Source organism: Anopheles nili, chromosome 3 (assembly GCF_943737925.1).
Source record: "Anopheles nili chromosome 3, idAnoNiliSN_F5_01, whole genome shotgun sequence".
NCBI lineage: Eukaryota > Metazoa > Arthropoda > Insecta > Diptera > Culicidae > Anopheles > Anopheles nili.
In genome coordinates, this window is record NC_071292.1 from 59,810,642 (window position 1) to 59,954,307 (window position 143,666).

At 48.4% G+C, this 143,666-nt stretch overlaps 6 protein-coding genes across 6 annotated transcripts; 3 read left to right on the forward strand and 3 right to left on the reverse strand.

Annotated features, from left to right (window-relative positions):
- Positions 1-24,667: 24,667 nt before the first annotated feature.
- Positions 24,668-36,108, forward strand: LOC128726286 (AT-rich interactive domain-containing protein 1B). Its single transcript, XM_053820086.1, has 4 exons — positions 24,668-24,829; positions 30,702-34,973; positions 35,076-35,612; positions 35,689-36,108. Exons 1-4 carry the CDS (start codon positions 24,668-24,670, stop codon positions 36,106-36,108), a joined length of 5,391 nt encoding a protein of 1,796 aa, XP_053676061.1.
- Positions 36,109-49,579: 13,471 nt separating this feature from the next.
- Positions 49,580-53,393, reverse strand: LOC128726773 (1-acyl-sn-glycerol-3-phosphate acyltransferase gamma-like). The gene is made up of 4 exons (XM_053820600.1): positions 52,894-53,393; positions 52,210-52,742; positions 51,770-52,127; positions 49,580-51,698 (listed from the first exon to the last, which is right to left on the reverse strand). Exons 1-4 carry the CDS (start codon positions 53,075-53,077, stop codon positions 51,553-51,555), a joined length of 1,221 nt encoding a protein of 406 aa, XP_053676575.1. The 5' UTR covers positions 53,078-53,393; the 3' UTR covers positions 49,580-51,552.
- Positions 53,394-57,448: 4,055 nt separating this feature from the next.
- On the forward strand, positions 57,449-59,665 carry LOC128727426 (pescadillo homolog). The gene is made up of 2 exons (XM_053821339.1): positions 57,449-57,613; positions 57,727-59,665. Exons 1-2 carry the CDS (start codon positions 57,593-57,595, stop codon positions 59,575-59,577), a joined length of 1,872 nt encoding a protein of 623 aa, XP_053677314.1. The 5' UTR covers positions 57,449-57,592; the 3' UTR covers positions 59,578-59,665.
- LOC128727427 (uracil phosphoribosyltransferase homolog) lies at positions 59,664-61,420 on the reverse strand. Its single transcript, XM_053821340.1, has 4 exons — positions 61,287-61,420; positions 60,873-61,065; positions 60,639-60,806; positions 59,664-60,575 (listed from the first exon to the last, which is right to left on the reverse strand). The coding sequence occupies exons 1-4, from the start codon at positions 61,418-61,420 to the stop codon at positions 60,393-60,395; spliced, it is 678 nt and encodes a 225-aa protein (XP_053677315.1). The 3' UTR covers positions 59,664-60,392.
- Positions 61,421-62,852: 1,432 nt separating this feature from the next.
- Positions 62,853-86,783, reverse strand: LOC128723179 (uncharacterized). The gene is made up of 7 exons (XM_053816895.1): positions 86,388-86,783; positions 85,442-86,312; positions 67,708-67,876; positions 67,455-67,579; positions 67,247-67,358; positions 66,925-67,028; positions 62,853-63,161 (listed from the first exon to the last, which is right to left on the reverse strand). Exons 1-7 carry the CDS (start codon positions 86,781-86,783, stop codon positions 63,076-63,078), a joined length of 1,863 nt encoding a protein of 620 aa, XP_053672870.1. The 3' UTR covers positions 62,853-63,075.
- Positions 86,784-129,505: 42,722 nt separating this feature from the next.
- On the forward strand, positions 129,506-130,897 carry LOC128724742 (basic proline-rich protein; the record flags this gene model as incomplete). Its single annotated transcript, XM_053818463.1, has 1 exon — positions 129,506-130,897. A coding segment is annotated over exon 1 (1,392 nt), but the record flags the coding sequence as incomplete, so codon positions are not given.
- Positions 130,898-143,666: the final 12,769 nt, after the last annotated feature.

Consider the following 143,666-nt stretch of genomic DNA (forward strand, 5'->3'; position numbering starts at 1 on the left):
GAGTGGCGCACCACCGAAACGGGAGGGCTGGGAGAAAGAGAGAGCGAGAGAGAGAGAGAGTGCAAGTGCAACGAAAAGGAAGTGAACGGAACGAACGCGTAGCAATCGCAGAAGAAGAGAAGGAAGCGAAAGAAGCAAAAAAAGCGAAAGGCAAACCCACCCAACCGTTATGGGTTGTTTGAAGTAGTGTATTATTTTCCCTCCTCTCTCACTCCCTCAGTTGACCGACGACCGACAGCATCAACAGCAGCAGCAGCAGCAGCAGCATCAGAAACCACGGCTGCCTCTCTCAGTAGAAGAAGTAGTGGAAAAGGAATCAGGTGTAAATAGCTAAAGCATATTCGCGATCGCATCCATCCGCGGTGGTGAGAAAGTGCGCCGCGCACCGTGAGCTTTGTAGTGAGCCGCTGGTGAGAAAGTTTCCCTCATCCGTCTGGTGGCTGGGTGTGAAAAGTAAAGGCGGAAAATATAAAGGGCAAAACGGGAGCAGTGTGTGTGTGTGTGTGTGGGGGGTGGTGATCTGCGCCACGGAAAGGCCCACCTGTTCGTTTGCCCGCAGAGCAAATCCCCGTGTGCAGTGCCGTCGCTCTGTGTGTGCAGCAGTGCAAGCGTGTACGCCTGTGTGTGTGGGTGAGTGAATTGCAGTTCGCGTTGATTCATCTGGTGACGAAATTTTCGTCCCACCGTGTACCATTAGTGGCTAGCGATCTCGCAGGATTGCGATCCGCGCGAACGAGGGCAAGCAAAAAAGCAACCGAAACGGAAAACGATAACACCAAACCGCGGCTTGCTGTGGTGGTGTAGTGCGCGATACTGCTGCGCCTACTGTGTGCACCGTCTGTCAGCCGAGCCAGCCAGCTGTCATCGATCCACCTTGGGGTCTCCCCAAGCGGTGTTATCGCTCGCGTCGGTGTCTCGCCAGAGCGATCGAAGCAGGCGACCATCGCGGTTTATCGATCACCACACACCCCCATTTTTGGCGTCACCGGGAGTCGTGTCGTCGTAGTGGAAAAGCGCCGAAAACGCAGTGTTGCATCGGGATCGCGCGCGGTTTCGCATCTTGCGAGGTGTGTATGTGTGTATGCGTGCGTGTCTGGTGGCGCTTGGTGCACGGAAGGAAATGTAATGTGTTTGAAAGCTAAAACACAAGGTAAGTTTACATCCGGGAGGGCCATTTTCCAACGATCGGGATGATCAGTTACTTCCAATGAAATTAAAACTATTACATCCTTATCGAAGGCTACGGTTTCGATGGTGGCAATACATACATCTGGTTGGATTATGTGTTTTTATGCTGCGTCTTTCCACTGCAAGACTTTTGTTGTTGTCATAATGGTTGACTTTTTGACCTTAAAAGACCCCTAGCGGTCGGTAATCTTGCGGATGGTTGCAAAAAAGAACAGCTTTCCTTTTCCTCCGATCGCATATGGTACGAGAAGTGCAAACGAAACCGACAATCGATCCCTCGGAGCGTGTTGGAACGTGTTTTGGCACCGGGCTCCTTCACGCTGACGTCAGAGAGCCAGCTGCAGACACGTGGCCACAACGAGTCGCTCGGTAAGCGATGATTCACGTTCACCGTCTCGGCATTGCGTCGATTTGCATTCCCCATCGCCTTTCGAAGGTGCGCCGCGGAGATGTAGCCAAACTAATGAAGTAATGCCACCATTTGTAAGTCGCGCCAGACAAGTTTGGCCACAAGGCCCAAGACAATGAGGAAACCCATTAGAAAACGCGAAACTTCCAAAGACGCGCGCCGCAGAGTCTGAACAGAGGTTCGGGGCCTACATTACGGCTATTTTAAAAACGCTTAACAACCGACAAACGGTGCGACGACACGTGTGGGAGGGGAACTGTACGCGACAAAAGAAAAAAAAATAAGGGCCACCGAAAGACGCCGCCAATTGCTGGACGGCGTCTGCTGAGTGTTTCCGGTTGAAAGTCGCCTTTCGTCGCTACCGCGTGATGGCGTAAAACCCTTTTTCCAATATTGCCACCCGCCGCGATGACAGTGCACATTTTCGGTATGCTTCCCCGCGAACTAGCCCTTCTAGGACGGGTTCCGCGATTGCAAAAAGGCCGTTCCGACGGAGAAGAAATTCCAACCGCGCGCGCGCTCAAAGACATTGGCCGCAAAACCATTTTCGGTGCCAATAATTGTGCCTTCTCTCGGCGGCAAATTGTTGTCTTGGCAGCGGTGTTTCGGACCAGACGTCCGTTGGCTTGTCTGCGCGTGTGATCCTTTCTTTTCTTCTTCCCTCCAGCGTGTTGCGTTCCGGGTGCGGCAGATATCGATTTATTCCGGTGGAGAAATTACGAACGATTGCTGTCGTCTGTCCCAAATTCCAATCCAGATCGGCGGCTGCTTTCCGGTTGAAGAGCAACCGATTTGAGCTCCCTTTCTTCGGTGTCTAGTTGTTGAGATTTGCGTTAATCCGTTCACTAAGTACACCGATTTTCCCGTGGCTTTGGAGATTTCCTGTACACGATCGCTGATGGCACATAATGACGATGTTCCGGTTTTTTTTTGTTTTACTTCTTCCCCATTTACGTACGACGGCTTGCAACCGGTTCCGGAACCGGCAATCAAACGCCAGACTGCTGGCACTGAATTTATGTATGTTCCGTTCGAAGGATTTTGGCATTATCAATCGTGTGACCGCGCACACAGCCACACACTCATTCCCGGGAGCATAAAGGGCGTATGCTTTAGTGTCCTTAAATCTGCGTTCCAACTTTACGAGCCTTTTTGTTCCTGTTCATCAAAAGGCTGTAAAAGCGCCCGCGTGTGTGTGGAATGCCAAAACCGGATGATGGTAATGTGAATGCGAGGGACACGCCGTGGCATCCCCAAATCGAGGAGCAAATCAAGGAAAACAGCAAAAAGAAAAGCGGCCCACGTTAGCACACACAGAGGAAGCTCACGAGCCAGCGAGGTGGTGGCATTTGGCCCGGAAAAGGTTATTCGTGGTTGCGCTTGCAAATTAATTCGGATGGAAAAAGTCACCATTTAACGATTTTATCCCCCAACCCCGCATCCCCCCCCCCCATCTCCCTCACGCAAGTTTGGAAGGCGACGCGCGCTGTGAGTGGGAGTTGCTCCGTAAAAGCTTTAATCAGGCTGTTACGTGGTTAGAATGAAATCGAGCGAATGGCAATCCCCACAGGATGGAATTGTGCGGCTGCTTATTTGCCTGCTCACCCCTCCCCCCTCCCTCCTGAGCCTCTTCCCACTCCCCCTTTCATACGCTCCTGAGAGAGCAGACAAAGAAGCGAAAAACGTTTTGCCCCCACCGGCGGTGGTTAAGTGGGAAAGCCTATCAGCATAAAAAATAATCAACTCCGCATAACCATCTTGGCTCATGATGAAGAAAACATTAGCCAAACGCACCCTCCGGGTGGCCGAAAGAAGCGAGTGGGAGGGGGGCCCTCTGTTTCTCTGTTTATGATTACCTTTTTGTGAAATTTCCTCCCCCAAAACTCGCATCATCTTCTCTTGGGAGATGTCGTTTTCTTTCCCTCCTTCTGCTTCATCTTCTTCTTGGTGCCGGTTTCGAGGTGGGATGGGGTTTGGATCCTTGACCGAAGAACAGCACCCTTTTAGCTGGGGCAGCCTTCACCACCGTACGCGATCTTGCTCGATCTGGCACCATTGGGTGGAGGAAATTCCCACGATGTGCTCGTCCTGCCACGTCCACTTGGTGTTGGTGGCAACAGAAGGCATCCTTAAACAGCATTAGGCCGGTGTGTGGAGTGCCCCCACCGGGTGCCTGGGTGTAGCCCCCCCCAAAAAAAAAGGACCCTTTTGGGGGCAATGCATTACGCGCCTGCCTTCTTCCCTTCGAGTGCGAGATAATAATTTCCTCTCGAGCTTAGGGCGAAAGATAAAACAAACCACAAAGCGGGCCGGCCGGTACCACGAGCGAACGATGGAGATAATGACTTTCACCCGGGAAGGACGCTGATGGGGGGAGTACGGCCAGAGACGACGGTGTGGCGAAGCACGGAAGGAGGGGGTCCCAATTAAATGAAATGAAAATGTCTCCCGGAGGTAGACACGTGCCCCGTCCGTACTGCTGGGATGTGTGTGTGTGTGTGTGTCTTTCGTTCGGTTTTTTTTGGGTCAATTTTTCCTTCTCTTTAACCACCCACCACCCACACACCCACCCACCAAAAGGGTATGCACATTTTTCCTTTCCTTTCGACGCGGATGGCGTGAGAGAGAGAGAGTCCGTTGCGGCCTTGCTGACCATCTTGCTGAAGCTGTATTAGTTATCTTTTTTTGCTGTTTCATCGTCCCCTAGGCCGGCCAGGACACTCGCTGGCACTTGGTATTATTATTTTATCACGGAAGCGGGCGTTTTGCGCCACCCTATGCCACCACCCAACCCTCGGAGAGGCTGCGTAAGGAAAGTAATGCCCTGCTTTGTCCCACTTGAGGGCGGTTGGAAAATATGCCACCGGAAGGGTTGTTTGCGGAATCGGAATGGAAGGATAATACACCCGTTCGCCACACGCCCGGATTCGGGGGGGGGGGGGGGAGGGGCAATATCGTTTTGTTTTTATTCTTGTTTTTCCTGCTTGGTGTTTTCATATTCATTCTTTTTTTTTTGCGCTTTCGCTTCATCTACACAACTCATGTCACGGTTGTGACTTTGGCAAGGATCAAATCATTTTTTTTTTGCACCAAACACTCGCCTTCCTTAGCTGGCATTGCATCCTTTTTTTTTGCTCTATCCGTTTTTTTTGCGGGGGTACATCGTCGTCGGGATGCTAATTTAAAGCAGAACCCGGACAATTACCAAGCGAAAAAGAAAGAAGACAAGTGTGTTCCGGACAAGGGCTTTCGCAGTTCGGTGAGAGCTTCGGTCGCTCCGCTGCGTCCTGCCGGAAACGGACGGATGGTTTATGATGTTTCGCAACGGTGTGTCGTGGCCGACGGAAAAGTTGATGATAAATTTGCATTCAGCTGTGGGTGTGTGGGGGTGGTTTTTTTTCTCTCATCCCCCATTCACCCGTTGTCGCCGGGAATCCCGCTTTTTTGCTCCATTTTCGGAATGTAGCCGGCTTTCCCGGCACGTCGGGAGTAATTATTTATGAGTGCGCCGTGGTCCGGTGACTTCCAAGGAGCGGCTTCCTCGAACTCTCGAAGCCGGTGCTCACGAAACTGCATCGAGGTTGGACCGTCATTTATTTACTTTTTTTTCAGCATTTTTTTGTGTGTGCCAAACAACCTCCTCGAACCCAAGCGCATGGTCAAGAATGTGGGCTGGATTTTACAGCGTAATTGGGTGTTGATTTCCCGCGGGACAAAAAACCGCGCCAGTCATTTGTTACTTGTTACACGCGCCCCCTGCTTGCTTTTTTTGGCAAATGGAAACGCTGTTTTTACCCGCTTTCGGCCAAACCCGAAAACCGTTCCGGTTCCGGTTCCTCGGGTCCGGAAAGGTTTGCACCAAAGGGAGGCCAAATGAATTATGAGAGCGCCGGAAGCGATGTGGCAAATGCTGACTGATTTGCACGGGCAAAAGCTGCGGTGAACGTTCGGCAAATTAAATACAAAAAGTTGTATCAGATGCAATTTCCTCATTTAGGCATTTATTTAGAGGACGCCAAACAATCTCAATTGAATTGAAAAGTCTTGCTATCGCATTACGGCACAACAAAGCGGGCCGTGTGCGTTGCCCGTTTAGGTTTGTTTTATTTTGTGCTGCTTTGGTTTTACTACTTCCTCGTGGTGCAAGTTTTTGCGATATTCTCTGGTATGGTGTTTTCGCTTCCTCGAAGAGCAGCTCCGTTGGAAATGGGTGGGAAATGTGTATGCGAAGCACAAAAAAAAGCAAAAGCATATGCCACGGACCGACCGGGGTGGCGTGCATTTTATGATGCGATAAGAACCGCCAGCTCACCCTTTCGCATTGGACGTTGGGTTGTAATCGGTTGGCTGCACGGGTTAGATCATCTCATTTCGCACCCTGTCCGGACCGATTTCCTTCAAACACGCACAAACCCCAAAACCCCGACGAGGAAATTGTCTATCGATGAGGCGTGCGGTTGGTTTGGCGTTTCACGTTCAACACGCACCACCAACATGCTACTAACGGGCAGACGGGCTCTGGGTTTCGTCGTGTACTGTCTGTAGTGGGCTGGTGTTAGTACGCCCGTAGTATGGTTTCTCTTTTTCCTCGTTGTGTGGCTGGTTTTCCCTGCCTGCCTTGGTTGCCACCGTTCACCACCGGTTTCGCGCACGGCATCGGAATTGGTTCACTGTCGAAACGCTGAAGCGCTTCTGCGGATGAGGCCACGCAACGGTTGTGGCAGCAAAAGTAAAAAAAAAAAAGGTTATAGGTTTACGCGAGCCTCGTGCAGGCTTCATGGTTTATATATATGTTTTTTTTTTGGTTTTTCGGCACCAGGTTTCGTTTTCGTTGGCGGAACACAACGCCGGTTTTGGTCGCGTTTTTTGGTGCGCGCTTTCGCCTTGTGCTCTGGTTTCGTTTGCTGGCTCTGCGCCTTCGTTTTCGGAAAAGCGCAACAGGAAAAGCACACATTCCTTCGGTGGGGAATCTTCCGACCACGGGACCGTCGTTTCTTCTCTCTCTTTCTCTCGTACACTTTCCTTCCCACGTTATTCGTGTCTTCCCAGCGTTTCGTCATCTGTTCGCGAGTTTTCCTCCCAGCAGAAGCTCCCACAAGTGTTGCTTTTGTGTGTGCGTGTGTATAGCGCTTTTTGGGCTAAATTGTGCCGCCCCTCGTTAGGAGGCAGAGGGTTCCAGTTTTAAATTCCAACTCCACGTACCACGGGGCTTCTTTGCCACGGTGGGTGCTGCTGTTTACCTACCCCCGCCCGGGTGAGTGGGAAAGTGAAAATGAAGCCGCTGGCCAACGGAGCCGCATCACAAGCGAACCGATTGCACAATAGGAGGAAGTAAAAGTGCACAATGGGAAGGAAATGGCCGACACCGCCACCAGTTTTCATCGAAGAAAGGGGCGCGGCGTTAGTTTTGCAGGCGGGTGTGTACGGGCTTTCCAACAGAAACTACGGGGTTTTTTTGGCGGATTTTGAGATTTTTTTGTCTCTTATTTTTTCGCCCCCCATAGTTCGCGTTTGCTTTCGCTTTTGTAGCCAACAGATCCACCCGTGTGTAGGTTTTTTTTTTTGCTTGTGGGCTTTGAAAGACACATCACCACCCGGATTTGGGTTGCGGGCATCTTCCATCGTCTCTACCGGACTCCCGGAGGTCTGTTTTCCTTTAATTTAGCGTCCCAAATCGGAGAAAATTCCACCGAAAACCGGCCAGGAAAGTAGAACAGCTCAAAACATCCCGCATCCGTCTCGGTGCGCGGTTCTTTCTTTCCACCCAGTTTTGTTTTACTTATTTGCTGTTTGCGAAGAATTTTTCCAATTACGTGCATTTTTTTGGGCTGTTGATGTTTTGTTTTATTTCGTTCTCTATTGTTATGGAAAATTGGACTTTCCAGATTTGCTTCCATCAAGCGGGTTGCGATGAGATTTTACTCTCCCCCTTTTTTTTAGCTTGTATGTGACCACCAAAACGAGAATAAAATTTGCGGTTCTGTTTCAATTTTTCCCGCTAGCAGAATGGTGCAGTTTACCGAAGCGGAATTGTTTGCAGTTCAATCGGTTTGTATCAACATTTTTGTTTTTTCCTTGCCGCTATGTTTGCTCTATATTATGAGTTCTTTGTTTACGGGCCAACTGGAATGCGTTGCTCGTCATTCCGAGCGTTATGAATTTATTTATCCCTGCGGGGGTTGCGTTTGTTGTAAAATGAGTTTTTTGTAGAGAAAAATTGGACCATTGTTGGAAAAGTTCTCCTGAATGAATAAGCACCCTATCAATGCGTAATAAGCAAATGCAAATTGCAATTAAACATTGATTCAACAGATGAAGTATGCCGAACCTATCGCGCGGCCTATAACACCCCGCGGATGAATAAATAAGTCGCTTCATCTGAGGCAAAAAAAAAATCACTTAAATAGAAAGCGAAAGATTTCCGTTAAATCTCCGGATCATCCCCCCAGATTGTGATAGGTCGTTTCTTCCTTCTCGCGTGGTAGCGGCTGGCTCTCCATTAGGCTGCCGATTCCCCGTGTTTGTACTTGCTCTCTGGTTGTGTCCCGGTCACGAAAGCTGCAGACCCGGTTGGGTCTCGTGGGAAATTGAAACGATAGCTTCCGGGCCGCCTATCTGTGGTGTGGCGCTTTTCCCCATCCCAATACCCGCATCAAACCGCTGCTCCATTGGGGGGGCAGGCAAGAGAGAATGAAGCCACAACGATTTGTTGCTGTTGTGCTTTTCCTTTCTCAAGTGAAGTGACCGGAAGTGGAATAATCTCGCAGACCGCGATGTCTTATCAAAGCGTTGGTTAATTTCAGCATCGATGGCACTTCCTTCTCCCGTGCACGGCAGGATTGGCTAGATAAATATTTACCGATAATTTTCCGCCGGCCAGCTAATCGGCGACGACCGATGGACCGTGAAGAAGGAAGTGAAATTTTCTGCGTCCCTCTCACGTTATCTGCTATTCTTAATGAAAGTGGTTAGGTAGTGCGTTCATTTCGCCTTTCGGCGTTAAAAAAAAAAACAGGACAGTAAAATGGTGCGCTGGAAAATTAAAGAAAAACTCACCCACGCTACGTCGCTTTTCTGCGAGGGGTGTGCTGGTTTTTCTTTTTTTTCACCCACCTGTATCGGTCCACCCACCTTAACCTACCTGCAGATAGCGCTGGAAAGCGCAAACGACGTGTATAAAGTATATTAGAAGTAAGCAAGCAAGCAAGCAAAAAAAAAAGAACTAGTAAAACTCAACCCCAACCCGGAGTTTCCACGCTTACACAACCCGTGCGCATGTTATCGCTTTTTCCACCGTTTACGGTCCGGTGGGTGCGGACCATTCGACGGGAGGGGGTTTTTCCTTTTTCGTGGTGAAAAGAAAAGTACCTCCCAAAAGGCGGAAGCTCCACCAGGGTTGGCATCCTTTTTCCCGAAGCCCCCCCCCAGACACTGGGGGGGATGCGGCCTTTCCTCGATCCGAACCGGGTTGGGCCCGTTGGGTTGCCATGCTCCCGTGTATGTGTGAGCTGCGGGCACTAATTAGTGTTTCCATCACCACGCCGACAAATGACGCGGCACGCAACGGACGGCAACGACGGTGAAGACGACGACGACGACGACGTGGCTGGCACGTAATCAGGCCATTACCGGTTCCTGAGACGGATGCACTAGCCGCCTGGCCCGGTGTGTAGGTCGGTCGGTCGGTCGGTCGTAAGGGGTTATGGAGTGCTGCACCGTTTGTGCCGCACCACCTGGTGGCTGCACGGCAGAAATGCATGCCCCATTTGGTGGGTGGGTGAGTTTTGCAATAAAATCACCAACAGCGCGCAACCCGCCGCGTTGACGGTGGTGACCGTATATGCACCCGAGATGTGCACACAGCGGCAGGTTGCAGCGAGCTAAGCTAATGCACACCTTTCGGACGACGGCCCGAACGGATAGAACGGGATACTGTGTGCTGAAATTATTATTATTTTTTTTTTTTTGAACAACACCGGCACAAATTGCGGACGTTGGTTACGACGGCACCTTTTGGGGTGTAGCATTTTTTTTTATTATGAACACTCGGTACGTCCTCTGTAGCCATTCAGAGCTGCCCCCTGGTGTGGTCGGTTTCGTTTTATTGATCTACGAGCGGGTGCTGCGTTATCGTTAAGTAATTAATTAATTCATCTAAATTGTATTGCCACATTTTTTGCTGTTGTTGTTGCCGTTGAGGTGCGCAACATTTTCCCTGCAAATGTTCGTGCTTTTGCTAGCCGTGTAGGGTGTTTTATTTTAAGGATGGGTCACTCAATCCTCACCTGCGTGGTGCTTGTTTTTCCCATCATGGGTAGAAAAAAGTGTTGGGGCGAAAAAAAAAGAAAATGCAAACCCCACCTGGAGGTGGCTCAATCACACAAAAAGGTAGCGTCGCAAACCGATACACGCTTCAAAAACACACACGCGAACCACCACCCGGCAAGTGATCCGTGTGCCGTTGGTTTGGTGGATGACTTACACTTTTCTCGCAAGACGACGTGGCATCTCGAGCGCGCTGGGCGTGTGGTGATGAGATGGCGATGGCAGCCGGGAATGTAGTGGATTTTTCTCGTTCTTTTTTTTCTGTTTGTTTCGGCACAGTTGCGTGGGAGCCATAACCGCTGCAATCGCTTGGCACACCGACACGTTGAGATGTGTGTGTGGATGTGCTTTCATCATCTATCCTCTCCGTCCACCGGCAAAATCCGTGATCATCACGATACAACACCCGCGTGTCGTGGCGTGTGCGTGCCGCTGTTATACAATTCGTGTCCCCTCGCTGGCAGAAATAAATAGCTGAGAAGGGAGGACATTTACTTTTTTCTCTCGATTTCGGTGGGGCCTTTTCTTTGACACAATTTCACATGGCGCGGTCCGTGGTTCCGTTCGGTGTGCTTATTAACGAGATCAGGCAGCGGAACTGCACGCGAATGATGGAAATGGAAGTGGTAGTAAATTAAGCTGAATACGAAAAAATGAAAACAAATGTCTCCAATGGAGGGTTTGTTTTGAATTCGTGATACGTTTTAGGGAGAAAAAAATTGTCCTTTTTTCGTTTTATTCTTTGAATCCTAATAATCCAAAATCCCTTTAAATCCGTTCCTTTCTGATGGAAACCCGCTGCTTTGTCGTGGCTTAAAAATCACGCTCGGATCATCGTAAACGTCTAGGATCTCCACAACCCACCAGGAAAAGGGGGTGTGAATTCGACGAAACGGTCACGTTTCCACGTTTTCGAAGCGGGCAACAACCATCCAGGATCACACCCGCAAGGCGGTTGCCATTAGGTTTTGATTGGATGGCACATAATTAGGACGTATCGAAATGGGGGCGGGATGGTCGTCCTTTTCTCGTTGGAACGACGGTTCAAGGTGTCTTTTTTTGGGGGGGCGGTTTTAGAACGGATTGTGGATTTCGTTTTCAAGGGAGCCGGCAATTTGCGTGGGATTCGGAAGCGTGGTGGCATAATTTCAAATTGAGACATTTATGCTCGATAGCAAACGCTAACGATTATCGAATCGAATGCCAAGTGTGTCCCTTTTAGCACGCCGCCTCGTGTTGGGTTAAAATTGGGACGTTTCAGGAGGGATTCTAAAGGGTGTGTGTTTTTTTGTTCGTACCACATTTATTCGAGATGTCATAGCCCAAAGGCGCAGGATCTTCGTGGGAAAAGTGGCCTGGTGATGATAGCATACGGGCGATAGTTTTGAGCATCATTATTTCACCCACCGGCTCGAAAGGAAAAGGAGGGCTATGTAATTTTCAGACATTCTAAACCCCCACCTAATGACGGACCCTTTTTATTTTAGGGGGGGTGGCAATTGCCTCGAGAGCGCCCTCAAGAACACGCGCGAAATGGACGCGCACCCATCTTTTCGCTTCATTATGCCACAAAGAACGACATCCCATTTGTGGGCTATGGTTTTTTTTTGTTCCTTTTTCTCCCGTTTGTTCCGAGCATCCGGGCTCCTACTTTATGACACTCCATTCCACCCAAAACCATCCATTTCGAGAGCGAGCAGAACGCATTAGAGAAAGTGTAATGCTCTGTCGAAACTTTCATCCCGATAAAAAGGGGGCATCCACCGGCATCTGATGGCTCTCCTCCCCAACTCATTCCAAACTCCCCTTTCGAGCTGACTTTTACTTTCATCGACGGAGCCCTTAGACGTCGGGCCCGGCGATTCTAGTTAACGCTAATTAAATGACCCACAGCGAGCCGAGGTAATGTCCTCGGGAAGGCTAAAAAGGACGAAACCGGAGAGTGACCCGGTCAATTACATCGTCTTGCCAGGAGCTTTTTTTTTTGCTGTGTGTTTCTCCTCTCGCTCTTTCGCACACCCCTTGGTCACACCCACACACACACACACATCGGGGGCATTTGCGGCCATCAAGACATTTAGACATTACCTACCGAAATGGTTCGCCTCCTGCCGAGCTGGCCCCGCGATAAGCACCGAATGGTTCGGTTACATTTAATCGTTTTTGTTTGTCCTTTTTCTCGAAACACGGACGGCCCGTCCAGTGGGTTATGTTACCGTTTATGTTCTGGAAGCTGCTCTTTGTGAGTGGCTGTAATGGAGCTTTTGTGAGAAAATGGCGCTCCTGTGCTTAAGGACCCCCCCCATTTAAGTGGAACCGAAAGGAAACAATGTGCGTGGAAAAAAAAACAGCGTCGCGTTATTTAACGTTTTCGACGACAAAACAGCTGCGATTTTCGCTTCACCCAACAATACACGCATGATTGCATTTTATTGGCGTTTTTTTTAACGTATTTTTTTAATTGTTGTTATTACATAAAGTTTACTCTCTCCAGCGGTCGACGGTGATCACATAATTGTGAAAGCAAAGCAAAATAAAACCATCGAAATGTAGCACCCATTTAGGTGGCGGTGGGTTGAGGGACATAACAAAAAAAAAATAATCGAACATTCCCGCAATCGGTTTTCCGTCTCGATTTCGCGTCGCGCTCGTGTTTTCTTCTGCGCGGGAAATGGGCTCAATTTTCAGCCCGTTTCGCAATAAACGCTACGCAGATTGCTTCATTCTTCGGTTGGGATCGCTCGGTCGCGAACTTTTTCCAGAACATGCTCCCATGCTGGGAGCGACGGGTCTCCTGGTGTTCGGCAAAGAAAAAAGGACCTTTGGTGTGTTCTCTCAACCGATCCGAAGTTAGTTCCGATCAGGCGGTCGTGATGGGACGGCTCATTTTCGCCCTGTAGCCATACCACACCGCGCCTTGTGGTTCGAAAGAATGCCGGGTGGGAGGCAGCAACAAAAAATAAAAGGATATCATCGTTGACGCTCGCTTTTCGTTCGCTTCGTGCGTAGCATACTCGTTTTGGCGAACGAAATCCCTGCGAGCCTGGCAGGGGTGGTCCTTCAAGCTTCACCCGACAACCGTCACCGAAAGCAAGCGCGTGTCAGCTACCGCTCGATGGCAGTATTTGTTTGTTCCAATTTCTTTTTAGTTTTTATTTCCACTATCGGAATGTTCCCAGGCAAGCAGGGCGCAACCAACCCACACGGTGGGGGCCGAAATTCAATTTCGTCCTAACGCGATTCCGAGGCCACGGTCTGAGGAGAAATCACGCGTTGAGGTCACACACTTGTGCAGGAGCCGTTCCTTCTGCTTCTGCTCGCGTGTGTATGTGGGTGGGTGTGTGCAGACGACATTATTAGATATGTTCGGTTTCGGACGGAGATTTGATACTTTCCACGTGCTGCTGGCCGCTTTTCGCTTTGTAACATCCTCGTGTCCGTGAACCGGTTGCGCTTCCGTTTTCGCTTTTGGGGCACAAATGAAATGTAATCGAAGGGCGGCAAAAACACACACACACACACACACACACACACCCCACTAGGAAGCCTCTGGTGAGGGCGCGTGCGGAAGGAATCCGTTTTGTTGTGGGTCTTATCTGGGTGTTTCCCCGTTCGCCGGTTGCCCTTTTTTTTTCGTCGGTTGCTTTTGTTTAGGTTTTTACTATGAATAAGAAAGAAAAACGAGAAACTTTTCCACCCTCTCACACCACCCTCTTCCTATCAGCGTTACCCGATTTTTTTTGGGGGGTGGGTCTAGTACACCCGGCGGGTCCACGTCACACACGCCGGTGCGTGGAAATGTGCGGCACCGGGAAAATGATAAGCGAGTGAGGGACAAAAAAAAAACCTCGTTCCCGTGCGCTTGCCGGAAGCCCGAAAATGGTGAAACATAATTCCGGTCGGCCGGTTGATGCGTGATGGTACCATCCTTCCTCCACCCACAACGCCACCCTTAGGTCCAAAAATGGGGCGGTGGGATTTGACTTGCTGCTGCTGCTGCTGCATGCAACCGAAAGGAAAACCCTTGCCACGCGATTTGGCATTTTTTCGTCTGTTTGTTTGTCCAAACGGGCGTCGTGCGGGAAGGTGTAGGGGTAGAAGGGAGGGGGGAGGGGGTAGGATTACGTGACACGAAAGCAAAGCTCCACCTCGGCCTCCCCCCCCCCCCTGCCCACCTTTCCCTTTGCCGTGCAGTAAGAGCCGAAAAGAAGACGATGAAGAAAAGCAAACCCTCGCCTTCGTGTTACGACACGGCATGGTTGGCAGGGAAGGAAAAGGGGGAGATGGTGGCGTGTACGAGGGCTGACGTGCACGTGGAGGGGTGGGCTAAAAAAATGTGCATTTTTTGTGCCCCCTCTTCCCTCCCATCTTAACCCTCCGTCCCAATCCTCATCAATGATGGGGTGGAAAAACGTGAAACCATGTTGACGTAAAAAAGCTGTACTGAGATCCGGCTCGCTTGGTTAAAGCTCTTGGGGAAGGTGGGTGGGAATGGGGGGTGGGGGGGTTGGAAGGATGCCGAGGGAGTGGGAGGGTGGGTAAAGGAAAACGTTGTGCTAACATTGTGGAACACTTAGACCGTTCTCACAGATCCGCACCAATGCGGGGGTAAATGGCGCAAAATCAATCCGGCGGCGGCGTGTTTGTGTGTGTGTGAGTAAGCGTGTGTGTGTGTCCATCGGTTGGTGTGAAGATCCTTTTGTGGGCGGGCTGAATATTGGGTGGCATCTCGTTCTCCCTTATCATCGGTGTCTTATCGAGATGGGCAAAATTTTTTTGCCACAAAATTCGCTCGTCATTTTCAGCAGAAACACATTACGTCCATCGCTACCACGTACTTTCCAAAACCTACCAAAACGGGGACTAATTTCGAGTCCGCCTTGATCGGTCGCCTTGTTTTGGGAACTTATAACCCATTGCTGCTGTTAGTTTTTCCGGTAAGCGAACACAAACCAGCTTACACATGTACTCGCTAAACGAGCTCAACGCAAGCATTACACAATGGTTGTTTCTCTCTCTCACTCTCTCTCTCTCTCTCTCTCTCTCTCTCTCGAACTTGATGATGTTTCTTCCTAATTTTTCCCACTCCACCTCGCCCGATCGGACGAGTTTTTCGCAGGGGAGGGAGATTTTCGGAATTGGGGCTTAAAGGGTTTTGATGGAGATTAAATTTTCTTCCCATCCGCGGTCGCTTCCATTCCAAAGCTCCCCCGATCGGTCGTCGTAACCCAGGAAAAGTGGATAATTGTCCGTGGAAACCCCCCCCCCCTTCCCTGGCCCAAACGCAAACCAGGTTCTCTCTGTGGCCCCGCGTAGCGATGTAATTGCAATCCCACAAAGCCTTCGTGTCCGCCTTCGAAGCCTCCGAAGCCTCTCCACAGGCCGCCGGAAAATGGGCGTCCCTAGGCTTAACTATCTTTCTTTCTTTCTCCACCCGCCAAATGCTCGCTACCGCTTACCATCCCCCCCATCTCCCCATCGAGTGAAAGATTGGACAGGGAGTTTGTCGAATAAAAATAATCCGCCCCGCGGAAACAATGGCGCGTTCATCAGCACGACGGCTGCAGAGGGATGCTGCTAAATAACGATAAAAGTTTAACCACCCGGAAGTGTTGGGTTCGGGTTGGGTGGGGGTGTGTAGGGGAAATGGTGGCGCGTCTTTTGCCCCCAACCGCGCGCGTGCCATCGTCGAGTTAGTTCGAAAGGGAATCTTTCACTCCCATCCATCCCCATCGGGTGGCAGGGCTCAGACAAGTTTGATTTTCGCTTTCTCCGAAAATCGGCAACCGGAAATTGAGACGGGGAGGGGGGGGGGGGGGGGGGGGTGCTTGTTTTCCCACCGGGCTGGTGGTTTACCCCCCTCCCCTCCCTCCCCCACCGACAAGCGCATCCCGGCGAGAAGCGAGGGTCGGAAAATACGCAAACACTTTAACGGGAGTTTTCTCGCGAGTCGATGCGGGGGCGCTGGGACGAGGGAGGAGTTGGGGGAAGATGGGAGGGAAAACCGCATCAACGTCAACGTCTTCGGCATTGTGGTAGATCGCCCCAGCCGGGAGTTTTCCCCGGTGGCAGGCAGAATAGAAGAAATTCCTTCCTTCGCCCGGTGTGCCCGATGAGTCGTTCGCTCGAAGAAATGGAATTGAAATTGGTTGCTCCGGTTTGCCTTTTGGCCCCGGGCCCTACGCCCGGTTTCTTCACAATACTCAATCAACTACTGCGTTAGTGCAGACCGGAACTGTCGGTGTTTGTGCGTGTATCCGCCTTTAACCCTTGAGTGCACGAGGAAGATGCTAGATGTTTCCTGCTAACATCCGTGCTTGAGTAAAAGCGCTAAAGGGTTTTCTTTTTTGAGGAAGGATTCAATTCACTTTTGATTATATTTTATCCAGTATGGTACGATATTTTGAATCACAAATAAGGCTTAAAAAAAGGATCTTAAATGAATCTAAAGCCCATCTTAAGCTAACAAGAGAAACATTCCTTTTAGTAACTCAACGTTGGTATAAAAATTAAATAAAAACATTCATTTCCGCACTACATGGCCTTTAAGGGTTTCTACCCGCTTCCGGCCCGGGATACAACCGAAATGTAACGCTGTCAGAGAAGGACCAGCTTTCTCGCCTCACCTTGATCGTTCGTTCCATCGTTCGCGTGTCGGTCCGGTAGCAAACGCGCGCGCTCCATTTTGTTGTTCTAGCTGTCCCGGGGAAGCTCGGCTTGGCTTCTTCTTCTGCGGCAATCAAGCCCAAATCTGTTCCCCCGTCCCACTCAGCTCCGATCGTAACCTGAATTGGGGGAGGGGACAATTTGTACAACCTCGGGTACAACATACGCACATACGAGATTTGCACGAGATTGACAGCGAAATGTCACCCACGCTCTGGTACACAGCGCGAGCTTTATGTGACCGCGTGCTGTGTTTGGTGCCGTTTCACCGAAAGCGCGTTGTTTCGCTCGTTGCGTCAAAAGTGAGGGTCAACATTTTGAGGTGAAAGTTTTGTTCCTGGCGTCTCGCAGAGATCGAAGCAAAAGAAGAAGCGGAAGAGGAAGAAGAAAACTAAAACTTATCGAACAGAAAAAAAAAATGCTACACACATTCCGGCGCCTTCCGAAGGTATGGCGTGAAAATGTCGAGCTGCTCTTTATTTTTTTTCTAATTTATTTTTATTTCCACCGTGGCACCTCCAGCAAGTGGAGCAGCCTGGCGGCGTGGAGGAAGTAATTTAGTGAAACCTGCGCCTGGGTGACGGTATTTTGTGGAATTTGTTTTGTGGGGCATATTTTTCCTCTCGGAAGGGAGGCTCTGTCTCGCTTTCCGTACTTTCATTAGAATGGTTGCCGGTTGGGTTTTGTGTCGCCTTTCGCCTCCGGAGGCGTTGGTGGGTTAAATATTACAAAAGAAGGTTTTCCCACCCCCATCCCCCCCCCACCAATGGAAGAGAACCGTCCCGTGGGAGTGGCACTGGAAGCTCGCCCAACTCCATAAAAGGAGTACATTATGCGGTAATAAACGACCAGTGCGTGGGATGGGAGGGGAAGCGATGGATAAAAGTTTCGATTTCCATCGCGTTCCGGTTGAGGGTGGTGTTGCTCCTGCTACCACCCTGCCATGGGAGGGATGCTCCACCACAACTAGCTGCCGGTAACGGATGGATCGCCGGAAAAGCAGCACAATATGGAGACAAGGATGGGGCGAAATGTTCTATGTTGTGCGGTTGTTAAGAGCGATAAGTTTCTAGATTTATACATTTTGCCGGAATAAATTTCCACTTTATCTACGACCGGGCGGGGGGTGATGGGCCTTTTGTAAGGAGGTTGTTTCGTGCTTTTGTTTTTTTTCTTTCTTTCTTTCGTGTTCCTGCATCCTTGTTCGGTGAGTCCTTGGGTGGGCTGATCCTTGGCTAACAATTTCGTCACGTAGCAGCTGGGTCGTAATAATAATAAAAAAAAGCCCCGTGTCGCGGATCCTTGCCACAGTTCACCTTCGCGATTTGGGAAAATTGGCCCGCAAAAGCATCACACTTTCCCGTAGATGCAAACTACGAAACCTTATAGCCGGTCGGCCGGTGGCCGGTGGTGTAAGTTACGTTCCGCAGCGTTTTCCCCAGCGTTTTTTTTTGTTTGCTACGTGTGTGTGTGTGTGTGTCTGTCCGCCAGCGTATGTGCGCCACACACGACGCCGGACGTGGAAACCTAATCGAGTGCTAGTGCGCTGTGCTTCCGCGGGCGCTGGCTTCCCATTATGCGTTGTGGCATTTGTGGCATTTCGTCGTCGAGCAGAGCGCCGGTTCGCAGGAAAGTTATGAATAATAACTACGCGCCCGATCGTGGCTGCTGTGTGACGTGCGTCTTCGTACCGTCTCGCCTTATCCCTCCTTATAATCTTGGTTGTTGATGGTCTTTGAACGCCACACCACAGGAAGCGAACCCAAGCGTTCCCAGGAGCTGCTGCTGGCGTGCGGATGTTGCGTGTGTGGTGCTTCCGCGTGTGGTGGGAAAATGGAGGTGGCTGTGGTGGTGGTGCCACCGGTGTAAAACCACCATCGCTCCCGGGTGCGTACATTGCTTGCCGTTTGGTTGGAACTTTAATGGAAATCTGCCAAACCGGCCGCTAACCACCACCACCACCGTCACCGTTTGTTTGCCGGTGGCTTAAGGGGGGAAGGAGAGGGAGAGGAAAGGGGAGGGGGAGGGGGCATGAAGGGTGGAAGAGGGCAAGGGAAAACATGACTGCATCATGGGGTCTTAAAAAGGAAATTTCGTAACGCGCGCCCGTACGGCAAAGGGGGCGCGCTCGTCAGTGCGGATGGGAAATATGTTAAATTCAATAAGTGATGCTCGGTAAAGTGACGTGATTCCTTGCGTAAAGTGCGTGTGTGTGTGTGTGTGCTTTTTTGCCAGAAATACGAAACCAATTTTTTCGTAATAGAGTTACCCAAATTGCGGTTCTGCTCGTCCTTGATCCTCGGCTCGCTCCCGGAGATCATGTTGGAGAAACTTCATTAGAAAATTTCAGATTGAAAAAGCTCAACATTTCACACCCTCGCTTTGGGAAAAAGCTTAACCGAAATATCACTTTACACGATGTCTCTTAAAATGGGTGAAAGTAAACCAAAAACATAAAGAAATATCGCGCAACGCTAACAGCAAGCTGGTGCAGTAATTCGTTCCAAATTATGACGTTTCACCAACGGCACTAGCTTTACACCCGGCACTGTAGTATTCAATTTGCGTGCTACTAAACGAAGGACCCCAACCGTGGGCTAGAGCTAGAACTAGGAAGGCACTCTTTCGGTTGGCAGAAAAGGACCTACCGTACTCGCTCTCTCTTTCTCTCTCCCTGCTCGCTCTCGCTAATCCGGAAGCAATGCGCACCGGGGCTCCAACTGCCAGCGGGCATCCTTTTCTAGGTACGACGAGATGGCAAACTCTGGCGAAAGGGAAAAGGAAGGCTAGGAAGGCTTAATTGTGCGGAAAATTGGGTTCATTGAAAATGAAGCTGCCTCACCCGGGAGCCCCGCTGCGCCACACCAGTCCGGTCGCATCCCACCTTCTGGTATCCTTGCTTCCTTGCGTGTTCTAACGCTGGTGCATGCGTTTTCGCGCGCGCGAAAGCCCGTGTGAGCTTCTGGCAAGCCACCACTAGCACCACTTAGAAAGACCAACTTTTCCCGGCCACTTTCTCCCCCACCATGGAACCACCCTGCAAGGCCACACACACACACATCGCGGGAACAGGAGGGCCAGAGAGTGTTCCCGGTATCTTTGGTATCATCTCGCGGCGCATAACCCAGCCCTTTTGTTCGATGCCAAATTGGGCGGCTGCTAACCGACAAGGGGGCGGCACACTCGACGAGGACGAAACGGTGGGCTAAAGTTTTGCATACAACCCTGGGAGGTTGGCTGGGAAAAGCCCTCTATTAAAGGCTGGGAAAGGATTGCGCTGGGAGGATCGTTCCCGCTTCGATACACGGAGAGACACCATCGCAAGGGCGGCCACCAAGGGTGGCAGGAGATGCATAATTGGCACCGAAAGTTTTTCGATCGCGCATATTTTTTTCACTCTTTCGCTCTCTCTCTCTCTCGCTCGCTCGCTCGCTCGCTCGGTTGAGCTTCCCATTTGGGCTGTGAGCTGAAAGCCGGTACGATGGAATGCTTCAGTTTCAACTCGTTTGCCCAGTTAGTTAGCAAAGTTTTTATCTTTAATTAGTTTCGAGCCGTTTTTTTATCCTGTGGCCTCTCTCTCTCTCTCTCTCTCTCGCTCTCTCGTTTTGTCTTTCACGCGCCGGAGAAAGATGCTGAATTTTAGGATACGTACGCTAACGTTACTGGGAAGTTTTGGGCTGTACCGAGACTTAATTTAATTTCTGCTGCCAACGTAGCGTGGAGCGTATTTTCCATTAAAGTTTTCCCCTCTTTCGGCTGTTGAGGCGCAAATTGTGCCTCTACCTGTTTGGCGATGGAACGAAGTTCATCGGCGATGACTTTGATTTGTGGCGTTTGTTTACGACAAATCCGAAAACAAAAGAATCAACATATCCTGTTCGATCGCACTTTTTTACGAAAATTCCCAGTCAGTTCTATAGTTATCATACACACGTCGTTTGACGGTTTGGCGCAAGTGTGCGCATTTGTAAAATTTGCCACATTTTTCGTCAAGCGCTAATTTATGCGCTCTTGCTCACAACCAACCACCTGGCTGACTCATGCCGCCTTGGCACCTTAGGTACCAGGACGGGCCCCCAAAACCGGATCATGGAACGCGTTTTTTTTTAGAGCTCGCCCCAGCGCGTGTCTGTCCTACGCCACAGAACGCCCAAATGTCGTCCCAACGCGCGAAACCCAACAGCCACGCAGGGGCCACTTCTTATATCACCCACTCAGCGCTCGGTGCGCTGCTCCTGAGTCTCCCGAGCGAGTGAAAGAGTAAGAGATGGCCGGCTAATAATCGATTTCAAGCCAACCGTATTTACAAGCCGCCTTCGCCGTAACAACAATGTTGTGTTGTTGCCTCCGGAAAACTACGAGCCGAGCTGTGTGTCAGGGCCACCCGCCGTCGTGGCGTGTCATGGGATCAATTTTGTAGTTGTACGTTTTTTTTTGTTGTTGCTCTCGCTCCTTCCCACTGGGGTCCACCATTTTACCCCTTTTCGGTGGTGCTAAACCCGCGCATTCGTGTCTGGTATAGTGACGGTTCCCCACGGGTCCGAGCTGCTTGCTTGAGGAGCGAGAAAAAGAGAAAGAGAGAGTGAGACATTTCATTTTTTTTTTTGTCTGCACACCCGCTAGAAGAACACCCGCCATGTTCTGGTGGCGTAGAACACGCTTAAAGGACTTTGTTTTAAACGCCTTTGCTAACGCTACACTCAGGGGCGTTTGCTCAGGTTGTACCGTCGTCGTGGGTTTTCTTTCGTACTTTGTTTCATGTCGGTGGACACACTCACGTTCCCGAGAAAAGGACCAGGCTTGGGGCGAAAGTGTAGCGTTCTGAAAGAAATGGGGGGCAAAAAATGAACCCATATTTTGAAATTGCATTTAAGTTGCGCTTTGCCGTTGTCGCTAAAGTGCCAGTTGACGAAACAGTGTCATTTTTTTTGACGCTTTATTTCATCTTGATTAAAATTTGAGCGCGCATGCATAAAGTAGCTGGGTCTGGGAGACGGTCATACTTGCGATAAGGGAAAGCCGGCACCGTGTGTGTGTCCTTTCATCAGCCCCGTGGGGGAAAATTCTTGGAAAAAGTACTCTTCCCCGTTTGGCGCCCGCCCACAGTTCGATGTTTGAAAGTTTTGTTTTTATTTTAATTTAAATCCTTCGCTATCACTCGCTTCTTCCACTGTTTTACAAACAAAGCGCCCTGTTGTGTGTGAAAGCAACAATAACAAAAAAAATGTGCGAAAAATGAAAAACAAAAATCAATAACAGCCCCTCCGCGTACGCTATCGACCTTATTTCTATCGGCCCCATCATTCTTGTGGTAGAAAATGGGCAGAACAACGTGTACGGCCACCCCGCGCCGCACACTTTGCCGCGCTCTCTCTCCCGGCGTTCGGGGGGGGGAGTCCCACCTTTGGGTTATCTATTTTAATTCGATGCAAATGCAAACACACCGACCCGACCCGACCGTTTGCAGGTTTATATACGGGTCCATCCCACCCTTTGGGAAGGGGGGGGGTGAGGTTTGTGTCCTCCTTCCATGGCACAAGGAGCAGCAAAAAGAAAAAGGACCTAACCCCCCCACCGATGGGCGTGGGATGGGTGTGAGCGGCGCCTTTGTTCGGCGCTGAAATGTGTGTCACTTTTGAAGAAGTACATTAACCACCGCATCCGGGTCGATCACAGACACACACACACGCGTCGGCTATTTATAATTGCGGGGTCCGGTGAGGTTTCTGGCGACCTCAGGCGACCGGTTTTCTTCCACCGAGTTTCCACACCTGGACCTCTCGGCATGTTTCCATCAGCGGAGAGAAGAAGGAGAGTGATTTGATTTCGAATCTGGCCTCACGCGAGACGTGAACAAGAAAATCCCTGCACGTCCGTGTTCGGTGGGGTTGTGTGGGTGTGTGAGTTTTTTTTTTTTTTGAACCCAGCCTTCCTATTTCCACGTCAACACACCCTCACACAGCATCCGGGATGCCCAGTGGGATGATCGCTGCGAACGACAGCGAGACAGCTCTCGTGCCGTTGTTACTCTTCGAATCCCTAATCCCTCATCGCCACCCACCCACCGGAAGCCACCGCGGATGACATTCCAACCAGTGTGGGTGGTGGGGAATTAGCGCGCGGAAATGAGGCAGAGAAAGCAGACGCACGGTGGCGGACAAATTCGATTAGCCAGCGGAAGGGATTGTCACGAGTTCCTTCGTGACATTAGTGGATGATTGTCGAAAATATCCCAGCCCCCCCCCGGGGTGGAACGTGCGTGTGTGATTTCCGCCTTGTTCCGTACGGGTTCCCCTTTTTTTTTTGGCTCGGGAAAGCTCGGTGAAAACCCCCCGGGCGGGAATGCGGGGACGCATGAAAGCGAGAAAAAATGCTCGCTCTCTCTCTCTCTCTCTCTCTCTCTCTAATTCGGTGCACACGAGTGCGCGCCCCATCATCACTTCCCACCTTCGGAAGGAAGGAAGGAAGGCCAGCGTGTGCCGGAGAAAGGGACCCGCGCCCCAATCAAGCTCGCTAGAAAGCGAATCGAGAGTGAAAATGAAAACGCTGCTGACGATGATGAAAACGATGATGATGATGATGTGGGGTTGGTCGTTTTTTTTTCTTGTGTTACTGGCCTGCTGCTGATGCTTCGACTGCTGGTTAGATCTAAAACCCCCACCGGTGATGGCTTTTTAAAGCTCTTTTTAATGCTGGTTTCGCGTACACGAAAGCCACGGTGGCCAGCAGCGCTATCTGCGTGTGTGTGTGTGTGTGCTTTGTACAACGATGGTGTCATGGCAGAAAAGCGGGTTTTGAACGCGTGTCAACCGGAGCTTTGCCAACCAACCGAAGCGGCTGACATATAGCGAGACGGATTGACAAGCATCTGGTAGAATGCTGCTCGATCGTGACGATTTGGCAAGATTATTGAATGGATTGAAAACATGCAGTTCGTGCGTGGGTGACGAAAAACCCTAAAAGAGGAATAAAAGAGCTCATGCATCTACTTAATAAGTGAACTAAGGAACAAAAATCGCTTAACGACCCAATTGCCTTTTTAAGCACGTTTGTTGTTTCCTACGAGAAAAGGCCAGTTTGTTTTTTATCCAGTAGCCAAAATTATTATCCTCAGTAAAGCTTTCTGCGCGGAAATGTGCATAAATATGTGACCTTCTCTCGTTTGGAAAATGCCAACGTCAGCACCGCTCTCGTAGGTCACTTATCGTTCCACCTAACCGGCCATCCTTTCACTCACGTCAAGCGTGTGTCAGCGCCGACGAAGCCGAAGCAATATGTCCGCTGGACACGTCGGCACACAGAGAGCGCAGCGCGATGGGCGCCATAAAATTCGCCACCAGACCATCCTAAATACCGGTCGAATTCCCCCCGTTGGTGGACCACTTCTGGACACAGGACACAGACTGTGGGATAAGGGGGTTCGGACGTTTTGGGAGCGCTTCTTCGGAGCGTTGCCAATTTTTATGCAACCAAGTGAAGCACCAAGCCACAAGTGACACGTTTCCTGACGTTCCCGTGAAGCTTGAGCTTTCAAATCTTGAACCCCCACCGCTCGTGAGCATGAGATTGCTTTCTCCGCTCGTCGGTTTGGGGATTGCTTTTTTTTGCTGCTTGGATTGAATCCACGTATCAATGTCGCGTCGTGCCATGCTCGTGGTGTTATTGGGGGGTAACTGTCCGGTTAGTATCCGGTTTCTCGATCGCCTCCAATCGACCTTCTCAACGACCTTGCTTCGCAGCGCCATTAGTATGCGCTTGCTCTGGCCCGGCCATCCGAGGCTGCATTTTTCCACCACCTGTGAAACGACAAAAAAAAAACAATAACCCCACGAAAGCAACCACCCTTTTGTGTTTTGAATCGACAATCGACCGGCGATCATATAGAAAGGGAGAGCGAACGATTTCCGGTTTAAAGCGTCAAACTTCACCCGACCCCAAATGAAGGCTAAGTGGAGCTTTCACCGATCACGGTTGGGGTGTTTCTATTTTTTTTCTGCCTCTTCGCTTTTCACCCCCTTCAAAATACGACCTTCCCCCTGTTACTGACCCGTTCTGTTCATTCGCCTTTCCATCCACAGAATGCCAATACAGGCGCCCCAATGGACAGAGTTTCTCAGCTGTCCCGTTTGCTGCAACGAGTTTGCGGCGAACCTTCGCCCACCGATCAGTCTAGGATGCGGTCACACCATCTGCCGCACCTGTCTCGCCACGCTACACCACAGGCAGTGCCCCTTCGATCAGGTATGTTACATCCGGCTGTTTATTTTGCTCGCATTAATTACCCATATCGTCATATAATGCACGCTTCCCCCCACGCCAATGCAGCTAGACAAGATTACATGGCGTCACCGTTATTAGCGCTAATTGGGATGAATGGCAAGGATTAATTGATGACAAATGTTGCTGCGTTTGATCCTAGTTTTACATACATACGCATCTAATACGCAGTTTTGCCAATTGATTGGGATTTGAGTTGCGTTTTGGTATTGGGTGGTTATTTTTTTGTTTCTCTATTGCGCACAGAATAATTGTCGCACAGTTACCTCAAACATCCTGTGGGTGGAAACCGAGCAAACGGCAATAAAAAAAAACTCCATTTTATTTTTAAGCGATGCTGCATAATTTGTGCGGAATTTGCTTCGGAACAGTCGGTTTTTCGTTTCTCTCTCTCTCTGTCAGATGCCCAACGCACGTGCTTTACATTTACCGCTCAGGTAACATAATAAAAAAGTACTTAAATATCTCCCATGCCCCAACACTTGTGGGCGGGTTGCCGGTTTTTTGTTGTTTTGTTTCGGCCTCACCAAATCCGAGAAGATGGAAAACTGTCGCACGTTTTATGATGGGAAATAAATAAATAAATAAATAAAAAAGGACACGAATGCTGCTACCGCGAATGCGCCCCCACGCCGCCATTCAAATGTGAACAACTCACGTGGAAAAAGTAATCAAATAACGGCAAGTCAAGGTTGAAGCACAAAGTAAAACAAATCAACTTCCTCCCGAAGTCAAACCAAACCGGCAAAAGAAGGGTTCCGCGAACCGGGGGGGGGGGGGGGGGGGTGATGGAACAGTGGGAAGTGGAATCCCCAACGAGGGGCAATAAAACTTTATCATCTGCTTCTCGAAGGCCCCGGAGAATCCGCGTGGCGTGGAGAATCCGCATCCCCCCCCCCCCCCCCCATGCTGGCACGTGCGACGATGGCGCTCCCCCTTTTTTGCGTGATGTCATTCAATATTAAAGTTATGACGTCGGTTCCGGTTCCACCGGCGTGTGCGGGTGCTCTCCCGTGTGGCAAGCCGTGTGGATTGAAACATTAGCTCCCGCCGAGGGATCGCCTCCCCAAGATCGGTTCTCGAGCCTTTTTTTTTTCTTATTTATTTCTGTTTGTTTGCCCCTGCTGCCCGCTCGGTAGCTCGAGGGATTTGATTCGATACGAATACGCAAAGGTGCCAAAAGGGTTCATGGGGCTGGTGATTTTGGAATTTTATTTATTTCCACCAGCAGCGCGCCCGTGTGCCATGGCACTTTTATCTCTCACGGGCCCATTCCTGGGGGTTTTTCATCGGGGTCTGCGAGCCGGAAGCAGGAAACAGGCGCGCGCAACGTGTGATCCGTAGACGGGAGAACTTCATGCTTGCCCGGGCGCGCGTGCGTTCTCCTTTTTCCGGTGAACGTGTGTTATCTTTTGTGAAACATTTCCATTCTCTCGCCCAACTCCGCTTGGGGTTCGGGTTCACCCGGCAGGGAATGGAAGCCGTTCTGTTGTAAGCTTTTTCAGTAACTTTTAAAGCCGTTCTGTTTTTGGCGACGTGAAACATTCACCATCGATGAGACTGATTAGCTTGATGCTTTGGGAAAGCTTTCAACCAACTTTTATGTTTCCCAGTTTTTTCTTGCTCGTGTTTCAAGCCAACCAAAAGATAACGCTGTTTTCATAGTCTTTCGTTAGGGAAGCATGATTTTATTCTTACTTTTTTTTTTCTTTAAATTCCCTTCAAATCTACGTGCCCGAGACCGGAGTTTCCACATTAAGCTGTGTGATCCTCATGCGAAACACGTATTGATCCACACGTGAAACATGTTGGTTTGGGTGGGTTATTTGTACGGTTTCCCGCTGTTTTCTTTTTGTTTTAATTTTTAAATCTCCAAACCCCAACGCACGTACTTGGTGCTAAGTTCACGCGAAAGTAATCCGCGCTTTACACGATGGTTTTTTTTCTTTGCTCGTGTTTAAACAACCGAAGCTAAACAGAATCACCGATAAGCGAGAAACAAATCTAAATAGTACCCAGCAAAATGGAGCAAATAAAACAGCGCCTACTAGCGACCGAGGGCAGCAGGAAGGAATGGATGATTTTCAGAGACCCGCATCCAGAACCAGTCATTCATTCAGTCCGCCCGGGGTTGGCGTGTCCTTTAGAGAAGCCCATTTGTCTGGACCGTCGGGACCGAACGGTTTCCCGGCTTCTAATCTGATTTACAAACATCCGCCACAACCCGGCGGCAACGTTCCCAGCGATACGTCCCGAATACGACCTCTCGATCCTTCGCCACATGACGACGGGGGTGGAGCTTTGGCCACTGTTCGTCCCACTGTCCGCCCAAGCGGTTACCATGCCAAAACGGCACAAAGTTTGTGAAACGGTCGTCGCACGGTGAAAATGTAAACGGTCACATAGTCAACCCCGGTGGAACTGGGCGTGGAAATGGGACCTACTGCAGCCGGCTAGGCAAAAACCCGGCAAGAAGGAAAGATATTAAATTTCGATGCCTTTTAGGTGCGATGGGTGGCGAGTGTGTCAGTGTGTGTTGTTTGCACTTCATTTAGGTTGCAGATCCTTCCAACGCCAGTGGGATACTTTTGCCCCTTTCTAGGGGCATGCGTCAAACGATAATAGACGAGTTTTCATCTCCCATTTTATTTTGTCACCCTTGTGTGTTGCGACTCGGTTTTCTTTTTTTTTTTTAAACCGAGGGTGAAAGCTCAACCGTCGTCGTGCCCTGTGCGAGCGTCACCTTCCCCGAGGGGGAGGTTTTGGAAAATCCTTTTTTGTTGTTTTTATTTTTCTCTTCTTCTTTTTGCTCTGCTCTGCTGAAAAATCGAAACTGATGACAACACAACAGCAAAAAAAAAAACAGTCGTCTCGCTTCGTAAGAGCTTTACGGGAAAGGATTTGGTCTCCATCCTTTCCGGCTGCGCTGTCAAACCCGGGCCCATTGTTTTGATTGAGCTTGTATTGAGCTGGAAAAAATCCTTGTTGAAACGTTTAAGCGCAACCGGAGTTTTCTCGTCAAACTCGGAGGAATGGTTGAAAAAAAAAAACGAAAAAACGCCCAACACAAACGCACCCACCCACGGTTCTTATCGCCGGCGGGTGGCTCATGGCGGGCTCCCGGGAGACCATGTGTCTATTTAACCGGTATCGGTTCGGCCTCCCATCCGCGCGTGTCCTTGCCTGTAATCCGTACCGCGCTCGGCCCCACTCATCATCGGCCGAGCGGCCCGAATTGTGGCTATTTTATGTAATGCGGTGGAAAATACACGAAGCAAAACGCGATAAGCCTAACGCCGTGCGGGTGTGCGCGATCTTTTTTTTTTCTTGTTGTTGCTTTCTTCTTTATTTCAACATCTACTCTTCTACTTTGCTCCCACGGTTATTTGTATTATTTAGCATATCCTGTAGCCGGGTTTTGTGTGTTTCCGTTCGCTTTGTGCGCGCGCGACCCTTTGCGAAATTTGCTGATCCTGTCGAAAAGCGGGTGGTGGGAGATTATTTTACGGCAACATTCGTGTTTTCTTCTTTTATTTGCGCTATAAAGTGAATGTTGTTGTTTTTTTTCTTTCTCCTTCCTTTTCGTTCCGTGTGCTTGCGTGTGTGTGTGTGTGGTAAAAAGGAGCCCGTTTTCAAATTTGGCCATACGTGTTTGGTGTCGTTTTTTTTTGCTCCATTTGCACCCTGGTACCAGTTTAAAGTGAGAGCATTTACGCTTACGGCGTGTGGGAGATTCGCAACGTTTTACCATCTGTTAGAATTAGGCTTCTCGTAAAAAAACGGAAAATGCGCTTAGCGAGAGTGTGGATCGTAAGGAAGCAAAATAAAAAAGAGGAACCAATTTAATAGAATTTTATAAACAACCACTTCGTTAGTTTCTAGTGCATGATCGTCGTTCGAAATGGGTGTGTGGGTGTGTGTGTGCACTCAGGTGAATTTAATTTGAAAAGCAAATCGATTTAAAGGTACAATCAACCGCAGAAACAGCGGAAGGAAGTTCGCTGTGGTTTGGTTACGATCGCGAGCGAAAATACTACAAAAGCAAACAAAAAAAAAACCCCCCGCGAGAGTTCCGCAACACACATCAAGACGGTTACAGCGCATTGTGCTTTGGCAGCTGCTTTCCTGGGGCTTCCGAGAGCGTGGGGTGTGTGTGTGTGTGGTACAAATGGCCCGCGTTCGGGGTGGCGAAGCGCGAAGGTGAACATAAAAACAAATGGCGGCGCGACGGTGGTTCGCCACCGAAGTGCGCGCAGTACGCAACAGGACAAGGACGCGCAGCGACGGAAAATGGATTTGTGTACCGCTTAATATGAATAAGTTTATATTACGTTTATGCTGTGCCGCTGCAGCAGCGCTCGCTCGCCCCCTGAACTGGGTGCAAAATTATCTTCCTGTCATTTCATCCGCGAACAAGGAACGAACGAAGCGCGCGGTGGATTTTCCTCACTTTACGACGCCTCCGGCACCGATAGCTTGTGGTTTCGTGTGCGCACGTTATGCCCACCCAGGGGGGTTCGGTGCGTTATGCTGCCGAGGGAGAGGCGCAAAGTAAAATAATAAAACACGCCGGCAGTAGTCAGCATCGTGTGGCAGCTGAACCGTGCGTGGCCTTTTCGGGATGCGAACATTGGTTTGGGTATTTCGCTTCTTCTTTTTTTTTCCTTCCTTTGCTTTATGCTCGTGTATTCGGTGTCGCGTGGTTGCTTGGTTGCCGGTAAGATAAGCGTTCAATGCTGCCCTTTTGCAACCGGCGGCACCGGCGAATGGTACCCTCCAAGCTTCCCAATCGCGCCCTGAAAGGTTCAAACACACGCACTCACCGAATAAATCTAAATCCTTGGCGAAACGCAAACGAACTGACATAAAAATAGAGCGGGACAAGTGAGACAGAGAAAGCGGCCACTCCACCCAATGGGTTGCCCCCTTTTTTCCCGCCGGATCTCCATTCCCTGAACGGGCGTTAGGAAAAATCGCGCGATAACGGCGCGAAAAAGGGGCGGCCCCCGAGTACGGTAGGAAAATGCGAAAATATCGCGTTCCATAGTCTCGCTTCCAGTGTTTGCGGTGGAAAGGACGCGAGGACGACGACGACGACGAACGATGACGTGCATCCATATCCATTTCAGGGACGATGTTGCTTATAAGTGGTTTATTTGCATCTCTTCGGTTGCGGCGAAGACGGCAAACCGCGCGCGAAAGATGACTTTTCCGCGAGTGGGAGTGGAAATGGAGTTGGAAGGACTCTCCCACACCCTCACGCCCGTTGTTGCCTTGGTTAGGGCCCACCGCCTACTCCTGCTCCCCCACAGCGGATATATAATCCTGATCGAGTTTTGCGATTGCTAAGCAACCGAACCCCTAAAAACGAAACGGCATTGAAATGTGATGGTCTGTCGATGGTAGCGCTGTGCTGTGCTGTGCTGATGTTGCAGACATATTTATGGTGCCCCACCAAATTTTGGGGGGCTACGCTGGGACCGAACTTACGGGCTGGTATTTCGAAACCAATTTTTAACACTGAAGTAGATCCAATTTCGTTTATGTTGAGGGTTCAAATTCTAGATTGATTGGCTTGATTAGGCGCGGTACAGGAAATTGGTACAGGCTGCTTTAAGGACGCGCCATAGTGCGTCCATATTGGCTGGAATGGCATTCGAGCGAGATTCAGTGAAGTTTCTTTTTGCTGAGTTAGTTTACTTTAACTGTGCAAGTTTGCTCCTTTTTTGGGAGGTGTAATTGCACGTGTTAATTCCTTAGCTCATTTCTTGCATGTCAATTTCCTCATGTGTAATATAAAATACCTTTATCTTTTCATTGTCCTTGTTACCCGCAGACTGTTATATCGACTGATTTAGATTATCTGCCGATTAATAATGCATTGCTGCAGTTAGTCAGTACACCGGGCGTTCCGTCTGCGTCGTCACCGTCAGCGTACGGTGGTACCACGAAAGGAACCGGAACCGGAAGCAACAATCCCGTCGGCAATGGCGGAAGCTCGTCACCGGGAGGTGGTAGCACACAGAGCGGCTGCAGTACCAACAGCACAAGCAGCACAAGCAGCACGAGCAACAGCAGCAGCAGCAGCACGAGCAGCAACAGCAGCAGCAGCAGCAGTAGTAGCAACAGCAGCACGTCGTCCTGTGATCCTGCGCTAAATGCTTCCACCGGTGGCGCAGGATCGGCCAGCACCACCGATCCGGACCTCAACTCGACGAGCGTCCAAAGCCTCACGCCCGAAAACCTACAATGCTACAAGACGGCGAAGGCGTGCATCGAAGAGCTGGCGCTCTACCTCAAACCGTGTTCGCCGTCGGGCAGCGGATCGCTGGCCGGAAATGGTGCCAGTGGTTCCAGCAGTGGTCCGAGCGGTGGCGCGAGCCTGCTGTCGCGACAAATGCAACGGAAGCTGGTGATACTGGTCAACTGTCAGCTGATCGAGGATGAGGGCCGAGCGCGATCGCTACGTGCCGCTCGCTCGCTCGGCGAGCGAACGGTCATGGAGCTGATCCTGCACCATCAGAACCCGCAGCAGCTGAGCACGAACCTGTGGGCGGCGGTACGATCCCGCGGGTGTCAATTCCTCGGCCCGGCCATGCAGGAAGAGGTGCTAAAGCTGGTGCTTCTGGCGCTCGAGGACGGATCGGCGCTGTCCCGCAAGGTGCTGGTGATGTTCGTCGTGCAACGGCTTGAACCGCACTTTTCGCAAGCGTCCAAAACCAGCATCGGTCACGTGGTTCAGCTGCTGTACCGAGCGAGCTGCTTCAAGGTGTCGAAACGTGAGGGTGACTCTTCGCTCATGCAGCTGAAGGAAGAGTTCCGCACGTACGAAGCGTTACGTCGCGAACACGACGCACAGATTGTGCAGATCGCGACGGAAGCTGGGCTAAGGATCGCACCGGATCAGTGGTCTTCGCTGCTGTACGGCGACACGGCACACAAGTCGCACATGCAGAGCATCAACGACAAACTGCAGACACCACAATCGTTCGTACAATCAGTGCAAGAGCTGCTGATCGCGCTCCAACGTACGGGTGATCCTGCCAACTTGTCCGGGTTGCGCGTGCAGCTAAAACACCTAGCCGCGATCGATTGGAATAGCGAAAATCACGTGCCAAGCTGGGCAGAGTGTTCGGCCGCGTTGCAAGCGGTAAAGCGTGTTGTAGCCGGGCTGGTTGATTTCGTGCAGCACCACGGTAACCGGAAGCTGCAGGAAGCGGGCCATCTGGCGCACAATCGCAACTACAAGATCAGCCTGTGTCGTGATCTTAACAACCGTGGCACCTGTCCGCGTGGTCCAAACTGTACGTTCGCACACTCGGACGAAGAGTTGGAGAAGTATCGCACGAAGCTGCGCAAAAACCACGGCAATAATGGTACGGGCCCTTCTTCCAATCTGCGCCTGATGCCCAACGGCAAGGATCACCATCCGCAAGTGGTTGGTGGTGGTGCGAGTTCCAGCTCGAATCAACAACAAGCAAGCAGCAGAACACGATCGGGAGTAGACTTCCACGGACATTCGACCGGTGGTAATAATGGTGACGGTACAATGCACCAAAGTTCGTCCTCGTCGCACGGTTATCACTCTTCCGGTGAGGAAGCATCGGCTTCTCCCGTGCGATTCCAAAAGCAATCCTCCATTGGAGGTGGTGGACGAGATGGAGCAGCAAGTCACCAGCATGGCCATCGGATGCTGGAGAAGAACCTCGCGAGTGGCAGCCAGGGTGGTGCTGGTGGTTCGGGAACTGTAGGTGGTGGCTCCAATGGATCAGGTGGATCACATCATGGATCGTTCGGTGGTGGTCCAGGATCGATGAATGGAGGAATTAGAGGACCGTATCCGGTTGGTGGAGGTACTGCTGCTGGCCACTATCAACATTCCGGTGGCGGTAGCGGCGGTTCCATGAACTATCCTCATTCCGGACGCGTGCCACCTCACTCGTCGGGTGCAACGGGAGGAGTTGTATCTGGAGGACCCCCGGGAGGAGGAGGTCATCACAACTCCCCGCAAGCGATGCGGTATCGATCGTTGTCTCACATGGGTGCAGGATCTAATGGTGGAAATGGTAACGCTAGCGGAAACTATCTACCGGGTGCAACATCGACACCACCGCATGCGAACATGCTCCAGCATGGTAATGGAGGCAATGGAGGACATCTGTCAGGAGCGTATCCTCATCAGCTTGGTACCGCGCCATCAGGAGCAGGAGGTGCGGTGTCCATGCCGGGCGGTGGAGCTCATCAAATGGATCAGCAGCAACATCAACACCATCATCACCACGGTTTACAGGCACATCATCCGGCTGCTTACTTCGGTGGAGGAGACTATCCGGAGGGCAAACACGGTGTAGAACACGGTCCACATCATCCGCATGGTCACGGTCCAACGCGTCGACCACCGAACTATTCCGGCTGGGACAATCTCGCTAGTCCCCCACATCAGCATCAGCTCGGTGTAGGTGCGCACCATGGAGTTCCGGGCAAATTGGGACCCGGGGGACTTCAACAACAGCCCCAACAAGGTGGTGGTGGGTTTGGAATGCCAGGTCCGGGTGGGCAACCACACCATCCTCCAGCTGGTTCGGGTTCGTCGTACGGAACCGCTGGTGTAAGTCCCAAAAATGGTCACACGACCGGTGCACCAACGACACCCATGGGATCCAAGTACATGGGCGGAATGCAGCATCCGGGTGGGCAGCAAAATTTCCACCACGGAAAGCTGGGACCGGGTGGAACCCAAGGACGCGATTACAAGGAAAAACATCAGGGTAATCGGATGCCAGGTGGACATCTTGTACCACCGCATGGACACGGAATGCCTCAGACACCATCCGTGGGACCAGGGTATCCTTCCGGGCGTAATGGTGCTGGTGGACCACCACCACCACAGGGTCCTCCCTATCTTTCCTCACAGCTCTCGTTGGGGGGAGGTCCGGATGCGATAGGTAAAGGAGCCTCGGGACAAGGACCTCCACCACCACCGCTACCGGCGTACCATAACGGACACAATGGTTCGCAGGCTGCCTACCAGCATCATCACAATCAGCACATGCACCATGGACCCTCGTCGTATCAGCCACAGCGTCCAGGACTTGCAGAAGCCCAGGGCTACCACGCCAAGCTGGCTTTCGAGGCACTCGGTTCGGTGGCCGGTAGTAGCGCCAAGAAGTCGTACAATTTGCAGCTGTTGAATCAGCACCTGAGCGATATGGGCATGCCAAACGCGGCTGCTCAAGCCGCCAACAAGGACATGTTCATCCGATCGGATTCTCTGCTGGCCGACGATGACGCTCTGCTTGTGGCTGAGCACGATTTTAACAACGCCTCGCAATACGGACCGATCTCGCGCATGAACCCAATCGGTACCGAGCGCACCGATCTCGGGCTGATGCCACGTGGCCATCCAAGACCACCCAGTGGCCACCAGCAACGGGGTCTATGGTCCACCTCTGGATCCTCACTCGGAGACAATCTTTCACCGACGGGTGGCGGAAACGGAGGCTCTAATGCATCATCTCCGTTTTATCCGATCAACAACAGTGCCAGTGGCACTAACCAGCCGCTACACCAGCACCATAAGCAGCTGATGCAACAGCAACAGGCGCAAGGACCACATCCTTACCACACGCAGCATCATCAATCGGCTGGGGCGTCCGCGACCATCATGGGAAAGATGGCACCGGAACCTAACAACAATACGCTGGATTTTGATCTTTTGCATGCTGACAAGAAGACGCTTGAGTACGAATCGTCGGGAGCGATGGGTGATTGTTGCGAAACAGTCACCGCACCGCCGGGTAGTGGTGCCTCGAACGTAGATCCCGACTATCTGCTCCATTCGTTGGTGTCACCATCCGCGCTTGCCGGTGGACATTACGGCGAGCAACAGCAGCAACACTTTCAGGCTCTGGTCAGTGGTTCGGGTGCGATGATGGGTGAGCGGCGAGATTGTACGCTCCAACCGGCGCAACAGCAGCAGTTGATGGGAAAAGGATCGCGATCGGAACGGTGTAATGGTGGAGCGTTGAATGATCGTATGAGTTCCTCAGGTTCGGCGCTATCTCCTGCTTGCGCCTCCGACGATCAACGCAAGCTGAACGATATTAAGGTAAACATGCTACGCTACTAGATGGCAGCCAGGATATCGGGGTTCAAATCAAGGGGAAAGGATTATTAGGACAGAGCTGTTAATCATACCTCTCATTTTTAGAGTCCACAATCGTCGCTGTCGGGCATGCAGTCGCCCGCCTCTGGTATGGCTATCTCCGTGACCTCGGAATCAACGTCCTGCACAACACCTCCGATTGGTAGTGGCACAGGTCCTGGCGTGATGTGGAACAATTTGCTTGATCTGTCCGGGCTTAAACCGTCGCCTCTTTCGGACACGCTTGGTGGTGACTCGCACGATCAAGACGATAGCAGTCCGACTGGGCGTTCGAACGGTGCTACTGCTGGATATGCCATGTCTTTGACGCCCAGCTTCAAACGACCTGCAGACCAATTTAAGCTATCCAAAATGATGATGGATACTACGGCAGGCCAGCAGCAGCAGCAGGGTTTTCTTGGCCAACAAAGCAACGGAGGTGGAGTACCAGCGCCGGTGGTGTCAGATTCGTTGAGCGAAGTATGCCGCTTCCACGAGATGCTCAATAGCAGCCAGCCAGCGTCCCCGAGCTGTCTGAGTGATCGTGCTGCCAGCGATGATCAACGGAAAATGGGCGCTTTCAAGGAACTGAACGATCTTCGGGTACGCATCACTCTATCGTACGAAGATTCTAAGGTTTTTAAGTATTCTTCAATTCCTCTGTTTTTATTTCTAACAGATCCAACCATCCACTGTGGCGGGTATGCAGACGACATCTTCCGCGATGCTTACCTCAGTGACGTCTTCGTCGTCCCCATCGATGGTCTCATCAACGGGGGGATCAGATGGCGTTCCGTCGTTGCATGTTGACCAGTCAGTCGAATCTATGTGGAACAATCTGCTCGATTTAACCAGCCTAAACCCAGCGGCACTGCCTGCGATGGCGTTGTCACCTTCCGGTTTAGAACAGTCGGGCTCCAGCGATCCACTCGGTTCGGGTAGCTGCAACACCAGCACCACCAGTACGATCAGCGCAGTCATGAACACGAGCAACGGCAGTAGTGGCGAGGATTCGTACGAAGCAGTAATGGTGGATGATATGCGCGAGCTTGAATTGCGCCTCGAGTCCGTGCTGCAGATTGACGAGAACGGAATATAACACAGGGGGACAGTGGGGATGATGATAGTAGCGGCGGTGGCCAAAGCCAACCCGTACTAATAGGATGCAATCCGAATTGTATTTTACAATGATGACGAAATAGTTTCTTTTCGCGCAGATATTCAAAAAAATTACCGTTCCGAGGGCGAAGTAAAAGGCATAGCGCGAAAAGAAGACATATGTTTAAGAATCATCCCCATGTTTGCGAATTTTATTTAACCTGATAGGTAACTAGCTGCATACAGCATACAAATATTCCGCTCTGAATCGGACTTAAGATCGTAAGCTACGAAATTTAGTCATCTTTCTTTGTACGCACTGCAGCGCGTATGGCGAACGAACTACAGGCTATTGGCCTGTATTGGCTAGGTTTTTCTGTTGACTAACACATTTGGTGTATCAGCCGGTTTTTGGAAATCAACTCGCTAGGAAATGTGTTTAAACATTTGTTTTTATAATAATAGACCTCTTTTGCTTTGGACGTAACGTCTGTTTGATCGTGCATATTTTTATATTCAATATATAGTGAGATACAGTACAAGCGTAAGGATAAAAAAAACACATAGAAAGGATATAATGAGATTGCATCATTTTGCGCTATCAATTGCCCTGATAACATACGAAAATGGAAACGCTGGTGTTATAATTATTAGCATATTTAGTAAATGATAGTTGGAGCAGGTTAGCTGACTAGCAGGGAAAAATGCTTGGCATTTCTGCTGCATTAACCTGGGCACCGTTTTGCTATGTTCTAATTTAGCAATGTTTTTAGTACCATTAACAACTTAAACTACGTCTCCGTATTCGGATCGAGGTGAGAGATATGGGACGGTTCAAAATAGTGAGGATTACGTTTAATTACTCTACTCCATCCGAGAGTGCGCGTGCTCCTTTATGTTTCATGCGAAGAGGGTTACACTTTTTGTGCTAGTTAGTGTTATTAGAACTGATACGCAATTTAACGTTGTTTTTATCGCTTACAAAGCCTTTATATTATTAGTCCGGATTGTGTGTGGGTAGTGGTTAATGAATTTTATCGTTGTTTTTATATACACAAGTTTACGATTATGTACGAATGTGTATGCACACACACACACACGTATGTATTTTGAGAAAGGCACCGCTTTTGATTTTGGAAAAGTTTGCCAATAACGTACTATGTTATTATATCTAGTTATATTAACACTCTTAGCGTTAGTTTGTTCAGCTTGGAAATAGCCATCCTACCGAACCGGCATCGAAAATCTTTATCCCGTGTATGGGGGACAGTTTAGCGGATTGTTTGTTAGTTTGAGGCTGGATAAATACTCTCATTTTGTTCGACCGCAGCTATCCAGCCGCTGTGCGCTGTGTCTGTTAGCGCTACTACTGTGAGCTCTAACTGGTTTTTTATATCGCTTGCAATGCAGTGCAACTCGCGTTTAAGCTTAGGTTAAATTGGATCAATAATTGTTGTTACCCACGTTGCGGCTACTGATGTGAAGCCGCTAGCAAAATGTCTAGCTAAAGTCTCGGGAAGGTGATCATTCGAATGAATGGTCACTAGCGAGGGGAGAAGAAAAGCGCCGTGGTGCCGCTCGGCAGAGTGTAGTTTGAGACGTAGGTAGCTAATCGAAGTGACGGACCCGCTAAGAGACGAGATGTGTAAACTTATGTTTTACTAATAATAGTCCAATTCAACACCGGTAAAGGGTGAGCACGATACTCCGCAATCGTTATGCGCTCTTCATTAGGTTAGTGTATTCGCTAGTAAAAAATGGGAAACCAGAAATTACGCTACACAAATACCACCCGAATGGTTAACTCTTTGTTCATTTCTACTTCTTTTGTGGTTTTACACAAAAACTAAAAAAAATAGCATAAAACAAACATACATTGATATGCTCGGGAGGCAGCGCGGTTAGAACGCTCGAGTCTGCCAGCTGAGCATGGATGAGGTGTGTTATAAGATTAGTAGTACAATGATTGTCACTTTGCTAAAAACGCAAGCTACGTTTTAGCTGTTCTCTGGCAAAATCAAAGTTACATGAAACCTCCGCAGTAACAAGGAAAAGCGATTCAAAAAGGGTGGTTTTACAGTGAAGTTCTGTCGTGGCTTTATTCAAAAACGCATCTACAGAAGTATGGCTTGCGTCAAAGGACGCCAGCTTCGCTCGGTAGCCAATTGTTTACGGTGTAAACTAGGGTTAGTAACGGGCAGTAACTTTCAAGGATATTTTACAACCTACAAACCGAAAATAGTGTGTCGTTTAGTGTTGTCGCTTCCCGACACGTTTGTTCATAAATTTAGTTGCTGTTGTGTTGCGTGTAGGCTAGATGGTAGCACCTGCAGAATGGGCTTAGATTTTCACGACCACCACGTACTTCCGCTGTACGCTTGATCCTAGGAGAACACAAAACAGAGAATGTTAACTTTCTCTACCATAGAACCGCCATCGCCTAATCTGTTTTTTATCTTTTACGGCTATCGGTATGAGAAATCGTTTTCCAGGCTGTTAACAAGTAATGCCCATTGCGGTTGACGACAGAAGACTATCGATGGAATGCTAGAGGTACGTACATGTGCAAGAAGCATCCTTGAAATGTTTCTTTTTGTTGTGAGGTTGGTTGATTGTGTGGTCCCTCCACCCCCATCTTCAGAAAGGCGAAAGACAGCGTCAACTGTGAAGGGTGGTACTGTTTTGTTTTCTAAACCCAATGGGTTCATTGTGAATGGTATACATTCGGTAAATATATTAATCTATTTATTGTAGAAAACCACGAAGACAAGGCGAGAGAAGCATGCGTACGGGTGTGCATGTGCATACGTACGTATCGTGTTACCCAATCTTTGATCGTCAACTTTGTTATTCACCGACTGAACCGAGGGTATATAGAGGTTCGCGGGGAAATCCTGCGGAAGACTAAAACTCACTAATGTAGTATATAGCCTCGTTCCGCAATGTGGCCCTATTTAGTAAAATGCAGATCGTGATGACTCACACGAAGAAGAGATAGAAAAGAAGACCATCGGAACGATTTCCGTTGGAAATGCAAGACAGAAACGATGTGAACAGTACACATTAAGTGAATCAATTTAATGATTCCCCCGGTACCGCGCTGCAATATCGTACCGGATTCGATAGTGAAATGAGATTTTTTGACATTGACTGACGCCCGGAGCTGCGTGAAAACAGTATAGAACGGTTTTCTTTTTAGGCAGCAACCCCTGATGCATAAACCGGTAGGAGAAGGGATTGGCGATCGGTTTACTGGAGCAGCTGCCTGTGTAATGGAGCTTTTGCTAGCCAAGAAATAATGTGTACGGAAACACGATAGAAAAGAATTGCAAATGCGACACAGCATAAGAAGAGGGAGAAAAAAATCTCCTTTTCGGGATAGCACTGCACATCCTGGAAACAAAAATTGAAAATAACAAATGAATGGCGGCAATGCTGCAAAATGAAAATGATCGAAGAGAACATGAGTCCAATTTCTTGATCATATATCGCAAGAACAGAAAGCAAACAGTAAGAAATCACAACATACTGAAATCATTTATACATTTGAAGTACCCCCTATACATGGCCACAAAAAAGGCATAAATGATGGAAAATGGATGAAACAGAGTTAACATTTAATATATATAAAAAAAAGATATATATACATACCTATAAACATATATTTGAAAATATATATACATATATATTTTTAATATTCGGAAGTAAAGCAGTAAAACAAGAATAAAATCTGACACTGGTTAGCAAAACGTATGCAGAACGGAATAATAATATTCCTCACAAGCAGACAAGTAAAAGGAAGCAATAGACACAACTGTTCTCTACATGTGCATGATTATGCAGTATACTTGGAACGTTTCAAGCCAAGTCCAAATTAATCGGCTAAGCGGATACCGATCACACACAAACAGGAACAAACACAACCTAATCATTTTCAAAAACTGCATCCCGAAAGCTAATGAGTGATTTTTGCATACCCGTTATTTAGTGATTCTTAGTTGGAGCTATTTTTTTTCGTTTGATTCGTCCTTCGTTGTGTTGCTTCAACTGCAAACAATTAAATCTCTGCAGAGCTATTATCATCATTCGCGATACGTTAAATTTATCGGTTGTTGCTGAACCCTTCGAATATAATAAGAGCTTAATTCTAAATTTTATTTTATCACATTTTCCAACATTTTGTTTAACATATCCTTGATGCAGGGGCACACGTTGCCCCTTTGTGTATTTTTTTATCTTGAGTAGCAAAAAAAAACAACTTTTCGAGTAACTCCGAGACGATTTTGATAAATTCTCTTTGTTTGGAATAGAACTCGTCCGAAGGATGGAACAAAAATTATTAAAATTGGTTCCTTTCAGTTGCGACTACTTCTACAGAATTTTAACGTGAAATGTTTCGCGTGCAGCGTAGAAGTTAATATAACGAAATTAAATTAAGTGATCTTTCCCTAAACCGATACCGGAGATGCGTGGATAAGTGATAGGACGAAGACGTTGAGTATCCTAGCCCTCCCAAACATATTTACTAGCAAGTTTATATCTTTTAGCTTCAACACGTACATTGGACGTAGAACGTTCGATACCTTATACCACATTTATTCAATTAGCTCAAACTCTTGCCGCTTACGTTTGTTTGCGGCCCGGTAGCGTATGGTATGTTAGCGTTTAATGTAGTTCGTTTCGCGTTAATTGTTGATCGATTTTTATTATTATTTTATACTTGTTTGTACATTACCGGTCCTACATACCTTGGGGACCTCTTTAGAGTTCTCCTGTAAGACGGTGCGCTATGCTATGTGTTTTAATTTGCTTATTATATTGTTCTGTTACTTCCGTTATTATATCAAATATGTAACTTATTCATGTCTCCTTGCTATGGATTTTTACGGTTCTATTCCGTTTCGGTCGCGCAACATGCGTACGCCCAGAATAATTTCTAAACGTTCTTCACTAACCGTAAAACGTTCTATCTCAATGTTTATTTTCTTTGGTACGTTCTTGCTTCGTATAGCATATCATTGCATTGATTAGCTATGGTAGATAATTATGAATTCAGCGTTATTAAAATATCATTAAACAAGATACAGAAATTGTACGATTGGGAACGGTTTATTAGTAACAGGCAGGCGGCTACAGAGACGTATTTAGCGAAGCATTGAAAATACAGGACAGAGCTAAACTGACCATCGGAAATACAAGAGTTACTGGTGTTGAAATTGCTTTCTTTACGTTTCGTTACACTCCGTGTCTAGACTCATTGGGTTCTCTCTTGAGTTAGTTTTGATATCACATACGTTTCTACAATTAATTTACCATTTCTTTCTTCAATTTTAGTTCCATTTATTTCTTTCGTTTCTTTTATGTTTCTTTGCAGTTAGCTCTCACCATACAAGCAACGATTTCCAGTGGAGCAATATTCGTGTCTATGACCATTCAGAGAGCACATACGAATCAGATCTATTTTTGGTTCTGCATAATATCAATCGTTATAAAGATTCGATCAGAAAATGGTATCTCTTTTGTCGATTGTTTTAGTCTATCTTAATCGACTCAGAAAATCGCACTGAAAGCAGTTGCGCAACATCCAAAAAAGCATAAGCTAACATTCCCTTAACAATTAACATCATCATTCGTATCGAATATAGAGATATATGAAAATTCATTATTAGTGTTAACCAAGCGGCAATCTTAGAATTAAGCAAAAAATTTAAAAAAAAGTAATGACTCAACAAACATGCAACCAGTAAACGGTAGCAACGCAAGCAACCAAAAGTAGCAAAGCAAAAACGGCTTCGTGTAAGAACTAAAATGAACTAAACAAACAAACATACAAAAAACATTTAAATCGCATGTATGTATATACCTAATTAAACCTAACATAAATAATGTGTGCATAGCTTAAATCTTAACGTTGTTTGTTAACATTTTGCCAGTAGGAAATAAATATGCAAAAGGGGAATAGGAAAGGACGGTAAAACCGGTGCTTCGATTGCGAAGCATGCGAACATTTATTACTGACCAATATTGTCCCAGGGTTGGCAAAGCATAACGGGGAGAAAACGAACAATCTATATCATTATATACAGTGTTTAGATAGATGGAATCAGAAGTTAGGGTGAAGGATTCTGACGCTAATGCATGTAACACACCGTTTATATTACGTGCTGACCAATCTCTCTATCTCATGAAACGGACTATAACTTTCAATAGTTTGTGTGGTTCTAATTGCAAGTTCAGTTGTCGTTCATTGCAATTGCGCCGTTTCATTAACGTTTCACGTAATCGGCAGTGTATTATAATACTTCGTTAGACGGTTACATCAGACAACTTTTTTTGATTCTATATCATCCAATGCATCCTTGCGCTTACGGGGAATCGTCGATCTGTTTCTGATGGTACTGCAGCCCTATCACGCCGTCACGACGGAAGAGTTCGATTCGTTTGCTACTAGAGTAAAAGTGCCTTTTTAACAATACTTGTAGTTAACTTTCACGTGTATTTGCTATACAACCGACGATTCGAAAACGACAAAGCATCATTAAAGAAGCAAAATGGAAAAGAAACTGTTTAACAAAACCCTGTACATCTGAGACACACCACGGTAACAGAACATGGTCAACTAGTACTAGTCAAAGAGAGCATAATACAGCCTTTAAAACGTTGCAGATTTGCATTGCAGTATTTGCTCTTTCGGTCATTTTTCCTCTTATCCTATCATATTCGTCGATCGGCTATTGAATAGAAGCACGCACGCATTACCTTTTGAAACTGTGCACTAGGTTAATAAAGTTTATCTACCGTTTCGACACACTGGCTATCTACCTACCCTTACGCTCGTTGATAGTGATAAAATGTTTTATACTGTTACACCCATCAGTTGCTATTGTTGTAGGGGTTCAAAATTTTATCATAACCAGCAGCAGCAACACCTACGATTGCTGTCGCAGTTGTCCCTAGTCGAGTTCCTAAAAAACGATAATGATCTATTTGTATCGCTTTCGAACGTCACGATTCCCCGTCAGCAAAACGATGAGTAGGAGATATAGTAGCGGTTTGGTCGTTGGTTAAGATGAATTATTTTACAATAATTCTACACCACATTTTTGAGCGTTTTGCTTTGGATAAGTAATTGTTAGCTTTATGGCTCTTAGAACATTGGTATTTTAACAAAATCCTTCGTTTCAGTTACACAACATATCTTAATCGTAAGGACAAGTTGCAGGCGAACACCTAGCGTTAATGTGAACATGGTAGGAGAATCAGAAGATCAATTGTGTAATCAGCTCCTTCGTGTTTTTGTCCCTCATAGGAGCTGCCTGCCAGCCCACGCTCGAAAGACAGCGGGACTAAATACCAATCCAAAGGCGACGTAATTTATGACCGAAACGATCAGCGTGGCCGCGGTCGGGAAGGTTAAAGCAAACATACTTATTTCCTTCGAACTTGTGATGTGAAATTTAGAGTTAACATTCGTTCATCCTCCAGTTTTAATGGAAGGTGGCATCCGTATCTTTAAGTGGCTAGGCGAGCGTTATCGTCGTTACGTGCAAAACCAGCAAAACGAAGCACAAACAAAAAGCAACACTTACACAAAGCTAAACAAAAACCTTACCTTATTAACTACGCCAAACGTTATCATTCAATCGGTAGAGCTATAAAACTGTGTACATCTTTGAGCATGTAAACCATATTCAAATCCACTGTTGACTCAGCTAATCGAATCCAATCATTCCTGCATGGTAATTATTTAGATAATGGCGATCTAATGATGAAATGGGATAGGAAATTAGCATATGAATACTCGGAAGAGCATGGATTGAAGGCGAGAAACAAAACAGATGCTCGCTAGGTGTTCTTTATCGGCTAACGTATATGTGCAGACGTGCGAATAATTATGGATTGAGTGTCCTTCCTCAACTGGTAACGGAAGTAGCAATAGTACTAAACATAATACAACAGCAAACAACATATAAAACAAAACAACATCAAACACATGCGGGATGCAAACTAACAAATATGCTAGCCATTGGAGCCAGCGATTGGTCGACCGAGGCAGCCAAAAAGGAGTCAGAAAGATCCAGAAGGGTGACAAAATGACACGATTTCGTAACGAAAATCAGCCAACAATCTACTGCTAGACGCGATGCGTCGTCGAAACGAGGTACATGGTATGTACATTCTAGCAGCTTTACCGCACACTAACCAAGGGCGAATGGTACGATAGAGGAAGGAGGAAGCAGGAATGCAAAAAAAAAGAAGAACCTAACCGATCATTGGAAGGATATAAACATTAGTTAACATTTTTACAGTTTCTCCGGCTATTTTGTATACATTGAGGAAAAGAAAATGCAAGAAAAGAGATAAAGAAATAGTAAAGCAAAGGTGAATGTGAACATAAAACCCGAAACATACATTTAACGCAATACGGACACTAAAAGGGAGAGTTTAAAAATACTGCACAGAATACGGTAATCGAACGCTGGCAGCAGAAAATGATCGTAATTACAGAAACCAACCTAAAGCAAACCTAATGCGGAACTTCGTGGAAGCGGGTGTTAAATTATGAGATAAATTTTACAACAAATAAAACTAAACCACATTTGCACTTCAATGGCCCATCGACGGATGCAAAGTTCGTAAGGAAGCGCAGTGAAATGCACAAATGTGTATGAATGCATAAATGCTAAAGCAAAATATAAGCGTAAAAGCAAAAGTAAAGAAAAACGCACACGTACAGTCATAACACGTCGGTAGAGGCATATAAAAACAAGTTAAACATAAGCGTAAGGAAACAGAAAAATAAGAAAGGTAAACAGAACAACAAAACACTAAACATATATTTATCATATTTACATTTTTAAGCTTACACATTTACAAAACTGAGTATATTTAGGCGGAGCAGGGCTGCGTAGTCGCGCCCGGGGCTGGCCTCTCCGGCGTCGTATGGGGACTTTGTAAAAGCGAAACTAGCGCCTCCAATTGCCATGGTTTTCCATGTTTTCGTAACGCTATCCTTAACTCTTTAAACCATAACGAGAAACTTTAAAAGATGCGCTAGAAATAAAATGAACAAAAAGAAAAACGAAATAAAAACCAAGACATATTCTACTAAAGTCACCATACCGGCAACGGAATGCGCTAGTGTAAACTACAAATGACAAACATAATTAAATATATACTTATATATATATACATACATATACATTCCTTTCATCTCCCGTTTACCTTTACGAATTCTTCTTTAAAAAAAATCTGCTACTCATGCCGCGCACTGTTGAAATCTTCAACTCTCGTACGTTTGTAGAACTTGCGTTTAATCAACCGCCAGCCTATCTACTGTATCATGCTGTAAAAGGGTTCTTGATTCGGAGATTCGGCCGTTGCAGAGCCCTTTCCTAATATTAACAAACCGTTGGCATAAAACCACAGCTATGTTTGCAAACTGAGACACATCTACCATTATTGTCCACATGATCCAAAGGAATGGCCAACGGCTGGCGTTACAGGTGCGGATGGAGATCACTCTCGAAGCCACTAGGACATGCTAAATCCAATCATAGACAAGAATACCTTTATCTGGCAAGGGAAACTAAATATCAAACGATATCCAAACATATGCAATAGGCCCGTAGCGATGGGGCGTTGGAACAGAGAAGCGATGGAAGTAACTATGATATAAATGTTTTTGGGTACATTTTTTGCATATAACGCTAAACTGACCGGTGGTGCAAGGGTGGGGAGTGGGGAGGGGCGAAAGGCCTCCAAACCGAACAAAACTTTAGCCTAAAACCTCTCTTGCGCTAATGCGCATCATGATCCTGTCCAAGTACGCAGACTAGCAGTGCAAACAGGATGAGGAGCGATTACATGCATTCAAGGTGTTCAAGGTGTGAAAGCAATCTGGACGGTGGCAAAACGTACAACAAAAATTAGCACGGAAACTTGTGCGTACGTTCGTTCACCAATCACAACTAATTGTTTTGTGCACATCGTCGACGAAGAAAAAAAAGGAATATTTCTCACAGTGACGTTATGCTTTTCATCAGACTACAATAAATTAGTTCGGGTGCGGCTCAATCGGCGTCCTGTATTGGTTGGTAGTGGTTGATCCACACTGGAAGTAGCAGAAGGTAGATGAATGGTTTTAGGCAATTAAAACGTAGCTTAATAACACGTGGTTTTGTTCCCGTAAACGGTGATACGGATGAAAAGAGGGTGAAAAGGCTTGATTAGTTTAGAGAGACGCAAGAAAGCACCATCGAACCCGGTAGCCTCAATTATTGGAACGATCGTACAGGATCGTATCGCAGTTTGGCTGCCTTGCGGTGAGTGTTAGGACGAGTTAAGCACGATTAGGGTGTGTGGCTTAAACGTTAAAAACCGAGGAGACCCTGTAGAATGTTTTGAAGATAGACAAAAAAGAAGCAAAACGAGAGAAGGATTAGTATCTATGGTGCACCGTACCGATTACAATGTCACAGAGATTAAGAGCATTTGTTTTAGAAATGCGTGTAATATTTGAGTACTTTTACTGAAAGATTATTGTACTTTATTGCTGATTCGGCGGCATGAGCGAACGGCCGATGATGGCATTGACATTGGTTGCTAAGGGCAACGGGTTAGAGTTATGATCTAACGCGAGCGTCATTTCATTAGCGCCTGCTACTTGGATCACGGTGACAACGCGGTCAAAGCGATTTTCTGTTGATTGGTTTTTTTTTGCGTATTCGATATTCGTGTGTATGACCTGTGTGTCTGCCAGTTGCTGTGCTTTTCATTGCGATTGATTGCGATGTCCGCATTGCGCAATCGGTGCTGTGGAAATGAATTTTACTCCCCTTTTTACTTGAAGTTATCTAGTAATACAACATTTGGTACCAAATGCACTGTTTCGGTACGTTAACTTTTAAGTGATTGTTACCGATCAATCGTATGATAACGACCAACTTGTAGATGCCACGTGCAACGATGACAAACGAATGCGAATGATTACCAGTAGTGTGGAACGTTCAGATTCAACTGTAAAAGATACAATCAAAACTTTAAAAATAGTCCAATAAGCCACTTATACAGAACATGCTAGAGAAGATACGCTTGTCATCCGTAAAACGATGAGGTATTCAATCAAAGCCACTCACTCATTAGTAATCCACTGATATCAGTCTCTAGTTGTCTGCAGAAGTACTGGTAAAAAACTACAAAAATCAACCACAACAAAATACAACAATAACATGAGAACAGAAATGTGAAGATCTCAGAAATGGATAAGAATTTCAATGCAGCTCTGTATGTTTTCGGGTGTTCATTCTGTCCTCTTTGAGTTAGATTCCAGTACAATAATCCCGTACGGTTATGCCTTTTGTATCGAGAAAGACTTTGCTTTCTAGAAAGGACGATTAAGGGTAGTTAAACTACGATATGGTCGATAGCGGCCAGGCAGTCGCGTCAGTAAAATCAACGTTAACAAATTTGTCTAACTTAGCGTAATACTAGCACAATTAGGATCGATAGCAAAGAGAAACAAGAAAGACATAATGATTCCTAGTGTGTCGCCATGGCACAGTAGATATTGATTGTTAGGAGACGATCATTTGATTTTTTGCGACCGATCAGTTATTCGGTCGATTCAAAGTGCGAAACGGAGAAAATATCGTTTCCGTGATATTTTATGTGTATCACTCTATCTGGGAATGGGGTATAGTTGATGACAAAAGAAAGGAAAACAAAACACAAATACCATAAAACTCATGCAATGGCAATCTCCGGAATGCCACAGTCAAATGAAGAAGCAAAGAAAAAAAAACACTCTAAACAAACATAATTACGTAAAGTAAAGAAAGCTAAAATACAAAACCGAATATAAGTACACTAAGAACGTATCGACGAAACATGCAAGATGGGCATGTGAACGAAACAAGTAAAAATAAAATAAAACAAGACATATGACGTTGAAAAACTAACCATTGATTACATTAATCATAAATACGAATATTTGGAATGCAAAACGTAAGTGACAAGAGTAAATGCAAAATTCAATGCGGACTTTGAAGTAAAACTCATTAATCAATACCGAACGGAGCGAAAGCGAAAAAAGCAAAACTACAATAACTATATGTGACAAAATTTAACAAAATGAACAACAAAAAATGATGAACGGAATGATTCTTTTATCGTAACAGAACGTAAGGGATCGCAAACATCACGGTGGAGCGACGAAATTGAAGCCAATAAATAAATTAAAGAACCAAAAGAAAACGCACATTAATATGAATACGAAAGAAACGTTTTATCGAACTTTTAACTCAAAATGAAGGCTTGTATATACAAAGCAACGGGTTGGTATCTTATGTCCTTCGCAGCCCACCAGGACGATTTTCCCATTTCAATATTAGGCGATCAGATTTATCATTTTTATTCACCTTCCAAATCAGAAGCTGCCAATAAGGTTGGCATGGCGAAAGAGTTTACCTACAATTTATAAATGATAGATGATTTAATTGAAATTTACCTCATATGCTTCTTTTATTACTCATGAGCGTACTTTACTTACCCTTAAGACCTAACCACGCATCGCAAACACACGATCTGCCTTTGCATTCCTTACCCTTTTCGGAGTACAAATATCGCAATGAATTCCTAAAAACTCGATAAAAACCATGCAACAACCTTAAACTTTTCAAAACCTTCCTTTCAATGCACAACACTGCCGTCCGTCCGGTTCTTTTCACGTCAGATTCACGAAAGCTCCATTTTTCCTCCACCTGCAGAGGGCGTAGATTTTGCGAGGCGCGCGCGCGCCTTTGAGCGAAAAATTTCGAGATCAAGTTTTGCATCCAAAAACCGGCGATAATAACAGGAGAACATGACCCGAAGAGGATACCTACCAGCTGGGTTCCCCTGCGCTGGTAATGCGCAATCAGTGTTCTCGCTTCCACGCATTTGCCAAAACTGATTGCTCCCTCTACCGTTATCAACCCATATATCGTCGCTCGCTTCTGCGCATGATTATCCGCATCGTATCTCTTTTACCGTCGTTCGCTTATCGCAGAACACGAGAAAGCACATTTGGGACCGATCTTGCTTTTCTGCTCTCACGTTCACGTGCCATAGGCAAAATAATCTTGGATATTCCGCAAAAAACTCCAAACGAGCCTCCGAAAAACGGGTCAAATTTGATGGATTTTGGATGCGCTGGTAACAGGAGAACATGCTTCAAGCATGTAGCACGCGTTCGATCTTCTCGATGATAGGGTTGTCCTGCTCTCGCTTCGATCACATCGTTTCCTCCCACGCACCGATAAGCAGATCGGCGACGATGTTTCCCCTCCATGCTCGAAAATGTTAATTGGCCGAAATGGCTGATTAGCCAATCAGCTTGCAGCCAATTTGCTGTGGGGCATATGATCTAATACTAATGAGTTTACTGGTGTTGGCGTAGTACCGCATGCGAAAATGAATTCTCCAACGCAATGTTCGTTTTATGTACTATCCTTTATTCGCTTTCAACTCTCCGCCACGGGTATCAAATTAGTAGCATTTGTTAGCACATTTTTCACACATCCACCGTGGACACTAGAATCGCAAACAGGATGGCTCTTGCCTGTTGCCACCATACGCAACAAAGGACACCTGAACTAAACCGAACAATGGGGAAGCTACTCTACCATGGTGCTCGATAATCTACACACAGGGGTTTCCATAACACTAGAACACGTTCTAACAGATACAAAAGAAAAACGCACTCATTTCCGGGAGACGAACGGAGGGAAAAACAACCACATCGAAGGGTGAAGACGACAACGACGAAGACGACGACGATGACAAAAACGACGACACTGATGGGAAGCTCTAAGGACTTTTCTGTCTGCGTCCGCGACCGGCCATTGTGGAAGCCTTTAAAATTAACCAACTATATCTTTTTGTCGTCCCCTTTTTTTCCGCATTAGTTTGAGAAGGATCGCATTCGAGTTTGAATAGTCAACTAGTGAAAGTGGTTATCGACGGGAAGTTTTCTTTTGCAAAGTGCTTTTCCTCCCGCATATGCCACTCTGTACAGCATGCGCCTATTCTTAACATTTCGTGGTTTTATTCCGTCGTACTTCTGGCTTCACAGCACGCCATTCCACGATTCCACACGCAAAGAGTTCAATCTTGAAACGCAATAATATCAACCCAAACAGTGGGGGGTGAAACAACAGAATTCCAAACATTCCACCGTGTTGAGGCAGACAGAAGAATTCCGATCAAATATGCTACTGTAACTTAACATTAACTCTACACATCTCGCCAAAAGGAAGATAGCAATGCTGGAGTGATGAAACATGGGAAGAGTTCGGTAACATCGACGCGATAGTAGTATCGGTTGTGCGTTTCCGGGTGCCATCGGAGGCACACCTTAACGAATGAGTTAGTTGTGTTGAGCATACGATTTCAAACGCTTCTTACCGCGCTGAGCTCGATGGTGTTCGAGGCTTACAGAATTAGACTAGGGTTTCCTTCGTAGGTACGATAAGTTAAACCGTACCGCGGAATGGAAACGACAACTGTGATTCTCTTATCCTGGTCTTCCTGGTTCCCTTCAATAAAAGCATACGTTGCAAATCGAATCTCATGAAAGCAAAACGAACATTATCCTCCGGTTGCGCGAGTAGTTCCACGGACGAACCCTTATCTAAATCCATCCAGCTCTGTGTGGTCCACCATTTAATGCACTCTCAAATACGCGTGTGTCCTATGTCTAGCTCTCGCTTTTGTGTGTGTGTGTGCATGTTTTAGTTTTTGTTTTCCTTAGCAACATAATCATCGTAATCTACAGGGTCCGCGCTTAGGTGCTTTGGTCTCCTACACACATAACATTTGTCTCAAAATTTGCCATCCGTTTGCTTTTGCTTGATTTGGCTTTCGCTCGTGTATCGCCTATCTGTTTTTTTCTTCTTTTTTCTTTTTCTACGTTGCTGGATCTTGGATCCAATAAATAAACGGTTATAAAATATTCCTCAATAACTGCTCGTGGCTCAAAATGGTTTCCTCCTTTTTCCCGCACTCCCACCACCTTGCCTCATCTCCCCCATCGGTTGCTTCGTACGTTTCATCCTGATGCCTACATTTGGCACTCGATTCCCTGTGTCGCGGATCGCGCAACAACGGGCAATATAGGATGTGCCCCATTCCGAACCCATCTGCATTTGCTCCCTTGCCCAAACCTATCAAGCGCGCTTCCATATATGTGTATACCATTCGTGTATATAATAGCATCTATGCAATGTATAAAGACTTTTCCCTGCTTCGCACATCACACGCGTAACCTTTCATCTGTGGGACCAACCACACAAAAAACCATCATGGGTGGGTGTGTAAATAGTGTATGCGGGTGTGTAAACGACGCGACCCAGGATATCGCCCATCCTTTCCCATCCGTTGGTCGACCGATGGGTGGGTGGGTTTTTTACTTCGTTTTCGATGGCTCGCCAACGCCCAGTTCCGGCGCCTGGTGTTCGTCGTTGCTGTGCCCGTTCTTAAGCTTTTGCGCACCGTACGAGGATGCTTTGCTGATTTTCGACATACCGATCGCTTTCACCATCAGCATGTAGACTGTAAATGGGGGAGAGAAAGAAGGAAAATCCGTCAGTTTGTTGCACTGACACGAACGCCAATTTACTTACAGGCAAAGATGATACCGGCACCGATCGAGAAGTACAGAATCTCGCCGCTAAACAGCAGCTTCACCAGATAGTACAGCATCGGCGTAAGGGTGGCCGCTACCCAAAACGCGGTGTTAACAAGCGTGGCCGGCCGACGGTGCAACGTGACCTGCGGTCGCTCGGCAATACCGGAGTCGGTGAAGAAATTACCGTGCCGATGGAAACTGTCCTGCATGCGGTCCTTCTCGCGGAACAGCTCCTGCACCCAGACGGCCGCGTCCTCTTCGCGCTCCGGCAACGTTTCGATGGGAAAGCGCCGGACGCACATGTGCGCCGTGATCGGTTTGCCATTGAGAATGTTGAAAATGGTTGGTTTCACCTGTGACGGGAGTGATAAGAACAAACAGAAACGGGGCTATTATCGGGCTCGTATATGACCGGCTTCGCGCATGTTAACTCACCGGCGTATCCTTGCTAATAGCGAGCTGGATGTCCAGCACCGCTGGGCACTTTTTGCGCAGGAACGGCAAACTCGCCGTGAAGCCCTTCGTGCGCGGTATCAGATGGTGCTTGAGCGGCACCATGCCCTTCTCCTTGGCGAACTTCACCGACGCCTCGTGTTTCTGCTCGGTGAAGCGCGTTCCTTCCGCGTTCAGCAGCAACCACACCGGGTCGGGATAGTCCAGAATTTCGTTGATCTGCCGGCCGATGATTTCGCGATCCTTCTCGAACGATCGCTCGAGGAAAACGAACTCGGCGAACTTCCACGCCCAGCCGATCGTGGGGATGTACTGGATCACCTTCTTCGCGTACGCCTTGCAGTTGCCCAGCACACGCACCTTCTCGCAGAACATCCACCCGATCAGCCAGTCGATCTCGTACGTGTGGTTCATCAGGAGCAGGACGTGCTCCACGCCGCAGTACTTCATGTCCTCATCGCTAATGTACACGATCAGCTTCGTGTCCGACCACCAGTCGGCCAGGAAGACGAGCTCTGCGAAAAAAAAAAACGAGCAACGAGCGAAAGGAAAGCCTGTCAATGTTGCAATGTCCCCACAATGCCCTCCTCTACGGACGGGTGCTAGTATAGCGTAAATGCATCGGAACCGGAACCGGAAACGGAAAACAAGTAACAAGTAGCTTACGGGAGTAGAACGAGTAGCACAGGTAGTATCCGATCGTGCGGTACAGGCGCTTGTTGAAGGGTTTTAGCCCTACGTACAGGATGCACTGCACGGTGTTGATGATCAGGCCGGAGGTGAAAAAGGATATAGCAAAGCACAGGTGGACAAGCGTCGACTGTTTGAGCATCGCCAGAAATCCCGCCATTGCTCTACGCTTCTAAACTCTCTATTGTTCCGGGTTGCACTCGTTTCTTGGCGGCCCCGGCGGGTCGGCTCGTGGAAGGAAGGTTTTCCAACACAAAACAGAACGTACGAAACGCGTACTACTACTGCTTGTAGTGTGTGCCTAGCCAATGCGATAATGACGACGCAAACGTACGAGAAAACCAAAAGGCTGAGCTATTCGAAATGATCCTTTATCAAACGGTTCAAAGATATATCTATATATATGTAAAACAAAGGGGAAAAGCGCCACTAGCGTGATGTGTGGGGCAAAACTAAGCTAGCAAACAGAACCTAAAATCAACAACAGCTACTGCGGTGCTCGCGGAATACACTACGGTTTTTTTTGGGGTGCGTGCGTTCGTTAAATCATCATAAGTTTAGCCAAACTATCTGCACTGAACTGTTCGCCGTACTCTGGTAGCGCATTGGAGCGAGGTAAAATGCTTTCGCGTGCGTTTTTCCGACCACAACCGAGAGCTTGATCCCGTGTCACGTTGCACAAGTTCACATCACCGAGGACGTTCCGATGGTTTGATGTCTGAAGCGATCAGGACAGGTTCCTGGATGCCGCTGAGGATCGGTGTGGCGACGATCTGCAAGACGAAAGCAACGAATAAGGATGCATTAGAGGCAACGAAGTGGGGACCCAAAATTCTATTCACTATCCCACCGCTGGTACGTGCAATAATAATTCAAAATCGCGCTCCCTGGGTCGCAACCTGCTTTGAACCTACCACACCAACAACACCAGACCCACCGCTTATCTCGATGCCCGAGACGAGGCCGTTGGGATTTTTACACGAGAGAGGAAGAAGAAGAAAAAAAAAACACCAGCATTACAACACACACACACGTGTGTGTGTATGTATGTACACCCGAACATAATCGAAGCCCTCACAGTTCCCAGTGATAACGAGGGCACGCGCTAATCCGTCCCCGGGACCGCAACCGGGGCTGGCAAGACACACCGTACCTGCCCTTGCGGAGTGGTTTTAATTTGCTCCCGCTCTTTCCCGGGGAAACTAATCCGGGAATTCTCCCCACACCGACCTTCCCACTATCGGCGCAACTAACGATTGTGTGGATTAAATGGGGTAGGAAAAATATGCTCAACGCAACTTTACGCCCGGCATAACGAACGCCTTCGTGACAAATGGATAATGAAAAATTCCTGATACACCCTCGCTGGCTAGAGGCTCACTTTTACAATTTTGCGATGTAACGTGTGTCTCCTCGGGGAGTTTTTAAAATTTTAAAAACAATTGCAAACAGGTTAGCGTGAAAAGTTGCATGAAAACAATATGGAGTTCAAGATTTTTGAAAAAAAGAAACATAATTTCCGAAAAGAATTTTCCTTCAAAACATTAACAGCGAAGGACTTCAATGTGTTCTGCAGTAAACAAAGGGACGTCATTTTATCCTTGTTTATTAATTTAATATCTCTACGTCATGCCAGCTGCACAATCAATTAAAAGAAAAAAAAGCTTCAAAACAAGGGGTATAATATGCTTCTTTGTTTGCTTATCGGAAGCAAAGGGTGATTGGCTTTGTCCCTGTTACGTGGTGGCTTTGGCGTATGGTGTTTACGTGTTTCTTATTTTCAATTACCTAATTACTATATTCAATTTACGTACCGTTTGTATAACGACTTAACTGTCGAATGTTTTAATTAAAACTAATTCCATCTTATCTTCTAATCATCATAAAACAATTATCATAAAATATGACAAAAAATCAGATGAAACTAATGATGATGTGTAGTTAATTAGCCGGGCTTTTAGGCACATTTTACGACAATTATTTGAGTTGCCATGCTCCAGCGCTTTGATTTTAAATGATGGTACAATTTTAAATTCATCATTGATAATAACTTTCAACGGTGTGTTACAATGCGTGTATGATTAAATTGAAATTGAATTGACGGGTGGCATATGCTTAGTATAAATGCTATATTTTACTAAGCTGCTTAACATTTGGGTGATTTGTTTGACCTTTGGTGGCATGAGAAAAACCACGCCAGGGCATATCGTTCGGCCCACCATGAGGCTCTCAGGGTAAATGAATAACGAAACAACGAAATTGTAATCAACCATTTTCGCATCAAAACCAAACACAAACAAAAAATCAAAACGGTAATCACCGTTCTACCTTATGCTTCTCACACCGTGTCCACTCGCTCATGTGAGGGAAATTGATAAAGGTTGCTGGGGCGAAATCATAGCGCTCGGTGTCCTAATCTACCAAGCGGAACTTTGAACCCCGCGTTCCCAGGCGGACCCGTTGCGGGCAATGCCATTATATCAATGATGATATCGAGCCAACGCGATAAATGCGCGAGCATGAATGAGATGGAATGAATAACAGCAAACAACAGGCGAGAAAGCTGATTAGAATATTTTACACCACGTATTACGGCGGTGGGTTGAAGAATATTGGATGGATTGAATAATGCTGGATGGGATAATTACAATACAGCGTAGTGCAATAAAAGCCACGTGTGATGATTCACTACCGATCACAGCATGCATTTGGGTTATCGAAAACTATCCAAAGGTGGGGTTCCCTTGGGACGGGTAGACCTGTACGCTCATAAATCAATCGAAATCATCACCATCAATCAATCAATCAATCAAATGCGTCCCCGCCGAAAGGAGTCGGCCTGGCAGTAAACGATGTTATATGGAGTTCGTACGCGTGATGCTCTTGTCAGTAGTTATTATCGATAAATGATACCATCTTCTAGCGTCGCTTTGCCATACCATTGATGTAAGCGAAAAGGGCCCCGACCCAAACAAATCCAACCCGATGATTATGACGGAATTATAGGCCGGAAAGGAAACGCGAATGTCTGCCGGTAGGAAGAGTTCCGGTAACGCCGCATAATAAGGGCCAACAGGTCTTTTCCCTTTGCCTCTGAAGCAAAGCTTGCGCTGCACTATGCCTTCCCGCAAAACATACTGCGTAACAGGTCGCTGTCGTAGAGGATGAACTCGAAACTCGTGCGAAGTCCACGGTGACGTAACGACACACTATTGCATTCGCATTGCCATCACGTCGCCTGTTGTGATGTTTTCTTTTGTGCAGCACCGTTTTTCAGCTCCTATAAGTGCAGCCCATTTGCGGGTGCAAAGAGAGGATGTAATACGCGTATCCAATGAATCATATCTTGCTAGCTGGATGATGATTTCATCGATAAATTAACAACACGCCTTCGATAGCGAATAGGACCCGATCCAAACAGGGCTTGCGGCATAATTCTGCTTCGGTTTCCTTGGTAACCAGCGTTCAAAGTGCATTCTGTGAATCAATGGCCCGAACGGAATTTATAATGACACATTTGATATGCTAAGTGGAAGTTTTGAGCTGTATTTTGGCGAGCATACTGTGCGTTAAAAAACTCCACAGAATAGGAAATGAGTGATGGAAGAACTAATGAACAAAAATACCCCGTATATTATTACCGCTATTTGGTACCGTTGCGAGGGGTTTCTCAAGCGCGAACGGGTGAAAAAAAGTGTTCCGTTCTAGTTCACGCGTATGTCCCGGTTGCGGGGATTGAACCAATGCCATGTGATGGAAAGTTAAGGAGAAACCACCCTAAGGTTTTCTACCTTTTCAAAAGTTCACAATCTTACGGTGTGCAATCTTAGGCCAACTGGTTTTATACACTGTTATTTACCTCGTCCGCCTGTGCCTGACCGACGCAATGTAATCCGGAAGTTCTAGCTACAGCCGCTTCGTTCAAGGACTACTCCGTTCTTCCACAGGTAACTACGCAACAAACGTGCCCCGCCTGATGTTACGCTTGATCACGGCACGACCGAAAAGGCGACAGTTTCGCGTTCAAGCGCGATAGAACGCTGGGAACCGGATTAGACACAAATTGGTCACGCGGATGGTAGAGCTGGTGATGATCGGAAATCAAATCGCGGCAATGTGTATCACTGCGGTCGTTCTCCACCCGATTTCACTAACAAATTGACAACACTTCGTTCGTTTGCAGGGACATCGAAAAACGCGACACTTCTTCTTCCTTTCGCGTTGTTGAAGTGCACACTATCTTGCAGGTGATACCAGATACTTGCACTTTCCTTAGCCAATCGGGATAAACCAACTTCACTGATTGCGACCGGCGATAGCAGGTCGTACGGTTTAATTCGCTTTTGTCACGAATAAACTTATCGTGGACGAGTTCACCTTGGTTTTGTTCTGTGTTTACAAGTTTTGACAGCTGTGCCACACAATGCCCAGGCTGGCCTGACGTTTGTTATGTTGTTCGAAATTCGAACGAATCGAGACTGCGTAGTGGGGAAATGTCACAACAAACCTTTTTCCTCTGTCCACGCACAGCATGTGCGGACGGACTTTTGCGTTTTCTGGTGCAAAACGATAGATTTTCCCGAGAAAATAGTAATTTTGCGTTCCGCCGAGTTGTCGCTGGTTCTTAGTTGAATTTTAGTGTTGCAAAGTGTGTAGTTTTTTGTGATTTGTCACCATGGTGAAGCGAAATCATAAGGTAAGTCGTCACATCGCGAGAAGTGAGGTTATGTGTGGGGTAGCACATGCTGTGGAATGTAAATAAATTCTCACTTCCAATGCATAATTCCGTTGTATTTGTCTGCTTCGCAGTTTAAATCTGGCGAGGGTGCCATGTACTACACCCGGAAGACCGCCATGAACAAGTTGCAGCTATCTATAAGAGATTTCCGCCAGCTTTGCATCCTGAAGGGTATCTATCCACGTGAGCCCAAACACCGGGCGCGTGCACAGCATGGTTCGCGGGAATTGAAGATCTTGTACCATAAGAAAGATATAACTTTCCTGCTGCACGAGCCGATCGTGTGGACGCTGCGCGACCGTAAGATCTACAACCGTCGGATAAGGCATGCGGCGGCGAAGAAAAACATTCATTTGCGTGACATTCGACTGGCGAATTATCCGCAGCTGAAGCTGGACCACATCGTTAAAGAACGTTATCCTACGTTTATTGATGCGATCAAAGAGCTGGATGATTGCATGACGTTGCTATTCATGTTCAGCACGTTTCCGGCGACGAAAATTATCACCCGTGAGCTAACACGAATGAGTCGCCGGCTGACGGTGGAATTTATGCACTACGTCATTGCGGCACAGGCCTTGCGGAAGGTGTTCGTCTCGATCAAGGGTTATTACTTCCAGGCCGAAATCAAGGGCGAAACAGTGACGTGGATCGTACCGCATTACTTCCCGTATGCTCCCCATCGCGGGGAAATGATCGACTTGAGCATTATGAAGTCGTTCGGCGACTTTTTTACGGTGATGGCCGGTTTCATCAACTTTCGCTTGTATAATTCAGTCAATCTCGCGTATCCGCCTCAGTTCGCGCAGTCTTTCGACTCGGACGAAACGATGGCGAACGAGCAGCGGTTCCTGGATGACCGCATTCAGGCGCTGAACGTAGAGCTGCTTCGTTCGGACGGTGGTAACGGTGAAGTGGAAGAGCCCGAGTTGCTCGAGTTTGCGGGCAACGATGAAGAACTGCCTCACGTGAGCCAGATCCGCGAGGAGGCGCAAAGCTTGAACAAGCTCAAGACACTCTTCAAGGGGCTGAAGTTTTTCCTAAACCGTGAGGTTCCACGTGAGCCGCTGGTGTTTATAATTCGATGCTTTGGTGGCAAAGTTTCATGGGATCGGACAATGTCCGTGGGAGCGTCGTTCGATGAGGGCGACGAAACGATCACGCATCAGGTTGTCGATCGACCGAGCATGGAAAAGCAGTACATCTCGCGCGATTATATTCAGCCTCAATGGGTGTTCGATAGTGTGAATCAGCGGCGACTGCTTCCGACAAACAAATATTTCATCGGTGCAGTGTTGCCACCGCATCTGTCACCGTTCACGCAAGCCAACGAAAGTTACGTTCCACCGGAGGAACTTGCGATGCGTAGAGGTGAGGAGGAAAGCAATGAATTTGAGCAGGCTATTTCGGGCGCGGATGGTGACGAGGAACACATCTCCGACGATGAGGAAGTGCTGGATCCGGAAGAGGAACAACAAAAGCAGGACTACGCTCTACTGAAAGCGTTCGATGCAGAACGAACAGACGAATTGGAGTCCGGCAACAATGAGGATGAAAATGAGACGAATGACCAGGATAAGAAGCAGGCCCAGGAGAACGGCAAGAAACAAAACGAAACGATAGACAAAAAACAGAAAGCAAACCAGTCGGCTAATGGGAAACCGAAAAGTAAGGTCAAGCGGGGAACGACGTTCAAGGAAAACGAGGAAGAACAGCGGTTGGTCAACAAAAACGAAGCAGCACTGCGTGCGCGTATGGTTAAGCCGAAGCATCGCAAACTGTACTCGAAGATGATGGAATCCAAGAAAGCATCCGACAAGGAAGCCAATCTCCTGGCAAAAAAACGTGCGCAAATTGATAAACAAAAGAAAACAGAACAGGTTCAAAAACAGAAGCAACAGAGGAAGAACATTTTGGGATAGCAGTGAAAGGGGGGAATGAGTAACGGAAAATTCCAAATGAAGGAATGCTGTTTTTCTCATAGAAAATAATATTAACATCTTCGATATATGATAATAACGCTAATTGTATTGTATTCCTTCGTTCTTTACACATCTGAAATGAATCGCACAATGGGGGGAACGCAACAAAATTCGTTTTAAAATATTTGTATATCGTATGAACAATTTTGTAAGCCTTATCTACGTCGCTAGCGTAGTCATCCGTGGCCGTGGAGTAAGGGATCATCTCGTAACGTTGATTAGACTTATGCTCCTAATATCTTATTTTATTTTTAAAGCTTAGCACTATTACAGCGATTTATATAGTAACCGTGCCGTATCTAGGTCAGTAAAGAACCGTTCCTAGCGCCTAGAAAACCATCTATTGCCGCTGTCACACCATAGCGTAGCTACGTTGCCCTCCTACCGGAACCGGATACATCTCTGATATCTCTGCTATCCTACTGTGACCAACTGTTTGAGGTAAGCACTACTTCACTCACATTTGTTACTCAAGTAGAATTGATTATGCTGGCGCATCCGGCGATAGATGTATACTAAGTACGCACCGTGAAATTTCGTTGACGCGTGTGGCAGTCTGCCGTGTCCGTGTTAGCAACATTTGATGGACTGTGATTGTCCGACCGAACGTCACGTAATTCACGGACCCGGAGAGGTATAGTACACTAATACCGCAAGCAGAAATAAGTAAACATCGTGCACTAGTGGCACCGAAGACCCCAGGGTAGGCAGCTGCCGTCTATCAGCTCGTTGCAAGACGATCGAGCACGTGCTGCTCAGTCCGTGCCGAAATACTTCTGACCGAAATGGTTTGGCGCGACGGGATTTAGTTCCGAAGTAAGTATCTTCAGATCCGGGAAGGCAGTTACGACCATATGGGCAGCCACCGGGGTGCAGAACAAATTTGACAAAATTATGGAGTTCTCCTTGACGCCGTGATCCTTCAGTACGCTCACCGCCTGGAGAAAGTTAGTGTGTCAAATTTTCGTTTCTCATTTGCTGCGTTCGAATGGAGACGCTACCTGGATAACCGTATTGCCTGTAGCCATTATGGGATACATGAGCAGTACCTGCCTTCGTGCGATATCGTCCGGAAACCGTGCGTACACGACCTTCGCCACATGGGTTTCGGCGTCGGATTCTACCAGAATCTTCCCGATCCGTATCGACCGGCAGCAGTCTCGCAAACCCTAAATAACGATTAGGCGGTCAATACTTAGACGCGATTGTTTGTACCGTGTCGATTGATTCTTTACCTGTTCCATCGCCTCGCCGGATCGGATGATGGAAACACCACAGTTTCCCGAGCGATACCGCAACCCGTCGTAGATGGCGCCGGTCGGCGTGATGACGGAGCAGTCGGAGTACGGCAGCTGATTCAGGCTTTCCTCGATCACCAACCTGATAAGCCGGTCAGCGTAGAATTTAAAGTCACTCCTCGTGGTGTTTCTAAAATTAGTAACCATTCCACCGATGGCAAGGAAGCAGTGGTGGAACGGAAGTAAAAAAAAACAACCTTCAGACAGTGCCGTCTCGCTTCCGCACGAACTGCATCCAAGCGAGAACGTGTCATTGCGGCAATAGTACAGGAGGTAGGACCCGGGCCGGGAGGGGAAACGATCATGTTTTTTTCGGTGTCACGAGGCTTTCTGCCGGGGCGGGGATCTTACCTGTCGCGGATGATCGTCTGCAGCTCCTTGATCTGGTCGTTGCAGTCCAGTATCTTCAAGTTTCCGCCGTAATCGCTTGGGTTTTCGGAAAGAGCCGGCGAGTCGGTTCCATTGCTTTCGTTGGCGCTGCACATCGTTCCACTTGTCTGCTTATCGTCTGCTGGTGAAATGACGATTGTCGCTGGCAAGCCGCGTGCCTAATACAATGTATTTATAGTTCAAATCGCGAAAACGCCAATTCATGAACACCGGTACCCCACCGGTCAACCAGACAAGCGCACCAATGCACAAAGGATCGTTGAAGGGGGCTTTAGTTAAGCACTTTTTACCCAGCTTAATACTCGCATTACATCTATATGTTTGTTGGTCCACGTTTTAACTAAATAAAATCGTTCAAAACACGAAACGATCTGGCATTTCGTGACACGACCCTTCATCACCTCGGTCTCTTGAACGATGACATTTACATGAAAACAATGTTTGACGTTTCAAGCCCAACGAGCGTCAGCAGAGCTGGTCGTAGCTTTACATGCACATAGGACGAAAATATGTCCTGTAAAATGGATGTGCAGATTGATCATAGTTGTTCTGTTTTTTGTCATAAAAAATTAACATACATTCCACATGGTCATAGTGATTGGCGGCATCAATCAAGTTATTCATCTATATTGAACTACGGCTCTCTAGCTGTTTTCTATATTGCATGGTTCTCAGATCTTTCCAGCCTTTTTTTTATTAAAAAGTTTCCTGTTTAGGAAGTGAATTTCACTGGTTTGAAGCAGCTGTGCTCCTTGATTATCTGCTGCGCTAGATTCCCGCCAGCGATCATGCAATTGATAACTTTGCTTCAGTCAAGGCCAGCTTTGATTCGTTGATTAGATTCAACAGGCTATTAGGCTAGTTTGACTGCGATCGTCTCGTTTGTACGATCCTACATTGAAGAGTTTTGATTTTTAACATACCTAATGACAGCCGAATCTCGGATGAACAGCACTCTACTTAAACAATGTACCATGTACCATGCGCCTCCATCGTCATTTACGAGAGTTGGAGCACGTGGTCATGATTTTGAAAAAAAAGTGACAAACCCAATCATAACAGGTACGACGGGTTTCTCTTAATTTTGTTGCATACCCAATGAAACCAGAAATGAGGGAGACTCTTTTGAAATATGTATATTTAAGCTTGACGTTGAGTTAAAATACAGTTTATTGTTTTCGGGCAGACTGTTGCATCACCTCATCTAAGTCATATTTAGCGACATTTATTAAATATTATTTCTCAGCCACTAACGGTATAAACTATTTATTAAGACATTATCCTTAACTATATACATTCTTTGGTATTTTAAATGTGCTTGCTGCTATTCATAACGCGCGTGTGTACGTGTAATGCAAATTCAAAACTTAACCGCAGTTCGCTTACAGCATAGGCTTACAGTTACAAATTCTACGTTGCTTGTATGTTTTTTTCTTCGCTATGTTTTGTTCGACACCGAAAGCACAGAGATAATTCTTTTACCCGCTATGGTTGCCCACCCGTGGCCACAGTCGTAGTCCGGCCCGGCCCCGCATCGCAGCAATACTTAGTATAGGGGGTGGTGGTGGCTCGAAGAAACGCGTCTAAAAGTTATATGAGTTGAGGCTGTGCGCATGGAAAGTGCATCGTGCGCCACCTAGCGGGTAGTCCACGTGCCACCGTGGAGTCTTCGTCAAGGGATTCCATTGTTTTTTTTTAAATATTATTTTATCGTAGATTCGCTCCACTTCAGGTGCCTTTATCACAAGAATCAATTTTCCTCATCGTCGTACTCGTACATGCTGGGTGCGCGGGAATCCATCACGAAAAAATGCATGCATTCCGTGTACAGGCGTCCTGTGGAATAGGAGGAGAAAAACGAGCACATTAATAACGGGACAGTAGAGCGGGTGATACGACATGCAGGGTGATAGCACAATGCCGAGCGTGTTAGAAAGAGCGGTTCAGACACGGTTAGTGAGATACAGCAAAAACGAGCTGGTGTTAGTACGAAAGCCTTACAACGAATAATATGCACGTCGCATGATACAGATAATAATCACACAGTCTATGGTACATGCGGGCTTTTTTTTTGTTTTATGCATCCGTGTGTTCGAACAAAAAATCAACTAAAATTTTCCGCTAATCACTGCATAACTCCTACACTTCCTACATATATGCCATGCCCTAATCATTCAGCACAGCTCATGTTCGGTTGATTATGCTCTACTGTGTGTTGCTTGTATGTGGGCCAATCCTAGTATTCTCCAATTAAGCGTTTACATCGTATATGTGAGTTTATATTCGTGTCCTTTTTGCTAGTTAAGCTGTGTATCGTTGCGTTCGCTTTTCAAAATAAACTAGAACTAGCTTTGATTGTCTGATAAGATAACATGATGATTTTCAATCGCTTCGCATATGAAAACTGATCGATGTTCTATGAGCAGATATAATACAGTATCCTGAATACTTTCGGGTTGTTTTACCGGTAACACAAACATACAGAAGACACGCACTTATGTGTTATATGTGTTGCTTGCTAGGAGTTGTTTAGAGTTGTTATCGAAGGCAGGATGGTTATATGTTGATTATGTACATTCGTTTGCAAGGGTTTTCGCAAGGAGCACGCAAATGGTAACAGGAAATTGAGGCAGCATATAATACAGAAGAGTGGAAATGATTTACACAGTAGCGACGAGGGCTTCACATGGTTTATATGTACACCGTTTGCGAACCGTTTTGCACGTTTCGCTGTGGTTAGGTGACGTTTGGAACTGTTAACGATTAATATGGAACACCCAAAAGGGCTTGGAATGAAGGCGGGGATTGGATGCGACAGTTGTGAGTAGTTGAACAAACGTCAGTGGCGCTCACCTTCGGTGATCGGGGATGGTACGGCAATCCTGCCATGCAACGAGCCTTCTTACTGATCTCGTCCGAAAGAAAAGCGGCAGCAGGAGCAATAGCATCAACAGACATCAACTGTCTGCTACCGGGAATACCTCTCTGGAAGTGTCCGAACGCGGCTTCCTACCTGGTCAGTGGAGCCTGTTACAGAGCGCAAGGGATTGATTGAACCGAGTCACCAAGGGCCGCCGCTTCCCGGATCTTACCAGGGAAAATTCAAGTCTCATCCGTGTATTGGATATGATTTGCTTTATTAATGCCGGCTGTCACACTCCGTTAAGCAGAAGAATGCTTTACGCTCGCTGTAACCCTATTTACATCTAACAGTCTCACGAGCTTATGGTAGCTTCTAGCCACCAGCCATCGAACGCGAGATTTGCTTTAGCTGCGCTTGTATCAAACATCTGAGGCTTTGGAGGCGTCAGACGTCAAACCTAGCGGACCCTTAGGACCTTCTTCGGTCAACATCTACGGTCGATATTATAATACTTATGCGTGTGTGTGTTTTTTTTTCTTTTCCTTTTCTCCAATTTATTTTCTTTTATGTTGTTAATTTTAGCGAAACTGAACCTATTTATACACTACCAATTTACAACGGGATCGCTCTATGTACAAAATGGATCGCAAGTGAAAAGTAACACTTCTCTTCAGGTCCAAGTCAGCGTTCCTTATCTAACGTTTAACTTTTTTCGTACGTCTACGACTGTGTTCCCAGTTTTTACACAAGCTCATCGAATTTGCTTTTATTCTTGCTTCTCACGCACTGTTCTCATCCTCGGGAAGAGTGTGTTTTGGTAACGTTTTGGTTTAGTGCTGCCATGTGTACTACGCAAAGCTCGAATAGGGACGCACAAAAACGCGTTTCAGTTGCGCTGACACACTGACGATCGCGATCGAGGAAGAATGGCGGTCCTACGTGGAAGGAATTAGGGCGCGAGTGGGGGAGAGAGAAAGCACGAAACCAACACCACAGTCCCATAAGCCACCGGAACTCGCTGGAAGATTTTTGGGGGGAAAATCCGGACCTGACTAATGGCACTCGCGCACACTTAACCCCCTTAAACTCGTCAGGACCTCTAACCAACCACCGTGCCACCCGTAAGGTGAGAGCTGGATGTAAGGGGGTTTTAAAGGAGGCTGGAATAAAGGGGAAAACGATCCCTGGCCATACCAGATTCCGGTTCCATTATTAGTAAGCAATAGGTCACGAACGGTTCTGCCCGAATATTAGGCAAGTGTTTGCGTGCGCTTGAAAAGGATACCAAAGAGATTGAAATGTCAAGTGCCCGATCGTGGAAAAGGAACATCTTTGTGTGTTTTAACTCGTTTCCGCTTCAAGGACTCTACATAGCCACACACATACAACGCTAGTTTGCATTATCCGTCTTATATTGCTCCGGCTAAAAAGATCGCCCCATGGTTCCATGTTGGTTTTCTCCGTCACCTCCCGTAAAAAGGATCACCAATCACCATTTTCCACCCTCGGTAACCCGTCCGGGGCCTTTTTTCCAAAAGAATGTTGGAATGTTGTTTTGATAATTCAGTGTTAATTTTATTAGCCGGGTTTGTTGCACTCTCCATTAATCATTAACGTAAGGGCTGGCTTTTGTTGCGTCTCGGTTGTTTGTTTGTTGTCCGTGATTTTTCCGTTCATGTACTTTTTTTCTTTCTTTCTTTCGATTTCGCAAACGGCACGAAGATTGGCTAGATTTATCGCTTGGAAAATAACTGCTCGGTTTCATGGTTAAATGTGTGTATGTGTGTGTGTGTGTATGTGCCTAGGCGCGTGTCGTGTTTTTCCTCTTCTGCTTCCTGTTTGTATTTTCTTCGTCCTTTCGCTTCTCCTGGTTGTCTGGCCGTTACGCTTCGCTTCATTTGTGCGTGGGTAATTTCTTACGTAAACATAAAACAATAAATAAGTTGCACTTTATACATTATACACAAATTTGTACTATCAACTTTCCCCTTCCCCGTGATCGTGCCCCCCCCCCCCCCCGCTATTTTTCGCACGGTGTTCCACCATTTTCCCGCACATTTTTCCACGCACCTCGAGGGGAAGGTTTTTTGTTGCGGGCCCCATCTGGATCATCGGATCGGTCGTCACCACTTGCGCACTCTATTTACAAGAGACCCATCTGCCTGTTCTGCGGAAAAGTTATTCCTGATCGCCGTTTTTTTGTTGTTGTTGTTACACGATCACTTCCCACATCGATCGAGACGCGTTTTGCTACTAGTGTTAATTTTTGGTTTTTCGCTGACTAACTTCCACGCCCCTCGGTATTCGGGGAAGGACACGCTGGCAGGCTGCGACGTCGGGAAGTGTGGTGGCCTCCATCGATCACTCGTGATCACTCGCGCAAGCGAAAGGATAACGATCGATCCGTTCCACCGCTCAACCTGCTCAAGCTGAGAAAACCAGCCAGGTGAAGGACAGAAAGGACAGGTTCGTTGTACGGGAACTTTGCTCTTGTTGTTGCAAGATAATTCACTGTGGAACCCTCACTTTTCCCGCCCCCGGCTGTACTGATCCGTTCGCCATCCTGGCCCCTCGGATGGTCGCTTTCCTTTCGCTTTGCCTGCACAGGTTTCGCTCCGGCGGCAGTGGTTAATATAGTTTTTGTTTTGCTTTCGAGTTCGAGTTTTTATCGGGTGTTTGTGTGGGTGTGTATGTGTGTTTTGCTGGTGTTATAAAGCCTTATTTAGCAATAATAACCTGCGTATCGCTGTGATGTACAGTCCCGCTGCTTGATCGATGAGACCGGATGGTATTCGCTGTCCTTGTTTTCGCACTGATGCCCGGAAAATCCTTGTGGACAGCTAAACTCGCGCAATTGGCGTGAAGCGTGAGTAAGAGAAAGAGAAAGAGACGGAACATGAGATAAATCTATCGTCCAAATAGTATCTCTAATGAGTGAAACATGGTTAGTGATTCTTTCTGTTTAACCTATCGTTAATGTGCTCGTAAGGAAAGATCTAGAATAAACCATGCATCAAAAAAGGAGTAATAATTTCAAAAAGAAAAGAATAATATTTACGAGCAACTCAGCTCTCCGATGCTTTCGATGCTGAAGCACGTCCCGCCATTGTAGCAGAAGATGTTCCGAAGGCTTTCCGCGCAGGGCCGTGAGTCCGCGGAAGTGGTCGCTTCTGCAAAGAACGCAAAGACAAGATTCGCACCCGCACAAGAAGGGGAAAACGTTTTAGGTTCAGGTTTTCGGACGGCTTCCGTTTCGGTTCACTCACTTGGTGAGGTAATTTTAACGTGCGTCGAGTTGAACACGGACGAATTGTTGAATCTATTTTTGGCCCGGCACTCGTACTCTCCAGAATCCGCGGTGCTGGCGTTGAAGATCAGCTCGGACCGCTTCCTACGCGTGGGAGAACGTAAGGGTGTGTGAGAAAGAGAGAGATAGAGAAAGAGAGATGGATAGTGGACATTAAAAAATGACCATTTTCCGATAAACCGAACGACCGAGAACGTTTTTTTTTGACTTACTTCAGATGCACCTGCTCGTACTTGGTGGCGTTGCGGTTGATCAGTCGCTTATCTTTGAACCAGGCCACCTTCGGGGGTGGCTGCCCACCAACCTTGCACACCAACCGCACCCGTTTGCCCTCGGCGCGCGTCACGTTGGGCGTGATGAAATGGATCACTGCATGCGCACCTAATGGTCGAGGATTTATGAGAAAAAACGAGAAAAGAAAATGATAAATTTAATAACACCTACTAGCTTTCAGCATTGTAGCTAACTGGCTTTTTATTGCACAATATATTCATTTATGTAATAATTCTAGATTTAAGAGAAATCAATGGATAAATTTGCGTTCATAGTAGCATTAGCAAATGCCGACAATGCTCATATGTAAGATCGATCGTAGAGTACATGCAGATCTATCTCGAGTTACATTGTATGCAAATCCTACGAACCACACTGTGATAGAGCATTCGCCGATTCATCCTTTTAAATGTTTTTTTTAGAGGAAACATAACTTTTTATTTTTGACACCAACCGGATTTCGATGCTCCCGACTGCTCGAATCTTCCCTGCCCAAAAAATAAACACACACACACACAAACAGCCGAATACATATGCAAAATTTGATGAGGTTTTTGAACTTGTGGGGCAACACTGGCCCGAATTCGCCGGTGGCCGGTGACATGCGCAGAGCGGCCAACCGCTTGGTTTTGGGGTGCTTCGATGCGGTCAGAAACGAGAACCATTGGGACACACCGTTAAATGGAACGATTGGGGGGGGGGAGATGGATATCGTAAAACCGCACCGGCACGTTTGCCAACGGGGGATGATTTATGAACCGCACCGTAGTGCCGGGGTGTATGATCGTAAATATCGGACCCGGTGAGCGTTGTTAAGTAGCCGCCCTGCCCTGTCAAGGCCTGATGGCGTTTGACGGTGAGTAACGTCGTTTGACGGTCTATTTGATGGCCGAAGATCACCGGTAGGAAATTTGCTTTTGGTGCGATATTCACCACCGACGAGACGTCTGCCTGGCGATGTTCCAGAGTGGTCTTTACGTGATCTCGAGCATGAGGGGAGGATCTTTTTTGCCCAAAAGCTGCTGGAACAACGTTGAAAGCTTCACGTAAGAAGGAGTTGAAGTAGCAATGATGGGAGCGAGTAGTATCTTGAATTGAAGTCGATCGATCTACTCGATCTGCAGCGTTCTGAGAACACGTAATATTCAGCTAAACCATTCTCCACAAACACCGCACACGCACGCACCCCGTCTGTTTGCGGAGTCTGTTGCGCTAGGGAACGCATAGTGCGACTAAATCCATCGCTCTCGCGTATCACCTTGACATGAGGTGTGGCGGGAAAACACTTGCGCCAATAAAAAAAAATCCGCGACCGAAAAATCCGACCGATTCCATTCGGGTATTTAAACCCAGGGCTGCGTGCGGTGAGTCGAAAGTCGTAGACCTCACGCAGAAAACCAGCCCCAAAGATGGATCGCAAATTCGTAGAGTACGCCACTGCCGTCAGCGTCGTCCTGGTTGCCCAAGCAGCGGCTACCTACTTTGCCTGCCTGAACGGTGGAAGTAAGTAGACGAGCGAGACACAGCCGCCATGCATAGATCCAGCGACACCACCAGCTGAGAGGACACTGATTGAACCGGACGGACTGCTATGAGAACCGCATAATAAACACCACGTACAGAAAACGCACGCACTCTTCGACGCAAAAGCGAGTTGTTCACTTATTTTTGGGGATTGGGAATTAAAGAAGCCTCGGAGGGTTCTGGTGGATGAGTTTTTTGCACCGCAAAAGAAATAGATGATGGAGAACTTAATCAACGATCGCTGAAGTAGTTGTGTAAAGGCCTGCTCGCGAAGCCATTCTAATCTTAAGGACTATACGATATTGATAAGATGATGTAAAGAGAGAGAGAGAGAGAGAGAGAGAGAGGAGAAAAAAGAGAGGATAAAGAAGAAGTATCAAATTATCACGATAAATCCTGTACAGCAATCTTTTGACATACATTGAGTAGATGATTCAAATATCTATCTCGAACATTACTAGGCATTAAACCCTGTAAAAATGTTCTAAAAGCCAGGATTTCGGGTATCTGTGGCCCACCCGACCACTGAATTCGCGGCCCAGACGCATTAGTTAATGCCATGTTTATTTAAACATCTCTCCACACGTACCTCCAATAACCTTCCCAGAAGGAGGAATCCATTTTCCACATCGACCAACCACCAACAGTTCGCTCGAACCCAACCAGGGTTGCACTCCGGCTGCACATCCGGAATGCATTTCAAACGAGCGGGCAAAATTGGCCAAACCAGCTCCAATGCCAGCCATCGTAAACATCGATCCATCTTCCCACGATCGCGGTGGCGAAAGAATGCGATCGCTTTTCCAGCACACCCAGCACAGCGCTTTGCATTTTCTCAGCCCCATAATCGCCAGACAGGCGCGGGAACGAGTTGCATTATTATACACACACTCGTACACAAAATGACAAAAAAGAATCCTCAAAATCCAGCACCGCAAAAGTCGTCAAAAAAAAAAAAAGACGCAACCACAATAGACGGTGCATCACAAAAAGCGGCTCTGCTGGAGTGCGGATATGAGACGATCCTTTGATCGCTGGGATGTCCTTATGGAAACGATCAAACGGGTGCCTGCTGACAGGGTTGACGAGATGCGCGCGAAAATAAATGCGTTCTGCGACGGGCGCGATCGCGAATCAAAAATTATACAACCGAGCGAAAGTAAAATCGAATCTGAAAGGGGCAAAACAAAAATTCGACACTATCCATCACACTTGCGCGAGGGTCACGGTGATATAAACAAATGAAACAACGCTCGCCCGCGCGGAATAAGCAGTGCAAAAATATACCAAAATAAAAAGAAAACACGTTGGGGATTCGATAAGGCGAAAAAATGGCCCCACTGCAAAAAAAAGAAAGAAAGAATAAAAATGGTAAACGCACGGAACCGCAGGATGGTGGTAAAAAAAAAAGCTAAAAAAACACAAAAGCTGCTCGGTGTGTAGGGTTGGAGGGAAACTTATAAATAAACGCGCAGGGGCAGAAGTACGGTAACATAAAACTGCAAGCATAATAAAAATTCCCAAACTGGAATGAATATAGATTGAAATCGATCAATCCCGGTGGCAGCGTCGGCGGCGGCCGCGGCGGCGACTTCGACACATATCGTTGGCGGATTCGCGCGGGCCTCGATTTGCAAACAATGATTTGTTTATTTGGCCGCCTCGTCGCCGGCGGGTCGCGTCCCTTTTCATGGTTCCGTACTCGCCCCCCATCCCTCCCTAACCACCCCCCTGGGAGGGGTTGGAACAGTCAAGCCGCCCCATGGACAATGGCTAGGCATGGCATGTACGGGTTCGGGTGGGTCCTTCTGGCGGCTCCAGAACCTCCAGGAGCGTTTGTGTTGCTGCCGTAGGTGGGTGGGTTTGGAAGCGGGATAAAATTTAAAAAAAAGTGGGAAAGAAATAGAGGAGCGAAAAGAATGAAAGAGCTCTCCTCCCCCGAATATTTCTCGCTTTTTTGCTGATACATTCACACACACACGGGGTACACCGCAGAGTGCGACCGCTTGGACGGGGGCTGTCTCGCTGCTCTCCTTACCGGCGATGGTACCGCCTTCCGGTCGCGCGTGTTGGGATTTTCCGCGCGGGTTTCGAAAGTGTAAACAAAATTGTGCCGATTTGGGCGAAAAAATTCCCGACACCCGGGTGCCGGAAAGTTCACTACACTCGAGCTGCCGAGTAGGGAAGGAGTGAGCAGGCAAAGGGAGCATGGAGAGCGATTGCGGAAGGTTCAATGAGCCCCCCTCCGCCCTGGGACGGGGATGCTGTGGGTGGCCCTCGGTTGCCGTTTTTTCCCACTCGTTGCTGGTTGCTTCTTCCTTTTTTCTCTGGTCGTAAGCAGAAAGCCGAGCTCGAAAGGTTCGATTTGGAGCTAAAGAAGCTTAGCTACGAATATGTGGACGAGAAAGTAGCTTATTCTAACGAGTAGCCCATTTTTGTGAGGGTTTTTATCTCTGTTTTAAGTAATAAACCTTTTACCAAGAGATAGGAGGAAACGATAAGCGCCTGAATGTATGTAAAATGCATCGTAACGATTCGTGCGCCGCAGCCTTAACGATGTCTCACATTCTGGTAATAACCTTTCAAACATATAATGCACCAAAAAAAATAATATAATGCCATAAAATGCACCTGGGCGATTAAATTAATGTCTCGCGTGTACCTAATTTAACGTCCGGTTTCAATAGCACTCCCTCTATTGCCCAATGGAGGTGAAATAGCTTGCCCCTCCCCCGCATCCAGCTGACACACCGATCGAAGCCGGATCGTTCGATTCGTAGGCGCCCGAGTCGCACGCCTCTGCCAGCATGCTGTTGCAATCATTCGAAGTGCATCTCCATTTGCATCGCACCCTTGCACGACTCGTCTCGTTGCGGTTTGTGCTGGGTGCGCTACAATGTATTGTCCCCAGGCGAATGTGTACGAAAGACAGAGCGAGAGAGAACGAGAACGAGATCGCACGGAAAGCGAAAAGAAAAACGTGCCCATTTGCCAAGTGCACGCGGTCTGAAAATAGAACGCCCCGACAGGACAGGTGGGTCGCATCTTTTCGTCGACATGTCAGGGTGGACTTTATATGTTCTGCCCTCGTGCACCCGCTTTGGGGCACCGTTACAGCGCCACTCAGACATAAAACGAGACCGAGAGTGAAGCGGGTGCGCAGCAAATAAAACCACCACCACCGGGGCCCTTCCGTTCGCGCGAGCGCACGGCCACGCTACGTGAGGTGCGTGTAAAATGCATTTCGTACGCGACGGATATCGATTTCACTGACGCCCGGGGCTGGCCGGCCGTCCGATGATTGAAAGCCATCCGATCCGATGGTCCCCAATCTATCCCGTGATCCTTCTCACCACTTTCCATGCCCCTGAGTATGCTTTTCCCTTCGTAGAAAAACCGATCTCTCGGAACACGCTGTCGTAATCTGGATGTTTTGCCGCAACGCGTTCCCAGTCTCTGTCTCTGTGCGCGGCTCACTGGCGTTCCCGCGTTCTCGGTCTCTTCAAGCGCACGGTGTGGAGTTTTCCGTCACCAGGAAAATGGCAGTTGTACAACCGTCGAGACTTACCATCTCACCTCTCTCGTTTTTCCATCCACCCCCCCCCCCCCCCTTCCCCTGGGGCTATTAAACGATGAATGAATTAGGTGTACTTTTGCAGGGCGGTACTCGTTCCCGGCTTTGACGTGCGGATGTCATTGGCCCGGAGATCGGCCAGACAGGAAGAAGAGCCTGGCGGGTTCGCTGTCACGTTCGACCGCGGGAACCCTTCTTGCGCAGGGGTTGCTTCTACTTTTTTTTTTGGCACGCCATAAGCCAATGAGGTCCACCGCGACCACGGTGGCAAGCCACTTTGGCAACGGTTCAAGCCAATGTCGCAGCCATTCATCTCGCGCCAGACGCCACTAGCTGCTTGCGTGTGTACGTGCGTCTGTCATCCGTATCGGGATCTCTTCCAGGGTAAGGGATGCACAGCAGAGGCGCTTTTTACCAGCCGTCGTCCCGGGGACGAGGAAGTGCCGGTTCATAAATGCATCGAGGTTGGCAATTTTTGGGCAATCGCGTGCCAGCCCTTTGGGTGGGTTGTGTCGGCGGCCCGAGTTCCTTCACCCCTGGGCAGGGTGGGCAAAAAAAAAAGCGAAGGGAAGATCCAGATTTTGAGTGGCGCGGCTGCCGCATACTTTGTCGTCGGGCGCGTTCCCTTCCTGCGGGACTCCCATCCGGTTTTGGCAGGGCCCACGCCGGGGGAACAAAAATAAAACCAATTATGCACCGTCTCTGCGGCCTGCCGTCTGCTGCCGTCAATGCTGCTGGGTTGTGGCCCTTTCTGGTGCCACGCTGCTAAGCGGCTGGCAACACTCTGGCCCGAACGGAGCAGCCGCCGGAGATGGATGGCTGTCTATTTTTGTGATTTATGAACCGAAAGTGCGTCTCGCGGTGGCTTGGGAAAACGCGTCCGGACAGTTTGGGACGGTTTTGTTCGAGCCAAACGTTGTGTGCTGCCGTTCGGCGCTGCCCGAGATGTCTCTATCCCTAGCGGTGGGATGTATGGCCGACACGACACGACACTGCTTACGTCGAACGTGACCAACGTCGCGATGGCCAACGGTTTTCACATCTTGCTCCTGTTCGAGAGCGCCAGAAATCGACGCTTTTCCTCCTGCGATACGCGCTAGCGCCCGCTTGGATAATGGGTGTTATTAGAACAAATATTGACTCATGCCGCAATAAATTACCGATCGAGTGGGCCCTCGCGTGGAGAGGATTTGAGTCCTTCCAAGTGGGCTTGAAGTGCTCCTTTTACCGTACGCGGGGATTGCGTGACGTACGCTGTCACGCTTACGCAACGTGCGTCAGCGTACGCGCGTATGAGGAAGTTTTTCTCTCGACCCAATGAGTTTTCAATGAAACCACACCCCCACACGGAAAAGGGCACACGCGTCCCTGTGGTTGGAAATTCACATGCCTTCAGGGGTAGGTTTTTTTTTCGAAGGTATTCGTGTGTGTGTGTCAGAATCTCAGTTCCGTTTTCCCAACCCTAGTCACCTTGTTGGCACGTGGCGTTGTTCGACTGCGTTGTTATTAGTGACAAATTGGCGTACTCAAACCGGTCAAATGGTCCGTACGCCATACCAGTAAGACAGAGAGAGAGAGAGAGAGAGAGAGAGAGAGAGAGAGAGAGAGAGAGAGAGAGAGTGATCTGTTAGGACAACCAAACGGAACCTTCCGAGGTGACCTTCTACTCGACGATCGCCGCTCGAACAATGCCCGTGATTGATCCACGCTTCCCGAAAGGGCACAAGCGTCTGGTAATTCGATTTCGCGCCGCCATCTCTCACTCATCACCCTCACTTTCCCGCCTCCCTCCCCTCCCCCCCCCCCCCCCAACAGTCTGTTCTCGATGATCACACGATCAAAAAACGCGCTTCTCGATTGCGTTCGCGGCGACGCAAATGGCTCGATCCTTGGCGCGCGCGCGCGATCGCCCGGCAAATGCAGATGCACTCAGCGTCATGCTTAGCGCGAGCTCATCAAAGCACCGACGGGGTGGAAGACACCCGAAAGAAGGGGGCAGAAGGGGGGGGGGTTCTGCATAAGTAATTAAATGTAACATCACACCGGGGCTTTGCACCATCGGCGTTGCGTTTGGGGGGAGGCGACGTTCAATCGGTTGAATTCATACCATCGGGCCGATGGTACCCCGATGGAATGTGCAACGCGCGCTTGCGGCCAGCTACCGGTTCGGTTTGGTCAGATTTTTGCCAGATTTGCGCTCCGCAAGCCGGGAATTGCGTGGCCGCCTGGCGCGTTGGTGTGTTTAATTATGCAACCGTGCCCTCGGACGCGGGTGAGGTTTCTTTTTCCTTTCGCGCGCATTTACGAACGGCCCCAGCGGCAGCATCTGCCAAATGGCTAAACGATCGCTTCTGGTGATCGCGTTGGGGTTTGCAAGCGTCTGTGAAGCATGCAACAACGACAACGGTTCCACAAGCGCGATCACGTTGGGAGCCACTGCCACTTGGTGGATGATATCCGATGCACGTGTGTTGGGCGTGATCGTTAGCAAAAAGGGGCTGCATTTTTGGATACGATTTCGTTCCATATGGGTAAAGGTGTATCAGAGCACCTTCAGCTTGCCAATGACCACAAAACGAAACAAAACAAAAAAAAAAACCGTGCAAAAATTCAACCACCGCCAAAAAACGAACGTAGTAAATCAATTCGATTGACTCGACACTTTTCATTCATTTTCCGGCCCATACGACCACACGAAACCGCTCGGTCAGCAGGTTCGCTGGGGGCGAATTATGAATGGCCGATCGGTCGATCGGTGTAACCTTGCCGTACTATTGGCCGGGAGCGTTTGGGCACAGCGGGTTGCGGTGTGTAGACGCAACAAAACTAACCCGAAATGGCAGTTTGCAGCTAAACAAAACAACCTGAAGCACCAAAATTTGAACCCGCGAGCCCAATTGTGCTTTCCTTGCGCATTTTTCAAGCGGCAGCCAAAGCTAAGTTGTGTCTGCAGTGGCATCGATTTTTGCCAAATACAGGCCAGCGGTCAATTGCTGCACGCCCGATTTCCGGCTGCGGGAAATGGAAACACAAATAGAAGCACATTTTACTCCGCATGTTGCGCTAGCAATAATTGGGCTTGAATGGGCTGATTTAGTCTGATTTATAGGGTTTTTTTTTAAATTTTATTTTTGCGGAAGGATACCATTTTGCACACGAGCCTCTTCCGCAGTCTCGTAAAAAACGCGGTCGTGTGAAAGAAAAAAAAAGCTCACAAATTAGTGTGCGGAATGAAAAATGCTGCAAAACTAGCAAAACATAGCTCCGGGAAGCGTGATTCTTTTTTTTGCCGGTACTTGCCAAATGTAATTTTTTGGCACATTCAAACGACATGACGAGTTTCTCTTACGTCTGCCATAATGATATAAAGTGCTGCCCCGAGCAATGCCATGCTGCTATATTTTGCCGCGTCTTCTAACGCCTTTCTACATCGCCCATCCCACCCCCCCCCCCCCCCCCCCCCCCCAAAAAGGTGGCCAGAATAATACGGCGCCGGGGTGAAGCACAGGCCGTCAGACTGCAGCAGTCTTCCACCCGGTGGCAGTCGCGAAAAACGACTGGAGTGTGAAAACAATGGGCCCACACACTCCCAGCGCTTCGGTTGCAGCTAAACGCTGACGCCCGCCGTCGTTTGGGAGTCGAATTCGTGCAAAAATTAAACGCTCCTCTAGGGGGGGGGGGGAGGGGGGGAGGGTGGCCGAAAAGAAGGGTGAAGAAAATGTTTCATCTTGATGTTGGAAATTGTGAAAAGGCGGGAGAAAAAAATGAGGAAGGAAGGAAGGAAAAAAAGGCACGGACACGGTCACCAGCACCCGAAATTGCGAGCAAATTTTGGCAAACGGAAACAAAGGAAGATACCGCTAAAGATACAATAACCGAATAATAAAAAAAAACACACACTCATGAAAAGGTCAAATGAAACAAGAAGCAAACCGCACAAAATGTAATCGCCCTCCGCCAAGGCGCATAGGAAAAACCGCGTGCGAACTGATGTGTGTCACTTTGCGGTAGATCTCCCTAGAGTCGCTGATTGCAGGAAAACCATGGCAACGGCTGCTGCAAAAAGGGCCACGGTCGGGTTGCTGCGTTTCCAGCAAGGCGTGTGATCTGTCGTCAATCGATCGTTTTCCAGCAATTATTTCAATGGAAAGCATGACATTGTGAGGTGGATTTTATTGCTTACTCGATTCACATCAACCGCTGTCGAGTGAGTGATGGCTTTTGTGGAGCATCGATTCGTTGAAAATTGCGAATTAATTTTGAAACAAATGCTTAAAGGTATCACGTTTTTAAAATAAATTGTGATTAAGCAAAAGGAAACAAACTGTGGGTTTAATTATCAACGGTACGCATGTCAGAAACACGTTTACTAATATAAAAGCGATGAATAGCTTTAAAATAGGCAAAAGTGATGGCACGGATAATTCATCCAGCTGCTTTGAAAAATTAGTCCTCTCGAGATGCACTGACTTCATAGATTCGTTTCCTTAAAATCTCGCAACCCCCCATAAGATGGTTTTCATCCCTTAAAACTCTCAAACCCGCCATGTAAGAATAGCAACGGGGAATAATTTTTGCGACAGCGCGTTTCAGAGCAGCAAAGAAAACAAAAATCACTCAACACGAAACGAACCACAACCCCCCACGGACAGGTCCGGTTTGCTAGAGCGTCTATTTTTCGGCAAAACCCTTTATACCTACGCCGCACGGCGGTTACCGCGGTCATGGTGATTAGCAGCGCTCGGTGAGCAAGGGTGGGGGGAACGGTGGAGGGCAAAAGAAAAAAAAACGCCGAGTTACGTGACTACTTCCGGTCAGTAGTCAGTGGCGGTAGTAGCGATTTTGCAATTTTTGCCACCGTGCGAGCATCCGCCGCAGCATTAATGACAAGTCGCTGGGGTCTAAAAACGAGTTGGCCGCAACGACGCATACCCCTAAACGTGGGGTGGCACCACCCTGCCACGCTGCCCCGTTGCTCTTCAATCATTTTTGGCAATCGGCAACAACAGGGTGGGAGCAAAAAAAAAACACATCCACTCACATTTTTGCACAGATGAACAAAAAACAAGCGAAACAAAAAATTGGCAAACAATCGGCAAACACGGCATTTCGCGGGGGCGCAGCATCGCATGCAGGGGGGGGGGGGGTGGGGGGTGTAACGGAGGACACAATAAAGACCAGGAGGCCGTAACCGGCTGTGAACCCTCCAGGAAGAGTACGGGGTTGTGCGGGCGTGAAGAAAAAAGCGCAACATAGCGGAACAGGGCCAGGGATCGCGGGATTTCGCGAGCGCGCGCGTCCACACGCACAAGCCCTCGTCTTTGCGTGTTCGTACGACGCGAAAGCGCACACTTCCGGTTGGGGTGAACGGGTGACCCATCGCGAAAGGCTCCTGCGTGTCTAGAGCAGCACCAGGGAAGGGTTTCACCGAACGCTGGTGAGCGAAATGGAACGCGAAGCTCAAATAGCCGTGCAGAAAAGTTTGCGAATTGTGTTTGCCAAGGCCTCCGGGCGGGGGGCTTCAATGACTGCAGGAGGTGGAAGGGTGGGTGGGCGGTAGGCGGGAAAGGTAGGGCGCGGTAAGAAGATTATCTGACAATATTACCATCAGCGGCAAATTAATTATATCCCCCGCACCGAAATCCAAACCGACCTCGTTCTGTCCGCCCCGACGAGGGTGGCCAAATTTTGGCAATTTTTTTTTTGTTGCTATCCACCCACCGAAGCGTGGGGTTTGTGGGAGGGTAACAGGTAGGTATGGCAAAAAGAAAAGCAAAAAAAATCAGCACCACCAGACGAAAATTGGAAGCTTCGGGGTGGATTTCATCGGCGGGTAACGGAGGAGTGTATAAAAAATCATCCCTCGCGAATGAAAAAAAATCACCCACCGCAACTGACCGTGCCGCGAGTGAAACGAATGGTAAATGGGGTGGGTTTTGTCAGCGGTTGTGGCGTTCTTTTTTTTCTCTCTCTTTCTCTCTCTCTCCGTTTCCCCCTTCTCTGGTAGGGTTTTTTTGCGGGATAATTTCATTTTATTTTGGACATTGTTCGCGGTTTTCGCAAACCGCGCGCCACTCGATCAAGAGCGATTTGGATCTTTCAGCCCTCTGATCACCCCCACACTGGGCGGGTGCATTGTGTTTTGTTCTTGCGCTCCCACGCGCGATTGTTGCACGTGTGTGTGAGCGTGTGTGTGTGTGTTGATGTGAAGGAAGGGTAGATTGTGGGACAGAACGTGCGATCGCGATCGCGTAACTCCGCGTTCTCCGGAACGAAAATCGGTTCCGGACCGAAATGTGTCCAGATCGCGTCGGTCCAATAAATATGTGCTTTTTTTAGTCCCAATTGTCAAGACAAGTGGCAGTTTTGATCGAGAAATTTAGTCGTTTTGACAAACGACTTGTGACAGGGAAGCTGTATACTTTTATAAACGGCTAGAATTCCTAGTAATCAATAGGAAATTGTTTCAAATAGATCCTCCGGCATGGTATTTTGCGAAATTGGGCGATAAAATATGTTCCCGGTTTTTCATTTTCGTTTGTTTAACTTCACGCCTTCCAACAACTCGATCACGTTCGTTCGGTGGAAAAATACACCGTTCTTGCTTTGGAGCCAAATCCAACAAGAAAAAAAAAACCTACGAAATGGGAAAAGCCGCGAAAAACCTGGTACACGAGTAGGGGCTCGGTGGTCAGACGGCCAAAGCATCCGCACGCCTCTGGCTTTAATCAACCGCAATTGCGCGAGTGTTTGTTTGGACGGCTGTCTAGCCGTCGGTCGATTAGCTGATTTACCGAATGTTATGAGAACCGGCGGTGTCCGCTCTGCAAGATCACGTTCTGCGTCCTAATGCGGACCGTAATTACCGTGCAGCAACCGGTACGATGGGGAGTATGAGCCTGGTGCAAACTGACGACGACTGTACGGGAAAAACGTAAGCGTGCCCGCAGTTGAGGCGGAAATTTTCCGAAAAAAAGCATCGCACCCTTCAAAGGGAAGTTTCACAATTAGTGTACGGTAGCCTCAGAGTTTCTCTGAAGGCTGTGTTTTTTTTCTCTCGGTGCGATCTCCTCGAGGAAAAGGCCCTACGAGCACTAAGCGTTGGCAGACTATGCGCCGACGGAAGATACAAGAAAAAAACACTAAGGTCATGTCTCGAGTCTCCTTGAGACGGAGAGTAGAAGGTCTAAAAGGTGTTTTCCCGGTTTTATTTTGAGACATTGAGTCTGCAGACACCAAAGTCACGCATTAATGTGCTTTCAAAATGATGTAATCACTGCTGTCTGTGGTCTTTAACGCATAAGGGAGCTATTTTTCATACCATCGCGTGCGCTCGATACATGTGAGCTATAACAGAACAGAAACTCTTCTGGTTTATGATAAAATGGACCTCTTCAAAACCATTTTGGAAGACCCGGTGTTAACATTTTTGGCGTTTTTTGACTTCCTTTATTTTTTATTTATTTACTCCTGTATAAAACAGCTCGAGTGCAAGGATGATCTAAAGTGCTAACGTGTTCTTCGCGTGAAGGTTCTCTCGGAGAGCGTAAAATAAAAATGCTATAAACTGAAAACACCAAATTTTTCTCAGCTCTCCACTTAGTGTGCAGCGTAGCAAAGGCATATAAAACAATAAACGACCAAATTCGTGTGTTTTTGAAACACCAAACGCCCTCCAGACAAAAAATCACAGCATATTTTTTGCCCGGGTGACATTTTGCAAAACTGTGCGTTTAAACCAAAACTCAAAAATTGCATAACTCTCGGTTGGCTTTGGGAAAATAAACAGGTTTAATTTTTCAAATCATCACCCTACAGCTGTAGCACAAACGTTCCAAAATCCTTAAAACGAAAGAGTGTGGTTGTTTTTTTCTTATGATAAAAATGTGCCACAATTCAACCGACAGTATGGCCACACAAAATTAGCCTCCGTACGGTTCCTTTTCAGGTGCGAAGGGCAACAAAACCTACCGGCTGAGTTGTGATGAGCTAGCAAGAACTGCATCCTTTCCCTTCAAGGTGGAAAGTTCTTGCAGCCCCACAGGTGGTCTGAGTGTCCAGTGGTCAATAACACCAATAGCAACACGCATCAGCGCCGGACGACTAAAGTAAACACACCTAGCCGAAAAGAAGCTGCTGCGCCGCAGGACTCCGACGAGACGCTGATTGAAACACCCTGTGGATTCGGCGGGAGTCCAGCTTCCGGCGCTCGCACTATTGATAGGTTCCCGCGTCGGTTCTAACTTGCCGTATGCAAACACAAAGCCCAATGGACCGCCATCCAATCGAAGACGCCGCCCGGCCGTGTTAACGAACGCGTTCCAGATGGCGTGCCGGGCCGGATCACAGGACCACATCGGTCGGTGACGTCAGCGAGCTAGTAACTGGAAATGGATTCGATGGAAAACTTCGCCCATGCATGCGCCGATACCGCGAAGGGAACGATCACTGCTACTAACGAGCTCTCTACCGTAGCATCCACATCAAAATAAGATAGAAAAAGAAGCGCTACGCAGGCCGCTGGAAAGATTAACAGCTGGAAAAATGATCGCGATCTGTCATTCAGCTTCAACACTAAAGCTTAATGCCGAATGCCAGCGTTAAACGGAAGGAAAATGCAAAAAAGCGACCGTGTTGCGGTGGATGGTGTATTCAAACGTACCGCCAACAAATAGCGAAAACGCTTCCCCACGAAGGAAGGCCTCCCGATTTAAGGTGTAAATAACAACAGCCACCCTATCGTCGTCGACGCGCGGGGCCAATGTTTCGTGACTAAAATCGGCAGTGTAAAACAAACAGCGCACCGATGCACTCGGGATATTCGTTCGCGGTTGCACTTAATTTCGACCGAAACGAGCGAATCTGTCAGTGCTGCGGTTCGCATTTAATCTCTTTTTGATCCACTCGGCTTCCCTCAGGCGTCGGCGGCATCGTCCTCGTCTTCGTTTGCAAAAAAAACTCACTAAAGGAACCGCCGGTGCGTTTAATCGTCCCGCTCGAGCGCTTGGAAATGTTCCGGCCGTTTTGCGCGCGATCGTTTGTCATCGCACCGACGCGATCTTAATTCCCTCATCCTGCCTCGATCGGTCTCGTTGGCAAAAGAAGATGGGTAGAAAAAAGGATCCGAGACACAAACAAACAGGAGCAAGTTCAGTGGACGCGGTAGACCAAAAGGAAAAAAAAGCCAACCAGTGAATAGATCTTCATAAGCCGCACGATGACAGCGATCAGTGGCGGGGAAAATTTTCCCCCGCAGGCCATACGGAATGGGACAAAATTTGCCGATGTTCGCTTGAGAACAGCGCTAGAGAAAATGTGAGTGTTCGGTGAGAAGTGAGATGCTAGGATTGCTATTTTCTCACGCGCTCTTTCTCACTAGCCCCGTGAGTGGCTCTGCAGTGAGAGCCGATCGCGATCTCGTGCGTTCCTTCTCATTGTTTAACTCCATCTCTCGCTCTCTCACCCTCTCTGTCTCTCTCGCTCTGTTTTACTCTCTAATTCTTTCTCTCCCGATCGATTTTCCACCGTGAGCGATCATAGGAAACGCACTCACCAGCTGTCCGGTGTAGGTTTTCCTTTCTCTCACCGTTCGCCGATTGCGCTCGCAGCAGCCGTTTTTCAATCTACTCCCACCTCCCACAAACACCCATTCTCTCATCGTCTGCCACTTCTCCCCCTCCCAGCCCCGCTCCCAAAAACCCATCCCACCCTACCCTGTTACAAACGAGAACAAACGAGTGAGTCGAGACACGGGCAAAAATAAAAATTTCAACTCGAGAAAAAGATTTTATAATTAGTCAGCGAAGACGGCGACCGATGCGGCTTTTTCGCCGTGTAGACTTTTCGGTCAGGCGATCCACTTTTTTCCCTCCTCCCTGTTTAACCAGCGAAACAGACGGTGCAAGAAAGAGAGAAGGCAGAGCGATACCAACAGAATGGGTAAGAAAGAGAGCGCCAAGTGTGGGTGGTGTACAGGATGCGAGATGGAAAAGCGATGCGCTTTAACGTCAACTCTCACCCGGTGATAGAGCCGCAAGCGCACGGCACTTTTTGGCACGCATACACGCGGGCACGCTGTGCGTTTCTAAATGTGGTAGAACCTTTGGCTTAATTAATTGGCTCTGGCGTGGCTTCACGCGATGAAGATGCCCATCGTTTGGTGGTGCTTGTCTCGAATCATATGGCATTTCAATTATGGTAGCACTTGATCTGCCGAGCGGGTCGACGATCCATACGAGCGAGGCTTTTTATCCTTAGTATCTGCTCTGCTAAAGTCTAGCGATTAAATGTAAATTGCCATTTCCATCGTTTATTGGTGTATATATATATACTAATTGGTGTAAGCTGTTAACAAAAGCACCAATTGTTATGACAATGACAAGAACGTCATAAAATCAAATCAAATCGTAGTAATCTGTCTCTGCGTTTTGACAGTTAGATGACAGCCCAGTAGGCGCCATTTGTTGCAAAAAAATCATCACAGTACACTCATGCTGAATTTGAAGACAAATTCCAAAAATTGTGCTACAAAGATTGCAGTTACGGTTCGTTTCCACGGTGCGGGTACATGTGTTCCATATGTCCTGCTCCAGCAGTGCCAGTGCGCAAATCCATTCCTGATGTGTTGGGAAAAATGCCACCCTCGGAAGACGCACGCGCGTGCGGCGGGACGCGGTCGGTGAGTTTTCCCATGGCCCTTAAGTCGGGCGCAACTGAGGCTGGAATTGACACGGAAGACCCCGTTAACCGTCGGTACGGAGGGTGGAGCAGGACGACGGTCCCCTTTAGAGAGTGGCTTCAGGCGTTCGGTGCGTTCCTCCCTAAAACGGCCGTGGTGCGACCGAACCGCCCGTTCGCATGGGGCCACCGCGAAGGGCCGCGCAAAAGGGACCGCAACAAAAACAGAAGCCCCATCCGAAACCCGTACCCTTTAGGCGGGCCTTGGCCACCTTTGGCCACCGCCGTTCGGCAAACCGCCTGAGACCGAACCCGCCGGGTTTCCGTCGTGCCGTTGGAAAGGTGTCTGGTAGAAATGAAATGAAAACTGGGCTCAAGCAGTCCAATATTGGTGGCATATTCGTAGCACCGCAGTGATTAAGGAATTATCCAAAAGGAGGCCTTCTTCAATCGTTAAGAATAAGTCATGATTTGCTTTATCAAAGGATGCTTGGATCCTTGTGCTCTAAAGTGTCACTTCTCACTAGTGATCGAAATTAATGCTACTTGTTTAACATACTCCTGTTCACTTGTTTATTTGATCCTTTTAGACACAAAAACTTCTCAGAAGATTCATGCGCGACAAATAAAAAAGGATGCTCCATTCCCGTAACTTATCCATCCGTGTGGCCCGCCGTCGGCAAAACAGACTGAGCCATAATAAAACCAACACTGAGCGGCAGCAACAGCAGCAGTCCTCCCTGGGCCGGGCCATATTCGGCAATCCGGGTAACAGTCCATCCAGTCCCTGCGCTCTTCACCCATCAGCCTCCTGCCCTCCCACCCCCGCGGCCACCGGCACTCCCTCGCCACAACTGCAATCGCATCGGCTGCAATGCATGACTGACTGCAAGCCTGCGAACTTACCCACGGCCGGTTGATCTGCGCGGCCCCGAGGACGGGACTTATTATATGGTAAGCGACAAACATGCACCTGATATTCCACATTTGGTCGGTTAGGATTTACTGTTTTTCCTTCTGCTTTCTCTCTCGCGCTCTGTCTCGCCCGCTCGCCCGATTGGCCCTCTCGCTTGCCACTAAAATGCATCCCACGTTGGTGCGGAGTGTGCAATCTTCACGATCTTGCCGACCGTCCGTCCTCGAGTCCCTGTACACCCGCGGTACCTTGGGTACCACCGTCACCACACATTCGCCTGCCGTCTGGCAGCGCTTCTTGTCTGTTTGTTTGTTTGTTTAGTGTTTTATCGCCTCCCCGTTCCCCCTGGGTTCTAGCCCCCCGACCGGGCCCGTTGGGAATCGGGTTCCAGACGGTTGCGGTGCGGGTTTCTGCGAGCCAAACTTATGATGATCTGGGATCACCCGATCGCGAGACCCAGGGCCAGGCCGCTGCCAAATGAAGTTTGACAATGCGTCGTCGACGAGCAAGCGTACCGGGCCTGGCTAGCTCGCTAGACCGGAAAATTTGCTTCTCGGCGCAGATGTCACGCACGAATCGATTATCTGCCACTGCGTGGACGGGCTGAGAGTGGGTGGTTGGAGGTGTAAACAGCTCCACCCACGGGGCTGGCGTGGGGTGTGGAGAATTGAGATCGAAAATAAACCCCCGGCACGTTGCAGGGTGCACGATTGGGATTGTGATTGGGGAAGAGACGCGTTCTAGTTTCTGCAGCATGGGTAGAAGTGACGCCATGGACCAGTTTGTTTGTAGAGAAACTGTAACAGTGTGTTTTCCCACAACAACAAACCACCACACGGAAGTTTATATGGTTGAAACCTCCATTCTGACTGGTCTGGATAAAAGATCTAGCATTGGACAGTCGGAGAGTGTTCGGTATTTTCTAGAACTCATTTATTGGAGGTCATTTTGTATATCCCAGAACTTATCACGACCTACTTACCGTAGTTCTTACTGACGCCCTGCTTCACACCACTCTCAGTGCGCTTGGTCTTGCGGATCGGCTGACCAAGGATGGTGTAGTTGGTGTAGCGCTGGTTCGGCTTCAGGAACAGATAGTACACCTTGCCCAGCTCGAGCTCCTCGCGCACGAACCCACGCTCACGGAACTTCCCCCGGAAGATGTCGCAGTCGTTCGTCGTGGTCAGGTTGAACTGCAGCCGCACGATTTGCAACCGCACGCCCTTCGGTGGCAGCTTGTACACCTGCAGTATCTCGAAGGTGGCCGCAAAGATCGGTCGCCGGTCACTCATCGACTTCACCTTGGCCTCGCACACGATCGGTGCCTCAAAAGCGAGTGTCGCCGGATCCCGGGCCGAACAGTACCGCCGTTGGCCACCACCTCCGGGTCCGTTCCCGCCGAACCCGTTCCGTCGAAATGGCCGCACCGCCGTTGGTAGAGGACTTCTGACGGTAGGCGATCGTGCGCCGTACGCACCAGGCCCTGCGGGAATGGTCGAATCTCGCCGGTTTCGGTTGACCAGCGAATCAGCGGCGGGTTTGGCTCTTCGCCAGCGGCGCCGATGCAACCGACGTCGGTCATCCTTCCGGCGCATCTGAGCCGCCCAGTGAAGCTTTAGCGACCGTTCAGCTTCGGCCGCACTCGCCTTGCGAATAATACTACTGCTGACCACGTTCTGTGGCTCTGGCAATGGCGCGTTGTCACCACCGCTCAGCAGGTGCTGCATTTGGTGCTGCTGGTTTGGTACGAGCTGGTGGTTTAGTGGAGGCCCTCGATCAGCTCGGTGAGACTCCGGTTTTATCCACCGCTGATTCCCGTGGCCTGGGGATTTAGTGTTGGCACTGTTCGGCCACTGGTGGGCCTCGCCGGAATCGCCACCGGACAGTGACGTCAGCCACGGGAAGTTCCCACTGCTGCTCCTTGGCACCACCAGCGGTAGAGGCAGCGATGGTAGTTGACCACTGGCGACCACTGGTCCATCGGTGACGTCAGCTAACCGAGGTGGGATCGCACCTCCGGATAAACCTTCCACCCGATGTTCCCCCGTCCAGGGCGCCCCGTTCGACGGTGTGCGACTACTAATGCTAGTTGTTGGTGTTGTTCTACTGCTATCACTAACATATCTACCACTACTGCTAATGCTGCTACTGCTGCTAATGCTACTTGGGTGGCCACCGGGTGTGCCCTGGTAGCCGCTGCTGTGGTACGGTGGCGGTGCCAGGTGCATCGTGGCGGCGCTATCACACCGAGAGAACATCCAAACCAGAATTGCTAGCCATAGGTACATCAAATATTTTACTGGACTCCATTTGCGTAAGTACATGGCGTCTCGTCAGTTTGACTGGTATGTATTTTGTTTGTTGGGGGTGTGAAATGGGTAGTGGGTGGGGGATGGTTCTTTGGAATTTTGTGGGCTTACTCTCCGGACCTTTGCGTATTCGTTCTAAGGGGACGCTCCTGCTTGCGGGACGTTCTTGTTCAGCTCGTTCTTAGCCGTAATTTCGTAATTTTCTTCTCGACTGATGCTGCAGCTACTTCTGCCGCAAAATGGAGGTGTTGCGGTGTCGCACACCTCGCTTCCTCCCAAAATACTGCTAACGGAGCACTCTCACCCTGGGGTTAACCCACCAGGCTCGCGCGTGCTGGACGTAATTTCAGTTTTCGTTTCGTTGACCTTCACCAAGGACAAACGTGCCCAGGTGGAAGGATCGGCTGCTCGCAGCCGTTCGGCACCGTTCGTAACAGGGATCGAATGGGGATCACGTTCGTTTTACACTCGTCTGCGAAAAAAAGGAGCACGCACACACTCACACGCCACGTCCACGGCTCTAGGGTGCCTCCCGGTATCTCGGGCTGGCTCGGATTTTGGGCAATAATTTAAACTTCTTCGCTGATCGGTAATGACACATGTCAGTTGATTTCTTCATGGTTTATCTCACTATTCGCTCACTCTGATGCAACGGGGCACACTATTTGGTGTCGGGAAGCGCGTAGGGTCGGGGCTCTTGGGACGATCGATCGCACCTTCCCACACACATACACCCCCTTTTTTTGCGTACTGGAAAGCCGCCGGTCGGCCAACTGGCACGCACGCGTACACGCACAAGGGAAACACACGACACAACAGCACCACAAAACCGCGATCGCGATCGAGAGTGCTTCAACACGCGCGGCCGTGCTCGATCGTCGCGTTACGTCGAACTGATCGATTTGGCATTGGCACAGCTGGTCGATCTTTCATTCTGCTATGGATTGGCATTATTGAACCCGTTCCCGGGAGGCTGCACCTTCGGGCCCTTTTTTCCCTTTCGCTCGATCACACTCTGCCGTCTCGCCCTGGTACTGATCGCGGCTGCTAACGATGTTTTACACGATCTCCACACTTTCACCAAAAACAACTAGAAAAAAAACTCCGCTACTGTTGGTGATCTTCTTTCCGTATTTCCGCTTGTTTTCTGCCGTGGGCACCTTTCCGGGATGTCCGGGGAGTCGAAGAATCCACTCAATAACTTGAGGACGGTCTATGAAGTCGTTTCTTGGAGCAATCAGAAGCTGGTTCGGTTGGATGATTCTACCAGCAACCGTCCAGCGAGGCTCGTGAAATCCTGCAACGAAAGAGGGGAAAAATGTCAAAACGCGTGCCTTTTTTGAGCTGCCTTCCCGAATGAAAAACCCTTATCAAAACGCACGCAAAACCCACCGTGGAGTTCGAAACACGACAAACCGTTTTGTACGCCGCACCCGGGGATGGTGATCGCGATCGCACCGAGCAACCGATTTGTAAAGCCAGCTCACACTCCAAACCGGGCCGCTTTATACCCGCCTCATTCCGGAGGTGTTCGAGCCTGGCCGATCGTAATCAGCGGGCTATCACAAAACACGATCAGCGGCATGTTGACGCCGTGGCGCTCCTGGCCACATGTGACCCCGCAAATCATCGCCATCGGTTTTCCAATTATATCCAGCCGAGGGGATTTACTTACCACACGAATGCTCCCGGGTCGGGCTCGTGCGGCTCACGGACAGGAACAAAGAAATTGCTCCTGGAAAATCCGCATCGCACGTTTTCCGCGTTCCGCCCGTCCAGTTGCCGGTGGTGGAAAATGCGGATGTCGCATGGAAAAAGTGGCATGAAAAAGTGGTCACACCTCTGGCCATGGGTCATCACCGCCCACCACCGCTTCTCCTCATTGTCCGTCACCGCGTCACCACGATGTGATCGGGGGGTGGGCGTTTTCCCACGCGATCGGGCGTTTGCGGATTTCCCCACCGTGCGGGCAAGTGCGTACGCAAATGCAACATCACGCGAGCAGCTAATTGGCGGTTGGTTGATAAATGATAAAAATTAGCGGCCTGTTTACGCGTGCGCGCGCGCGCCCATATGCAGGGAATTCCCTACCTGTTTATGCAAGCGAGAACCGTCTAATGAGGGGCTTTCGGGGGTGCATTGACGTGTGGTTTCGATTTGTTTTAATTTCGCGTTACGGTAGGATTGTTCTAGGGCGAGCTTCTTTTTGTTTTGGTTATTTGATCGCCCGAGCTGCAGTACGGTTGGCGGTTGGCGAACGTTACCCTTTTCTGTTGATGTGTCTCCGGATGTAGCCGGACTTATTTTATTCTGTTTAACCCTTCGATGGAAAGTGCTAGTGAGTTGAAGGTTAAATTTTCACGGCAGAAAATCATATCAAACATCCTATGGGAAAACGATTCAGACGATTTAACTGCCGGTTAGGGTTCAAAATTAACTTAACAATTATTTTGAGCATTTTCACGTAAATAAAATCAAACAAAAACAACGGGCACCCCTATCGTCGGCGCTTCACGGCTAGAGGTTAACCGTCGTGCGCATCCCAACCTACATTGGACGCCTTTTGGTGACATGATCCTCTTTCGTTTTTCCTTAGTAGCCCTTTTTCGTTCTTTCGCTCTTTCCTTCCTCTCCGGGTTGATGATCCGCAGATCCGCCGATCACGGGTTTAGCACTGTCGGCGGGATTATTCACCTTCATCGGTTTGCACCGAGGATTAGCGGATCGTGAGTCATCCTTCGCCCGAGTCTGTCTGGCAGCAGTTACACATACCTTCCGCTCTGACTCTGCGGCTACCTCATGCGGCCTGTCGGATTCGGTACGATGACGGCACGTTCGTGACGATCGTTCCAACGGAAAAACGGTCCCATCGCCGACCGCGCGAGTGTCTCGAGGCCGTAGAACCTCTTCGGCCATACGGTGGCGATCCGACTTTAATTGATGGGCGTCGCCACCGGTACGGCGAGAGCAAAAAGCAAACGCAGCTCAGAGCGACCATTTTTTTTTGTTCGCTCTCCCGGCGTTTTCACTTTTCACACTGGTTTTCCGGCACGGAGAAACGAAGAAACGAGCGCTTGCCAACGGTGGCGGGCGGTGAAAAATCACCGCCACCGCGAGACTTTCTGGCAAGTGGCGCAAGACTTTTGAGGGGACCCCAATTTCGGGCCAACGAAGCCGCAAAAAAAAGGGAAAGAAAAAATAAAAACCCCAGAAGAAGAAGAAACTCGATCTCGAGGTGTGCGGTTGAAAATAGGCAAAGGAAAAAGTGAAAAACAAAAACAAACCGAAGGAAAACGCGCCACGAGAGATGCGCCATGTCGTCGTCGTCGTCGCGAGTTTCAGACACTCAGTCACACTCGCGATTGGTTTTATTTATTTTTTAGCTTAATTGCTGCTTTCGTTCTTACATATTTTTATGCTTTGTGTTTGTGTGTGTTTGTTTTTAGTGTAGTTTTTTCCGCGCCGAAGCCAAATCCCCCCCCAAGGAGGTGACTTTCATCCGCGTGAGTCTTATGTGCCAAATTGTGTTTTTTTTTCATATTGCCCAATCCAATCTTAATGATGTCTCTTTTGGGAGATATTAATTTAAAGCACTGCTCGTCGGCCCGTCGGTCACAAGGCAAGATGGTGCCTCATATAGCATACGTCTCAGTTGATGTTCTTTTTTCTCGCAAAGAAAAAAACATTTCCCAGTCTCCCCGTTATGACTGGCCCAATTTTTTTCCCCTGACATGATGCTCTACCCCTGCTTTTTTGTCTTGAACCACAAAAAAAGAACTCGCATCTCTGGGGAGCGTCCACTTGGTCGCTATTGACCCAATTAAAAGGTGATCGTGAAATCATTTTCGTTATCCCTCTTCTCTGCGAGCAGCTAATAAACCCAGTTTACGTGAGCTGTGGCCAACAGGATGTGCGATTTGCACAAACAAACTGATCATCCTGCCAGAACGAAACTGAGCGATTGCGCAGTCATCTGCTTTGTATTGGCGCGGTTGTGCTTTAATATTCTCAAAACCTTTGGGCCACTGATGGATGGGTGCTTTCCGATGCGTTGCAAAACACGATTCAAACGATCATCAATGAGCGGTAGGGTTTCGTACCAGGCCGATATTTTCCCCTTTGCGAATCCGTGTGCGGCCGGTGTGCCAGGGTCATAAAACAAATGGAAGGCCAACACGCTATCCGTCCACGCGGTGCCGTTCCATCGCGAGCCATTTGGCAACAAATTAATTAAATTAACTCATCGCACGGTCAGACACGAAAGCGCGATCTGGCACACCCTGAGGCCGCAACGCTGTTGCCGATGGAAATTGACTTTAGCCCCGCCAGTCCGTCTGCTCCCTTTACAGCTTCGCCACCCCACGGGTGAGAAAATGGCCACCGGCGAGCGAAGATGACACACGAAAATTGGCCAACCTTATTTTGTGGCGTGCCGCGCAGATTGAGTGTCCTTCGGGTGGGGTTTTCCTTGGAAATGGATTGCGAAATGGCGAGCAAAAAAGACACAAACACACACCGTCACAGGGAGGAAAACAAACCCCCTCGCGGGCTGCACCCAAATGAAGCGTCCCTTCGCGTCTGGGGGTGGTTTTTTCATACACACTCACACACGCACACACAGACGAAAGGACGACAGGGTTTTTTTTGTGCTCTGTAAGGTGCGCATTGGGACACGCATCATCATCGTCTGCTGCGGGCCGGGTTGTTTGCCCTCTAAAATTAGCACCCTCCAAAGGTCATTTCCCAGCTCGTATTCGCCTTTTCTGCACTCACCCGCATCTGTTAACAACCCGCTACGGTTGTATTGTATTGACCGCCGTGTGGTTCGAGCGAATTATATCACGCACGAAAATTTCCCGCCCGCTTGACAGGCTTGACGTGTTTTGCAAAGACCGCCCGACCGAATCGCGTGATGACAACCGTTAATTGCCGCCGGTGGCGTTGCACTCGCGCGTTATGCAACGGCCCTAGGCAACAAGCACCAAGCAGCAAGGTGATGCATCGGTGTGGTGAGTGAGGAAATGGACGGTTTTTGCAGCGTGCGATTGAAATCGATCGCCTACGGTGTGATCTGATCGGTTCTCTCGGGTTTTGGTTTGCAGAAAGCATTCGACGCGCTCTGTTTATAGCTTTGCTTAATCGATGCATTTGAGTGTCTTGTGTCAATGCTGAGCGTCTTCAAAACCTACAACACCTACAACAAACCTGTTCAAACCTACAACAAGGTGGGAAAACGGCACCAATGGGTTCATTTGTTAACTCTTGAACGCTTCATTTTGGTGCAAACATTTGAAATGCGGCTCATACAACACACATGATGGCCACGTTATGCCCAACAAAAAAAAAGATGGAAAGAAAACCCCCCAACGGCTCGTCAAAGTCTAACTCAAAAAAGCAACGCTTTCCTGCAGGAGCACACCGTGTTCCGAACCGCGACGAAAACGAGTGTGAAAGTATTTTTCCTTCCATCAGCCATTTCGTCTCTCTGGAACGAATTCTTGCCCCGATGGGAACGCACTTTTTAACACGCCACATCCAGCCGTTCCTTTACCGGATCCTTCGCGCTCTTCGCGACACTGTGGACGCGCTCGTGGTCGCGAGGGAGTTTAAAATGAAGTGAAATTAGTCAAAAAAAAAGAGGGAGAGCCTGGCCTTGCGAACGCGGTTTCAGTAAGAAAGACGGATGAAACAAGGATGAAGCAAGGGAAGCCTCCTCGCCCGGAAGCAGCCAACCGTAGGCCCCCGGAAACGCGTCCCTACTCGCGCCTCCCCAGGGACCTCCGTGAAACGGGTGGTTTTTATCTTTCATCGTGATCATGACCAGCGCACATGGGCTGCGGGATGTGCATTGGCCCCTTGGGTGCATTAGGATGAGCGCATACGCGGTGTCGTAAAGCCGCTCGCGCCGTTGACCTCAGCTAGAAAGGTCACCTGCCACGGGAAGGTCCTTCGCGCCGGTTTTTCGTCACTCGAAAACGCATCATCGGTTGTTCTTTTTCCTTTCGTGTTTCCTTTTCGCGTCCCCGTACGTACGCAAGCGGCGCTGTGCTGGCGCGGAAGCGAGAAATGAAAAAGGACAATCCGGGGCGCAAAACAGGAGACGGGTCGAAACGTGCGTTCCGCGAGCATGCGTTCGGTGTTTTGGGGTTTTGTTTGTAGGGACAAATTTTACGCGCCGCCTGCAAGCGGTACCATTTTACCGTTCAAATAGGGCATGAAACAGTGTTTTTTTTATAATCTCGTTTTTTTCTTATTATCTTTTGCTGCCTATTTCTCTTCCTTCCACTCTCGTACGCTTACAGAGACCAAATGGAACAGCTGTTTTTTTTGGGCACATTAACTACGCGCAAGATCGGATGATCGTGTATAATTTGCTTTGCTTTCGGCAGCGCCTGCGGACAGATTTATTGTCGGTTAAATGATATGTTGAACAGAAATGACTTATTCATTCTTTGTTCGCCTTGAGCCGGAGAATCTTCAAATCAAAATGATAAGTTCAGTCGCATTTTGTCAGAAATATTCAACAAATATGTTTGAGTGTTTGTTAATATTTAAATGAAACCGTACATATAGCAAATTATCCAATAAATGTTCTGAATATTGATTGTCCCGCCAGCCTGGCCTGCTTCGATGAGTCGATTAAAAAGTCAAATGTCTCCCATACTCAAATCGCTAAGTCGCAAGGCGCCTCTTTTCAACGACTCGTGCGTGAGGGTTACCTATCTCTTGTTACTATGCCAACCGTTTATGGCATTCCGGTAAGCGGCTTCCCAGCATCATCGGCATAAGTGGGGTGCCCAATTTCAGAAACGCAAAATGGTGGGAAAATGCACGCGTCGATGGGCGCACACCGGAGGCGGCGTGGGGCGAGGAGCAAAATAAAATTGCAATATTAATGCAAAAGCCCCCTGCAACGATGCCGATCGATCTATTTTTAAAATGCGCCCCCAAGTTTGTGCGATCCCGCAAGGGTTCACATGCCCCGGTGACTAGTGAATGCGCATTGTTTTGTCACGCTGTAAAAGGAGCAACACATGCGGTCGGAACTGCAGCGGAATTGCAGCGGACCTGCAGCTTCTCGCCGCACGCATTAGCCAATTAGAGGGCTCAGTAAGCTGCACCGCGGTCGTCTATTGGGCTCGTCTATTTTTGGTTCGCTTACTGATCGCGTGTGAGTGCGTGTGTGTGTTTGTGTATTAGCGGTTATGATACCTATTCTACCGTTTTGTCTAGTTGTTTGGCCCATTCGGCAACCGTTCGGGACGCCTTTTTCTCTCCACAGCTTCGAGGAAAATTAGAAATCTCAAGAAAAAAGATGCATTTTTTTCTGAGTCGTGGAGAAGTGGGTGGGAAGTGAGATGGAAAACGGGGGTGGAAAAGAGATAGAAAATGACGTGGAAAACCCTGGGACAAGCGACGCATCCAATGGCAGGAAACATCACAGTGGAAAGAGAAGGAATTAAACCGTATGAATAAATGCTACACAAGAAGAAGAAGAAGAAGCACACATACACACACATACACACACACGCATAAGAACGGAGCGGGAGCAGGCAAGCCGCCGGGCTGGCGAAAAGGGAATCTCACCCCATCGGCGATCTGCAATTTCCTTTTCCGTCGCGTCCGGGGCTACCGGATCCCAGCTGGATCGTATCAAATCGCACCCCCACCGCACACCCACACAGCCACAGGTCCGGCCGGCATCACGGCCCTCGGGCGTCCCTTTTGTGCAACACCTTTCGCGTGCGGCGTGTCGCCACTGCACCGGTGCCGGAGCCTTGCGAGTGGGGCGACGAAATTGCCTTCGACATCTTAAGTGCTTCCTCGCCAGGTTGGACCCGGCAGTCCAGAGAGAGTGAGAGAGAGAGAACCCGGAGAGAGTGAAAAAAAGCGAGAACGAGACGAATGGGCAGAGTGGTCGCACTTGTTCCGACCAGGTTAAGAGGGGGAAGGGACCCTTTAAGCGGACCCAAGGCCCGATCCACGACGGGATCCATGTTGTGGGTCATATACGTCTCGACCCGATCCCCCATCTCGGGGTGGCAATCCACTCTCTTCCCCATCCCCAAAGGGGGGTGGGACACAATCAGCTCGGCGTGATCGTGGGATCCCAGCGCGCCCGGCAGTCACAACGGGCGAACGGCAGGCCGCATTTCGCAAGTTGCATAAACAATTAAGACAGAAGACACACATCATCATTTTTGCGCGGCCAATTCGTGCCAGGGCAGTCGTGCGGGTGCGGGCGGGCGCGCGCACCCCCTCGTGTGTGTCTGTGTGTGCGAGCCTTTTTTATAGGCACAATTTCACTCACTAAACTGATTATCTTTAAAAGGAAACCTGCTGCGACGGCTGGCGGCGCGATTTTGGGCTCTCGCTTTGCCGGCGGTTTGCGTGGCATTTGTTAACGTTTCAAAAGACCAAAAGACCCGGGTCCGGTGCTCGTGTGCTGCTGGCGGTCCCAGGTTGCAGGTTATGCGGGGAGAGCGAACCCATTTAAAGGGCTGCAAGGATGGGAACGGACAGCCAGCCCGAGTGCTGGCACACAGCCATGCACAATCGGTCGAGTTGTGAGGGTTTTAGGGGGATGAATGCCAGCCGAATCTTGGGCAGACCTTGGATGGTCTTTGGAGCTGCATTGGATCAGTGGTTTCATCAGGTCAAATGGGTTGCAGCCGTAAAGGGTTGAAGCTGCGAATGGCGTGTCATTTCGAGACTCATTCCAGACCGCCATGCCCGAGGGCTCTGGAACAGGTGATGGTGACGTAGGGCCAGGTCTGGTCGCCTTCTTGGCTGGACTTTCAAGATGCGCTTGGCGTGAGGCGTTTGTCTGACTTGCTTTTCTGCAATCCATCTCCTTTCAACTATCCTTGACACTTTCCATCTGCGTGCCAAGTGCCTGGGGCATGCAACGGGCGTATTCTTCTTGTGAACCCTTCGAGGAAAAGCTCGAAACCGTCTAAACAGTATCGCTTGATGAAACATCTTAAAATCGCTTGAAGGAAATTCGAGAAAGCAAATGTCTATTCGATATACTTTTGAGTCCGTTTTGAGTCATGAAAGCAAGTGTCCCCAATCTCCAAAGCCCAACTCATGCACGGAAGGGTTTACGAACACCCGGAACACTTGTCTTGATCTTTCACTTTCCTGCACTTAATTCGCGACCTTTTTTTTCTTTTCATTCGCAGCGCCCCTTTGCACTTTTTTACATCAAGCCGAACCGTCGAGTGAAAGAGAATCTTCCAGGCCCGGTCCAACCCCTGACGCCCGCTGGTGGTGAGTTGTATAATGTCTAATTAATTTAACGCCACTAATTAGAGGCGGTCGTGGCCTGGCCACGGCGACGACAGGTCTGCTCGGCCCAAGAGTAGCGTTTAATTAAAATTATTGGAACATTTCTGCACGCCACCGAAATCGAACGACAACCGCCAAATTATGGTCAAATGGCGCGCGTTGAGTTTGGGCGTCCGTCACCAGATTCGACGGCAGATGGCCGAGGTTTATGAGGTCGTTTACGAGCGCACTAGACTCGTTTGTGACTCCATGCGTTGTTGGAGCCCAGTTGGAGCTGCGGTCGTACGGAATTTGCCCCATCTCGGGGTATTAGAACATCCCCTAAACTCGTACCATTAGACCAATTGGGCGCTGAATTCTACCATCCTGGGTTGGTGTGCTGAAAGCGGGGCAGTATTTTCCCAGAATCGTCCACTCGGTGACTCGTCCCGCTAGCCAAGGCGTCCACAACGCCCCTAAACGTGGCCCATTTATTTTTGGACCATTATTTGCAGTCATTACCGGCGAGACCGCGAATTGCACCGACGAAATTGGTTTTCGTTCGCTCGCCATCGCCACCGCCATTTTGTGTGTTTTACGATCGCGCGAAATTGGGAAGCTAGAACTCGTGCTGAAATGCGTTCCATTTCTGGACGGCGGCTCATCCTGCTCCATCTCGGAAGCAGGACGAATTGGCGAAACCGTGGGTGAACTGGACTTTACGGGGGCTCGGGGTTTGGTCGGAGGGAAAACCCGGCAGAAGCGAATTCCCTTCCGTCGAGGGCGTGGGCTGGGTTCAATATTTACTCTTGCGCCGATTTGTGGGTGGGCGCGAACCGTGGGCAACAAAAAGGGCGGTTGATAAAACTGCTCCCTGTGGGACGTGTTGACGAACATGGCGCATATTATTAGACATGAACAAGGCCTTGCAAGCTCGTGCATTGTTGGTGGGTTCTCGGATTCCGGTGCTGACCGGTTGGAATTCCAACCGTTTAGCTCATGACCGGAAATAGGACGCTGATGAGGTGTTCGACGAACAAGTGGGCATCGTATGTTTGCATTCACAATATGTATTTTAAAAGGAATTCAAGAGTGCTCTAGGACCTTGAGAAAATCATGAACCTTGAAGTGACGTGTTTGGCTTAACATTTTCGAGATATCCTCATGATTAGACTGTTTAAGACCTCGACTTCAAATCGATCACAATTTATTGCTTAAGGTCCTTCAAGGACCTCGTATTCTCAAACCACTAGTATTGCGCCTATGTCCATTAAATCAGCAAAAGAATTATTCGACAGCTTTCTTGGTTTATTTAATGATGCTCTTTGCTCGCTTCGAAGCTTGTTTTCTTGCTTCCACGAAAGAATGGCTCTCCGGTCCTTAATCGTCGACCCTAAATGAAGTGACTAACTACTTCTTGCCGGCCACCTAGCCCGTTGCGATCAACTTGGGACAAAACGCTGGCCATTACGCTCGCCTTTATCTGCGGCGGTACAACTTAATTTCAATTTATATCACTTTGAGCGCTCTAATCGCGACGCCGCCGTGTCATCGCGCCCACCCGGAACCGGCCAGCAGGCCACCCACACAAACGCACCGGATCGCATAAGGCCATGCCCAATGCCAACCGAAAATGCCAACTGAACCGAAACGGTGGTCCCGGGCCCGGGGGTAGAACATAATTTCTTTCTTTTTCCACTTTTTCCTGCGGCTCTTGCCGACTTTTTTTTTGCCCTTTTCCTCTTCGTTCTCCTACTCCTCCTCCTGTTCTTCCCCCACCCACCCACCAGTCCACCCGCGTTTTCCCAATGAGGGCCCATTTTCACTTGCGCGCTGCCGTCGCGGGCGTACTCTTTTCTTTTTTAAAACACGCTGTCTAGTGACGCATGATGAATGGTGATGATAATCATAATAACGAGTGTGAAAAACATGAAACAGAAACAGGGACCCTCGGTTCAGGGGCCTCGCGCTGTGCGTCTGCTTAATTTTACCCGTTTTCTCCCATTTTCCGTCGGCGAAGTGTTGCGTCCGAAATTAAAGATCCTCTCTCTGTCTCTCGCTATCTCTCTCTGGTTCTCTTTACCTCGGATTGGTCCTTTTCTCGGTCTGGCAGCCGCTTGAGAGCCGTTTCGTTCGTCTTTGTCGCTCGCGTCACGCAACCGACCCCAGCCACTGGTTCGGGGGTTGGGAAATCTGAGGTAAGGTTTTTCTTACCCACCGATGAGCGCAAGTTTACGTGGGAGTATGTGTGTGTGTGTGTTTGTGTTCTTGGGTTCGTTTAGATTTGTTCCCCATCTCATTACGTGCGGCCACCCTGGCTGCATCATCGCTCGCGTGATCATCAATGCGCTGCACTGTGTGCATCGGGCGCATGAATGCGTTGCAGCTGCATGTGCAATGTGCAATGAAATCATCCTCTCTGGGGAACGGGTGTGCGTGGGAAGACACGGGGGACGTGTGCCAGCCGCAAATCCTATCCACAGAACGCCCCCACCAAAAAAGCGAGTGAGTAAGGACATTCGAGGTGATTTTGATTCGGCCGATGATCGAGCGAGCCTAGCGGGCTCGGCAGCGTGTGATTGGTCCGAAAATAAACCAAAAAAAAAACCAACCCCTTGGCAAAGGCAAGGAGGCTTTCGCCACCCACCTGGTGGTGGGTCGATTCGCGAGATCATTCGATCTGACGAGGATGTGTGCTTGGTTTTGTTTTATTTTGTGCTCGCTCACATCGCACCGACTGATCGATCGATCAGTCAGGCAGACGGCTTCAAGGAGACGAACCGTCTGCGCATTGGCTTTTTTGCTCGTTCGTTTCACTCATCCCGCCCGCACCTCGTGAACTTTAGTCGCTGCTGGTCGCCCGTCAACTCGGAAAACTCGGCCACCAGACGGCGAGCAGCGTAACGCATGAAAAAGTTCTATTTTCATTCCCGCATCACGCAGCATAGTTTTAATGCACTTCACCCACACACGCACGCTCATCCCTCACGAGGCGATCGACGAGTGGGTGTATGGACGCGTGGAGTGAAGGAACGTGCGCCTGATTTGCAGATGCAGTTGAACGTTTTTAATTTTTTTCATTTCTGCAAATCTATCTATTAGTAATACATGATAAGGGAACCAGTAAAGACGTAGCTGTGAGACTTACGGTTGTGTTTTTTTCACGGTTCCTTGTTTTTGGGTGTTCAAATTTGAAGCTCCCGATCGCTTCGCTTCCGTTCGGTTCGAAGGGTACGAGGATCGCACTTTTCAGGACCTTCCACAAACTTGAGCAGTGGATTGATTTTGGAATTGTTTTGTAAACGGCACAGACGACACTTGATCAGTTGTCAGTTATCACTACAGCTGATCACCGCTCGCGCTGGATCGATCAAATTGAAAACACTTAGATGTAGTACACCAGCAACTAGATTGAAAGAAATGAGAAACTACATGAAGATCATTCACTTGCAACACCGATGTGAAATGGCAAATAATTTGAAAAATGTCACGAGTTCGTCCTAGCACAAATAAATACACATATTGCACACACAAATGCGTGATCACCGTAGCAGTAGGTAAATACTAATAATGGCCTAGTTCGGGATCACATAAATCAGCCAAATATTGCCCCCATATTTGTCTTACTAACTGTCATACGGAACACAAACACACGCCTCCCGATGACACTTTGCCTAACGCACTGGCAACCGTTTTACGGCTCGATCTTCTTTAGTGTCTCAGCGATCGTCCACGCACATCCTTAGCAGGTACGTAGTAGCACGGCCACCATTACTACTACCGCACGGTTTCGCGACGGGGTTTCACGTTCACGTTCACTTACGATCAGTGACAGTTCTCGGCGCGCGTTGATTTGACGTTTATTTTTATTTTCACCGACGAGAATCGAGGACGACGTGCACGCGGACCTTTCGAGCGTTACATTGCGCCTGGTGAAGTTGTACGAAATCGAGAAGCACAAGCTTCGAAGCTGTGGATCCACGGCTACGGCTTTCACAAGGCTGTACGCGGAATGTCCTTGCTCGTGCCACTCGTGCATTAGAAGGATGTGCGTTTCGTGTACGCATGAAAACGCAACGAAAAAGATGGTCCATTTAAATGGACGATGGCCTCAATCTCATCGCAAGCGAGCGCAAGCGAGAAAACATAAAATACAACACTGTACGCCCGCGAAAATCGTAACAATAATAATCAAAACGAATCGGTACACGATTGGCACGACTTTTACTCCGCAGCGACAAGAGATAAATCATTGCCCCAAAAGCGCAGCACCGCGCGGTGATCGCGCGTCCGCAACGATCGCGATCGGATGACGAAGAGACACTCTTTCTTGGGGCATGGTTGTGTGTTTGGGGCGTTTTTTTATTATTATTTCTTTGATTTCATCATTCGGCTGCGTTTTGTTTCTCTACCTTCGTGTTCGGTTGCCTTTTTGCCCGCTCTCTTGCGTACGCAACAGGGGCACGCAAGCCGCGGGAACTAGTCACGCGGTCGGGCACGCGCACATTTATCGCGCTTCGATTCGCGATCGCGATCGTTCGCCAGAGATCGCGCGGTGGTTTTGGGGTTGGATTTGGTATTATTTGGCTTGTTTCTTATTTGTTTTTAGAAGGGAGTCTTTGGATGTTTGGGTTGTCCGGGTGCGAAAACTGACCCATCGAATGGTAAGCTAGCAATCGTGGGTGCATGTTTGAAGGCCAGCGCTAGCTGTTCACAAGGGCTGTTCACAAAGCCATCCGTGAGAATGAGTTCCCGTGAGATGGGAAAAGTGGTGAGTGAGTGATCACCTTCTCATGTGGAGCTCGTGATCGACTGTGGTAATGCACGCATTCGCCGATTCGTATGCTGTTTTTCACAAGCATATCCTGAAGGGAATGTTACGTGGAACATCTAATAATTTTAATCGCAGAGTAACATGCGAACGTTGAAAGATAACATGCTATCGGAAGAGATGCTCGACAGTCTTCGGGAAGTCTCTAAAACGAGAGTTATTTTCTAACTTTTTTTTTGATGAAAAGAGACGCAAAAATGTCTCCTTTATCTTTCGAAATACTTTCCAAGTTTCCGCACAGTGAAAGTGAGATACGCCCACGTCAGCTCTTAGGCGTCGTTTCATTCTCTCGCGGATTTTTCGTGAGATATAGCATTAAAAAATCGCTAAAGAGATGGCGGAAAAATTCAAACCGTGCGGCTCTCGATTCGAAGACACATTTTCCAAAACGACCTCCGCCCCGGAAGGGTTTGTAACAATCGACCGATGAACCCAAGGCAGCACGCGAATCGTTCGATGATGGATGATGTTTCGAGGTTTGGTTTAGGAACCCCTCCCGAACTGGGCATTAATTTACGAGCGGCCGGTTACGTTGCTGCGTTGTTTATGCCAGTTTATGGTTCATTTGTTCTCCCGACAGGCCATCCAACCGTGGCCGATCGTAAAACCAGGATTGCTCATATCCCTGGTCCTGGCGCTATCGGTTTCTCCGGTGAAAATGAGGACGCTCGAGCATGGAAAATATGAAAATAAACCTCTTCGTCCGACGCGTGTTTTCATCGGCATATGGCAACCGAAGAAAAAAAATGGATGAAAAATAAATCAGACCAACCGAATGGCCGACACGGTTTCGGGGGTTGTAAATCACCGAGTGAGTTGTGACCGACGGGACAAATTGAGCCGCTGTCCATGGCCGCGGAAAACTTGACCAGCCGGAGGGAAAACCAAACGGAAAGGAACCTCGAAAGCGCACGCAAACGCCTTACATTCTCAGCTCCCAAACCCTCGCCACCACCCGCTGCCCTGTGGGAGTTTCGTCTCACCACTTCCACCACAAACCTTCAACCGCGGGGTCTCCCAAAACCGAGTGCGACCGGTGCGCGATGGAAATGTTGCAGGCTTTCGTCGTGCGCTCCGGGAAAAATGCTTTACGGGGCGCATCGCGAGATGATTTTTCTCGCGTTTCGTCTGCAGTGCCCCGCGATCTATATTTACATTTCACAGACACAGCATTCGGCATTTTCCTTATGCTCGCCGGCTGCTCGCCTGTTCTCTTCCTTTGCTTTTCCCCTGTCGCAGTGGTCGTCCTCACGCCACATAAGCCACCGCATCGGGCCAGAACCGCCGACAGCCACAAACACACACACACACACACACACACACGCTCGCATGCGGACACACATACCCGTAGCGTGTATGTTCGCCAACTGGCAGTGGCCACGGTGCGAGCTAGCTCGCCGGAATCACGCCACGACGGCGGAAAACCGCGCGCGATGCTGCATGTTGGCTGGCCCACGGCCGAGCATACGCACCCCCTTCACTCTCCCTCGCTGCTTTTGATGGGTGATGGAGCAAGGAGGAAGATGAGGGAGATGGAGTGAGGAAAGAGGGAAGTGATACCGAAACGCGCGAACACCGAAAGGCGTGAAATTATTAGAAGCCGGGCGCGCGCGCGCGCGCTCACGAGCTGACATTGGGAAGGAGGCGGGTTGTCCGAAAAAAAAAAACGGGGAAGTTTTCCTCGCGCTGGCTCTTTCCCTCGGTGCTTGCGCTGCGGTGGTGATCTCGCGAAAAATCCCCCCCCCCCCCGCCAGCCATTGCCGCCGGTCGGTCCACTACCCGTGGATTTGGCTTGGCCGTGCGCGAAAGGAAGCAAATAAATCAATTTGCCAGACGAAAGCAAACACGGATAATTGTAACCGAAAATAGACTCCGCCGTGTGCCGCGTGGTTTTCGGCACGGGGTGGAAGAGAGCTGCACGGAGGATGGGGGGGGGGAGGTCTGTGGAAGGGTAACGGGCCGGTGGGGGCTGCCCGGAGAGCACCGAACGCGGGCCTTATTGAATAATTATCGGTGGGCTCGGCCTCGGGAGTGGGGCCGCAATAATTTGCGCAAGTGAAACACCGAATCGAAGGAAAACCATCCCCTCAAACGAAAGAAAGAGAGAGGGAGAGAGAAAGAGAGGATCGAATAGAAAAAAAAGCATGCGCGCGATCTACACCATGCGATAGGAAAACCGTGCGCTTGGTATCCGGAACCGATCCGAAACGCGATCGGTATCGATATCGGCAAATGGATAAGTGAGTGGTAAATTGGCCGCTAGTCCGGGAGCCATCGAACGTCACAGCCGTCGTCGTTATCGTCTTGAGCGGGAGTCGAAATGGGTGGGTTTTCGTTTTACTTTTGTGGCCCAATGTGGCATTCGTAACGTGCTGGGGATGAATTGAGACCGTGAAAGCATACCAGGGCTGGTGTGCGTACATTCTCGGTCAGTATAACACTAAGCCCAAATGTCCGTAAAGAGCTAAGAAAACAAGCGATTAGTTTAAAACGTGCAAAACGATCGATTGTGTCAAATGCCCTATATTTTCGCCATCAAACAGGCAACACATACATAGGGCTGCATGTACGAAAAAAATATTTTGTCGAGTGCAAGTGTAGCACAAAATATATGAGTTTTTTTTTCACATTATGGTTATGAAATGAATTAAACGATATATGTTATTGAAAAGGATGAATGCCATGCTGCAGTAAAGCGCTGGTAGCAAACCACGGCTGCGTGCAATAATTTGATAATCGAATCGCACGGAACCGAAAACCGGCGTCCACTGTTTATTGCATTACTTTTCATTAAGCCGCTCGCGTGGGGCAGCTCGCTGGACCCGCACATCCGCCCGCCTGGGGAACACCTTGCGAACGGTGTTTCCTCTCATTTTTTTTTTGTTTCATTTGTCGGTCCCGAGAAACAGGAAGCCGAAAGCGAACGCATCAAACACCACGCACCCACGTACGCCGCACAACATTGCCACAAACACACAAACGCACACGCATGGTCTGAACTTGAAAATTATATAATTACCCAACCTGACCCCCAAAAGGCGCTCTGCCAGGAGGTTGGTTGAGGTTGTACCGTGGCCGGAACCGACCGAACCGGAGGTCCCTCGAACCCGCAAGCGCCAGTCCAGCACCGGAGCAACGGGAAAATAATCCCGAAATGCTCGGGCGAAGCGCCTCCGGAAAGCCAAAGGAACCAGAATAGGAGAGCCGACTGCAAGAGCCAAGCAAAAGGAAAAGCAAACGCCCGGCCCGACGAGCGGACGTGCGCAAGAGAGAACGGCGCGTAAGTGAATAATTAAATAAATAATCACACGGCTTCAACCCTTCTTCCCATCCGCTCGTCCGCACCGGCGTAATGAGCCGGAGCGAATTGTGGCCGGCCCGGTAGCGGCTCCTTTTCATGCCTCCCGAGTCGGTGCGAACCCGGAAAAGATCACTTTCAAACGGAAGAAACAACCCCGAAAAGAGAGAAAAAAAGAGTGGCCCCGCCGAACCCCTGGGCTGGGCGGGAGGTGTAAAATTACATCCACACACTTACACCGACCGGCACCCGGCCACAACTGGAGCACTCGCGATCTTGCGGGGGCTGCGTGATTTCTGGCGCTGGGATGGAGAAAAATCAGCCCAAATCACGCCCGAGAACGGGAGTGCGCTACGATCGCACGGTAGCGGTGGAAAACTGTCCGTAAACCTCGTTCGTGTGGATGCATGGAGTTTTCCCGCACGTGCGATCGATTGCCGATCGACATTGTCCCGGTTATCTACCGAGCGCTTGCTTCTTGAACTTTTGTCTCAAAAACACATACACACGCGCATAAGGCCACGTTTTCGTCCACCACGCGATCGATGTCAAAGATCACCTTTCGATTTCATTATCTCATGTCGTTGGCTGACCGGGTGGTTCACTTCCTCCGTACGCGCGATCACACGAATTTTCACTCGATTTTCACTGTTTCCCGTTTTGGGCCAGTCGCTGACGAGCAGCTGGGAGGTTTTTGCGTTGATTCAGCTGGGAAATGGTGGCCGGTTTTTGTCACTTGGCTGGGTTGGGAAATTTGGGATGGCCGCTTGAAAACTGCACCACAGTAGAGAACGTCAACAGCACTGAGTGAGTGGTCAGATGATTTCACTAACTACGCGCACATACGTGCTCACACAAATACACGCGCACGAATCTTTGCATACCCGAGCACTAGTTGGACACTTTTTGGAAATGTATACTTGATTTCATGGGTGGAAATAATTACTTGTTTTTTTTTCTTCTTCTATCCCCTGCAAGAACTTTGGTACAAACTTCTTCAGCCGCCTGCACGGCAAAACGGCTCGTGAACCTTTTTTTAATTTTTCTATCTCTCTCTCTCTTTCGTTCTCTAGCTCTCTCGCTATTTCTCTCTTTTTTCTGCTGGGATGGTTAGCATTCGATGCACGGCACCAGGAAGGCGAAGGAAGGCGCTTGCGAGCAGCTCGGCGAACGGAATCAAACTGAATCGGGAAAACTCCGCGGTTCGCAGAAAACCGTCCGCATTCCGGTGCCGGCGCTCGGTTGGTGGCACTGCAGGACTAAAGGTGGACAAAAACGTTAACCAACGTTTCAAGGTATGTTCATATTAATTTTTGTTTCATTTTGTTATGGATGGGTTACTGAGTTGAATTCCGCATAAGTGTTGGTCTATTTTTAATGGGTTGTAGATAAAAATGTTTTAAAATGTTGTGCAAATGCAAATAATCTAGAATCGTGTATTTACACTCATTTTATCTTTTATATGATCTACATATCCAAAGTATATTTGATTTTTTTATATATATTACAATTACATTTGCTGTCAATCAACATAAAATGGATAACACTAGCTTTCTTATCACGCATGATTCGAGGGTGGAGCCGCCTGGTAATGGATAAATTTGGAAAAAAGTATTCCAACATTGATAAAGTTCTGCTTCCACAAGTGCAACATGTTCATATTAGGCCACACATATTCTTGTTTTTCTTACACATGTATAAAAAGCAAGCAAGTCTAAAACCATTATTAAGAAGTGATCTAATGTTAATACTTAAACATAGAAAAAAACTATGATTGTTAGTGGCACCATCTTTATCTCAAAATCTTACCTCATCCACTTGATTCAATACAAATTTTTGTGTAAAACAATGAATATGTTTAAACATAGTTTGTTCGAGATCATCCCATAGTGCCGTAGGTCTCACAGCATGAGCGCCGACTGTAGTGAGCGCCGCAGCGTGGTCAGAAGTTTTCTTCCACGCCAGCCCCGTGGACAGCTTCTTCTCGCCAGTACCATTTTCTTCGGGAGAGTGAGAAAAAAAGCAAATGCACAAATGAGAGAGCAAATATGGCGAAGATTTCCATCTCAAGTGTGCACGGGACCCGGTTCGGAGGAAGAATTTTCCTGAGTACCACGCACTCACTTCTCATTGCGTGAGAACGATCCCAATCATCTCGTTCTCCCATGCACTCTCTTTTCCTCTTTCATCCCTCGATCGTGGGGAAACGATCGTCGCCTGCCATGGATGGAGAAGCACGCGCCACATGCGTGCCTTCGCCTGGGCCAGTGTTCCGCACGGCTAACGAACGGATAAGCGGATGCGATGGGAAAATTCCTCGACGAAGGGTAGAAGTGCAAAAAGGGATTAGCGCAAATGAACGGCCACTAACTTTGTAGGTGATTGCTGTTGATGGCTGTCGTGCTTTTAAAACCCTGGACACACTGGACTTTAAACAGGAAAAAGGGGCAACGATCAATTTTAAGAAATGTTTTAGGCCTGCTTTTTTCGGCGAGTAGCGAGGGAAGTATCTTCTGACCCTGCTGTACTTTACGTCATAGCAAAGATCTTCATTTTTCGAAGCTTGGAAGCTCCCATCGAAACCATGTGCTCATGTTCAGAACCATGTTCAACAGAGCCCAAGCGAGGAGAACACATGCCTGCCTAATTCCACCACCACGAGCCTAAAAGGCACAATCACTCCCCGATCCATCCTTCTGCTGCACCGTCCGATCGCGCGGCGATCGCTTGGATGCACGCACGTTTTCCTCGCGCGGGGTCATCATCAGCCGCACGCTTGTAACCAAAAAGCCAGCCAAAAAATTGAGCATGGCATTAAAAGCCGCCGCACCGTAGCCACCGTTGGGGTTCTGCTGCAAACCAGACCCTGTGCGGTCGGTGGCAACTCGCACAAAGCGTGCCCGCCCAACCGGAACACCGCCGGAACGATCGCCGCGAGAAGTCGTCCCCGGTCACACCACCCCGAGATACCCTTCCGGAACACTCCTCCTGTTCATCGGGTGACGCCGCAGTTTCGCCGGGCAATGGACAAAACGAGTCAACTTCAACGGCGAAAACAAAAGGAAGCAGAATCGAAAGCATCAACGGTGTAAAGACACGAAAGAAAACAACGCACTTCACGCGCGTCCTGTGGCCCATGACATGGCCCTTGATGCGCGGGCATCGAGTCGGAAACGCGGCTCACCAGCGCGCTTGGTGGCGAACTTCCTCAGCTGCCGTGGATCAGCGTCGATTAAAGGTCACCCTACGAAAGGTGTCCTATTCTAAGGCATGAAAAATAAAGCGCGCCACGCAAAAACCACCTCTTTCGCTTGGTAGTGGCTAACACCGTGAAAGGGATTTTTCCCGCTAATGAGCTCGAGTGGAAAATCGAGAACAAATTGATAACACACCACAGCCACAGGATACGCCTCTGGTGGAGTGGTGTTGGTGGGTGGCGATCTTTTTTGGGGCGGTGTGCCATTTTATGGACCGCGTGGTCCGTCGAAAGGAAGTTTTACGACTTTTCGAGTGGTTCGAGTGGCTCAAGTGGACGAGAGTTTGAGCCGGTTATCGCCCAGAGATAGGCCCTGCCGAAGCGTGACGCTTATTTTGAGTGCTTGGTAAAACGCAGACGCTCATTAGCGATCGTTTTTAATCGCGGCGTTCTTGTTGGCATGGCGTCGAGGGTAACACATTCTCAATTCGTTAGTGTTAAGTCGCTTGGAAGGCGTTAAGTTTTTGATCGCAGCCAACAGTTTGGTGGAGTGGTTGATCATTTTTATGGAGTTGTTTATGGTTTCTATAGCAGCAGTTGATCATTGCGATCGTTTGAAATGGAAAATCAATTTTATTTATTCTTCCTAATGTAATACCTCACCAGCTCAGTAGAGTGCTGATTTATATCGATCTAACGATTGATTTTTTTATATAATCTTTAGTACACTTGCAACAAGCCTTCAGAGTCCCCACATTTACACCAGAATGCACTGCAGCTCTAGTTTAAAACCACTTCCTTCCATCTGATTTTCATGCGAACGCTCATAGCATCTTCCTGTAATAAACGACCAATTTGAGGCGGTTTTGCAGCGATAAAAAACCAACTCCATCTCATTATCCACTAGCGCATTGTAAACCCCGGTGGGAAGCGCATCGGTGGCGAAATTAGTTAATCTATTACGGCTTGCCCACCAAACCGTGCGCTGCTTATGCATGCAGCCCTGCACCGTGCGCTTGCACCCCGATTTTAAGCATTCGTAATAAATTTCTCGCTGAATTATAATCGTCATAATTCGCCGGGTAGATGTGCCATTAGGTAGGGTAAGGAAGACCAGGGCGGCCTGAAAGCCGCGAGAAATTACGTTCACGCGCACCGTTGAGAGAAGCACCATCCCGTCGTGCCGATGCACTCATTGGGAATGCACTTTTCTGCGCGTGCAGACTTGCTCCAGCGTGCGGCGTGTTTTCTTCCCCCTAGGGAAGTGCTTCTTTTCCTTCTTTTCGATCAACCCGCAAAGACTCGCCCGATGGGGGACGCTTAATTTTGCACCCTCCCACCTGGGGTGGGTTTGAAATTGGAGAATTTTTCATTCAGAAAACGTACGACGACAGCGCGGCCGGTGTTCGAGCCGCTGACTCAGCGCCCCTGACCGACCGGCCCGTTGCCTCTTTGAACCGTCGATTGAGCAAGCGAGTGCGAGTGGGTGGGGGTGGTTAAGAGATGCTCCATTTACGCAAAATTTAGCCAAAACAGTGAGCACAAAAACAAAGAGGGTGGTTTTGGCGAGATGGAAAGCGACAAAAATAAGAAAGGTTATACTTTGAAGAATAGAACCATAATCCGGGGCGTTACGCTCTGCTGACGATGGCAGGGGACGAAAGGAAAGGGACCGGAGAGGGAAAGGTGCGTACCACGAACGCGTGACGCGTGCCAACGTCATCATTACGTGAAGTAATCGTGGTTATGTTTCCAAAACAACAATGAAAAAAAAAACGCACACAAGCCTCACTGGCTCTTTGGATATTTTCCGTGGCGTAGTTTGTATTTGATTTTGACTAATTTTCTGTTGCTTAGATTTGTGACTTTACTCCATATGTAGTGTAATTATTACCGATAGGTGACGTGTTTTTTGTAGCTTCTTTTATTTGGAGCATTCATCCATTTGTTTTCCTATCATTTTCTTTTTTTTTCTGGCGTTTTCCGGCGATTTTCTTAAGCCCGCTGCACTTTGGATGCACCCTGTTCCGTCGAGTCGTGTTCTGCTTCGTCCACCACCGGTCCCACCACTCGTTTCCTACTCACCCCTTGACCACCCTTTCCGATACTCCCACTAACCCTCCCCCCCCCTCTATTCCGCCATGGGACGCTTTTGTTTTGAAATTCTGAACTTGCAAGTAAGACAACTTAATGACAAATTTATTTTGACGAAATATTTACGACCGCCCATTTCGGTGGTGTTTTGGGGAGCCCGCAACGGAGCGCCAAAAAGGCAGATTGCTTCGCGCCGTTTTTACAGGCGCCCCCCCCCCCCCCTGCCAGCCAAACCGTTTCCCTTTCGCCACCCCTGCCCCAATGGTTTTCTTCGCGAGAAGGGGGCGGGTCCGGTTTTATCTGCGCTTTTGTTTTGGCTGCCCGGTGTCTTAATCGCTTCATTTTTCCGACCTGACCAAACGGTTGGGTGGGTTTTTCTTTTTGTCATTCCCACTGCTTTCATGCTTCCCTTCTTGCTCGCCTGTTTCTAGCACGATCGTGGCCGCGCGCGTCGGACTGTTCGTCTGCAGACGTACACTTTGCTTGTTCAATTTAAAGTTTTTGCAAAATGTACAGACGAATCTTCTCCCAAATAACCACCACCGCCGTTCCGCGCACAACCGCGGGTGACGAGAAAAATGGGAAATGTTTACATTTTCTCCGCGAAACGTCTGACTCACTGTCGCCGTCTAGTGAGGATTTTGAGTACACGAAAGTAGACCGGTGCTCTGTCATGCTCCGGTTCGGGGCCGAGGAGATGGGCCGGTTAATTTGGTGCCGTGAAAAGGTACACGGGCTACCAAGCTGAGACTTATTTCTAGTCCAAGTGGCAACGCAGAACAGCATTACGCAGCGGGCAACGGTCATGTCCGAGCCGGCGGTTGGATTTGTTTGGTGTGTTTCAATTCTACGGACTTCTCGGAATGTCACGCTCGTTGTTTGGGGGCGATCAGGCCGGCTGGGTTGTTGCTCAACTCGGGCAGCTGACTTGAAAGATATTATATTTGCTAATAATACAGTATGACCGTTCCAGAGATGGTTCATATTTTTTAGCGTTGATGTTTGATATTGACTTGTCTATCAACCAAAAACCAACTGCTGTCAGGTTATAAACAACATTTAAATCAGCCTTCTTGGATTATCCCACACAGCGCTCATCTAAAACCCAATGCTTTCATTAAAACCGCACTGCTTTTCCCTGTAATCAATTTTGCGTTCAGTTATTGTAAGTGTTTCTTCGAATCTTGTATTTGTATTCATCTGTAGCAACTAACCATTTCGTGAATCAACCTGGAACCTGGAATCAACCTGCGAATCAAAAGGTTCCGAAACCTCCGGCCAACACTAATGCGTGCGAATGGCGCCGACGGCGGCTGATAATGGACAGCAATTGCTACACTATTGCTTTCCATAAACACTGCGCATAAACCGCAAACGAGACGGTGTTGATGCTAGTCGGCATTGTTGCTCTTTTTTTTCTCCTGATTTCCCTCGTTTCCGTTTTTTTTGTGCCTTCCCTATCCTGCCCCATCCCTCTGAATTCGAATCCGCACCGAGCTCAGCCGGAATTCGCATCCCGTTGGCGCCACTAGTCGGAAAAAGGCAAACCCAGCGGATGGGAGCATTATTGAAAGCGAACTTTGTTTACCTTTGGCACCGGGCCGCTGGTGGATAGGGAAAAGCACCGAAGAAAACCGGTTGCTACCATCCGCGAGGCCGGTGAGGAGTTTTCACGGAGTGTATAATTTCCGCCAAGTCGTGCGAGCGTTTCGCGGCCGTCTGACCGCAGCAGCGCTGCAATCCCGCACAGTGACCCGATGCGAAGAAGTGCGAAACTTCGTCTAGGTTCCGTGAAGCTGGTGCGAATTCACAGAATCAGCGGCCCCTCGGGGAGCCGGAAAGGTAAATAAATACCGCACCAGGCCGTTATTTATTACGTGCGCGGAGAGACTGTGCAAGGCTGCCGGTAACGAAGAGCGCAAATCGACACAGACTTTCAGGAAAATCGCAACGATATTGGATGCCAAATGAAGACGCGCACGCGAGGGATCAGTTCCCGGGAAGCACTTATGTTATAATTTCGTGAAAGATTCGGCTACCTGGAAGGCAAAGCTAGAGTAGGGCGTTTAAGCAAAATCAGTGTGTTTTACATACAAAAATATATCTGTCAAAAACAGCGCACGTCAATCAATCGTAACTGCCTCCTCGGATCCCATGGAGGCGCTAGGTGGCTGACAATGAATCCGCTTATTAATCTGGCTTTCCGTTTGAATCTTGCTAGACGCGGGAGATCATGCTTCTATCTGTCATGACTCCACTGCACATCAGCAGATCGGAAAAGGGCCGCAATCTCACCATTTCCCACGTGACACTGCGAGCCAACCGAGGTGATTCATCGACGATTTATCACGGCTAATTACGGCGCACCCTTAGCATGGTGTGACTAACGGAGCCGTTTCAAAAATATAGGCACACCTAGCCGGGGCTAACAGCTTCCATCCGATGCAAACTGTGCGGTGAAAAAAAAAAAGAATCGCATGATTCATGAGCTATTTGCATGCGGCTGCTGCACCGAGGTACGTGTTTTCTAGCCAAACAGGTGGTGTTATTATTCAGCCATTTTCCCCTAAAGGGAGGCCACGGTGCCGCTGCTTTGATGCCCACGAAACATCAAGATGCAAATCCAGCGCCAGAGCATCGATCGGACGGGCCATAATCCGCGCACCCGTTTGGGGCCAAATTCGTAACCCAAGGTGCACCCGTGCGGTGCATTCCGCCGTCGCGCCAGAACGGACGCATTTAAATGAAGGGTTCATCGCAAAAAAAGAAAAATGCTTACCAAGAGACGCACGGCGACGGTCAGACTCCGATCCGGTCATGCCTATATGCGTATGCGCTTATGCGTATGCAAAAAGGGCCAACTTCAAAGTGCCGGACCGCACGGGAGATCACGCGCTCGTGCGCGAGTTCTCGTACTTGCTCGCTTACGCACGGTGGGGGCAGCACCAAATTTAGCTCATAATGCGAATGCACCGCACCGGGAACTACAAAGTTTGACGCCGTGTGTACACGGACCGTCCCGAGCCCAAAAAGACGCAAATGCACGCGAAACTGGTCGCATGGTGTGGCGCAAATGGAGGAAAGCGCCTAACATCGCACGCGGCTCGTTGGTGGTGTGATAAGTTCCGATGGCTAGCGGGTGCGCAAGATTGTCCTCAACTGCCGTTTGTGTTTGAATTTGACACAGGGCTGAATGCTGAATAACCTGATGTCGTGATAAATTTAATGACAAATAATTCATTCCTATAAACATGGTAAAACAAATCAAAAACTGCAACGTATTTTTTTCATTCAAAACACTTAGTTTGTCGTTTACAAATCCTGCATAATCTGATAAATATAGTGCTAGATACTATACAACTGTGGAACGTATACAAACACAAATAAATTTTATTTATGCATTGTGCAGTATCTAAATCTGTATATGCTTTTTATTGGCCACATTTATAGTACTGTTTTTGATTCAATCTGAGCCCGTTTCCAGAAACTTATCAAATCGACTGGCCAAGAAAGGCAGCATCAAAGCTCGGTGGCTCCTGCCATAGGATGTCGGTAACGATGTGTCGCATCCACACCATGCTACCTCTCCACCAGAACCCCCCCCCCCAACCCCTCCACCTTCTCCATCACCTCTCTCGCCTGATGGAGAGGCTCAGCAGCGAGTAATAATAAAACACATAATATTTCTGCTGGAAGCGAAAATAAAACCCGCAATTGTTCTTTATTTGGCTTAACCATGATCGGTGGCACCCACTTCTTCTCATTTTTCCCAGCCTCCTACCACGCGTCCACACACACACACGCACTCCCCTGCACACGGCCGATGGACGAAACGGGTGTAGGATCTGCGCGTGAAAGAGGTCGCACCGACGTTCAGTGCGCGCTGAACTGGTAGGCATCAAGGGGATGCCACGTGATGGAGGATTGGTGCGGTGTCGACGATCAGCAAAACACCACCCACTGCCACCGGTCACCCTTTCGCGCCCATGGGAAAAGGGTTGCTTTTGCTGCGTTTTCACGCTGCCTAAGCGCACCACAACCGACCAACCGGCCCAGTCGGCGCGATTGCCAATTTTGGCGCACGCTACAAAAGGATAAATATTTTATTCCTCTCTCCAACGGCGTGCATGCGAGTGTATGTTCGCGCGCGTCGCCGATGCACGCCAAACGCATCACAACGCCACGTGGCTGCATGCGTAGCACCGTTGAAACAGCGTGCTCAAAAGCATACCGTGCGCGTAAGCCAGATGGGGGGAAAATAGACGAAACAGCGTGGAAGATTTTTCGACATCCTCCACTACATTGTAACCGTGGTGGATATGAAAAAAAATTTTTTCAACCGAACGCACCCGCGGTGTCAGCTTTGTGGCTATAGCTACGCCGAGCGGGGAGCGTTATGCGCTTGCCAATCCTGAAAAGGGATCGTTTTGCCGCCTTACCGCAACCAGGAATCAAGTGAGGACCGATGCACGTTTTTACGCTCTCACGATGCGAACAAGTGGCGACTGAATCGTGCGTGGCTTTCTGACATGGCTCGGTTGGATCGTTTTCGATAGCGCTTAGGAAGCACGAACGTTAAATAGGGAAATTGAACATTATTTGCTGACTACAGCATACTTTAGTAATAATTTATTGAAAGCTTTCTTAAGATATGTTAAATGCCGATAATTTCAATTATGGCATTTAAGCTAGGACGATCTATATGACGATCGTTCATGAAGAAAAAAACCATACTTTTTGGTAAATCGATCATGGATACACTAGTAGCAGACTTTGGAAAATGTTAAATGCCGTTAGAAAATGTTACGCCAATCCTGTTGCATACATTGAGGCGCTGCAGTGCCTGGAAATTCTAATGGATCTTCAAAACAAACAAAAAAACATTCATTTTTTTGACTAGTTTGAGAGAATGTAGATGAGCTTTTGGGGAAAAACATTAATAAAACTGTCTGCAAGATAAAACGGCTTTCCGATGGATTTACAAGCGCGAGAAAGTAACATTTCAAAACAAAATACATAAGGAAACGACCTCGCACATCAACACCTTCGCAATGTCGGGCAGCAAACGTCCCCAGGACAACCAGACCCGTGCACCGCTATTCGAGGAGCAGCCTTGGAACTTGACCATGGGAATGGGCCCTTCCCAGCGTCCACCCGCGGCCTAATGCGGTCATCTGGATCGGGAGATTGGGAAAACAGGTTTCCCCGGCCATGGTGTCCACCCGCAGCAGCCCTTCGCATGGTGCACGTGAAGTGTGAGAACAGCAGCTCGGTGGCATGCAGACGAAGGTCAAATATGGAATACGGAAACGTCCCGGGGCGGTCCAGACGAGCGGGTGTGGACAGGCGAGAGTGCGCACATCGAACGGCCAAACCAAACTTCCCAAAAGACCCGGCCTGGAACGCGGTGGTGGTTGCACTGGTTGCAGCAGTTGCAGTTGCAACAACCCATTCGCGGCGTTGGCGGCGAATGACCGTGAGGCTCCATTCGGCCCACTGCGGGCGGCACCGCGGGTTTTTTGATGTGATAATTTATTCATTCCCATCCGTATGGTCATGGTGTCCAAAAATTTGGCCCGAACGTGCCTCCGGCCAGTTGCAGGCGCGGCCTGATCCGGGTTGACCAACGTTTGCGTTGGTTTCGCGATTCCGTTTTCCATGGTTTCGGAGTCGGTGTGTGGCTGAGGTTGGGCTTCGATTTGCAACATAACTGTGCACCGGTGGACCCGTGGAATCTGAAGGGGGTTTGGTGATAAAAAAGCGATGGTTTGGGCTCTGAAAGGTCGGAAAGTTCTTGGTCACTTAGACCTCCAGCTCGAAATTTAAGCTATTGAAGGTACTGTTAATATCAAAATGACCTAATCAATAGCACATAGCTTACTGCTAAATGAATCCAAGAATCTCCAACAAAAATCTCCAATCATCAAAACGAAACCATGGTGATCTGATAATAAATACACATTTGTTAATGTTTAATCAATTGCATTGAATGATTAAAATATGTGAGATATTGTTTAGTAACAACGAAAAGCCTTTCGCTGACATGTGATTTCTAGAGCCCCAATGTTGAGTCATAAATAACTTTCATTACGACTATCTCAACTACAAAACGCGTGATATAGCCTTAACCACAGCATTGTGTCTTTGCTCGTGTCCGAGATTTATGCTGTAAAAATTGAATGGCTTATTCACTTAGCGCGCTCGTTCAAATCGTACATCATTCTTTTGTCCCACGGTGATCCCGGCTAGCCGTGTAATAGTTGGTGCAATATTTCTCCAAACTAAAACCAACCCACAGCGTGATCAAGCGCGTGATTAATACGCTGGATGCCAACGCGATTACGTCCTAACGTTATTACCCATCTGCGCTCGGTTCCGCCCCAGTGCCCTTCAGCAATTCATCAAATCGATGGCAAAAATGCGATTGACACTCAATCTTAATAAACCCATTCCAGCGGGCGCGGCGTCTCCGGGGCTCGTCCTTGCCGGACGAGCGAATGCCTAGACAGCCGTCGTCGACGTCGTCGTCATTTGCCGTGCCTTCCGTATCCTAGCGACGGGCGCGACAGCGACGACGAAATAAATGCCAACCACCGAAGCAAAACGCCAAGCAGGCGGGAAATCAAATGGAAATACAGCCGCGTAAGCGGAAACGCTTCCATGGTGGAGCGTAAGAGAAGAAAAAAAAGGCTAAATAAAATAAAACTGCCCGAGCTCGCACACCCACCACGAGCGACCGGACAAAGGCACCGAAGGCGAACTATTTCACCCGTCCCATCGCCCTTCCGAACCAAACCCTCCGTGCACTCGCAGGATAGTGCGAACAAAAACGAGTTTTCCACGCGTTTTGGCGCCAAAAATCCTCCGGCCCCGTGTCGGGTCTGTTGCGGCCGAGACCGGAAGCGTGGGAGAAAGCGACGCAAATTCGTCTCGACAGTCTTTTCCCTAGCACGGTGGTGGGCCAACCGCACGTGTGTATGCATGCGAAATGGGTTCTTTTTCTCGTGGGCTCTTTTCTTCGCTTCGGTGAGTAAAGTGACGCGCCAGCCAATGCCGCACCGGGTTTCGTCCCTTGACCCTTTTTTTTGCCGCCCTTAGGGAAGGATTTTTCTTGCCCGGTGCCGTCGCCGTTACGCGCCTCAATCGCATCATGGCTGATGGGTTTGATTTTACTCGTGCTATACGTCCTGAGATGGCAGTTAGCGGAAGCGCTTGAGGGACTGCTGCAACGGTGATGAGGTTGGGCATTCCGATGGGCGATAGGGGGCGATATTTGTGCCCTGGAATGGGATGATTTTAATGCGAGCTCGCGGGTGGATGGAGCATGATGCTGGAGCACCACTGAAACCGGCTCCACTGAAGCATTCGGAATTTTGCTTTTATGTCGCTGAGAAGAGTCATCTTCGAAAAGGAATCTTGACAAATTATAAAATTAATTTCATCGAAAGCTTATTCGTTGAAGATATGACTAAGAATACTTTCTAAATTTTACGTCAACTCGTAATCCAACTCTCTAATAGCTGAAATTTTCTTAAAGTTCTTTGCCAAGGTTCTTGTTACAAATGAAGATGTTCAGCAACACCCTTAACAACATTGTAACGCAGTACATCCGGCTACGGTAGCACATAAAAGCTGATATAAAACGCTGCACTTTCCATTGCGCCGAGTTTGGAGCCCTTCCCAGACCGACGAATGCATCCGATTGTTGCATGCTGGTTGTACTTTCCCACCTCCCGAGCCTGGACACTTTCCACTTACGCGCTGCTACATTGTCGCCGTTTGCCACCGAAGGTCGCTGAAGGGTTTGCCAGTTTCTTGAACACCCGGACGGTGGCGAAGGAAGTGAGATCGAGAAACAACAACGGCAAACAGGGTAGCAATGATCACATCATCCTCGGGCGGGTGATTATCCGACCCGTGGCCCCCATCAGCATCCATTTTCTGGCTAGATCCTTGTCTCGCGTCGTCCCCGTTCTGGGCCGGATCAGGAAGCGTGCTGGTGCCGGCGCTGGTATGCGCTGGTTTATGGTGCGTTTCCGCCGAGGCAAAAATATTTATTGCTCTCGCGTGGACGAAAAATTGAAACCGTTCCTCGTGATCCGAACTATATGTATTGCTTTTATTTGCGCATAGATGCTGCTCGTGCATGGGTGACAGAAAAAAAGAACCCAATCCCCGTACGAATAACGCAGCCTGACTTCGAGACGGAAACAGTCAGCGAGAGTTGATTGCGATGATGATAGAAAACTTTTTTCCACGGCCATCCAGCAAGAGCGAGCGAAAGAGTCAGAGCGAATATCGTCCATCCGGTTGCAGGATGATGATAGTGGATTTTCTTTTCGGTTTATTTTTTTTCGAAAACTACTCCCAAAACGGCCCCAAACTAGCCAAATGGGGAAAGGAGTTGGCCGCGACCCCGCACCAGCAACAATATTATGTAAGCTGAGTTCAACAACCTATCCATAAACGGGCAGACAGAATGGTAGCCGTTTTTATGCTGTGCCATCGGACGAAATCGCACACACAATGAGCTAACTGCCGCCATTCTGCGAACCGGAGTCCTTCCAGTTGATCATTTTTATTGCCACCGGCGACTAGTGCCGGGTGGTTGAAGGTGTGAGAGGGGCGGGTTGGTGGGTGGTGAAGCCCCAAGGGATGTAGTAACAGAATGCTCCCAGGGGGATACTTAATATTTTTTCGAACAAATGGAAAACACCATAATGTTGTCGATAGGATTGTAGAACTTATTTTAATGTTTGTTTATCAGCAAATGCAAGGAATGATTTTGGACAAATTTAAACCTAGCACATGTCTAGTACCATAAATATTTACAAATGTGTTGCCAACATATTTTTTAACCATATTATAAACAGATCTTTCGTAAGTTTCAATAACTTTACTATTTTTTTCATTTGAAACATCCTCTAAACTGTAACGAAACTGCGTAAATAATATTTTCCTTTACTTTCTTTCCTCCTGAAATATTTCATGTGGATCCTGAAACTTTTCATATTGACTTTGAATATCCTTAGCTTTAAGGCAAGCTTTCAGGAAAAAAGATTTCAACTGCAACGCTGCTACTCACCAGTAGGTGATGGCAATAACTTGAATAAATGAACTATAATGTACAGAATGAAGGATCAAGCGAAACTTAAAGCTCCTCTTGATATTCGAATGTACTCTAGCAAAATATATGTACATTTACATCACAGCGAATTATATTTTATTTTCTATGTTTTTATTGCATTTTGCTCGTAATGAAAGAGATAAGATGTCAAGCAGATCATAGGATCATAATGATGAACGCTTTCCACGAACGTCTTCAATGAAATCATAATTTATAACAATTTCCCTTGTGCATGATGTGGGTATGCTATGTTCTACTTGTCTAAAAATTATTGGTTTGAACCCATGATTCAAAGAAAGTAGTTTCATTATTAAAAAAAAACAACACTATAAACGAGCACTATGCTTTATCTTAAACTTAAAAACGAGCACTATGTTTTATCTAATTGATTGAGAGATTTTTAGCCATTTTGCGTGTGCTACCTCGAAAGTGGCACCCTTACTGGTAGGGACCAGATTAGATTACGTACACCAACCACAGAGCTTCCACGACCGAGAATTCGGAAGTGATTAGAGAAAATAATATTATGGTTTCACTTACAGACACTTCGGAGAGATTCTAATGTTTTCCAATTTGTGTCTATGAATACATAATGAGGACTCCCGCATCGTCACGCCCTCTCGGGCTAAGGGTGGTGGAATCGGCTGTTGGTTTTGCCGGTGAAAATTTCGTCTTTCCATCTGGGCTTGTGGAAATAGACGGAGCGTATTATGACTAAGAGTTTCCTGTTTGAAACGGGAGTGAGGAAAGGATTGTGTCTTGGTTATCTTAGAACAAGCAGCAGATATGGAATCAAATGCCCCAGCATGGCTTAAATGGAAGAGCTCCAGCTTCGACTGGCGACCCAAAACGGTTAAGCTTTCAAAAATACCAATGAAAGGCTTTAATTACAAACATGTTATGCAGCATGGCTATTTTTTTTGAAGAAGCTTCTGTAGCAGAAAGAGTGATATGTTAAATTATAACATTGCGTAAGGCACACACAATAAATATTGTATTTATTTTGAGCCTCTGGTTAAATCCGTTGCATAAAATACTTGCAAACTTAAACCACAAAAAAGCATTATTAAATTTGTGTAAGATACGTGCAAACGATTTAAAAACAACTTTATAACAATTCATACAAAGCACTGTTAAACGAGAAAAAATCATAAGTAAGGTCCTTTTTTTCTCACAACGAAACGTTGTTGTTGATAATTGCTTTTCTCGAACCGATAATAGGCCGGCATCATTGTTTAACATGAATTAATTTCACTTTACAAACTCCACCGGACCTAGCTGACGACGGTATTTGACCCCCGATGTTCTCTACCCTGCTCATGTTGCATTTGCCATTCCCAGTTCCACAGGCAAGCAGCAATATTTATGCAAATTGCAATGCCATCATCATTTCCCCCTGGCACCCGGTGTCACCGAAGATGGATTTATCAACCAAAACAGGAGCGCTTTCCACCGAGCAGGTGGTAACAAACGGAGCCAATCCTCCCGAAATGGCACCCGCGGATCGCACGGATCAGCACGAGCCGGGGGGATGTTTTGGGAAAATGCTGTCGGTTGAAGCGCTACCACCCGGGTGGAAAACCCACCTGCGGGTATGGTAAAACATCTCGCACAATGTTTCGCACAGTAGGGACGACCACCGAACGTGCCTCCGGCCAGTTTCACTCGAGAAGTCCCGGTTCGGCGGCTGTTTACGCCAAGCTCTCCTTGAGCCGCCGACGGGGGTGAGAGTTTATTAAATATTCATTCCGACGCTGCACCGGGCCGTGTAAACAGCAATCAAAACCCAAACTCCGGCTATTTAGTGTATTATCGTGTTTTAGCATAAACAAATTGTCAGTTTATTGAGTTTTGGCTGCCGGTCGGTGGGTGGCTTGGGCGGGTCCGTTGGCGATGGAAGACGGGGGGGTATATTTTCTGATTCCGTGTTGTTGCTGCAACAGACGCATCATGAACGCTGTCAATAACCCTGTTTCGGCAGCTAGTGCAATGCATGTGGGAGACGGGGAGAAGGTAGAAGCGTGCCGCGAGACTGCTGGACGGATTTTCGACCTACTTCTTGGACAGCGGAGTAGCTAATTAAGATGACTGAACAGTTTTGTGGCGGATAAATGAACAGCTTTTCCGCAAACAGAGGGAGAAAATTTGTTGAGGCTATCGAGAAACGTCAACAGAAGACGTTTGAAATGACGGTTGTTCCAAGGGCTACTGATTTGTAATTGACAAGCACAATTTCTCATATGCTTAGATTTCTCACGCATTCATTGAAAGTTATCCATATTTTAGCGCATCTTTTCCCACACATTTTATCCCTAAAAGCGAACATGGAAAAAACATCTATTTACTATCACCCTCGTAACAATGGCGTATAAAATTTAAAATTTGTCATCCACCTCCGACCCAGCAGCGATTGTGCGTGTCGCTTCGCTTTATCGAAACAGCCCGTGAAGCCACGTGAGTGTCAATTGTTTTAAGCCACATTTTATGCGAGGACAGTTTAAAAAAAAACACGCACCATGAAAACATGAAAAATAAAGTAACAACCACCCAAGAACATGCCCAGCCCTATGTTGCACACTTCACCATCACGAAACAGTCACTCGGTGGCATGAAATCGGATCACGTGTCCCAAGAGAAGGAACATATTCATGTACGCAAATCAATTCGTCTTAACGAGATCAGCGACACCGTGCCAGTTTGCAGGCCGCTTGCGGGGCCAAAATTTGTATCGCATGAGCGCTAATCCTGGGAATGGTTTCGTGCCGGCCAGATAAAGTGCATCGGGCACGACCGCCTGTGCTTTTGCGGCTACTTGTGCTCGTCTTCCGATCTCGTTATCTGCCGGCAGCGAACCACATCTAATTCAATTGGTGACGAATTGTTCACTTCACCCTCCACGGTGGGATACCGAGGGAGGTTTTTCTCCGCCAGGACACGTATCGGTGTCCCGGATCGGGCGCTTCAGCAAACCCCGAGGGCATCAGGATTGATACGCGGAACCCCTCGCCAACCTCGTGATGGTAGGTTACAACAAGATGACATCTTTCAGCTGGCTGGCAGGGGTTTAAAAAACATAATTTAGATTATTACGCGTGACCAGCGCCGACAACAGCTCACATATTTCGACAACGAGTCTGGTTTGTCTGTGTACCTTTCGGGTGCGCTTTTGTAACCCTTGCGTGCTTGAGGTTACCCTTTTGTTAATGCATCTGCTAGCGTATGAAATGATTTCATTTCCCGCCAGCAATATGCAGCCAATTTCATTTGCCTTCAATTTTGCAAATTTCAATAACGCCTGGAAGTATGCAAATAATTTCTTTTGCTGTATAGCAAACATTTCGTTTTATGAGTTGTATAAATTTTGAAATGCTATAGGATTAAAATAACATGATGCATCATAACATATAGGCTGCATAAGAAAAGCATCCACTAAAAAATATGGGCACATCAAAGTTTTTTAAAGAAATTACTCTTCTTGGATACAACTATTAACTTTTCCACAACAGTTTCCTTCATGTCCAACAGTTTTCCTCCCACAGCATCCCTTAAGGGTTACATTTTGAAATGTTATTACAACGAGACCCCACAATGTTGACGGACAGCGCTAGCTAACACCACCTTGATGCCACGATCGGCGTCATCCATCTGTTGTGATCCCGCTTCGACCGAATCCTGGCCACTCCCGGGATGCGCTCCGGGGCAGCCAACCATTTCCAAGTAGCTTTGCGGTAATGCGCGCGAAAATCCCGCAAATCCCGGCTACCACGAAACGACTACCACCCTCATCGAGCCTGCCGGCGGACAATGAAATTATAACAAGATCATTTAAAAGCATAAAATCCGTGACGGAATAAATTTCACCCAACAATCGCCGCCGGCCGTAACGGTTCGTTGTTTTCAGCAGGGGAAAAAGGACTCGCGGAACTCCGATCCCAAGGTGGGAGGGTTGGTGAGGATGGACGGTGCCGGACGCAAACGCGCAAACCGGATTTGCTCTGAGCCGTGCAAAATTTCCGACCGAAATGCTACACCGTTGGTCCCGGTTCGCAGCAGGACCGGGTCGTCCTGTGTCCTTTTCGTTGGACGAAAACTCACCCGCAAGGAGAAGCCCTAGAGAAAGTTCGGCCCCACGCGAGGAAGCTCTCCTGTGGTAATTGAATTAGCCTTCGCCCCTTCCGGGGTCGCTTTGGGTTGGCGATTGTTTGAATTTCATTACATTCCCAGTCTCCCGTACTGTCTACTTTTCTCGCTCTTGCGCACGTCTTTTCATGCCATTTCCATTCACAAGCTACCCCTGCAAGAGGACTGCTTTGCTGGAGCTGGAGCGAAGTACAATAAAATTTGTGCAAAATCAAAATCGACAAACCGTGCGCTCCATCACGAGCGACCTCCATTTCCGGAAGTCCTGTTTCCCCTTCGCACACACACCGGAAGTGCAACCGGCAGCGGTGGGTGTAAATTTAAATGCTAATGTTTACACAAAATTTCACTCGCACGGCTCGGCGACTTCGCCGGGTGAATCCTCGGTGTGGGCTCCCTTTCAGGCCGCACCAGTTGACACTGTTGTCGAGTTTTCGCATGACGTGCCGCCGTAAAATGGAACATTTAATCCTCCCCCTCACGAATGTCCTGCAGGACGGTGGTGGTGGTGGTGGTGAGAAAAAAAAATGCCAGAGCACATTTCCATACCGCCATCCCGTTTGTTGGAGCGCGTTTGCGGAGGAAATTAGCGTTCGTTATCGATCGACCATCGGCCATCGAGTGGTGGTTGATGGTTGAGTGATTTCTGGCTTGTTTCGGGGTTTGTTAAGCGGGCGCCATTGTTTTGGTGGCGTCCTGGAGGTGGAGGAGGCAATGAGGCTTTTAAAATTACGGTTCGTTTGGGTTCGCTCGGAATTTACATGAATTGATCACTGTTTTTGTTTATCTTCATTTCGATTCCGGCTAATAAAATCAATATTTTCCGCGTCCGAAAGCAGTGGTTCTTTATCAAGCAGCCAGTCAGCACAGGCAAGCAAATATCCAACGTTTCTTTTTGTATTATAAACATCTGAAAACATGCTTAATCAGGCTGCATGCATGGTATTACCACGCATAGCTATAACTTGTGAATTTTAATGCTAAACTTCTGAAAGTTCTGACCATAACTCAATAAAGAGCAAGTATGACCATGGCCTACTTGAACAATGAGTTTCTACATTTTTGAATAGTCAACAGTTCCTCAAGTAGGCATGGACCGAAGCATGTGAATTCAAGTGGGTTCGGTTGGATTTGGACATGCAAACTGCTATTACCTATGAAGCACGTGTTAAAGGGTCGTGTTCCGATTTTGAAAGAATATCTTTTGTATTGAGCTTTTGCACTCACCGTTCCACTGGAATGTGTCAATAAGTCAAAAAACCCCTTGTAAATTACTACCTAGCGTGTAGCACGGCAAACGGAAATGAAACAATTTCGACTCGAGTGTGTTTGAAACGATTTCAAACCGTTCCTTAACGGCGGCCCATCGTCAACGAGGCGCTACTCAATGTCCTCTTAATCATCTTGGTTTTTTTTTTCAACTCTCCAATACAGCAGCTAATAATGGGCTAAAGCCCAACGGGCATCTCGACAGCATGTAACTGTTTCCTGCGTCGATGACTAGCGGCTGCACTTCCACAGGAGCACCAACTTGTGTGGATTGCTTTCCGGACGCTTACCGGAAGCCTTACGGTCGTTCGCGACTTCTTTTATTGGCGTTACAAAGCCAACTTCAAAGCGGAACTCATTTGAACCACCGCGATGACCTTCAGCGTGTGGGGGAGAAAACAAACGAAAGGGTCGAATGTTAAAGTGTCCCAAATGTTTACCCCGCGCATATCGGTAAATAAAACACTTCATCAGGTGCCATCATCGTCCTCGTAGTCCTCGGCCTCGGCGTCGTGCGGTTAGCTCGCTAAATCGAGGGGGACGGTTTTTCGATAGGGGAAAACGTGCCAGATTGTCAGGCACCGGGCATTGGAAAAGGGGTTGTGCCGGTTGGGAAAAAGCAAACAGGGTTGAGCGCACTGACACCCGTCGGATGTGATTTCCCAATCGCCAACTAGCACAAAAATGGATGGGCAAAGGATGGTTTGGTTCGAGTAAATAAATGTTTGGTTTCTGATTTTTTTTCCTCGCAATAATAATCATTGATCATCTAAAAAATTGATAAAAATCATGTGAAAAGGGTTTAAATGACACCTTAAATAATGTAGTTATATGAAATATGTAGTGTGTTCACCAACTATTCAATTTTATTCGCTTCTAGACTTAAAGGCTATGATTAAAACGTAAAACTATTGAATCGGACTTGAAAGATACTTGTTTCCCCGCATTCTAAAACATTATTAGGTTATTTTATATCATTTATCATTCAATTTTAAAACGAACAAAAGTTTTCCAAGAGAGTTTTTTAATTGATTTTGAATATTGCATTAAGACTTCCAGATTCATACAATGCTTAAGTTTTATAAAAGTATTGACCATAAGGAAATCAAATATTGATCACCGTTTGATCTTTCTTTCAATTTTATTCGTTTCATTTTTAAAAGAAAATATTACCTATCACATGCCCATGGTAATGCTTAAAGATCCAGCCACTTTTAACCCTTCGAAGCAATGAAAGTATGGTTGTGCATTATTCAATTGCTGTATTATTCCACGCTAAGGTGTAAAGACAATCTAATGATTCAGTTCAATTTAACCTCCACCAAACTCAACCAGCCCGCATTGCACCATCAGCCTCCGGATGAGGTCACGATTTATTTGCTAGCGTTAGCGATTCGAAAACCCGACCATCCGGTCCATCCTTGACAGGCAACAGCAGATCACAGGCCCGCAACCATCTGTTCGCACTTCCTTCGCGGGCATCTTTCATACCGCGAATCGAAACCATATGCTTCCCGCTGAGCCTTTGCGGCCGGCAAACGCGAACCCCGAACTGATAATGGTGCACTGTGGGGGGGTGAGGAACGAAAAAAAATGGAGGCGGTGAGGAAAAACCTGCCTGCAATGGTTGGACCTGTCACGAGACCCAAGGACAACGTGTCCCTACGATTGCACATCATCTGCTCGTGCGGTTTTTCCGAGCTTAGCCAACCCTCAGGAAGGTCCTGATAATTGCACCTACGAACACACACACACACACACACACACACACAAGCTCACACAGGTTGGTGCAGTTTGGGTGGGCGATGGGGTGGTCGAAGGCCGAAACCCGCACATGTTACACTCTGTTAACACATATGTAATCTGTAGCCATGAATTAGAGAGCGCAATCGCTTATAAAAGCATTTATTTTATCATCTCTCCTTGCGCCACAGTCGCCCCTCGGACCTTTGAAAGGGGGATGATGAATCTCCGGAACCCTAAGCTCGCACCCCTGGATTTCCGCAACCACCGGGTTCGTTAATGATCGCGCGGACGGACCCGAATCCGTCCACGGGTTGGGTTTGCGTCGCTCTTCGCGCTTTCCTCGCATCGCCCTGCGGTATTTTAATTGTGATTAACCCGGACCCGGACCGCGCTCGGGATTGCACAAAAGGAAAAGCGAATCCCAGTTGGAGGGGAAGTAAAAAGCGCACACACACACGCGCGAGCGAATTCCTCTCGGAGTTAAATCCTAGCATATGCGCTAGTGGTTGCGCTTGAGCCTCCGATAATCGACCCCGGCTCTGGCGGGCTTCTGACGGTCTGATTTCTTGCTGGTTTTTTTTTGGTTGGAAAATCTGTCGCTTTTTCCATGCACGCGGTAAAACAACAAAAAAAAACAGCACCCACCACCTTCGGAACGGGTTTGTGCGCGATTCTGCGGGGTTTTTTGGGGAGTGTTCGGGGATTTGTTTTATCACCTCCGGAACTGGCGTGGCCCATCCCTTCGGCCATCAAGTGGTGCCACTTCCGGCGACCATATGGACTCGGTTTTACGGATGTTAAACTTCGTACGGCCGCCTGATTGACTGGCTGACCCGATTGTTGGAAGGGTCGGGATGGTTTAGGCCGAGGGCTGAGGGTGTGCAATTAAAGGGCGCAAATTTAAAGACACTTCGCTCGTCGTTAGCACGATGCGGTGGTGTTCTGAGAGGCAAATGTGTTCATTTGAGGAAGAGAGCTTATTACAAAATATTTGCATAAAAATTAGCGCGATCGGCTAATCATCATTCAATTGGTACAATTTATTCCTAAGCCCTCCTTAGCATCAGAAAGAACTAGAGGAGTCTTTTTTGCAGCATCTTCCCTAATTAGTTTCTCCTTATTTGAACTATAAACTTGTATCGAATTCAAATGAAATATTTCATTTCTGGGTTATGTGTTTGCCAAAATCGTAAAAGATGATTGAATACGCTTGCAGATCGAAAAGATTTAATCTTTTTTGAGCTTATTACACAGAGATCAAGAAAGCAAATAATAATTCACTCCAAGTACCTGAATTGTAAAACCTTCCGTACAATCTGTCAGGCTTTTCGTGTTGAATAGCGTGCTTCAAACCTCCAATGAACTATATTCGATGCCTTTGCTCATCGACGGTAATGTATTATTCAATTCATCTCCACTCGAAATATGTTTCAACCACCTCCAGCACGCACCACAAGAGTGAAAGAGAGAGAGTGCATGAGCTGAATATGATGGCGAAAAATAACGATAACCTCCCCAATCCCGCGTCATATCGGCAAGAAACCGCCGCCATCTTGAGCTTTCATTCCCGCCATCCCATACCGGCGGAAAAAAGAAGGTCCTTTCTAATTGTTATTAGATTATGGTTGGAAAAATCTGTGCACGTCTGTTCGGTGCACACGTCGTCCCATTCGCCACGAACGTGCCCAGGAAAACCACAAAATGGAGCGCGCTCGTCATTTCTTATGCGCAAGATGTGCTGAATCTGCCGTCCAGCATCCAACCGCCAACGGTGTACCCGACTCTTGTGCTTCCTTCGAGTCCGTGCAACCATGCTTTCTTATCGCTTCATATGCCAGCCACGGCATCAGCATCCTTCCGGCCGAGAGGTCCGTACCAAGCGTCATGGTGTGTGTCACCGCGATACATAGGTGGAAAAACGACACCACCGTCGAATAAATACGGCTCGATCGCCCCCGCGTACGAAGCCTTGCGAGCCTTGCAAAACGCAACACAATTCCCTTGTGCCGTGTTCCCGCTTTTCCTGCGCATCCCCAGCAGGTTCACTGTTGCAGCCCGCGTCTCGGGCTTCTGGCTTCTGGTTGATGTATCGAAACAACATGTTTTCCACCGATTTGCCACATTTTCACTACCAGCGAAACAGATCTAGAACATAAAATAGCGCCAGCACGTTCGCCGCCACGATCCTCCCTATTGAGGGGAGGTTGAAACTCGGGTGGAAAAGTGGTGTCCTCGGCCACATCCTCGCGTTGCACACATGCAAGCGATCGATAGCCAACACACACACACGCACCCAGCTAGTGCAGAATGGTGGCCCTTTCATCAGCAAAACCCCACCCCAGAACGGCATCCTTTTTACAACGTAAATATGCTTGCACCCTTCGGCGAAGGTATGCTCCACCCTTATTTTGTGTTCCGCCAACCGACCACGTGGGAACGAGAGGACCCGAGAAAGGACATTCCTCGCATTCCGCTTGGCTTTCCCCAAATGGGAGCGAAAATTCCCTCGTCCAAGTTCGCTTATCAGCAGCTTGCCACACGCGCTCGCCCCATGCCCAAGCATTGTACATAAAAGCTGCTCAACATGCGGTCCTTTCGCTCCCCCACCGGTCCCCAGATACCCGGTTCACCAATACCACGGCATCACGGGTCCAGGATACGTGGACAAGGCGCGTGGGCAAGAAATATGCTGACGTTAAGGCATGGGGATCGGTCGAAAAAAGGCGTCCAAGGGAAGAGAATGCCATCCCTCCCCAAAACTGGCTCGAATGTCCTTGCTGGAAAAGTGGAACCAGCGTGTGCGCTTGCGTTGTTGCGTGGAGAAATCACCTCCATTCTAGTTGGCGTTGGTGTTAGTTTCAATCGCTATCCCGCTCTCACACCGTTCGAACATAATAAGCGCACGTACACACATGCAACCAGGACGTTGGCCAGGACGACAAGTGGAATGGAAAAGGACCAACGGATCGGGGTGAGGTTGTTGGGCGAGAATCACGAGCGGAAGAAAAGCAGCAACACAATAAAAAAAAAGCGCGCGCGCGTCGAGAAAATGATGAGGGACAATATTTTCCAACCCTATGCTGAGGGCGCCTCACGGCGGGCCCTATGTTTATGTACATTATAGCGAAACCACTATTACGGTGCGCTCGCAACTCTCTCTCTCTCTCTCTCTCTCCCTTTCGCACGCACGGCATGGATTCGGGGAAGGATTCGTGCACCAAAAAAGGGCGCCAGGGGCCGGCGACAACGGAAACCATGCGCTCCGATGAAAGCCGGACGAGATTCACCATTTTATACCGTGGGGTTCGCCCTTTCGAACGATATGCTTCTGATTTTATGATCTCACTCTGTCTCTCGCTCACACGCTTGCTTTCTCACTCTCGCTCTGTCGGTGACACATGCTCGCCTACTGTGTGCGAGTTTGCTAGCGCCTACCATTGCACTTGCGAACTTGCGTGCCTCGTAGGTGGTCCGGCAGGACGACTAGAACACGGGCCACGGTTCAGTCGTACGGAAGCGCTCATCGGCACAGGTCGTTTTACTTTACGGCCGAAACTGTTCGCGGGTTGGAAAACCCGCTTGGTGTTCAAGTGAGAGTTTAAGTAAGAGCAGGTTGTTGCGCTCGTTAGCGTGAGTCACCCGGTGGAGAAAAGTGACTTTCCCGGAGTGGAGTGAAGTGTGACTTTCCCGGAAGTGCATTGCGTGTTGCTGAGAAACGAAGCGAGTACGAGGACACTCTTCTGCCGTGTGTCCGGCCCTGGCGAACATGACGATGGACATCAAGCAGTCGCGCATGAATGTGAAGATCACACCGTCGGCTTCGGATCACCACGAGCACCATCAGCTGCACCACGTGGCGAGCAAAATGGCGGCGGCAGCTGCTGTGGCTGCGGCTGCATCCGCCGCTGATCGAAAACCACCCACTTCCGGTACCAAGCGGTCCTTTGACGTTGCTTTTCTGATGCTACCGGATGAGAAGCTGGCCGCGGCACGACATGGCCGCACTCCCAAGCGACAGCCTCCACCGGCGCCTCCTTCACCAACCATCGACGTCGAGAGTGACTCGACTCAGTCCGAGGATCTCTCGCTAAAGGGTGGTTTTAGTCCGATCCGATCGCCTGACAACGAACGACCCTTTCATTTGGACGTGTTGGCCGGTGTAACGGCGCGTCATCCAATGCCCTTGGCGCATCACCACCAGCATCATCCTCATCACCACCCCCAACACCACCCGGCCCTTGTGCACCATCCCGCCCTCGTGCATGCCCCGACAGGACCTCCGGGTGGTGAGGAACGACTCGCGTACCTGTTCGCTCCCGGGGCGCGTTTCTACGAGCATCCTTTTGGGGCGTTTGGTCGTGGACAGGACGGTGTGGAGCCACCACGAAGCAGCGCCTTCCAGAAGGTGGCCACCACAGAATCCCCACTTCCTCCGCTTAGCCCCGACCGGCACAGTTGCCCTTCAACTAGTCCGCCAGTTTCGCTAAGTCCATCGGGTTCACAAACCGGTGGCTTTCGGCCGTATGAATATGGCCCTTTTCTGTCACCCAGCCCAGGCAGCCCTCCAGCAGGACCACCCGGACCGAGTCCAAGAGCCAACTCGCCCGCCCCCAAACCTCAACCCGTCCTCCCGATGCTATACCGTGGCCATCCACCATCGGCGGAACCAACCGACGGTCCACCAACGCCCTATTTCCCGGGTGTGCCACCCTTCGGACTTCCGCCCTTCGGTGCGGGTGGACCCACGAGCCACACCGCACCCGAGTCCGTGGACGGTATCATGCGCAACCCGGCCGCAGCGGCCATCCTGTCCACGCTGCTGCCATCCGCCATGAGTACGTTCACGCTGTCGGCGCAAAACGTGTGCGCCAAGTGCAACATTAGCTTCCGCATGACGAGCGATCTCGTGTATCACATGCGATCGCACCACAAAAGCGAACACGTGCACGATCACGCACGCCGGAAGCGCGAGGACAAGCTCAAGTGCCCGGTGTGCAATGAGAGTTTCCGTGAGCGCCATCACCTGACACGGCACATGACCGCACACCAGGATAAGGCGGGTGATTTGCTCGAGAAGGCGACACCACCCGGGTCGGCCCATAAGGGCTCACCGTCGGCGTCCTCTCGGCACCAGCAACACCACCACCAGCAGCAGCAACAGCAACAGCAACAGCAGCAACATCACCATCATCAGCAGCCGCACCAGCACCTACACGCCTCCCCGGCCGGTGGTCGGCTTTCGTGAGCGAACATCTGTTGCGATTTCCATCGGCCCGGCCCCGGGTGGTGATTAAAATATGCTTTAATCGGTCGCCCCTGTGACGAAGGCGAACGGCACCATGTGCGGGAAGAAAAGATGGGCCATTGTACGGGCGAGCCGCGGCCATGCGGAGGGAACGTTGAATTAAAAAATATGTATTTTAATTATTAAAATGTGATATTAAATGTACTTTGAAGCGCGCGCGATTGTGTTGGCTACGAGGGAGCGACACAAAAGAAAACAGGGCTTGGGTTCTAACACGAACGTACTATGAGAGACGAATTCCATCGATGTATTATAGCCAATATGCAATCTTTGTGCAACACACAAACACCCACCCACACACACACACACACAATGCACACGTACAAGAGCACACTAATCACGGTCGAACACGAAATGTATTTAATAAATGTTGTCTTATCGTACCGGAATGGATAATTTTTATTAATGATGCCGTCCACCCTCGAGGGTGGCTGCACTTATCGAGGCATCCGAAATTCGATTATAAAACGGGACGCACATTTTCGTCCTTCGGGACGGGACGCTTCCTTCGGCGGGGTTCATAAATCATCCGTTCGTCTTGTGGGTTTATCTTGCTCGCGACGATTCTCGAGAGTTGGCTTCTTTTTTTTTGCTCGTCTCGCCACTCAACCCACCGAAGAATGCGTGCGTATTAATTCCTATTCAATGAACAGTTAAGTACCGGACCGGAACGATGCCGCGAGTGCGCTATTAATCTGGAGTCCGTTTGGTTCATTTATCAATGCGATAGTTTTGAAGTTTTGAAGGGAGGAGCGTGTAGACGGAAGTTGAAAGCTTCAAATTTACACTAAAAGAGGACGTAAGGTTTTGGGAAGAAGATAAAATTAAGGGATCACCTTTCATACTGTATTTGTACACCGCAATGGCTTTAATCAATATCATAATCTTTATCGTGTAAAGATGTGTTTATTTATTTATTATGATTCTTTGGTTACATTTATGGAAATGTATTCCTCGTCTTTTAATTTAAATATAGAGTGATTATTATAGCCTTTTTTGAAATAAACTATTTGTTGGAATAATTGAAGAAAATTGGAACATTTTTAAATAGCTCCATTTATGATTTTATTACAGCATAAAAATGAAATAAATATCTTTTCATGGCCTACTCACTGCTCGTACTTTTCCACGGCAGTAAAAATTTGCAATAAGAACGTCGAAACGCCTTTGCTTTAACGCCTGATTAAAAGATGAAAGCTCGACATACGGAAAGAACCCCGATGGTCCAATTTCCTCCCTCAAGCCTAGGATTAAAAGATGAACGGTCTATCTTCCGGGAGGGTTCCCTTTACTCGATCTCAACCACTGCAAGATGTCAGCCATGTGAGTAAACTTTGCTACCGTTCGGCCGCCGTCTCAGTAGCTAATATTTGCGTTTCCTATTTGCAACCGAACTCCTCGCTCGTCGGCAAACAGTGAGCACATTGTCGTGAAGAGCTTGCGTGTGTGTGTGTATATATTTGTATTTCGTCCCTTTGCCACGGAGCCCTTCGCATCACTCTATTACCCGTCAATCAGCTTCCGAGTACCAGGCGCGATATCCTATTAGCACTTCATATTTTTTGCTCAATCCCCGAGTCCAACCCCAAGGGGAGCGCGGGAATTTTCATCCGCTAAATGCTTCCACTTCTAAGCGCATTTTGCCGGGAAATTGCCCTCCGCATCGGCGACAGGCGGAGATTCCCGTCCCGAGCAAACATTGACACACTGGCGAGGCGCCCGGAGGCAATGTGTGCGAATTAACACAACAACCATGGCCAGGGAAAACGGCGAACGACGAAAAACGCTCGATCGGAAAGGCACCCGCACTCGCGCCATGTGCTGAGCTGCCAATTTCCCTGATGGAGAATATGCTTTCTTGTTTACCATTTGGGCGATAAAAACTTGCAACGCCCCACAAACACCACCACCATTGCTTTACCGCGCCCGCTCGAGAACAGTTTTTCCGCGTGGAAAACATTTGCGCCCTTCTCGCACGGGTCGGTGGCAGATTTCATATATCAAAATTATAGTTTATCATGTGTGGGCTGGCCGGCCCGATTCGGGGTCGGTGGTGGTCGCGCGATGAACGATGGGCCACTTTAAATTATTAAAAACGAAATTTCCAATCTCGCAAATCGGGCCAACCGCGAGCACGGGTTTTTCCCGTCGGATGGGGACATTTCTCCCGGGCACGAGATTCGAGCGATGCGTTTGGCGCATTAGTGGAGCGAACTGGCTGACGTTTTGGGGGCACCCGGGTTCGACATATGTCGTCTCGGATTTTGGTTTTTGGCATCCGTTTTTGGACAAGTCGGTACGCGCTTCCCAGCGCGCAGTCTGTTCCGGTTGGGTCGGCCGAAATGGGCTGGTCGTTTTTGGTTGCTTTGCGATCCAAAGCGCTGCCAAGTACGCTGAGCGGTTTCTGTGTTCTTCCTTGGTGGAAATATGGAAATGTTACCGCATCGTAGGTTTCGAATGCATCAGAAGGCCGCTCTGGGCAAAGTGTCCACGGAGTGGATTTGGAAATGCTTAGTGAAGACGCTTTTTTATGTCTATTTAATGGAACGAAATGAACGTGGTTCAGTGTTTTTTTGGTGGGGAGAAAATTTGCATACTCCACTTTACTAGTGTTGGAATTGGAAAAATACTTTCAATGAAACTTTAAGTGAAAATTACATAACTGATAAAGAGAGCATGCTTTAACATGCATCAACTAAAAGTAGAACTGCTGATTTTGCGGTGTTCTCAATTATTAAAGTTGTAACATGTTGCTGTAGAAATTGTAACATTTGAAATTGCATGTAACCGAGTCAGCCCGGGATAAGGCTTACAGCGGCTGTTAGGAGGAAATGCCTTTCAGTTAAGAAACAATTCTACAAATCTTGATACGGCCTGGCCGTCGCTAAATAAATAATTATAAAATTACATGTACAAATTTAACCATTTGTTTCAATTTCAAGATTACAAACAAGATATAAGCTAAAAAGCCCTGAAGCTATTCAGCATCAATAGTATTAGTTCAGCTCTTTTCTTTGTATATTTTACCCCACAATTTTACTAGATCATCATGGTCTCAAGGCGTTACAAAGATAGATAGAAACGATCAAATCCAAACAGCTAAAAAAACCCCAAACACACCAGCAAAGCATGCATCCAAGCAACCAGCTCAAACTTTATCACATTACAATAAATTCCGCCTGAACGCTGGCAACACTGGCGCTGGGCACGTCGCACATCATTGCGACAGATTTTCACTCACATGAACGATGACACATTTTTCGCAGCCATCCTGTCGACCTCATGCGCCCACCCACGCGGTTGTTTGCGAAAAAAACAACTTTTCGCTGGCAAGACACTGGAAAACTGTCTTTGTTTGCCCGAGCCGATCCGCAACCGCAAACCCTTGCGTATGATGGCTAAAGCGACTGAAAAAAGGGGAACGCGCCACGCGCAAGCAACAATTGTCCTGATCCCCATGAGGTGAAGGCACATCGTAGTCCAGCCCTTCGCACCGAGGGCGCCTAGCACCGAGATTTATTAAGTAAAGTTTGTGCGAACAACGAGAAGATTATGCTGCGTGGACCCCTGTGTAGCTTTATCATTTCACCGCCTCTTAAATTCTCTGCCATCCCACACACACACACACACAGAAACACCATCCATTCTCGCTCGTGGAAAACCGACGGCACTCGAACGGAACCCCTCGACGTTCGATGGGGATACGGTTGAGTTTTTCCCCGGCTGGTCAGAGACCGACGGGTGAATCAACCGCCCGGGAAATGACGGGAGTTTTCCCGAAGAAGACAACGATAACGACGACGGGTGGATTTATGAAACCGTTCTGCCATGCTCCAGGCACCCGGAAACTGTCCATGGTGGCATGATATGTTTGCGTTTCTAATTAACAAATTAAATCACTGCGGATGTGTCCGGAATAGAACCGCTCGGATCGTATAGGTGGGGAAAAAAGTTGTGCCTTTACCGTCGGATTCACTGGAGGTAACACGAATGTGGCCACAACGCTAAGCCCTGGCCGACCGGCTTGCTTTGGGTTCGATAAATTAAATTAAAGCTTTTAATTTATTGAACGACCGGATTAGGCGCTACTTACGGGAATTATTTAATAAATACATAAAATATGCTTCTGTCTCTGCCGGACAGTGGGTCCTTGGAGCCGGTTGAAATGTATTGTTTAAATGATTTGTTGCCGTGTTGCATCTCAACAACAATATTACAATACGAAGCTAGTAATTTATGTTCAGTTCAGTAGACTGGGTTACTTTTAGATATAAGTCACAAGCTAATTCCAACGCCTGCTTGAGATCATGGAGATGTTCTAAAGATAAATGTACTAAATACTAAAGGATTCTATTTTGTATCATAAACCATGTTTAGAACGAAACGCATCCTCCGTAATTCGAAAGTTTACTTAGATTTCCTTAGCCTTACGTTTCTTCAGTAAAGCTAGATTCAGTTCATTCAGAGAGGCGAGAAAATTATCTGCGTCAGGAAAATGATCTACAGTTTCGTATTCAACTTATCACCTCACTCATGGATCACAAATTCAGCAACATATTATCATCGCACATATTTCCATCCGTATCGCTGTTTTTGGAGCAAAACAACAAAAAAACACGATCCTCAAACTCGAACGTAAGGATGAGCTTGCTTTTGTGACAACTTCGACAACCATCGGTGACATCAGCTCATCCTCCAGCCGGGCGGCTCCATCGGCGACAATTTTTGGCCGGCCGCAGATTTGCCGGCGCGTCCATAAAACATAATTTAACGTTTTATTTGCATACTGCCGTTTATGGGCCGACGCACAAATGCAAGCAATAAGGCAATAAATTTTACGATATGCTCGAATTTCGCCCAAGCCCTCAAACTATGGCGCTGATGTTGCTGTTTGTTTGCGGGTCTGACTGCTTGTTTTTCTCTTCACTCGTGTTGTGTCCTTTCTTCAACTGCGAACAAATGAAACCATACCCGGGGAAAGATTTCATCTGACAGTAACTCCGATGAAAATCCGGTCGACCGTTGGCGTTCATAAAAAGAGCCGAAGACGTTGGACTGTACCAAAGATGTAGGATTTTCCTAGCAGAAGCAGCAGCAGTTCTATTGCGTTATGGAAAATAGTTTTCCCCTCACACTCACCCACAGCTCGTTTCTCGATAACACTCAAATTGTGCTCGAAGGAACTACGAAAAGGCAAACTTTTACCACCTCCACCCGAGCTGTGGCGATGAAATATTCAAAACATAATCATTTTTTCGGGGATGTCGCTTTTTTTACGCGCCAAAGTTTCCTCCCAAACTTAACGGCACGATATATTCGATCGTTCGATTTTTGTGTTTTTGTGTGCCTTCCCACCCTTTTGGGTGATGAGACCGAACTTATTGCCACGACCCGGCGGTTATTCAGTGGTTGGTTTCGGTTTGTCCTGCGAAACAAGCGCTTCCTTCGCTTCCCAGCCGGTGAAACAGACAGTTCTTGCCTTGCACGAGCACCCAGTGTCGCACAAGGCTACTGTGGCAAGACATCGGGCGTTATGGTCGATTAAAGTTTTGAAAACTAGTTTGACGCGCGAAAATTGAATTGAACGTTCGACGCCGTTTCCATACTTCAATTTAATAAAGCAATGCATTGCGAATGAAACGGGTGGTGGCTTCCGTTTCGCCCCCTAGCCCGAAGGGTGAGAAATGGATCATTACGACCGTTTGGCTATTTTATTGGCATTTTTTTTGTTTGCGCTCTCGCCCTTACCTAAACCATCTCGGGAAAACTTGCCAGCTTCCCGAGCCCGATCGGCGCGTAATTTACGGGCAATCAATACCGAATCGACAGCCAAACGATGAATAATGCTTTTTATTCCCGCCCGCGTGGCTGCCAAAAGGGCCGCTGGATTCTCATTACCAATGGATTGCGAAATTTGATTAGTGTTGCGCTGTCTCTTTATCGACGGGTACGGGCGAAATGGGTTGTGCCACGCGGTGGTAAGGGAGGAAAATATTTCCCAGCTTTGGCGCCCGTAATTCGAGCGAAGTCGTAATTGCAGCGCGCAAAGATATTGCAATCCATGTTATTACCTCGATTGAAGGAGCTCCGGGAATAGAAAAGAACGCATTTGAGCGGTACTTTGTAGAGTATGGATACTAGAGGAGATGAGAGAAATCTTATCAAAGTATGCTTGCATCGTTTGTACAAATAATGCAGTTAAATGCAATTATAAGAATTGAATATTTCCTGTCCCCTATATGAACTTATGAAACATGTCTACAATTTAAATCGCAGAATCGGAATTTCTAAACCTTTTTTCTAAAACTCAGAAAACAATGCCAAAACCAATAAGTAACCTTCCCGGGTGCGCTCTCTATTGAGATGCTACTCAAGATGGCAACCGGCTCGGCACGGCTGATTGTAATGCCACAGAAACGAAATAAGATTGTCGGTGCTCTCGTCGGTGCAACCCGTTCCCACCCAAAAACCGACGAGCCAGTTAAATCATTTCTTTGCATCACTTCCCTCACAGATGGTCACTTCGGGTGCTTGAGACGCCCTTCGATACTTACGACGGACATACCGATAAGCGGAGTAAAGCCTCGGTCCCCGGGTCGGCTTGTTAGTATTCGAGTCGTGGCAACCACCGCCCTTAACGGGGGCTTCGGGCGACAGTTTGATTAATGTCTTTTCGATTGACTTGTCCACCTCGGCGCACTCAGACTGAAGCCTGCCAGCTAGCGCGTCAGCATCCGCACCGCAGCCAAACAACGGACGGAACAAGCGTAACTATTGCGCACCGTTTTCCGCCACCCTTCAGGGACTCCGAAACTATTTTCATGCTGCCCCAGCAGCGTTCCGGTTCGGGTGGAGTGAGGGCTAAATATATCGGAACATAATTTCCCAACGAGTCTACATCATCATTCTTACTCTAATGGGAGTAAGCGAGGCGAACGGCATGGGAAAAGAAAACGCGTCCGATGGGTCGGAATCGTGGTGGAAAACGAAGCGAACTCGCAACTGGTTGTGGACCACCAGGAATGGAAACGGAACACACGCGGAACAAAAAAAAATCAATTAAACATTTCCAATTGACAAATCGTAACGAGAAACGTGTCCCTGGAGAAGAAAGGTTTTTCCCGTGTCAGAAGCGGAACGATGATTTTGGGGGCACTCAATCAATGCCGATTGAGCAAAGCAGCGAGAAGTTATGAGGAATCTTCTCAAGAAGCATGATTACAAAACGGAAATAAGGGCACGTATAACACGTAGAAAAGAAAATTTCCACCAAATTACATCTTGTCGCAAAACGTTGATGTAATCATGCAAATAGTTATATTCTCAATCACACCATAAACCTCGTGAACCGGCTCATTACCTTGCTTCAGTAGTATTTGGAAACCTTGTTATATGCATCATTATCATTAACTGCATCATCCCGAAATCGAACGATCGATCGTGTAGCGCACTAATCGCCACCGAGGCGCAACATTTCGATCCAAACAACGCATCACTCTATTTACAAAAGGCCCTACCGGTTAGGCCCTTTTCTCGCAACATAGATCGATTAGCACCAGCCACCAGCCGCCTCCACCATGCGGTGATGATACGATATTTTCCAACGATCACCCACTTTTCCCTGCTTTTTCACAAAAGCCCTCATGCCGCGTATTGCACCACGCATCGATTACCACCGTCGGGTGCGTGCGCGTGTGTGTAGTGTTTTGCTGATCGAATTACAATAAAAACAGCTAATCTGTTTATCGGCCCCGAACCGGGCCCGGTCAGCCCTCCCGCGGTGAGTCCACCCGCCTCCCACCCACCCACACACGCAACATAAGCCAAGGTGTCAAGCCACGCACGTGGCCACGGGACTCCGCTGTTCGGGCGGGCTTATTGAGACGTCACTTCACACCACACCACAGCCGCGGGTCCGATCATAAATTACTCAATCTGGTACTTCCGGCCGGGCGCGCGGGCACGTGTCCTTTTCGGCAACTGGCTGGCGGCGTCGGGGTCAAACAAAAGCCGTTAGTCCCCGGAGTTAACCAACCCTCCCCCCACCCCAAAGGGCTGGGTTACGGCTGGGCCACGTGCCGTCAATTTACGGTGGATTATAAACCGACACTTCCGCTGGCTGTGATTCGATTTGCTGCTCGTAAACTCCCGCGTGTTCGGAACGCGTCAATGGCCACCCTCTGGCGGGTGGGCCGGCCCATCGGATGCCGACGGATTCCGGACGGGGCCGGATGATTATGCTTCATTAATATCAATAAACGGGAAGATCCGAGTGGTTGCGCTCTCGAGGCTGCTCGGTCGCGACTCGGACCGACGAAAAGGACACGACAGGACCCACTCCCTCCCGGGCGGCATTAATATGTTCGGCTATTATTTATGCTAATTTGATTATGCCAAGTGTGCTCGTCGGGTTGTCGGCATCGTCAGCAGCGTGTCCCGAGTGCGGAACGTGGAAGCGGATTAACAGAAGTTTCACCCAACCAGCGGTGATGGTGGTGCTAACTTGCGAGATAAATCTCGACCAGAAACAATAACACATTCTCCGGTGTCCCTTTTTTATCCGGCACCCGGGAAGAGGGGATGATATTGAACCAAACCAGCGAGCAAACAGAGGGAAAAAAACTTATACGAACAACTTTTGCGTGCATGGCGAAAAGGAAACCGCGGTGATGTAAAAGATGGCACGGGAAACGAAACCGGCACAATTGTGTGTGGCACCGCCGCTGGTCGGGAAGTGAAATTGCGATTACACTTCCTGTCGTGGCGGAAGTGATGGGAACATATACCGAAAAGGGCACGGTACCGAAACCATGCTTCGGGTTTCCGGGACTGCCAGTTGCCGGCATTGTTAGTCGTCCTGTTGTGGTGGGCAATGGCAAAGAAGCAAAGAAGTGTGTGTGTGCTGTATTGTTTTAAAATTGTTCAAAAATGTTGCACCACAGATCCATGAAACCAATTAAGAGATAATTGACGTTAAATCTTTCTCAAAACAAACTATAAACTCGCAAAGGAAACATGTAATAAGTAGCTTAATAAAATATTCCACCAAAAGAACAAAGAATAATTGAGGTAAAATTAAACATCGTACAAAATAAGCGAAGTAGGAAACAATTCCTAACATTTAGGGGTTTGAATTTCTATGGCTTTTCCTCATTTACATCCCTCGGGTTTGTTTGTGGGTTAATTTATGTATGAAAATGTGAACTTTTTGCACGGAAACATCATCTTCAAAATAGTCCTTTTTCATCCTAGTAAGCCAAAAAGGGGAGTGTGTTTTTCCTTCAATTATCACACATAAACAATTTGATTCTTTGACATCTAGTAGGCACTGAGCTACTCCCTTTTTTATTCCATACCATGCATACATTTGTTCTCCTAGATATCCGTTAATATGCATTTATTTATGCTTTTTCGAACCAAAGCATGGAAATCCTAACCCTACACACATAGCTTGGAATAAAAGTGGAGCTTCCCCGTCAATTGAACACGAACTCGCCCGCGAACGGATGGCATCGATTCGTTTGTCTTTGTTTCGGCAGCAAAACTAGGAACCACTATTTTGAGTTTTCCCCACGACTGGTCCTGGGTGGCCATTCCAACAATTGCAGCTCGGCCATTGTTCCTCACGCGGATACCCGGAAACCGTGCGCACGGACTTCTGTTCGCCCGCACGGAAGTCGAGGGCTTGCGTCCCTTTACATTATTATTTAAATGCCCTTTCTCTCCATCCACTCACGGCCCACCACGGAACACCAGCAAACCGAAAATGGGTCCCAGCGGAAGGCAACAAGCACACCGGGGAATGCGAACCGCCGGAATGTAACCGGCAAAGAAGCGCTGCGGATAAATTAGCCGGAAAACTCTCGAAGCCCGTGCGTGCGCCTACGCGCGCGTGCTCGCGTGTGTGTGTGTATGTGTGTGGAGAGGATTTCCCCCCGGCCATTCCGTTACATCCGTAGGTGGTACCCGAAACGAGCGAAGCAGTTTTCATTTAATTTTCGTACAAATTTATGCCAGCGACAAAGGTAATGGTCCGCACGCGGATGGGCGCTGGTAGAACAATGGCGCAACATGATGCAAATACGCTTGCTGCGAACCCCACCCAACCTTGGCATGCGTGCTTTTCCGCCCGATCCTCCTCCCCCCTTCCTTTTCTCTCCTGGCTCTTCGGTCCTGTTTCCGGGCTCCATATTGTCCGTGGGCCGTTCTATATCGCGCCAGCGAACCGGCGGGAAGCTCGGGATTTGATTTATTAGCACAACCGGTTTCTGATCCTGGCTTCTCTCGTTCACTCTCTCTCTCTCTCTCTCTCTCTCTCTCTCTCTCTCTCTCTCTCTCTCTGTAATCTCCTTCTTCTCACACCGATCGTATGGCGCCTGCACGGGCCCCGGGCGCACTGATATCGGAAGGATAAGGTCGAAAGGACGTGCCGGTCGGAGTGGATTAAAATTTGAATGAGGATTACTGTCAAAGGCGCTCCGGCCACCGGGAATGGCCAAGCTGCGGGTACCAGAAACTGGTACCAGATTTATGAAACTTTCCCCCGAGCCTCCCAACCGGTGGGGTTTCTTTTGTGGCAGCGCTGGAGCTGGGGCGGGTTTTTACGTATTGGTTGCTAATCCGGCCGGTCACATCGTCAGCGAAATTTTGGCTGGCCAATGAAAAAAAAAACAAAAGGAATGGGGGTCCTTTTCCCGGCCAAACGAAGGAGCAAATTAGGAGGATGAAGAATACCAGGATGTGAGGGTCGAAGAAGAAGCGGAAAATCAACATCATTTGAAGCACAATAAATCACAAGATTGCTTTTAATGCCGTTTAATAAACGAATAGTCAGCTCTAGGCTCGGGAAGAGACGTTTGGAAACAGATAGTGTGGCTGTATTAAATTCGATAGCCAAGGTTGTTGTCTATTGTACAATTATAATTAAAAAACATGCTAAGTTTGGCCTTTTTATGCTTTGGAATTAAAAAACCTTATTGTTGTTAGTCGTTGCAGTAGTTTTATTTTACAGTCGAACGAAGCATTAAAGTATTATCGTTGGTGAAAGTAAAATTGTTGTAAGCTCCGGGAAGTAAATTCAATTTTTAAGAAAACATAAATGTGTAAATTTATCCGAAGGATCGATTTTTCTTAGAGGCCCTCTTTAAGGACCCCAAGCCCCATTTTATTTCATGAATTCCCCCGAAGGATCTATTTTTGCATAGAGAGCCCCGTTAAGGATCCCTTACCAAAACAAACAATAATTTTGTTTCATCAGAGAGTTAAAGGATATTTTGTGAGGAAAATAATGATGGACAATCTTGACAAAGGTTCATAAAACATAAAACGTAATCAGTGCACCAAATGCATCATAAAAATAGAAAACACAGTAGAGCAAATGAAGAACATAAGTGTAACTATAACTGCTCATCTACTGCTTCGGGAAACATTCGCCAGAATTAAGTGCTGCTTCTGCCAAATAGAAAAACCAACCGACCGGTAATACGTAATTTATATGCATTGTCCTTTCGGTCGTCTACCGCTTCCTGCCCTTTCAGACATGTTAAATTCCACCACACGACCACACGATGCTGCTTATTGATGGCTGACCGCAGGCTGAAACCCATTACCCTTTGGCGGAACGCGCATTGACGGGATGGGAAAACAGGCCGAAACATACTGGCCAGCCTGGTGCGAAATCCATCCATTATTTTGTCCGGTTAGTTGGCGTTTTTTTTTCATCTTCTTTCTCCTCCTTCGATCACTCGCTCACACTCGATGTTGGGCGCTCCTTCGTATGCTAATACCCGTACGGTAGCCCTCCGGCGTTTCAATTATTATTCATTCGCTCGATTTTCGCCCGTCGTCGGCAATCTCGCTCGTGGCCGATGGGTTCTTGCCAAAAGCCCACCCCCCACCCCACTCCACTCGGTCGGGAAAACCTCACCAAACCAGGCTGGCGCTGTACCGCATAAAGTTATGTAAATAACAATATGATTCTCGCCATGGTCACCTCGCGGTACGGTTGCATTCCAGCACGCGTTCCGTGACCGAAAAGGGCAAGGAACGGTGAGCACGGGAGTGGGGTGGGGGGGCGGTGAAGGAAAACGCCCCATCGGTGGTGGAAAATTTCGTGGGCGGAGCCAACGGGCCTGCGTGATAAGAACATGGCCGCCGGAAAAGGACGACGCGATGGAGCCGCACTGATAAGCGTGTGGCACACAGGCGCACTCGGTACCACCAACACCACGAAAAAAGGACACAACCCGACTCATTCCCGACTCCCTTCTAAAGGTTCCAGTTCCCACCCCCAACGCTTTCCCGAGCAGCGCATCCTGACAGCAATTTAGCGCGTCCATATTCGCACGCTCACACAGACACAGCAGAAGAGCATATCGAGAAGCATAAGTTGCCGGAAAATATTAGCGAACGCTCCGAACAACCACCCGCTGTCCCTGTCTCCCCCTCCCCTCCCACCGCCAGCATCCCCCTTTCCACACACCGTGCAACCGGTGCGATGGCGGAAAATATAAGGGCGGAGGCAGTTCTATGTCATGTTTCATATTTTTCTCGCACCCAGACAAAGGTTCCGAGGATCGTACCGGAACGTTCCGCGGGCGGTGGTACGTGTGGGTGGGTGATG

Bases quoted from the DNA above. Each gene is read 5' to 3' on its own strand.
- LOC128726286 (XM_053820086.1), top strand. From the start codon at position 24,668: ATGCCAATACAGGCGCCCCAATGGACAGAGTTTCTCAGCTGTCCCGTT. The intron at 34,974-35,075 runs GTAAACATGCTA...TCTCATTTTTAG, and splicing joins GCAAGCTGAACGATATTAAG to AGTCCACAATCGTCGCTGTC. The intron at 35,613-35,688 runs GTACGCATCACT...TATTTCTAACAG, and splicing joins AGGAACTGAACGATCTTCGG to ATCCAACCATCCACTGTGGC.
- LOC128726773 (XM_053820600.1), bottom strand. From the start codon at position 53,077: ATGGCGGGATTTCTGGCGATGCTCAAACAGTCGACGCTTGTCCACCTG. The intron at 52,743-52,893 runs GTAAGCTACTTG...TTTTTTTCGCAG, and splicing joins GTGCTACTCGTTCTACTCCC to AGCTCGTCTTCCTGGCCGAC. The intron at 52,128-52,209 runs GTGAGTTAACAT...CTCCCGTCACAG, and splicing joins CTATTAGCAAGGATACGCCG to GTGAAACCAACCATTTTCAA.
- LOC128723179 (XM_053816895.1), bottom strand. From the start codon at position 86,783: ATGTACTTACGCAAATGGAGTCCAGTAAAATATTTGATGTACCTATGG. The intron at 86,313-86,387 runs GTGCCAAGGAGC...GAGGCCCACCAG, and splicing joins CGCTGCCTCTACCGCTGGTG to TGGCCGAACAGTGCCAACAC. The intron at 67,580-67,707 runs GTAAGTCAAAAA...TCCCACGCGTAG, and splicing joins TACGAGCAGGTGCATCTGAA to GAAGCGGTCCGAGCTGATCT.
- LOC128727426 (XM_053821339.1), top strand. From the start codon at position 57,593: ATGGTGAAGCGAAATCATAAG. The intron at 57,614-57,726 runs GTAAGTCGTCAC...TCTGCTTCGCAG, and splicing joins TGGTGAAGCGAAATCATAAG to TTTAAATCTGGCGAGGGTGC.
- LOC128727427 (XM_053821340.1), bottom strand. From the start codon at position 61,420: ATGTGCAGCGCCAACGAAAGCAATGGAACCGACTCGCCGGCTCTTTCC. The intron at 61,066-61,286 runs GTAAGATCCCCG...TACTAATTTTAG, and splicing joins CAGACGATCATCCGCGACAG to AAACACCACGAGGAGTGACT. The intron at 60,576-60,638 runs GTAGCGTCTCCA...AACTTTCTCCAG, and splicing joins CAGGCAATACGGTTATCCAG to GCGGTGAGCGTACTGAAGGA.